Source organism: Gymnodraco acuticeps, unplaced genomic scaffold, assembly GCF_902827175.1.
Source record: "Gymnodraco acuticeps unplaced genomic scaffold, fGymAcu1.1, whole genome shotgun sequence".
NCBI classification, from domain to species: domain Eukaryota; kingdom Metazoa; phylum Chordata; class Actinopteri; order Perciformes; family Bathydraconidae; genus Gymnodraco; species Gymnodraco acuticeps.
The window spans coordinates 2,101,854-2,244,118 of NW_022990346.1; the positions used below are offsets into that span (position 1 = coordinate 2,101,854).

Sequence of the window (142,265 nt, forward strand, 5' to 3'; positions counted from 1 at the left end):
CCTTAGTTTAAATGACAAATAATTCATGGTATACAGAAAAAAGTATGATTGTGATGTCAGTTACATTGCCCTTTAAGTTAAATTAATACAATTTGAAATTTAAAAAAAACTAAAATGGTATTTTTTTGTTTGTCGGTTCAAATAAAAACAAAAATCATTTGGGATAGACCTCTGAATCCATATCACATTTTTCTGGATTAAGACTTGAATTATAAACAAAGATACAGTTTTATCTTTCATTCATTTTGTATGACTCAATTCTAACAATAACCATGATTGTTGGATAAAGAGCCCCCAGATTTCCTATACTGTGAAATTAAAACAAATGTAGATGTTGAGTTTAGCGGTATCTTGATGAATTTGTGAGGGACTGATCCCCAATAGCAATACAACTGACACATATATATAAATATGGCTGTAACAAATATAACATACAGTACAAAACAAAAAAACGTTTGTTGATATGTCTGATTATTTATTTTTGTGTAAGTGTATTGTATCATTATATGACAAAACATGTGCAGTCAATAATGTAATCCTTAATGTTAATATAACAGAATCTATGCTGTTATGTGTACATCTCTCAGCTTCATTGTAAACATTCGGCCCATTGCCTGCTGGCTTTGGCTCTGGACCTGAGTGTTATGTTAATCCTCCTCGGTCATACTCTGCACTGTTTATGAACGAGTTATGAATGCACAGGGGTTAGTCCATTAGCTCCTTGGTCATCAGACAAAAATCCATTCTATTGGTGGCCACCATCGAGCGGCGTCCTAATCCTGCACACACGTTATATAAAATGCCCATCGACCGGCGCGTCACGCAACCACCAATACTCCGAAACCTGGCGGTCCGCTTGTTTGGCTCATACCGGGACAGGACGGAAGCATCATGATAATCATAGTGGACCTGCTGCTGATGCTCATCGACCTGACCTACTCCATCCTGAGTGCCATCGTCCAGACTGTCCTGCGGCCGAGGCTCAAGTGCATTGATGGGGAGCTCTGTCTGATCACCGGGTCGGGGGGGCGCGCTGGGGCGGCTGTTCGCCCTGGAGTTTGCCAAAGAGGGGGCGCACCTGGTGCTGTGGGACTGCAACGAGGAGGCCAACGAGCAGACCGCCAAACTGGCACGGGAGCTGGGAGTTAAGGTTCACGCGTACACGGTGGACCTGTCCAAGCGCATGAGCATCTATGAGACGGCCGACAGGGTGAGAGCGGAGGTGGGGGAGGTCTCCATACTGGTCAACAACGCAGGAGTGGTGGCCGGGCGGAGGCTGCTTGACTGTCCCGATGAGCTTCTGGAGAGGACTCTGTTGGTGAACTGCCACGCGCTGTTTTGGGTGAGACTTGACGCACGCATCTTTTACGCACAACCTATGCAATCAAAAAACTTATGATCGACTCAGAGCAAATGTCATGTATCAGGCTGACATGACTTGTGTAACATCAATGCACCAGTCCTCCCCCTGGCCTGTATTTGTGCACTGGTGTGTGAAGGGATCAGAGCAGCACAACAGTATGTCCTAAATGTGTTCAAGTTTCACGAGGAGGATACAAGTCAAAGGCGGTAACATGAAACACATCCCCAGAATAAAAGGAGCCCACCAGTCAATAAATCATGTGATTCTGCCCTTGATCCCCTTTCAGCCTCAGTCTCGTGCTCATACAATAAAGTGTTAAGCTCTTAAGCATCACATTTCAAGATATCACACACATACAGTGGAAGGGTATCTGTTAAAGCACAACGTGTCACTGTTGGCAGCAACAAAAGGACATCAGAGCCAAAATGAGAAATCTGGGCTCATAATAAACTGTCTTTGCTTTCACCCTAGGATTCTACATGGCTCCAGCTTTGTTCAGGATTATGCACTTTATATGAGCACAGCATCAGCCGTAATTAATAAAGGTCTGAAAAATAGATTTGACACAAAGCCCCTCTTCAAAGAGATTGCCTCAAGCCTGGATTCTTAACAATAAGGCTCTTATCATGCGAGTTGTTATATTGTTCCCTTACAAAGTTATAATTCATAACATATAAATGTAGAGAAGCTGCTGCTTTGGTTGCCCTTTGGTCATTAGCCTTGCCTATTCATGTCCCAGGTTCATTATGTTGTAAATAGATTTGTAGTAATAAAAAAACAAGTTTCTTACTGTTATTTCCATTGGTAATGTTATTAATGTTTGTTTAAGGGAATACAATGCAAGTTAATGGGACTTAGGTGAGCCTGTTCACAAAAAATCCTTATGTACAGATTAAGTATGATTTTTCCAGTTAGATACACTGACATACTTAAATATATTTGATTTCAACAGCAGTTTGTAAAAATGTTTGGTCTTACTCTGATCTCATATAATAAGTAAAACACTATTAGTCAATTAATAGTGTAAACACACAATTAAAGTACATTAACATTGGGTCGGGTTGTTAGGTTCCCTTGTATTATTTGGCATAATTTGTATCGTGTGTCAAATGGCATGATAATGGATGATTGATTTTTAGTAAAACTCAATCGTGTGTAACCCAACAGATGACAAAGGCCTTCCTGCCTCAGATGAAAACAACGAACCACGGTCACATTGTGACTGTTGCCAGTGCTCTTGGACTATTCAGCACTGCATGTGTGGAGGTAAGACACAAGATTACTGACTCACTGGACCACAATCTGAACAGACAAGTCCTAGACCAATCAATTATAGTGCACATCTAAATACCAGCATTTACTTTCTTCCTATAGGATTACTGTGCCAGTAAATTTGGAGCCGTGGGTTTCCACGAGTCACTGACGCACGAGTTGCTGGCAGAGGAAAACGACGGCATCAAAACCACTTTAGTCTGCCCTTATATTGTAGACACTGGGATGTTTGCAGGCTGTGAAATCAGGTAGGCCACCATTCGTCATTTAGACTTTAGTTGTTGTCTTACCTAGAAATAATGTTCTATAATGTACACTTGTTTTTATAATGACCAGGAAGGAGCTCCGGGGTCTTATTCCCCCTCTGGACCCCCTCTACACAGTGCAGCAGTCGATGAAAGCCATTTTAGCCGAACAGCAAATGATCTGCATTCCTCGCCTTATGTATATCCCCTTCATAACAAGAGCGTGAGTATAATGTGAAGTGAATGCTAAGGCCATTATAAATTAGAAAGAAAATACATAAATTATTTGGGAACAAGACAATAAATGCAATGGTATTGTTTTTGTTCCTTCCCTTGTCTAGATTGCTACCTTGGGAGGCAAATGTGGCGACCTATCGCTTCATAGGAGGTGACAAATGCATGCTTCCCTTCATCAAGAATGTTGAACTAAAGAATGCCAACGGCCACGTCAAATCCTAAGACCTCTCCGTCAGTCTCGATTATAACCGTGGACCAATGCAGACTAAAGGCTCCGAGTGTTTATCCTTAACAAATGAAGGGAGAGCCAAATACCTGCAGGTTTATCTTTACATATATGTCGGGACATTTCTGGTTTTATTTAACCATTACTAGATCGAAAGGGGAGCCAGTGTTTGCTTGATGAAAAGGAATTCCACCTCCTTATAAATCAAGAGAAATATAGATTTATATGTGTACCGGAGGCCAAAGAGCCAGAAGTGATAAATGTTTCTAAAATAATGCTCCCAGAAAAGAGGCTGCGATCAGAGCAGAGCTATACAAGTGCCTGTTTATTCACATTAACAAACAGTGGGGAAACGAAGACTTGACAATGACCAGTTGGCGGGGTAACATGCAACAGAAAAATATGATGTAATGTTTAAGCCACAGATTACAGTTTTTCAAAAATGTAAAAGGAATTCAATCATACAAAAGAAGCGCTAAATAAACCCCTCCCATGTGATTGTGATGTTCAGCGTTCCCACAATACTGCTGAAGTGTACCTCTGCTGCTGCCGTTACTGTAATAAACTGACAATTGTATGGAAACTTGTAATCCAAATCCTTGTTAGTCTTTGCCACACAGCAAACAAAGGGCTCAAACGCAAAACCGCAATTCAGTCGAGTCAACTTTTGGTCATGTCTTTAAAAACCCTTAAAAACAGCTTGCATCTGAGAAAACACCCTAAATTCAGGCAAAACCATCAGAAAGCAGTCAAACCAAATCTATTAAGATTCAAATTCAGCTGAAGCAGTTCTGTCGTGTGGCCACAGTGGATACTCCTGCAGTGTATTGTACTCCTTATTAAGTGAACCCCATCACATCGGGTTCAAACCAACTGCACAGTGGCTGCCTGTAAGTAACCCTGCAGGAACTGGAGGGCGTCTGCATTCAGACTGGTGCTCAGCATTGAGGGAACCTGCAATTGAGAAAAGAGGCAAGAATTACTCGTTTGCTTTCTGCATCGTCACATCCTCTGTTGCAGATCACAGCGCTGAAGTAATGATTTATTTTATTCAAAACAAATCCAAACTGTGCACTGACTCGGTGGGAGGCAAGGGGCCATACTGAATACTGGATAATTGTTCAATAATGTGTAGTAAATTAATTAAATATAAGAATGGGCATTGATTATTTAGTGGCCATCCACGAGGATATGAATATATTTTAAGATAGATAACCTACACATGATGGTGTTTTCCCCTTAAATATTAACAACCCACCTTAGGTAGAAGAAATACTTCCACTGTATTATTTGTCCTTCCTGAGTTACGTATTCTGTACCACAGAACATGACCTGTGGCACAAGTTGCACAGTATGTCCTGCACGTCTCTACATACCCTTCCCGGACAGGCAGTAGAGAGTTTGTGGAGCGACTGGGCCAGCAGGATCTTGGGGTTGCCGACAGCGTCTCCTATCGGGTCGTGCTCCTTCTTCCCGGCAAAGGCCAGCTGTGAAAAGGCCGTCTGATAGCCTGGTGTGTCTTCAATGTCAATGAAGTGCTCATCATCCGGGATGCTGTCATCTTCTGGCAGCTCAAAGAAACCAATGAGAGCCTGGAGCAGAGGGGTCCTGAACAGACATGAGAAACCCCAAAACTTCAGGTACAGTTTAACTCAGGACAAGAAACTATTACATGTCATTCAGGATGTTTTGCACTATTGCATCATTTGTTCTGTTTTACACTGTTGGAGGAGCCTGTGACCTAAGATTTTCATAACTACACTTTAGCTATGTACGAATGACCAATAAAAGCCTTGAACCTTGTATGAGAAGAGTATTTCCAATCAATCAAACTGTTTTCACACACCCGCACAGTACTGGATTGTTAGTGGACTAAAGGTTCAGGGACTTTAACCGAGTAACTTTATGAAAAAAGGAACTAATGGTTGCATTTCCTCCAGACGGATCTCTTACCAAAGTTTAGTGTACTCCGTGTCCATCATTGACGGACATTCAGTAAGGATTTTTGTGATGCCAACAGCGCAGATCTTCTTTTCAACCGGTCCAGACACCTTCTGAACCTCTGGGATAATTATTTTCTCCAACACCATACCAAACATCCTGCAAGACAAAAAGCAACCAGGATTACTACGTTACATATTTACACTGATCCAGATGTTCCTGTACTGATCCTGATCCAGATGTTCCTGTACTGATCCAGAGCCAGCTTTTGTGGTTTTGATGTCTTTAAGGTCAACAGAACATATTCCACTGCCTGAATGCTACACTGACGGATGAACCCACTCAATAACCAGTCAAACATGAGTCTACTTCTGTCAACATCTTCTGGTGTATATGGAAATGAAACTTACTTTGGCTGGATGCTGTCGAACATCTCCTGAAGTGCAATGGCTCCGTATTTGACACAATACAGGTTGATAAACACTAAGAAGCCTGTGAAAGAAAACAAGTCACAGCAGCATAAATAATAAATAGTATTCAAAACTAGAAAATGTAGAGAAATGTTCACTGTGACTGAAACGTGGGTGTGCGTCCCGATGCCAACTGCTGAGTAAGTATTAATAGCATTAGTTATATTGTTATGGTACAACAAAGAATATCCATTAATTGTAGGTCACTTTTAGCTGACTATTTTAACTGTTTATCTATTACATTTTTGATTGTTGTAATTTTCTAAATGAATCACTGACATCAGATGAAGAGCTTTAAACAGAACATGAACATTGGTAAAGAGAGGATTGTACTAACTCTTGATGAACTTGGTGGTTTTGGAGCCTTGGAGCCTCTGGAAGAGCAAAATATAGATCTGTTTCCTGTACTGAGTGATAGACTCTCTGGCAAAACAAAAAACATAAAGGTTAAAATACATATCACCAACACATTCCACCAGTTGAGAACACAGCTATAGTGAACCTACGCGGGCATGTACTCTATGATGCTGTTGATCAGGTAGAAACCTTGGTGGTCGTTGGCCTTGGAGGCGATAAGCTTTTGGAAAACTCCAAGCAAGCCGGGCTGAGAGGGAAAGATGAGCACGATGATACTCAAGTGTTAGAATAGTGTCCACACAATGAATCAATCATACAACATTTAAATGATAAGAAATTGAATAATAACTGCTGTATACAACACTCTCCCCACTTACGATTTTATCAGCAGCAGAGCTGGCAATAGAGGCACCTCCCTTCTCCAAGTAAGCCTGAAGCAGGCGCACGAGAGGGGGAATGTTCCCTGTCCGCTCCCAGAGCACGGGCTGCAGCAGGTGAGGGAATAACGCCATGTAGGAGGAGGGAATAGAGTTGGAGTGGATCTCTAGGAGGAGAGACATCACCTGGAACACGTAGGGAAGAAACTCTGCAAGAGAACAGAGAAGGATGAGAAGAGTTACCTCTACAGCAGGGGTGTCCAAACGTTTTTCACCGAGGGCCACATACAGGAAAATATACAAAGGGCTGGGCCACTAACTAGAGGTGAGGTATATTGCCTCATAAGTTCAATTATAAGTTAGCAAAATCAATCAACTGTAGGTCAATGATGCGTGTGAGTGTTGGCAGCTCATCCCTTAAAACAGAAACCTCAGATTGATTATAATAATGAGAAATAGGAAGGGTGTATTTCAAGCTTGTTATGTAAATAAGTCATTGGGCTTTTTTCTTATCAACTAAGATATGTTAGAAAATGTCTAACTTTAATTGACTGAATTTATTTGAAAAGTGGTCTTATTAACACATGGATACTAGAGTGTAATATATTTTTACATTTATAGTTAAGAAGTACAATAGAAGACAAGCACAAGTTTCATTTGTGGGCCATATTCCATTATACTTTTTGAATTTGCTGAGGGCCGATTCAAAATGGTCCGCGGGCCGCATTTGGCCCCCGGACCGTAGTTTGGACACGCTGACGACGAGCTCTACGTCATCAGCGTGTTGATAAATGACAACATAAATCAACTCCATAGGTGAATGACTAACCCTGGACATCGTTCTGCAGGATCTCAGTGAAGACGGGGAACAGTGCTTCCTCGAAGCTGCTGACCGTGGTGGGGTTGGCCTTGCAGGTGATCCGGACCGACAGGCACAAGGACTCGAACAGGTAGTGGTTAAAGTGAGGCTTGCTGGGATTCTGAAAACAAGATGTTGGCAAAGTTGACACGTGTATGCCCTGAACAAGCATCTTGGTGAATCAATCTGCATACATAAAAAGTAAACGGGAGTGTTACCTTGCTGACTAAGAGGAGCTTATGAGTGAGTTGACCAATCAGAGTGGGAATGTAGGGGACGATGGCATCCTGCAGCAGGGAGAAGCTGCGCATGATGGCTTTAGAAGTCAAAAGAAACAAAAAGGCATGATGAGGCTACTTATAATAACTTTGCAGTTGATTCAACACTGACATGGAACTGGTAATGAGGAGCATTTAGATGACGGAGAAAAGTCTGATTTACCTTTCATGATGTATTCATTTTCTTCAGACCCAGGAAGAGCCAATGCCTTGAACAAGTTGTTTAGCAGCTGTTCAGTAAAAGGGGCCATCTCTGCGGGCGTGATACTGAGAACAGAATTAAAGGGTTATTATTATATATAGTCTGAGTGGACTTTACACACATTGCCCCGTTTTTCCTCAGCGGTCTTAATATCGGTTTGTGAGCTGTATATGACTGCTGTTATGGCACCGGTTCTTAAATATAGTGGTAATGATCTCGTTTCATACTGGATTCAGCAAATATGTGAGAGTTACACAGCTTGAATCTTTAGGATGTAAATAATATACTGAACAATTATTGTTGACTTTTTATGCATTTAAAACAATTTGAGCACTGTTAGAAATGGTTTTGGTCCATTCAAATATCATTTCCCGTTTCCTATACTTCTTAATACTTACAGTGTGGAGTTGTTGGGGCCTCTCATGGTGAACAGCCTCTCCAGAGCGTGGGCAGCGTACGTGTGCTCCACTGTGCTCTCCGCCTGCAGGTGACTTATCAGCAGAGGAACGGCCTGCAGCAGCTGCTCCTTGGGCAGCTGAGGGGAACGGACAAAGAGGCCGTCTGTGATGCTTTCATTTTGCCATTTGAACATTTGAAAAGGCGCTGAGAAGGATGACAGTCCATACCTGGCTTCTGAAGATCATGACATACTTGATGGCGTCTGCCTTCAACACTGGGAACTCGTTGACTAAAAAGACAAATGGTGCTTGATGTTAGCCAACAAACAACTCAATTTGGAAATAAAAGTTTTCCCACAACTCTCAGAGCCAAGTCTAAAGTAAGTTGCTGTTGTCACATAATACATTTTTATGATTCTATATAATATTAAGAAATGTGGATTATTCTTACCATTGGGGGATTTTAGGTCTGAGAGAATGTGGTTCACAAAGAACTCATTCAGATCCACCAACTCATTGGCTTGTGTTATCCCATGCTGGTGAGGGGGGAAAAGACAATCACTCAAACAGTTATTCTCATTATATCAAACACTTTTATAAATGTACCTTTTTACTAGCAGTTATATATTCAACACTGCTCTGAATATGTTTGCAACGTACCTTCTGTGTCTGTGCTTTCGACGCCAGTGATGTGACCAAGTAGATGGCGGCATCTTTGTGTTTCCAGTTCTGCCCAGGGCTCTTGGCGTACTCTCCCAGCATAGAGTTCACATAGCCAGAGAATATTGCTGTGACAGGGCCCTCAAAAAACTTACAGAGGCCCCTCACCAGGTCACATGCGGCCCTACGACGAGTGTCAATGTCTGAGGAAGGATAAACAGTGGGGACATGGTTAGAGCATTTTCTTCACAGTTAGTTATTTATGTGTGAACTTTGAGTGCAAAACAAACCAACAACAAATAAAATAACTATGCATTTGGGGTTTGACGGATCTTATATGCCAGGAGACCCTTCCCAAAACAATAGTTAAACTCAACATGTGAAGAGGAACTACATATTTGTTTGTGTATTAATGTGAATGGTTTGCATTGTGCTAAATCTTTACCAGATCCTTCAAGGTCCCTCCGGATGTATTCCTCAGAGTTATCTTCAAAGGCCTCCTCATCTGCACCTGATCAGGATTACAAACATCCTTGTCAGTTTCACAAAGTGCAGGTGTGTGTACCTGCAAGCAAAGCCCTGCACCAGCTGAAAAAAAAAGGAAGCATTTACTTACTTCTGAACTCCATGTTGGGCACAATGACCTTCTCACAGATGCTAGTGAGCGTGTTCTGGTCCTCAAATAGATGCTTGTAGTGTGGCCTTTCACACACCGATGCCAAGAACTGGATAGCATTGCTCACAAGCTGCAACAAATACGAGGTGCATTGTTAGTAGAGGAAAAGTGAACTTTGAAAAAGGACACATAAACACAGTCAGGGTACACAACTCTCACCAGGTCATATTTGACTTCCTGGCCAGTAGAAACTAAAAGGTTCCAGATGGCCGTGACAAAGCGCGGCAGATAGGGCTGGAACTCTTCATCGTACTTCTGAGCGTAGAGAGCTGCATTGTCACAGATCTGAGACTTCAGCAGCTCCAGGAGACCTGCTTCCTCCTCGTCCTAAGAGACACAGCCACACCATTCAAATCTCTGTTGCACCGCAATGGTGGAAATGTTTTGCATGAGTGGAGAAAAAAAAGGAAATAAATACTCACATTTGTTTGTAAAAGTTTATTATCCAAAGTTAGTAGGCCGTGAAAATTGGTCATCCACGTTTCCATGTTGTCTTCGAAAAACTCTGGAAGGTCCTTTGTAATAATACAGAGTTCAGTTGAAAGCACATTTTTCACATCTCTGATGGAAGTGTAAACTCATTACTAAAACAGTATATATATATATATATATATATATATATGCTGACATTTACATGGGGCAAATTCATAACGCATGATTGCCTTTCAATAATTACACATTCATTACAACTTAGAATTACTATTTTGTCACATCAATAAAAACAAATGATGGCAAAACAGTTCAGAAAAGCAAAGCCTGGACGCACAAAGCTAATTGTACTGACCTGGAAGTTCAGACTGTAGAAGAGCTTGGAGATGAGTGTGAGGGAAGAGAAGAGGACCTTCAAGGCATTGACATCTGTAGCATGAGTCTGACACAACTCAATAGTGGCCTACAGCATAGAGTGAACATTGAGAATGAACAAAACTTCATCATATTTGTAATTAGCCAAAGTAATACCTTGCTTTGAAGTTTATATCTTGTTAATTAAACATGTATATTTTCTACTTTCTTGTTTATTTCTTGTCTTTTCATTTGTATTGTACAATGCCATGTCTTTTTATGCTGCTGTAACACAAACATTTCCCAAATTGGGATCAATAAAGTACTATCTTATCTTATATCCATGTACAACCTTTTGAGATGGGTTAAGAGTTGCGGTAAATGAACGTCAAGTCATTACAAACCTTGAACAGCTCCGTCAGAGGAAGGGCAAACGTATCCAGCACTAGTTTGATCTCTGTCCAAAGCTCGTTTGACTTAAACTCATGGCGGTACCTTGGGGACACAACGGTTTTTTTAAATTAATAAAATGTGTTTAAATGTAATAATTACACTATTTTTAAAATGATGAAGCAATGAGATGTACCTTTTAAAGAGAGAATGTGCAGTACGAAGCACTCCATTGATGATGTGAAAGTCTCCACTTATGAAGCGGTTCACCATCTCAGTTAGCAGGTCGGGCCATTTCTGAGGGAAGTCTTCCCTTCCTATGATACTGATGGCATCACTCAACTGTGGAAAAGCAAAGCATAAACAGGGGTTTGGGTGAGTATCTATTATACACTTTTAAATTAGATTTGTTTAAACACTATAATAATAATATGTGAGGATGTACCTGTTTTTGAATCTGTTCTGGGCTGCTTAGCATCAAATTGACTATGTTGGCTTTGATCGCTGTTCGGTCTGCATCAGAGACTTTGTTTGGTTCATCTTCAACCTTTAGAAAAACATGACAAACGCAGGACAATCAACTACAACCCCAGAATACACTTAACACTTGTTCTGATCAGACTTTGTACAAAATGCTACTTGAGGTAGTTTGTCCCATGCAGCCTCAATCTGATGCCAGACATGCAGGGTGAGACACTGTACCTACACACAAGTAGGCTGGAGGATATATTGATATCATATTGGTGTTGTGATATTAGACTAGACATCATCTTATATTTTGAATATTGTAATATCTCATACATATTACAGTCTTTCTCTGGTTTTAAAAGGCTGCATTACAGTTAAGTGATACACTTGTATAATACTGAACATACTGGACTGTGGACTGTACTCTTATTGTGTAAATATTTTTTGAAAGCACAAATAGTCAACCATAGAATATACATCCCGAGGTATTTGTCCTTTATAATTGTGATGTTTATTTTCTCCACAATATCCATCCCTACATACAAGATACTAGTGTAAACAACATGTAAACATGATGTTACTCAGTGAGACTCACAATGCGCCAGTTTCTTTTTATGTAATTCTTGAAGGTAACCGCAGCACAGACTCGAATGACCTGGTCTTGGGACTTCTCCAGCATAGTGAGCAGTAACAACGGATAGTTCTGGTTACCCTCCACTGATTCAAGAAACTTTTCAGCTAAGAAAAAATAGAAAGCAGGTGTTTTACAGGAGAGACAAGTTAATCATTAGCATAAAAAGGTACATTAAAACATGTATTTTTTATAAACCGTATGAAGATATGCAATGATGTGTCATTACGATGTTTTACCTGGACGTCTGACTGCTGGATCTGGGTCCAGTGTTTTCCTGAGGAACTCGGTGAGGGTTTGGAGGTTAGCATCATTTAGCTCCATGCTTGTCACTAAAGAGAGAGAATGAGAGAGATAACTCAGTATTTGGAAACTATTCAAAGTTTAACGTGACACACATGTGTGACATTGGTTACTGTAAGATCATGATACCTAAAAGTTTATAAATGCGGGCAAAATGCAATTGTAATTCATGTTTGTTGTGTATGAAATTAGTTTTGTCACTGCTCTAACTAACAAGTCAATGCAGTTCTTGTTACGAAGTTCACATATATTTTTGATAGTTTCAGTCATGCTCAACTTGCATGCATTCAGTCTGACGTTAGCTTGCTAGCAGCTAACAAGCTAGGCCACATAGCCTCAAACTGACGTTAGCTCAGTTGGCCCCGCTGACTGCAGATCGGTTTATGCAGTCTGATGTCTAAGCTAGCTGTCTAGAAAGCTGTCTATTTTCCTACAAGTTAAATACAAGCACATGGCGATCCCTGCATCAATTTAACGAACAGTTATATTAAACAGAAGTTATCTCCTGATCCAATGTCCTAAACTAAACTAATTTACCGTACAATCTTATCTAAAGCCGCATAGAAGGCAGTATCCCATTTCCATGGAATAGACTGATCCAGGTCCTCCAAGTCAGCCTGCTAATGTTAGCTGCTAGCATGCTAATGTGTTTTCTGCTAAGCATAAAGTTAGCTAACAGTCCAAACAGTTCAGATTTACTGCCAATGTATTGGACCAGCACCTAATTTACAAGTGTGTACCCCGCATGACTGTATATAATTCATGTTAAAGCACCAGGATATCTTACCGTTACAGTATATTCAGTCAGGATGGGAGGCACGACAACCCGATTAGCCGCGCGCTCACCGTGCCAGCTTTCAAACGTCTGAGCAAAAGGAACTACGCGGTCACCATACTACGCACGCGCAGAAGACAGAGGAACGCTCTTAGACACGCCCCTTGCTCGGTCTCCATCAAGTACAACACAAGACAACTTTACATAAAATACTCTAATACTTTAATCATACCTGCCGATGCTGTACATCATGTATGTTGTCATATGTATTTATGTTGCTATCTGTATGTTTAGTTAGTTGTGAAAACAAATAACCTTCTGGGGAAATAAATCCAATACAGTTCAAGTAAAATAGCTTTCCTATGTACAATGTCTTGTCTTTTTAAAATAATATTAGGGTAGTCTATTCTGTAACACCTTGTACATGCAGTTCTTGCGCTCGCCCTGTGGATGCATTATTCTTTGCACTGTGTATTCTCTTGTTTATTTTTGCAATGTGTATTTCATTATTTACTTTGTATGTAATATTGTGTGTACAATATTGTTTGACTGTTTGTTTATTACCTTTGTATTCTAAACTACCACAAATAAATGAGTGGTATGTCAGTGAGTGTTTGTGTTGTAAACTGGATTTAAAATGATCCATATTAAATTCTGTATCCTCGTACAGTTGGTCATACTAAGTGAATGAATACAGCCACATTGAGCTCTTCACATTTTAATCGTGAAAGCATAAAGGCATTCAACACAGAATGACAGCCATTAACAATAATGCACTTAGAACAATATATCTGAAATGTAAAACAAAAAACAGCTTCAAACACAGTGAGCTTTTAAAACTACAAACACATTTTTAAACAACAACACAAAGTTAACACTTTTAGTGAGCTTGCCCCCTGCCTGTCTCACAGGAACAGCGGCAACAGAGGCTCAGAATACGGGCATGCTACAGGTTGTGCGTCTGGCGTATGTTTAAGGTGTCTCGCAGCATCAGGTCACGGAGTCGCCAAAGTGCATCTGCCATTGTCTTGTGGGCCCCCTTACTCTTCAGCCAGTGGGATGGCAGTCTGCTCTCCTGCTCTTTAGTGAGGCGCACATCTTGTTTTTGAACTGTAAGTACACAAATAAAACATTAAGATTATACATCTTAGAATATTTACCATTCTACATTAATGTATTAATAATAGGGCCGGGACTCGATTAAAAAAATTAATCTAATTAATTAGAGGCTTTGTAATTAATTAATCGAAATTAATCGCATTTTTAATCACATATACATATTTGACCTGAGAACAGTGAGAAGCAATTTTTTTCACATGGATTTTAGTATACCATTAGGCGCATTCACACCGCAGTACTTTTCCCACAAAGGTTCATGAGAATGTAGTTCATGAGAACTCTTTGAACCTGGGGGTGGATTAGGCAAATGAAGCCGCTGACGTCACATCTTCTTCTTCTGCTTTGGGTTTACTGGCAGGCCGCAAACCACTTCACGGCGTATACTGCCGCCCAAAGTCCCCGGCCGGAAGTCCCCGGAGTTGGGGACTGGCTTCAGTAGAAGCTGCTGGGAGTCCCAGCAGCTTCTACTGAAGCCTTCCGAGTAAATCGCCAGAACGCCGACACCTCCTCATCTCCACCGCTCCCATGGTTTATTTTGTGTTGCCATAAGTTAGTCTCTCTGCGTTTCTGCGCTGGGCTAATGCTAATAATGATAATGCGAGGATAATAAAATGGCGGCTTCACAAAACTTTTTGGGAGTTTTACGGGGCGTGGTTTGCAATCCGCCCAGCCAATCAGAAATATAGCTCTTTTCTCACAAGAGAGCCGTACGAAAGTCCCTGCTCTCTAGCAGCTCTCTGCTCTCTAGCAGGGACTTTCGTGGGGGTAAAAAGGTTCTCATGAACTAATTTTAGTACCGGCTCTTTTTGGTGTGAACGCGATAAAAGAGGCTAACGTCCACGCTAGCTTCCACGCTAGCTGCTATATGTTTTGCATTGAGGTGATACTTGAGGCTTGATGTGCTGCGGTGATATGCGAATTCCTTTTTGCATAATTTGCACACAACCGTGCTCTTATCGACGCTTCCATCCGTCCGTTTTTTAAAACAACATTTCCCACTGTTGTTCACTGTGGTTTGTTGTTGTCTGAAGTCATGAACGTTAGTTGGTGCTCCATTATAATCGGTACGCCTGAAACTCATCCAGTGAGAAACGTTCCGCGGTGCAAAAATAAGTGCGATTAAAATGCGTTAATTTTTGTGTAATTAATTAATCTTAATTAACGCGTTAAAGTCCCGGCCCTAATTAATAACATTTTAGGGTTACTGAATATGATGTTGATGTACTATATTCTGTTCATGGTTTATGGAGTTGAACAAAATATGTATTTAAGTGCATGTCTAGTGTGACTTTAATCACTTGTAATCAAAAAACAAGACTAACCTGAAAGAGCGTGGTCCCACTTGCTGATGGTGGAGGACTCTGCAGTCAGGCCCTCGATGTATCTGAGGTATGCCTCAGAGTGGAGCAGCCGCTGAGATTTGGCTGGTGGGGACACGAACATGGGGGTGGAGGGCTGCTGGTGCGCAGGCTGTCCCATCTGGCCTTGTCCTGGGTACGGTGGGGGAGCCTGCTGCCCTTGGCCAATCGAACCCATCTAATGAAAATATTGGCATTCATACAGGATTACATTTTCATTATCATCTTGAGATAATGGAAGTCCCAATCTGCAACGGGTGTCAGAAAATCTTCAAATGCATCACATAGTGGTTTTTACATGTTCTGTTGATTAGGGCTTCAAGCACAACGTTTTCTACCAGGGTCCGCATATTTAAATACAATGGTAATATGTGTATTATGTTTCTTTAACTAGTGCAGTATTTTAAGTGTAATGTATGTTTCTAATCCCAGACAGATATATGATAGGAATATAATAGTAATATTGTGTAGGGTTTAAAATGATGTGTGAACTGTTTCAATGTTCTATGATTCAGGCATACTTCTGACAATATCTATACTGTGTTTATGAAGAATATTACTGAATAAAATACTTAGTGAATGGGGAAAAGGGCTTACAATCAGAGCTATGCTCCCTTTTACATATGATTGCCTGTTTACAGAGCCTTACAGATTACCTGAGATCCTTGAATGTTTCCTGCTCCATGACCACCTCCCGGGCCATTGACACCTGTGGGGATATTCAACATCAAGACACTGTCAAGAAGTGAAGCAGGCCATTTGATATTGGTTTAAATTACAAATACTAAATTCAATTTCTATAATTAACCAGTGCCATTTTAATATAGACTAGAACAATAAGGAATGCCAATTATTAATATTTTAACTAAAATATATCAGGTTTATGATATTGAGCAGGACAAATAGCTGAGCCCCAGTTGAGGATGTTATCTCTCAACTGACTAGTGATTTCAGGACCTCAACCTATTGGTACAGGTAGCCCCTCCAGCATGTCAGATTGGCAGACAGGAAGCAACTGCGTGGCAGGTGGGGTTGCTATGACAGCACTCTTACCAAAGTACGGCATTCCAGGAAACCCAGGCATAACGGGCAGGAGATGTTGGGGAAAGACAGGCACCCCCATGTGATGTGGTGGCATGCCAGTCATACTAACCATGCCTTCACCGTATCCCTGCATCATAGCTGACCTATATGCACCCATCATACCTTCTTAGGAAGGGACAGTAGTAACACAAGACAGCAACATGCATCAGTTAGACATGCATCAACTACTTGCACTACCAAGCATGCAGAAACATGTTAACATAGATGCTTTCATTCAATCAACAGAGCATTATGATGTTTTTGAACTGAAATAAAAAAGTCACAAAAGTTAAATATGCATAATGAATACCATTTTGTTTACATGCACTATTGTCAAGCACTTATTCATTTTTAAAGGGCAGTGTGTAGAATTTGGAAACAGCTAGTTTCTTGTTGCAGATTTGAATTGAAGTGAATACCCTGCTGCTAACCCCTCCATTTTCAAGACTGCAATGAGCCATCATTGCTAAACCGTGTTCATTTTGTGGTGTCTTCCAGGACCTTAAAATAAGGTCTAAAATGACCCTTCTTTAGAAACGACCTAATTCAGCCTGTGGTGTGCATTACCACACATTTTAACAAATTCAATCTGCTAATATGTTCCCCTAAATACTACACACAGGCTCTTTAAGTCCCAATCCTCAAACAGTGGACAGCAACCTTAAGCTTCATGTTCTGCATTAAAATACAGATATATGGATTCTACCATGATGTTAATAATACAAAGTACTGTACAACACTCAAGGTTTGGGCTTATAAATAAGTTAAATGATGTTAGAGACAACATATAATTAAATCAGGACACATGCAGGCATGGGTGTGATTAGGAAACTTGTAAATAATGACAAAACAACTGGCAGTTAAGCTTCTTATTCCAGCCTTTAAGTGATCCCTCTGCATCTATGAGGGGTTACCTGACACAGGCTTCATGCTGTGATTTAGTATCCCCTTGGGGATTGGGGGAGGGACCCGCCCCATCAGTGCCCCTACTGGGGTACCTGCTCTAGGCGACGTCTGATGATGGGCCCTGTCCCGCTCCTGCTGCTCTGCCAATTTAGCTGCTCGCTCTGCAAAGCAATAAAGACCAGCAAAAGTGTTCATTTCATACGGTTCACAACTCTTGAAACACAACCATCTAGGTGAAGAATAGAATCAAACAAGTTCCCCCCACCTTCATAATCTGCTTTCCTGGAACCCTCAAGGTTCCTCCACTCTGTGCCGACGAGGCGGCTGAGCTCCCCGAAGGAGAAGTCTGGGTTCCGGGCTTTGATGACCGCCCGCATCTCACTGCTGAACAGGATGTAGCCACTCATGTTGATCTTCCGCTTGGAGCCCTCCTTCTTTGGAAGGCCCTTTACGGATTTTGGTGTGGACTGCAAGCGAACACAGTTCAAAGCGTCTTTACATGAATGCTAACAGCATGTTTTCATAGAATATTAACATTTGTAACTCTTCCACCCTGACCTGCAAAGGAGTGTAAGGTATGGTATCCATGTCACTAGACATGGAAGAGTGCCTCCGAAAGCGAGACCGGTCCCCTAGCTCGCCATCATCATCCCCAAGATCCTCTAGCTCCTCATCTGTCATATCAGCAAACTTGGCCTCCAGTTTCTCAATTTTTTTGTCCAGCAGAGGGGAGGGCTCCTTCTGGGGCACTATGAGCTTCCTGTAAAAGACATCAGAAAACAATATTTACCGGATTAATAATCTTTTTTCAAATGACTCCCTCCTTTAGGAAGAATAAATTATTCTTTAATTAAACTGTGCACCAAGCATAGACAATCAAGGACTTGATGCCGCCAACACTTGTTTCTGTATAAGTGCATAACTACCAAGTCATTTTTGTACATAATTATTGCTAATTCAAGTTAACTAAAACGTTTTTCACCTAAAATAGTAGATTTCATCCTCCACCACTTTCCCAGAGAGTGAGAAGCGCTTAAGGCCCTTGAACTTCTTCATCTGCTTCTCACTCTCGATGTAGCGGCTCTCACAGAGCAGCACGTTCTCTTCAGGCACTTCAGTTGGCCGGCAGGAGAGGTAGTCTTTGAAGGACGACACCACACACTTCCCTGGGAAACAAGACAGCTGTCTCAGTACACAATCTCTATCAACTACATAACTGAGACGTCCTACACTGCAGGATTTATGAAAACAAAGCGGTACTTGTGCAACATGTTACCGATGACACAGGTCATAGGGCAAGTCTCCTCAAGGTTGCTAAGGAACACTTCCTTCTTGTAGAACATTTTCGTTGGCTCGTGCTCCGTTTCCTCTGGGTGGATGAAGATTGGACCAAAGAAGTAGCCTGCTCCATCTCGCATCCACATTTTCTCAATCCTGTTCAATATAGATACAAAAACTAGAATGACCTTCGTAGGGTTGTTGCCAGCAGCAACCACTCAAGTTCCAGTTTACAACCATGTCTGTCCAGAATATGAAAGTATGAAATGTTTTTTTTTGTCAAAATGGAAGTGATTCATATATTGGTATATATATGGTGGTATTGGTATTCAATATTCCAGTTCAACACAAGTTTAGGGTCATCATTTCAGTATCCAACTAAATGGAAAATATGGCTACAATCTACCGTTTCTTGTCTGAGTTATGGGGTTGAATGTCAGCCAGACAAGTGTTTTTGCAGAATATTATGTTGAAGTTGTATCTATTTACTTTACCTGCCCACTCGGTGGCGCACTAGTCCATGTGAACCAATGTAAACACAGTCCCCTACTTTCAGCAACAGGTTGTTGTAGCAGAGCTGCTCGTAGTACTGACACCCCGGCTCCCCATTGGTCATATCCATGGGAACATCCTCCCTCTCCTGCAAACACATTAGTAGTTAACCTAACAGTAGCCTTCTTTATTTTCTGTCATTGGGAAGAGGAATATAAAGGGTATTTACCTTGTCTACAATACTGTCTGTCATTTTGATTTCATCCACCACCTCGGGAGGTTTCTCCTCTTGTTTGGGAGCAAACATGGAGGCCACACGGACGACAGGTAGGGGGACCTCTCTGGGAACAAACCGCACTGAGCTCGGGGGCATGGTCCACATCTTGATCTTCTTGAAGGACTTGGACTTGGCAGAGTAGCGGGACTCACAGACATAAACATCGTCAGCTCTGAAGCCTTCTGGATGAAGTTTGAAGTACTCCTTAAAACCAACACACCATAAATATTGAATTAACACTGAAAACACATCGAAACAGTTCAAAACAACCTAACAAGCATAGGAACAAAGTATTTACCTTTACAAACATGACCACACATTTGCCCAGAATCTTGCTGACAGGAGCTTTGTTGTAATAGTCACTTTTAAAAACTTCCTTCTGCAAGAACTTCCTTGTGGCCAGATGAAATGTTTCGTTTGGTCTGTAGAACCAGCAGCCATAAAGCCACTTCTCACCTGTGTGTATTAGATGGGGGGGAAATGGAATAATGTCTGATTAAAAAGGATTAATTCTATTGAACAGAAACACTAACTGAATATGCTGCAGGTCACAAACAACTATTGTCATGATTTTTATAATTAAAACATTTCATTATTGTGCAATAATGAGACTGACCAGTGTCGTCTTGCCAAAGGCGTTCAATGTAGATGATGTGAGGCTGGAGGTTAGGCTCTGCAGGCTCCACATACACATAGTCTCCCACGTGGTACATGCTGTCTTTGAAGCTGCAGTCCTGACTGTAAGTGCGCTGCAGGTTAGACTGCCATGATCCTCCAACTGAGTCCTCTCTCTTCTCAGCTTCTGGGGATTTAGAGGTGACACAATAAGATAATGCCACAGTATATGCTACAATATATGCTACAATGTATGACAGAACTTCAAATACTGTGACCTTTCAAATGTGTTTATCATCATACCCCTTTTTTCCTCTTCCCTCTTGATTTTGTCCTCCTCAAACTCCTTGGGGAGCTTCTCTTTCTTTTCCTTCTCCACATCACTATGCAGATGTTTGGAGGTGTAGCTGAGGGCAGGAGTCATCAAGATCTCTCCGTTCTTACACAGCTCGTCTCTGATCCGGATGAAGAACTGCTGCAGCTCCACAGCGTCTTCGAAGATCTCGGAATCGGTCCTGTAATAAACATAGCGTTTGAATAAATGTAAGCTTTCTTTGAATACATAATCCTACCACAAAAACAAAGCATTAAATAGGAAAAGACAACAGCTCCTCACCTATTCAACCGTCTGGCTTTTTCCAGCACTTCAACCATGTGGTCCTGAAACACATCCAGCCTCTTATAACGCCCTCGGTCTACATTAGTCCTGATAATCTCAAAGTTCCGTGGTGGCTTCTCAGGATTTGCGGGATCTACGGCAGGTATCTCCGCGAGTGAATCGCTGTAGCAACGGCCCTCGTCATCTTGGTGACCGAGCACGGAAACAAAGAGGCTGCGGACAAGTTCCTGAATGAGGCGTGGTACATCCGGCACATGGCCGTCATCCCCCCCCTCCAGGTCCCGCCTGGTCTCCAGCAGCACTCTGTGCAGCATGAGGGCGTCGCGGTAAATCAGAGACTCGGGCTCGTTGTAAGTACAGGCATTGTTGAACATGAGCACTAAGTCCTCCACCAGTGCATCCACATCCTGGGTACTTGTTAGCCAGCATGTGGCTCTTGATCTTCTCCATGTCGACAGGTTTCTTGATAGCGATGTAGTAGTCAGGCAGCTCGGCCCGAGACGGCAGCCGCAGGAATATTGTGCTGAGGCGACGGCCCCGCTTATCTGTGAAGTTCTTGACAGCCTCATAGAGCTCATTCAGCTTCTGCTGCAAGGGTGTTAAGTACTTGGACTTCTTCAGAGTAATGCTGTTCTTTCCTGAAATCAAATAAAGTAAATGTTGATGAAAACAAACTCACACCATAGCTTGGATTTCATTCAATAAAGGCAAGTAAATCTGGTTGACAAAGTTAAGTACTTATTTTCAACTTTGGAGACATCATGTCATCATCATCTGTTGCTGGCCCAAGATCCTTGCGTCTGTCTTTCATAATCTTCTCTAGGACGTCAGCATCGTTGTAGACCTTGAAAACAACAATCACGAGTCATCACGAGGAGCTCCTAGTTCCTGGATGAAGTTCATTTGACTTGCTGTTAACTAGATACAAATATCTAACAGATCTTACCCGAGAGCCTTCTTCATTGTAGTGTCGTGCATTGCGGAACATCAGCTTCATCTCTTCCACCATTGCATCTTCAGTCATGTACTTGTCTGAGCGGATGTTGTGCTCAATGGTCCTGAGGTCCATTGGCTCCAGGATGACCTTGTAGTAGTCGGGATAGTCCTTCTTCGAGGGCTTGACCATGAAGAGGTCACAAAGTCTCCGACCAGTGCCAGCTTCTCGCGCCTCGGCCACGGAGGCAAAAAGAGTTTTCATTCGGTTTTTCTTCGTATTCTTCTTGTGACTGGAAACAAATTGCGGATCAACTGTCGATATACCTCCACACACTTCAGAGATTTGATTAGGTAAAAGTGCAAACCTTTTTCTTTTTGTGCTGCTGGTGTCAGACGTTGCAGAGGAGAGCATGCTGTCTCCATCATCATCATCTCTCTGTAAGAGCTCTTTTCTCTTCATCTAAACAGATAACAGGTGATATATGAAACAAGTGGCTATAATGCCTCTCGAATATGAAAGTAGCTGGTCAAAAGTGTGCGTTGGGACGGACCTGCTGAATGTGTTGGAGTTTGAGAGCACGCTTGTAGATGGAGGAGTGAGGAACATTGTAGCGTTTGGCATTCTCAAACATCTGCATCAGATCAGAGTCGATATGCTCCACACTCTCATATTCGTTGTTCTTCATCTTGTTCCTGTGGGGAATTACGGGCTCTCACATTTGGAAAGGAAGGCACAGAAAAACTGTACTGTACAGTGAGTGTGTGTGATGCCGTAGGGGTAGAAAATAAAAAAAAGAGAAGGTTGGTAAAACAAAATAAAACAAATCAGTGATTAAAGCATGAATTAGAAAAGATGGAGCAGAGGGAGAGTGGGATTTGATCCAAGAAATGTTTGAAAAGCTTGAGACATTTCAGATTTGTGTTTAAAAGGGACTTTTTTCTATAATATTGTAACTAAAATGTCCCATTACAATAAATGCATGTATTGAACAAATTGCTTGATGTGAGATATTAATTTTTCGGTAGATGTAATATGAGACTGAATTCACAGTCTCTACAATGATATAAAGAAGTACGAGTACTAGTGTTTTTTTTAGTAACTTATATACTTTCTCAGGACATTTTAAAGGGTAGTCAAATGTAACTTGATGGATAAACAGATCTATATTTACATGCAAACGAGAAATATTACTTACAACAATATTAATGTGCTTATTTTGCAAATCAATTTAAAATGTAAACTAAGAAATATCTAAGTTAGTGCATCTAAGTGCATTAATACTTAATAGAGCACATTATATTAATAGCCTTTCTGCTTAAACTTAACTTTGAAATGGAAATTAAAATGTAATTATTTTTCAATATACTTCAATTTAAAAGAATAACATGTCAAAGCATATCGAATCTGTGTTGAACTCAGGGGGTGACACCACTCAGGGTTCTTGAAAAAAAATGCAAACGTAGATCACTACTAGTTCTGTCATACTTGATCAGATGGAGGCTGATGGGCTGGTTGATCTGGTGGTAGTAGTCGGGGTAGTCCTTCCTGGAGGGCAGCTGCAGGAACGGCTCAGAGATCAGCTGGCCCTGGCTGTTCCTGGCCCCTCGCACCGCCTCATACAGCTGGAAGATGGGATTACTCATGTCCATGTTAGAGGTCATACTCTCTGCTTCAGATTCACCCTCATCATAGTGGACGGACCCTAAGAAAATTGTATTAGAGATAAATAAACAATGACACACCCATGAATTACCATTTGTTGTACAGAGGATCTTCATGATGAATGTAAGATATAGAGGTAAAGAAGTACCGGAGAGAATGCCTTCCTCATCACTTTCATACTCAAGAGCCATGGTGATCGCTGAGAGGCGGTCACCCTGGGCAGACCTTCTATTCCTAGAGCCAGAGAAAAAGAGTGGTGAAGTTAACATGACTTTTTTCCACTTTAGTCTGAGAGTTGTCTCCTATTTACTTGATACGAATGCTGGACTTGATTGGCTCTCCGTGCTCCATCTCAGACTTCTTTTGTGAGAACATCTTTTTGATGGTGTTTGCATCCTAGGAACATAGGAGAGCTCTTAGGTATCCAGGCAAACACTGAAAATTATATTTATCACCAATTATATTCTGATGTACACACTTACCTTAAACACTTGCGATCCAGGCTCATTATACGTTTTGGCATTCTTGACCAGCAAATCTATATCTTTAGCCATGGCACCAACGCTCCTGTAGTGATTCAACTAAAATAAAATATATGTATTGGACGTTTTCATCATTCAAATGTTTGCATATTGAATGTAGAAGATGTAACAGCATACCTGGATCTTCTGAGCCACAATTTTCAGATCTATTGGTTCCTTAATGATGGCATAATAATCTGGGTATTGCTAAATGAAAAAGGCAAACTACGTATCAAAGCAGAGTCCAATATTTTACTGATAATTTCTCAAGTCATACTGAGGTGCTTGTACCATTTTGGAGGGTAGCTTCTGAAACAGCTCGCTGACCAGGCGGCCTGTGGGCTCAGTGTGAGACACCACGGCATCAAGGAGCTGCTCGAGGACTTCTTTCAAGCAGGTGGGTGCACTCTGTCACATACAGGTGGTCACAACATTTAGATAGATACTACATCGCTTTTAATGTATATTCGACCATGCAAATTAAAGCAAACTTCCAATGATGTATACCAAACCACCCAGTTGTGTTGTATGCATAGACTGTATAAAGAAGTGGACATAGCCCCTCAAGATAGAAAAGTGAACCCAATCTTGTGCATTGTTTGCATTTATTCAAGTGACCAGCAGGTGGAACTCCAGTGGTTGCAAAAGTATTATTGTATTTATTTATAGAAGGACCATGCATACAAAAACATTAATCTCAGCAAAGAGAAGAGATGCAATATGCCAGATTATAGCTAATAGCTCATTTCCATCTGTGGTCCAATTGAGATGTCCAAGATGTCCAATTGTGTAGAAATCTATGATAAAATGACCCTACTTCTCAAATGATGTTTTACTTCAATAGACATACAGCTGTGATGTTTATGGTTCCAGTGACTACTTTCATGTCTTCTTAAATACACAATGATTTTATTTTGTAAACTATGACCAAGTCGCAACCGCAGTGACCCGTCAATCATGATAAAGTAGAGATGTATAGCGCAGTTTTATTATTTGGTCAGAAAACGAATACATTCCGGTTAAAACTAGATTAGATGACGATGGCAAAAAGGCCAACCTGAGGATTTAAAACATTCACAAACTAACGGTTCAATCATGGTGGCTATGTCCATGTTTGAAAACACCAGCATAATAGACATAACAATTCAGATATTGTAATTTGATTAAACAAATCAGAAGCACTGATTTCTAACTAAATATGAATATAGTCAGCAGTATGTGCTAAATTAAGAATAATAATAAATATGTGTTATCAGTCATGTGTATGTCACCTCATCCTCAGTGGACCCTCCGGGGTTGTCATGTGCATAGTACCCATCTTCATCATCATCATCATATTCGCCTCGCTGAACGAATTCGTTCTTGGTTCTCAGGTAAAGGTCCCAAAGTTTACAGGCTGCTCTGTACTCAGGACTGTCCGACTATATAGACACAACAACACATATTCATGTCGGTGCACAAACGTCATTTCCTGCCTACAATCAGAAATGTTTTATTATTATATATTTGATTTTTCTTACCTTGTAGTATGTTTTTGCATTGTTGAACAACAGTTGAAAGTCACTAGTGAGTTGTTCAACATCATCATACTCCTCCATCTTTAATTTCTGCTGGATCTTCATCATGTCAATAGGCTGAGACACCACATGATAATAGTCCGGTTGATTCCTGTAATGAAAAGGGATGTGTACATTTTAACAAATTCATGTTTAATTCATGTTAAGGGAAGTTTAGGAAGTAATTGAATATGCACATATCTAATGATTTGTTTCCTCACCTTCGTTTGGGTGCTCTGATGAAAAGCTCACACAACATCCTACCCTGATCATCCTTGTAATCTCTGATGGTGTTGTACAGTTCATGACAGACAGCAATCTGCAGGGCAAAGAAATAAACACTGATAAATGTCTGCATCCTTCCGCATATCAACAACATGTATTGAAGTATTAATATGTAGAAATCAGTTTGAAAAAGAGAAACTGAAATGATTTGTTAATTTACAGGATCCACGGTAGGAATGTTTGAGGTCCTTCTCCTCTTTCTCCCAATTGAAGACACTAGAGATGAAGACTGGTTATCGTCAACATCTCCTCCACTCACACTGCTAGAGGGGGATGTTGCCCTTCTCCTTTTCAAGGCCATGACGAACCCCTGAGGTATAAAGCAAGTAGAGTATCACTGCACAGGTGTAATCTTACATTAGAGCTATAACATAACATACCCATTTTCCAACAGTATCCAAACAGCATGTACACTATAGAGACTACTAAGACTTGCTGTGCTCTGAAGCAGTCAGTTACACATCCTGACAGCGCTGCCAACAATGCCACATACAGTAATACAGAATAATTCATTTCAAAAGAGTGCCATTCCTGATTCTGATTAAACATTACTTAAAATTGTATAATGCCAAATCTGGGTAAGACATGACTTTAAAGCTTATATAACTATAGAGCTGCCAGAAGCTTTTCTTAATGAATATTTGCTTCATTCATTTCACTATTTAAACGTTTATTAGAATAGGCCCAATGAAGATTATAATCTCTATATGTATTATTTGAAATAATGCAAATATTGTCTCTTTTGTTATATTGTTACCTTATATATTGTTAATCTTATCAATGTTATATTAACAATATAGCATTAATAATACAATTCACATGCCCTATCCCAAGCTTCTGTAATTGTATCACATATGTCCATAATGTCTCAGTATAGGGCTGCTCAATTAATCGTATTTTAATCACAATTACGATTTTGGCTTGCAACGATTATGGAAACAACATAATCGAAATAAAAAGATTATTATTATTTTTTATATATATATATATATATATATATATATATATATACATACTTAAAAAAAAAAAATTCAATAAATGGATGTTTTCAAAGTAAATGGATAATCGTTTTTAATAATCGTGATATCAATTATTGACCCAAATAATCGAGATTATGATGTTTGCCACAATCGAGCAGCCCTATCTCAGTATTGTATGTATTTCTGTTTTGTTCATAAACTGAAACTAAACATAACATTTCATCAGAGAAACTTTAACACCAGAATACAAAGCATACACAAGGATAAACATTTAATGTAAACAGAATAAGATAAAGACACAAAGGGATAGTTCAAAATAAGTTATACTGGTAATGTACTTTTCAGCTTTAATTTTTTTTTACATATTAGAAATCGAGAAGTACCTCGGAATATTTAAATTACAGTGAAGTTGAAGTGTCTTTATTTAAAGTCACAGAATACCCCCATCATAAAGGCTTAAATTATACGCATTAGAAGCAGGTTCAAGAGTGGGGGAGACATCCACATGTCATCCATGAGGAGTCTTTTCATGTCTCCCAAAATGAACTTTGACCCCCAATTAAATCTTGAACTTGAGACAGCTGGACATACAGTACAATTCTTCTAGCAAATGGAAAACAGGAATAAGCAAGCCAGGGGTGTTTTTCAACAGGCCATCTCGTCCACTAATATGTGTAATGCTATGAATTGTTAAATTAGAAAAGATGACAACAACCCTAGATCCTTATTATCACCTGGAATTGCATTTACACTAATGATGCTGGCCTGCCTGGAGGTTTGACTCATAATAGTGAGTAGTAAAAGGTTAATCCTAATGTCATATGTCTGCGTACAGCCTGCAGTCCGGTGTGCACACATCAGCAGTAAGCTAGCACACAGACCTACCGACCTGTCACTCACACAGGTACTACCTCAGAACAGCTAACGTTAGCTACAAATAACGGTTAGCTTTGAACACTTCAGACAGTCAGACAAAGGCATCACTGTGACAACGTCTAACGTTACAAAGCTAGCACAAAGTGAGACTACGACACGTTATAGAACATATTCTAGTGTTACCACTTGACATTATGGTGTGCTTACCTTCAGGGAGCACGTTACTAGACTCACAATATCTTTAATAATCAAGAAGCCAATCACTCATCGATTTTAGACCGAGAGACACAAGTGTGAAGGCTGCGACAATTCAACAGCCACTTCCGGTTCTTCACCTTCAGATTAAAAGCGTGTATGATTTCCTTGAAGTTATAAACGCGTTTTACAGAATTTTAAAGATTATTTTACCTATTCTAACTCTAATGGGGTTGATATATATTCGCATAATGGTACAACTTTAGCATAAAGAAACGATTGTACTGTTCAAAAATAAAACGTGTAATCGATGACGTTGCTGATGGCCCAATGAGCGTATCAGACTTCCTGTTAGTTCAATTCAACTTGACACCTCGCCATTAAACATCTTTGTGTCGACCATAGACTTTGTACAAGCTATGATTTTACTTCTCTTACCTGCATTATATTAGAACATCAGCTACAACGAGTCATTTCCAAATAATTAGTTTTTATCATATCATAATGCATAATCTGCAAGCTGTTCTCCCTCCTTCACCATCATCAAATATCTGCTTTTTTTCCAAAGCACAGAACAGACAGCTTTTTAATGTATTTCAAATCCCTTGAATCTTTGATGTTAGTTGCAGTTGCGGTTGGGTATATATTCTGTCTTTCTCCCTCATGTTATAGGGTTTCATGGACCCAGTTACTGTGGCCATATCACCAAACACATCCTGGTTATAACAATTTGCAATCCTGGTTTCCTTTTAATGATTTCTGAAGTTGACCAGAATGGAAGATATATTCAAGCCACAAATATTGGGCGATCATGAGGATATGAGATAACGTTCTTTACACTAATCAAAATGTGCTTCCTCAGAATAAATTACTAAAGAGTCAAGGAAATGGTTAAGAAGAGATTAAAGGCTTATATATCTTCATTGCTTCTCTCCCTTATACTCTCAGTCCCTTCTGACATGTTTATGGGTGTGAGGTGAATGTTTGAAGTTTTGTCAGCAGTTTACAAGCTGTATTGCCATGTTTAAAAGCGCAATAGTAGAGGAACAGAAAAGTCAAACAAATATTTTCAGAAATGCATGATGCACTTATGTAGGTTTCCTGTCTGCCAACATGAAGCTGGAGAAGAAAAGGAAGAAAAACTACAGCCTGTATGATAATAGAGATGCACGCTGCAACAATACATATCAATGCTACTGTGGTGGGCAAAAAGAAAGAAGCATGCACATTAAAGGAGACAATCAAGGGTTGAAAGAGAAAGACATGTTTCTTTCATTCATTTGCACATCCTTAAAGATGATTCATGATCGCCACTCCCACAGCCTATAGGGCCGGTTATACCACATGTTTGAGAGATTAGCTTTTGTCTATGCCTTTTGTATCAATAAAAACAATAACACACACCAGACACAACGCCTAATCAAACATGACCTTATGTTGTATCTCAACTACACATCCGTAAAGTTTGGTGACAGCCTCTTGCAAGGTCGGGACCAGGTTGGGATAGGGTCAAATGTCAGCATTCAAGTGGTTGAAGAAAAATAACCAACTGATTGTCATAATTGCTTCTGAATATAATAGTCAAAGCTTTCAAGCATTAGGTCTGGAAAGTATGCAAGCAAAAGGTTTTCATTTGATACATAGACTATAGGAAATTGAATATTCCTGTGAAGGGGTGGAAGGGAATGAGGAGATAGAATGAGGAGAATGAGGTGTATGTCATCTTTATATCATTCTGTATGTAACTGTTTTGAAAAATAATAATTATCTGAAATACCACTACCGTTAAGTAAAGCAGAGGTTTAACCAACAATAAAGGATTATGATTAGGGCCGGGACTTTAACGCGTTAATTAAGATTAATTAATTACACAAAAATTAACGCGTTAAAAAAATTAACGCATTTTAATCGCACTTATTTTTGCACCGCGGAACGTTTCTCACTGGATGAGTTTCAGGCGTACCGATTATACTGGAGCACCAACTGACGTTCGTGACTTCAGACAACAACAAACCACAGTGAACAACAGTGGGAAATGTTGTTTTAAAAAACGGACGGATGGAAGCGTCGATAAGAGCACGGTTGTGTGCAAATTATGCAAAAAGGAATTCGCATATCACCGCAGCACATCAAGCCTTAAGTATCACCTCAATGCAAAACATATAGCAGCTAGCGTGGAAGCTAGCGTGGACGTTAGCCGGTACTAAAATTAGTTCATGAGAACCTTTTTACCCCCACGAAAGTCCCTGCTAGAGAGCAGAGAGCTGCTAGAGAGCAGGGACTTTCGTGCGGAAAAGAGCTATATTTCTGATTGGCTGGGCGGATTGCAAACCACGCCCCGTAAAACTCCCAAAAAGTTTTGTGAAGCCGCCATTTTATTATCCTCGCATTAGCATTATTAGCATTTGCCCAGCGCAGAAACGCAGAGAGACTAACTTATGGCAACACAAAATAAAACATGGGAGCGGTGGAGATGAGGAGGTGTCGGCGTTCTGGCGATTTACTCGGAAGGCTGCTGGGACTCCCAGCAGCTTCTACTGAAGCCAGTCCCCAACTCAGGGGACTTCCGGCCGGGGACTTTGGGCGGCAGTATACGCCGTGAAGTGGTTTGCGGCCTGCCAGTAAACCCAAAGCAGAAGAAGAAGAAGTGACGTCAGCGGCTTCATTTGCCTAATCCACCCCCAGGTTCAAAGAGTTCTCATGAACTAAGTTCTCATGAACCTTTGTGGGAAAAGTACTGCGGTGTGAATGCGCCTAATGGTATACTAAAATCCATGTGAAAAAAATTGCTTCTCACTGTTCTCAGGTCAAATATTTATATGTGATTAAAAATGCGATTAATTTCGATTAATTAATTACAAAGCCTCTAATTAATTAGATTAATTTTTTTAATCGAGTCCCGGCCCTAATTATGATGCATACGAAACTTGCAGGAATACTGGGACTTCAATGACACAGCACAACCTATTTATAGTATAGTTCTAATGTAGTATAATTAGAAAACATTGAATGGGTTGTGGAAATCTATGTCATTAGTCTGAGAGAGTATATCTTTCTCATGCAGGACATTTATGCAGGACAAAAAAAAATTATGGCACGGTTATAGAAAATAGGGAAGGTAGCAGACAACTTTAGAAACATATATCAGAGTGAGGAGAGGAGACAGAGCTTAGTTATGGAAGGCATTTCATAAAGATAGCTTTAAAATTAAGACATGAGAAAAATGTTAAACCTGCAGGTGGCAGTAATACATCATTGTGGAAGAAAACTGCCGTAAAACACCAAAGAAGAAGAAGAGACCAGGAAGTGTCTGTTCATCGCTCCCATGTGTTGCATACATTAATGGTTGCTGTTGAGTCGTTCATTCATTGTTTGAACGAAATCTGAAGCAATATTTAGCTAAAGCAAGCCAACTTGTTAGTTACCTTTCCTAACTCAACCAAAGACGAACCCGGTCCTCAGTCAAACTGTAACAGCTAGCTAGCTAACGTTAAAATCGTGCTAAATTGGTTTGGAAAACTATAGCTGTAGTCATTGAAAAAAAGTACGTAGCCTGAATGAAAAGTGCAGTGGATACTAGCATGATCAAGGATAACTGTTGGAACATACCTCCCAATGCTCCAGCGTGCATGGAGAAGCATCTGAGCTGCGCGCAGTACAGAGCAGGTGAGAGGCAAGCTAGTTGAAATGTACACAGGTAAACACGTGGGGCCGCTACGTAGTTATTATTATTATTGAGTATATGTGCGTATGTACTGATATGAAGGCTTCCCTCCCCTCGTGATTAGGTGTATATACAATATACATTTCATTGTTTTTAAAAGCTGCATATGCACACTAGGTCAGTGGTTGCAGGTGGCTCGTTTTTGAGAAACCCATTGCAATATACAGCTTGAATATGAACTACTTGGTGGATTGGAGACTAGCCATTTTTGAACATAGTGACTGTTAACAAGTCATTTTATTTTTCTGTGGCCTAGAATTATGTATGTATGTTTTTTTTTTAATGTCTTTCCTTATTGGCTCTCTTCACAGACGGCACTCTCCTGCTCGGTGCCTCCAGCCTCTCTGGCAGAAACTGGCAGGGATCTGTTTGGATCTACAGCGACCCTGAGCAGGCCCCCAATGAGGGACTCTGCAAAGCTGGTGTGCAAACTGAGGCTGGAGTCACAGATGTGAAATGGGTATCAGAAAAGGGTATTCTTGTTGCATCAGACTCAGGTAAGAAAAACATTTGCAGCAGTTACGAAGCAAGCAATCGTCTTTACGTGCTTAACTAGAGTTTATTGAATTGGTTCCTTCTCAGGTGCCTTGGAGCTCTGGGAATTAGCAGAGGATGAACGCCTGCTAGTGAATCGCTTCACCAAACATGAGCATGACCACATTGTCACAACAGTGAGCCCAATCAGTGGAGGAAGTGGTGCTGTCACTGGAAGCATGGACTGTCGGTGAGACATAATTTTTTCTAAGTACACGCACACATCCAGAACAGAAACATGTTGTAAAACTTCAGCATTAGGATTTTTTTCACTTTTTTTCTCTCACCTTTCTTATCACAATAAGGTCTGCCTGTAACAATTATTTTGTATTATTCATTAATCTGTATAGTATTTTCTAGACTAATCATTTACGTCTTTTTTAAATGTCTTATTTTATCCTAAACCCTATTCAGTTAAATATGATATGAAACGGATAAAAGAGAAGGCATCTCGATATTGAAAAGCATTTTCTGACATTTTTGCAGTAACATTTAAATAAACATTTAACACATTTTCAAAAATAATTGGTGCTTATTGTTGTTGCAGCTCTAATAACAATGCATCTCTTCCCCTGTCGTTCACTGCAGAATTAAAGTCTGGGATCTCACTCAGGATATGGCCCTTACTACCTACCATGGTAAAGGAACATCTCAAAACTGCTCTCAGAATATCTATATACTAGAAATGTTATTTTTAAAATAATATTCAGTTAGTTTTTAAGAACTGTTAACTGATTGCTTTTCTCTGAAATACAAGAAGTTTCATTGTATAACAAGACGGACATGTAGTTGTGTCCATGTGACCAGTAATAAAAAAATAAAAAAATGACAGCCCTAATTTAAAAAAGGAAATGTTCATTCATAAAGATGGTAAAAGCCATACCTGTCCCCACTTTTTTCTTCCTCCAGGGCACACACAGCCAGTCAGTTGTGTTGCCTGCAGTCCGACAGATGAGTCTATCTTCGTCTCCTGTGGTCAGGTATGATACTGATCTTCAGTTGGCACATATTGTTGTGAACACAACACCTAACAAACATTGACTGCCTGAACTACATTTTGAGCGTGATGTTTCATCTTTTGTTATGATACTTGTATTAATGCTGTGAATTAAAGTCCTGCATTAATGAAGTGCAGAGAGATAATTTCATGTCTAAACTTGTCTTCAGTCAAACTCAACCTGTTATCGGCTTTCCCTCAGGATGGCCGTGTGCTGATGTGGGACAGGAGGAAGCCAGACAAACCAGCCTCAAGAATAGGTGAGCAACACGTCCCAATTTGAAAAAACAGCACCTGATATTTTTGACAGGTTATTGACGAAACAGGAATTTTTGTTGGTGCTACAGTGGAAAATAGTATCGCTGACAGACAAATGTCTAACAATCTAGATAGTCCATGATGTCTGGCTGAGCTAACGAGCCTTCGTCTGGTGTCTATTGATCCCTAAGTCTAATGCCATATTGTCATTGCTCGACTCGACTCACTTTTGATACCATTCAAACTTACTTAAAATGTACAGTGCAGTGCTTGGCATAGTTTCCTAGGCTGCCCTTTCTTAAAATCTGCGGTTTGTACTTAATAGTTCACCCACTCACACTATGGGAACTCTGTCTGAGCATATCTCTGTCAAGATCAGGGAATGTGTGAAAGTGACTTTTTTGCTGTACTATTTAATCAAACATTTAGCTATCCAACTACCTTTTTATATATTCTCAGTCTAAAAGCTACTATATCTCATCCTAATAATGTCTTACATTATCATTCTCACTGATAAGCAAGAGGCGCAAGGTTTTTTGTTATCAAACCTATCAATGGGAGAGTTTTTAATTAATTTACAGTTGTATCAGATTGGATATACGCTCAGCATGCTTGGAACCTTGACCGAGGTGGTACCAAAAAAAGTACCTGGTACTTTCTATAACTTTCCCTTAACGGAAAACCGAAAAGACCAAGTCGTGCTGAGTAGAGTTGTACTGTACGCAGTTGAAATGCATTATAATAGTCTGTCCAGCTTAATGAATGGAAGTACATCTTAAGCAATTTTTGATATAATGCATATTCCATTGTCGATTTTGTGTTTGTCTCAGATGTAGAGTCAATCTGCTCCCCTACCACTGTCGTCTGGCACCCCCACCACAGGAGCACCATTGCATTTGGTAAGTTCCAGCAGCAGGTTACTGATTGAAGGAGACATTTATTTGGCAGCCTCTGTGGTTCTGATCCTTTTTATTGTGCCTCAGGTGATGCGCTGGGTAGAGTGACCATGAAGGACTTCCTGGGAACAGAGCCGGCCCAGTTGGTGAGTGTTCACAGCCGCGGAGTTAATGGGCTGGCCTTCTCTACACACAGGTAACTCTGATTTCTAACAACGTTTTATTAGCTCTTGTGTTGCTCCTCTACAAAGTTTTAACTAATTTCCCCCCTCCCAGTACCCCCCTGCTAGCCTCCATAAGTGATGATTGTTCCCTTGCTGTAATGAACTCCGACCTGGAAGAAATGTGAGTCCTTTAACTTCATACTAAGAATTAAGTCAATAAAAAAAATGTAATCAATACAATACATAATCATGGGGCTTTGCAATTTGTCCAAAATGTTCTAACCCAGTTTAGATGTCTACAACATAACAATAATTGTATTTGCTTGTGTGAATTAGTATGAGTGTTAAATTATGTAATTAGGAATTTAAGTGCAAAATCAACAAGTTTTAGTGGAATTATAGAGAAAAAACACTCCAGCGGATACTAAGAAATGCAGGGGAATTGTTTGGTCATGCTTGGTAATCATTGGTCATTTTAATGGGATGTTTAAGCAAAAACCACAATTTTTAAATGACACTCTCTCAAAGTAATTTATATCAGATCACATGAAAAATGTTAATCTAGTATTTGCTTGTTATTATTGATTAAGACGATGTTATTTCTATCTCAAGATTGTGATATTGAATTACTGCCCAGTTTTAAGTAATAATTTCTTCTTCCTCTTTAGACTTAGAGATCGGCGGCACCAGGACTTTGTCAAAGGTGTCTGCTGGCTCCACGATGGCTCCAACACCCTAACAACCGTAGGCTGGGATCACCTCGTGCTTCACCACACGGTGGATCCGGCCGCTAAAGCCCTAAACTCTCCCTCTTAAACCCAATGCTCACATACCTTGGAAAGAGCATGTATCAAGATGAGTACTTACCCCCCTATTTTTTTTAAGGGGGGTCATGCGTGTCTAAAACATCAGGCAATATTGATTAAAGTTTGTAATTGTCATTTAGTACTCCAGATATTTGCTGAATATTTGGACTATTGCTCTGCTGATCCCGACCTGGTAGAGCAATAGTTTCTCTATAATTGCTGTCTCTATCCACTTCCTTCATACTGTATAGCATTTCCATGTGTAATTACACTTAAGGCAACCCATTTGTATTTGCATAATTTTACATTAAAGGTAACGTCCTGATGTAAAGGCAAGAGCATTTGACACTTCTTTCTATTTCCTTGAATCTACTACATGTTGACATCAGCAAGACTTTAGGAAGGAACAGTTGTAGGGATGAAGACTTAAACAATGTGTCTGAGGATTATACCATATTATAACTAATAGTTAGCCATTAACTGCATACTGAAAGAAACATGAAGTGTTTGATTTGTAATGATCCAAAAAGATACTAATATGCTATAAAATAAGCCCTCGTATAAGAATACATTTTTTTGTTTTATTTGTCATTGGGTGACATGACACAAGTTATTGAGAATAAGACGTCTTTAATAAAATGCTTTTTTTAATGGAAAAGGCACTAAAATCCCAAATGAACAGGTGTGTCCCGGTCATTGCTATAGTGTTTCATTTAGTTTATATTAGTATTTGCATGCACACCAGACTGGGGCAGACACTCTTCACACACTGCTGGGTCAAATGAGGGTAGTGTGTTGTGTGGGCGGTTAGCTCAGAAGTTAACAAGATTACATGTTTTCAAAGTGAGTGGCAGGTCATTGGTTCTCATTGCTAATCTGTGGTCTGACATAGGCCGGTCTGAGATGCTATTATTTTATTCACATGACACCAGCTCCATGTGTTGTGGCGAAAGTGAAGAAAACACTTGACCAAAATCTGACCACCTTTTATATGAAATATCTTTCATTGCCTTTACAAAGTTAAGTTTGAGCCAACATATACATATGAAGATGCAATTCATTTAACAAATGGCTTAATACTAACAATTGCAATGCTTAAGAATATTGAAAGAACTTTACTAGCTTAAAAAAGAGATTTAACATATTTTAGGTTAAAAAATGTATGTTTGAAATGAATCCTTAATGTCAAATTACTATATTATCCACTACTCTGTCTACCAGTTGTTTTCATATGCAAACTCAAAAGCAGTCATCTTTGTCTTTTCTCGAATAAGACGTCCAAACAAACGCTTAAAACGGCACAACAAAACTCCACCAGACATGCAATTAATGCTTGAATTTATTTTCCAGTTAGTTTTTGGACAACATTTGGAATAGATGAACGTCTCTGTTTTAAGACTTTACAACCTCTATTTTAAATACTTTGATTATACAACCTTAACATGTACATACAATTGCATCTTACATATTTTAAGTTCTGATATAATATTATATGAACTGATATATTTACAACGAGTGCAGATGCATAAACACCCATTTTACAGTCAAATAACTCATAAAGAGGGAAAAACATTTCCTGGATCAATAAATATGAGAAACAATCCAACTGAAACACACTTGTCTGAATTAGCTGTTTGATTCACCCCCGAGGACCTAGCATATTGTACATGTAACAGTGAAAGAACATTTCTGTTATTAGACATGCGACTACAGCATGAACCACAATAATTGTACTGTACATTATTTTTGTATTATACAATCAAGATTACGGATACATCCGTCAGACTTTATTCAGATGTTTTATTTTCACTCAGCTTTGGATAACTTTGAATATTGTCTTGTGAATTTAACCATTCTGCCATTGGCACTAATTCAAACTTATGTGTATGGAATATATACATCTAGGCTGATTAAACAGCAGCAGCCAAAATAAATTGTCCACCAGACTGATGCTTTAAAAACATAAAATACAAAAACAGAAAACAATATTTGACATTGAAAGTGCGTTCTCCAAATTGAGAAATACATTGAGAGAACATTCAGAACTGAGAAGACCGTTGTTATAAAACATTCTTAACGTATTTTCTAACCACATTTGTTCAAAGTGCTCCCTCCCCCCCACATTGTACTTCTGATGCAAGGTCACATTATCCAATCACACAAGAACCACTTTCCCATTAGCACATTAAGGCTCCCCTTTACTGACGAGGGTTATGGGCTGTTTGGTTCCAGGCCGAACTGTAAAGGTCATACCATACTGATGTTTTGACTGCGTTCCGTTACTGAAAAGAACAACAAATGAATGATTATGAATTTATACTGTACACAAACATTGGGCTTATTGTCTCGAGAAAAAAACTGCCATATTTTACCTGGTGGGAACTTTCATTGAGGAAGACTCCTGATATTTTCTGACCAATTTATCCTCCAGCTCCTGCATGTTTAGGGTTGGTACTTTGTTGACAACAGGGTAATTCTTGCTCTGTGGTCGGGCTCTGGGGACAACAGGGACCTTATAGTCCTCCTCGGGCAAGGCGGCACCCCAGTCATCAGAACTGGACTCTGCCTCCTTCACTGTGGCCATTTTGTGGTCCATTTCCAACATCTTTTTTTGTAAGATGCTCTGGAGTGTGGCCTGGCTGGGTGAAAGATTAGATGGTAGCTGAGAAGGGACGGCTTTTGGTTTGGTCTGGGGTTGCAGCTTTGGCTTTGCATCAATGTCAGGAGGTGGGAGTTTTAGAACTGGTGGGGGTTTGGCCTTTGGAGGAGGAGGAGGAGGTGGAACTTGAGATGGAGGTAGTGGGATCTTTTTTGGTGGTGGTGGTGGTGGTGGTGGTGTTGTTGGTGGTTTTGGTTTTGGTTTTGGTGTTGGTGTTGGCGTTGGCGCTGGTACCTTTTTCATGGGAGGGTCAGGTGGAGGCATGGAAGGAGGGGGTTCCATAAAATCGTCATAATCGTCAAAGTCATCAAACTCTGGCGGTGGAGTGAGTAGTGGCATACTTAACTCCTCAGGCTGTGTGGATTGAGACTTTAAAGGGGTTTGCACTGCATGTTGTTTCTGCTCAACCAGGTTGGTCCTATTTGTGGATGCAGCCATCCTATTGAGCGCTGAACTTCTGGATAGCGTTTGATCTATGACCAGAGCAGGGCTGCTGGGTTTCTCTGGACCCTGAATAGTTTGCATATGTACCACAGGACTGACAGACTTTGAACTCTCCTGCAATCTTTCTGGAGATGTTGGAGAATAAGTTGAGCTGGACCTTGGGCTGACGATAAAGGAATTGGGACTCGGTTGAATGATTGCACTAGGCTCCTGATGTGACTTGCTGCTGTTTTCCCGTGACAGAGTGTTACTCAATCTGTGTTTATCTCTGTCTTTAGCCGCCTTCAAAAGAGCCAGTGGCGAGGCTACAGGTCCATTTCGTGCCCCGTTAGATTCATTACTCTTCAGGTTGCGTAGTTTGCGATCTATTAACGGACTGTATTTGAATTTGCGACTTTGACTTGGAGATTCTTCAAGTCTGTCGTTGACTGTCTCTGAATTCACCTGAGAAACCTTTGGTCTCTGAAGCTGTGGTGATGTCTGAGGTGGAGGCTGGAGAGATTTGCCAATGTCTGGCTTTGTTAGAACTATCGCTGTTTTAGCCTCCTTTTTTGGCTCAGGCAGGCGTGATGAAGGGGTTTGGGGTTATGTGTAAGGGCTCTTTCAGTTCCTGTACTTCTTTGAAAACTGGTTTGGACGGTGTGGCCAATTTAGGGGATTTCCCATCCACCGCAACAAGCACTTGAGAAGAGTTAACAGATGCAGAATCTTCCAGGAGTAACATTTGCTTTGGTCTTGGGTCATGTTCCTGATACCCGCTGAGAATTGAGGGCTGAGGAACATTGTAAAGCTTTGCTGTGTTTCTGGGATTGAAACTGGACACTGTTGCTCTCTGCACAGGGGGAGGTGGGGCAGGGCTCTGTGGTGGGGAGTCCAAGTTGAACATAGAGGACAGTCTGATGGGTTTTTCGGGTGGTTTCTTAAGAGACTTAAGTGTCCTTTCAGAAGGAGGCTGAGGTGGGGCAAAAGCTGGGCACTCAGGTAGGTTGCCTGGCGAGGGGCTAGAAATGGGTACAGATGATAAAGAGCAAGTAGATGGAGGCTTTGGCGGAGCCATTGGTGGCGGTTTAATGAAGGTAAAGTCTTCTTCATCCGCGAAGGGTGCCAGTGAGGACGGTTTTGCCAAATTTAGAGTGTTCAGGTCGCCCATGAAGTCTGGTGGAGGAGGGACAAAAGTCTGTGGAGGGGGTGGAGGCGCCATTGAGGGAGGGGGAGGAGGAACAAATACTTCCCCCTCCACAAGGTCGGGCACAGATATAACAGATCCATTGGAAAGGTGATGTCCACCAACTGTGTAAAGAATAGAGAATAACTGAGAAAGTGTACACTAAGAGAACACTTAAAACATTGTTACAAGAATATACATTCTGTAAGAGTAATTAGAATAATTAAGAAACATGGATGTAATGATGTGCTTACATTTTATATAAAAGTTTTATACAACGGTTTATCAAAAACAAGTTTCAAAAAGTAGATCAAGAAGAATCAACGTTTAATGATGAAAATAACTAAGTTGTGTATTTATCACACATAGATTTAGAATGCTTAGATAATATTAAATGAATTACTTCCCCCTCCTTCTACGACAAACACTCCCATTTTGTAAACAATCTTGCCATCTGGTAAGGCAGTTGAGACATTCAGGAAGGTTATTGAGCAACAGCCTGGACAAACATTTACCTGCCCCGCTTCTTCTTTTTTTAATACTTTACGGCGACTTTCTGATTGCTTTAATCCATCAACTTAGTTTGAGTAAAGGAACCGCAAGTAATCTGAGTCCTTCAGAGAGTAAATAATGAAATTCTTCAACATGTTAAACTTGATGTACATATTTGAAGTAGGGAGACACTCACTTGAGCCGTTGGTCTTTGGACCATTGATCGGTGGAAGGAGGGGGACTTTGGGTGTCGGGACGGCATACCCTTGAAAACTGTCAGATGTGGACTGTGAGGGGGAAAAAACATTAAACTGTTGATATTTGATAAGTTCAACACAGAAAACAAGAATGGATTAATAACAGCAACAAAATAAAAAGGCACTTAGAAACGTTGTTTTTGTTTTTTTACTGGGAGTATTCATTACATTACATTACATTACATTACATTGCATTTAGCTGACGCTTTTATCCAAAGCGACTTACAATAAGTGCGTTCGACCAACAAAATACAAACTTGAAGAAAACAGAATCATATAAGTATCAGGTTTCATAGAGCAAAAACATTTCAAGTGCTACTCAACTGGCTTTAGGTAAGCCAGTCCTTTATTAGTATATAAGTGCTTTGTTAATAGTTCTATTGCTCGAAGTGGAGTCGAAAGAGATGAGTTTTCAGTCTGCGCCGGAAGGTGTGTAAGCTATCTGCTGTCCTGATGTCAATGGGGAGCTCATTCCACCATTTTGGAGCCAGGATAGCAAACCCACGTGTTTTTGCTGATGGGAACTTGCGGTCTTTGAGGTATGAGGTAATGAGGGAAAGTGCAGAGCCTGAAACTCCAAGTTCTTGGAGAGTGCGAAGGAGGATCTGATGATTCACCGTGTCGAATGCAGCAGACAGGTCGCTCCTTGAGTGAACAAACCAGTTCTCAGCAATTGAGAACAGCCTTCAATGTCCCTTCGAAACAGATTTACATGTCCCATTTGCCATTAATACAACAAGGCTCTCAGATATTGGTATTATGAGGAACCTTATATTTTCATTAATGCTTTTTTAATTATTATTTTACCACATGTATGAATCTGATTTAAAATAATATATATTTCAATTGTTTTAATTGAACAGCACTCTTCCACATACTTTAGTTATGAGGAGCACGAAGTGATTCATAGGATACACCTATTATTAATTATATAAGGATAGAGGGTGTCGTTTTTCTCATACTGATATTCTGAACAATCTGTGCTGTTGTATTTGCTGTAAAGTGTCTCTACTGTAGGCTATATTTATTATATGTACAGCACTTTGGCTTGACCAAAAATCGTTTATAAATGTGCTATATAAATAAAACTTGATTTGATTTGATATTGTCCTACTGTTAATATGGGCCAGGCTGCTAAAATTGTAGTCTGTCAATTAGAGGCCTCTGTTTCCAATATGGCAACCAAACTAAACACACACAGTGTTGACACAATAAAGGTCCATGTGAGTTAACTGGTATACTGTATGCCCTTCGAAGGGGCAAACCAAAATCATTTCAGAGACAAGAAAATAATCTGCTGTACCTTTTGTTTTAATTGGGCTGCAGGCTCTGAGTAATTTGCTATTACAATTGAGCAACAAGCTTACACCAATTTCAATTAAAAAAACATACTTATTCCTTAGGCTGGTAATGAATAAGGTTCTTATAGTTGCGGTTAAACTGCTTTTCAGCCCTTTTAATGTTTGCGTTCGATACTAGAATAACTTGAACATTTGCCTGATATCACACCCTAAATCTTTCTCTTGGCTAACACCCGCAGGGCATTTATGTGGTTTGTTGGAAAGGTATGAAGACTGCGCCACAGGTTGAGGGCGTGTCTCTAAAGATGGCGTATGATCCAGATTGATTTTGTCTCTTTGTTCCCTAAGCTGTGACTCACTTTCATTTGTTTCAGCAGTCTCAGCTGTCCTGCCCATGTGCTGGGTGTGTCACGCCAAACACATGCCTCAGACACCGTTACAGAACACTCCCAAACACTGAGGTGTGTGAACCATAGCAGAGATGAGCGCTTTATTTATATGCACCATGACGATATAATGGGAGGCATGACAGTCATTCAGGCTGATACAAGTTAAGGTGAATCTTCCCGAACCACTTACAAATAAAACTAACTCAGCATATTGGGATATCTACACTTATACACAGAGGTGAAACACTTGGATCATTACTTAAGTAAAGGTATCAATGCCACAAAGAGAACATAATAAAATTCCTGCAATAAAAAATGTACTTGAATTTATAAAACTATTATCAACAAAGGATTATACAAAACTAAAGGGCTCATTATGCTACAGAATGGCCCTTGTGAGTGAACAATATGTAACTCTTAAATGCATTAGAGTAGAAGTATAAAGTAGAATCAAAATAAATTACTCAGTAAAGTAAAAACTGTACTTAAGTACAATACTTATTTATTGTACTTAGTTACTTTCCACAACTTGGGATACTTTATTAATATACTAAAACCAAATGTGGCTGTTTATATTTAATGTATCAACCACAATGTTTTTGCAGTAATTTCAAATGTCCATTTTGAAAACTACCCTGAATGCAAGTAAAGCTTAAGGGACTGTTTTTATTATTATAAATTAGCTTTTGTCTTACAGTATGCTTTGTAATGCACCTGGATGGTAATAGCATTTCAATTAAGAAAAACATTTTGGACTAAAATCGCATTGTGAGTTACATCACTGTTCACAGCCCTACTACAAATACTTTATAAGAAAAGTATCAGTTGTCAGTTTTATCCGACTCACCAAACACCAATGCTATTCTGACAACATAGTAAATGATTGATTAACAATGACTTGGTAGCGCCCTGGCCTGTGCTTGTTAAAGATCCGACCCAGATTCCAATCCAGTCAAACAATAAACATTCTTTATCAGCTCATTTGAATATGTCCAGCTCTGCAGATACAGGGTACAATATTCAGTAATCATTTAATTGCAGGTAAATGACGGACGAGGGAGAGTCTGCTCAGATGCATATCATATGATATTTTCATTCAGGAAACTGAAAATTGTGAATATGTACAACAATACATGCATGAAGCTTTACTGAGATACTCACAGCATGATGCTTGACGGTGGGTCTGGCCCGCACACTGGCAGTCCCCGACTCGAGGATCGCTGATGACTCCAGCACCAGGTCCACATTGTCTAAGTAAATAAAAAACAAAACAGATTACTATGTTGTGGCAGGTCCTTAGTGAGCAAAGTGGGTTTCAGTTGATGATTTAAGCCATTACATTGCTCAATCCTATGTGAATATTTTGGCAATGTGGTTGGTCTAAGACACAGACCAACAGAGCCAAATACTTTACAATGAATTGGTCATTTTGCAGGTGATGAGATACTCTATGCACCAAAGTGGACTCTTAGTAGTTACAGTGTGATCATATGTGCTGTAAAGGTAGTGTTGTTGAAAAATATATAGTTACTGGCAGCTGAACACATGATTGTGATCTTAGTTTATATTTCACTAGTGTGTAAAATGTAAAGGTTAGCATTTATTTGAATAAATTGAGCTTAAATGACACTACTTAACATACCTTTTTTTAAAGAACTGGTTGGCTAAATATGAATGTGTATATTGCTTTTGAAGTTCTTTAAATATGTATTGTTTGTACTGCAAACAGCAGAGCTTAATGATCCTGCATGTGTAAGTCAAAGTGGATATGGGATATTTATATCATTCTTCAATGTTTTGTGGAAATGCTCAGAAAATGGTCTGTTGGTCTTTTTCTTAACATTTGTGTTTGTGGCCCAAAGGTGAAAGGTTGACTTGAAAGGGCACCGAGACCAAGGCAATCACTAAACTCATCCCCATCCAGCTTAAGATGTGAAACAATAAGAAACCATTCTACTAAACTAACTGATAATACTAGAGGTCTCCACGCTTGGTTTGAGAAAATAAATGTCGTGCATTCCTTCCACGTCAGTCAGCTTCTCTGTCCAATAAGTGAATGTTGAAAGAAACTTGTCACTCAAAGGCGTCTGCTGTTCAGAGCTACATATTATAAACAAAGACAGCAAAGTGTTTTACTTTACTTAATAGGATTGACCTTTTACTCATGTTCCCCCTGTGATGTTTATGCATTTTAAAACATACAGTATGATGCTGTCACTTCAAAAGCAATCAACTCAGAATGAAAAACTACAGGAAGAATTGCTTTTAATGTCCAACCAGTTCAACCAAATGTGAAGTTTCCCTATTGTGCACCTGCCTTATTTAAATTAACAAATATTCCCTCTCATATTACGGATTTGCATATTAATCCCTCCTATTTCCTGCTTGAACTGATGCCACACAAGCCATAGGAGTAGCCTACATATGTAAACATGATCTTAATTTTAGACATTTGATTTGCTATAGTTTGGCAAAGTAAGAACTAAGCCCAAGGTCCACTTACTATCTTTTTCTAGATCTTTTATCTAATGGTCTCCTTCAGCAAATACAGAGTGCTGTGTTGTTATTGCATATAAATATGCTGTTATGTTTTTTGTTTCACTATTCTCTTAAATAAATAATGTATTTGTTTATCAATGTACGATAGTACAAAATAGTAGTATAGCAAATAGTATAACAACAGATATTTTATTTCATTTGAATTGTCATAACATTGTTTTCACAACTGAAAGTAATTGTATGTGATGATCCCAATCACCTCATCATCAACATTATTTTGTTGTGTATCTAAAATTATAGCTGACTCACATAAACTCCACCGAGGCAGGTCAGAACAACAAAAATGTGTTAAACACGAGCAGTGAGACGAAATGTTTTAGACATAAATCACATTTCAGAGTGCTGGGTCTGGGAGATATTCAGTTACACCAATGTTTCCACTTGACTGGAGTTTATAGCTATGCCTACACAATCCCTTGTTTCCTCAAAGCATTGTTAGGGCGACACTAAAGCACACTACTGTAAGTCAACACAATGTGTAGAGGACAGAGGACAGGTCAGTGTGGAGCCAGACTTGGACTTTATCATTGAGAACAGGTTTTTATTATCTTGATTTCACCTGCTGCTGCCTATTCATCACGTCATTGCAAAAATACCAAAATACTGTTGTGATTTCCTTTAGGACCAACAGCTGTACATATGGGAGCTTCGTGGTTATAACACTTCTGTCCATGACAACATCTGGTAGCCTACAAAGGTCGTGTTGCTCTTCAGTAAAAGTTTAAAGTGAGGACTAACTCTCTAGCCAATGGGCTCTGTTCACATTGTACTCACCCATGTCCTTCATTTTGGTATTGGTGTCGAAAAGAGACTGGTTCTTCCGACCCAGAAAATTCAGACCCTTCCTCATGATTATTGATAAGTTAAAACGCAGCTACGACTGGTCGGCTCTATACTTATTGACGCATTTTGAATGAAATGGTAAAGCGCAGGTGAGTTACTATCCCGACAGGTGCACCCTCGCGCGCCTGCTAAATCTGACTCCACTGATTTGTTGCAAACTTTTCGGGACATACAGAGAAAATGGAGCTAACCCCGCCCACCCCCTTTCACCGTGCCTCCCTGTTTTATACACTCCTAACAGGTGAGGCCTCGCTCTCCTTTTCACACACATTCCAGCGCAAATCTCACCTGCGCACTGAATGAGTCGCTCGTGCACTCATGTGCGCTTCAAAGCAGGGCTGGTTGTTACACTTATCATTTTCTAGACACATTAGGAGTATTCAGTGTTGGACAATGACAAAGATCTACTTTGAATTCTCTTCATAAACTAACTCTAATTGTATATAGCTCATCGGTGCTTAGGCCTTCTTCCAAAAGTAAGTAAGATGTTGATGGGAAATAACATCTCTTATGGTATAAATGTGTAATAAAAAATACTTCTGAATAACTTTATTATATCTTTGTTACTTTCAAAAGCGAGAATTATTGGTAACAGAGAAAAATTGTTTGCTGCTTTACATTGGACATATTTACAGTTATTATTTCCCTAACAAAAGGTTATGATAATAGGTACAGGGTACTAGATCTCACGGAACACATTTCCTCCTCCATATTTATTATAAAATATTGGTTTCTGTATATTTAATGTGTTTTTTCATTTATCTCAACCACAAATCACACGAGGGTACAGGGTCCATTATCCACACCTGCAAGATTATGTTTTCTTTTAATAACACATTTCAAACAAACAGCCATTTATTCATACTCATTGGCAAAAATAAGCAGCTTAACCCTTTAACAGCCAGCGCCACAATTTGGTAGAGCACATTTTGTGTCTTGATATCTTGTTGAAAAATAAAAAAAAAAGTGTAACTCCATCTGATTCAGCCAGCTCTACCATCTAGTTGACATGTTATGCACAAAACAACCTCTAGATGTCACTGTAGTTCGAACAGAATGCCCTCCAGCTAGCCTCCACTGAGAAAGTTGGCATGCTAAAAATCACTGCTGACGAAATCACTATTTTTGGTCAACTTTTGTAAGGTAACCATATCATTTTTGACATATGTTAGTGTCAGAGCACTTACTGAACAGAATTAGATAACTTGATGCACAAAAAAAGTTTTAACAAGGGTGTAATTATTTTTTGAAAATATGCTGAACCAATCGGTCGAATTGGCCTTTTATGGTAAACTAGCAATATGACTTTTTCAGAGTTTCAGAGATGTTTTCCAATAAAATATGGTAAATAAATGGCTAGATTCATGGTAATATTACTAAATCTAGTACTGCCTTATGAGTCTCACAGTGAAAGAGTGATAATAATTTATATAGCACTTTTCATGCAAAGTTTTTTTATTCTGAAAAACACTTAACATTACTTTTTTCCATTTCTTTTTTTTTACAATTATAATGTATTATCTTTTATGAATATATCTGGTTGTATATGCTCATTTTCCATAAAAGAAAAAAATGTATTTGAGTTTGTGTTTTATTTGAGTTTGATGCATACAAATACTGTACTGTATATGATGATAGTTGAAAATGCAGTTTTACCATGAAAGGCCAGCTCGACCAGTTGGTAGAGGCTCATAAAAACTAAACTGTGTGGGCAGTCAAAAAAAATTGTTGTGGTAATTTGTGTCCCATTTCATTAAAAAATGCAAACAAATAATTTGTCCATAGCTTTTTTCTTGGTCCGGTAGTTAAAGGGTTAATAATCTTTATTATAAATACATGTCATGCTTAGGTAATACTTGAACTTGTGCCGTCATTATTTACATAGGGATGGTTAACCATGTGACCTACATAAACAGGATAACCATGAAGATGATGCTAAAAGCTAAAGAGGATCAGGACTCCTCTAAAGCTCAGAGTGAGCTGACCGCTGAAAGCAAACCACCAACCTCATTTACCAATTGCCCTCTGAGCTGAACCACAATCCTTGTTTCTTCACGAGCTTGGTTCAGATGAGGTCAACCTCACACTGGCGGACTGTCACTATTTACTCAAGTACTATATAACCACATAAAACTTCACTAATCATTGATTTGTTCTGTAATATAATATTGTTGATCAGTTTTAACATTATATTTAATTGTCTACTTAAAGTCTACACTTATGTGCAATATTTAAGAATAAAATATGATGATCTAGTAAAATCAGAATCACATTACTTTGGCCTAAATATCATAATATCTATATGCTTTTTTTGTACCATAATAACAGTACAATACAGTAAACGCTTAACTTGGTTCAAAGCTCCAGAAAAAGATACCACGAGGAACTTGAGTTACTTAATGCTGATACTATTTTTATCTGAACACTTCTTCCACCACCGGTTAATATATAATCCAGGAATTTTATTGATGTAGTAATATTCCAATAAGGAAAACTGATCCATTTCCTTGATCAGATTGATAGAGACGACAAACATTTACACTTTAAATGTCTCTATTAAAGATGTATCATATAATATATTAATAATACATATTAATTATAATTTAATAATTATGTTGGTCTTCAAGTTGGCCAGGTGTTTTTATTCCAATCATGATTTTTTTTTTAATAATGATGCACTTCATAGCGCCAGTCAATCGTTTTGTATTTCTTGTCTTGGCTACAGTGTTTGTGTGACGTCTGCCTGTCGCACCTAAACCTCAGTTGTCCTGGAGACGATCAGACCGGTCCATCCAGTTTCTCTGTCCTCCTAGGGATTCATCATGCCAACTGATGCCCTCTGAAATGTCAAGAATGTTTTGGCAAAGGCCTTTCACGGTTCACACCTGCTTCACAGTGCTGAACACGCAGTAAAGCTCGGCTCTACCAGGAAATGCAGGCAGAAGCAGTTCTGCGTATCATCAGCTCTTTTCTAAAGTTCAATTAATGACTTCAGTTATTTATTGCTTTTATTATTTTAATTTCATTGAATCTAATATAGCCACTTTTCACAGTTGATATGTTATCATGTGTATTGAGAACTGGCAGTGTCTTGGTAGCAGTCAGTGCTAACACCTGGACCATTACAGGATTTCAACAGATCCACTTCCATTTTCCTCCCTGTTGTTCCCCTGTACTTCTAGCCTCAAATGAAACAGGCCCTGACTTGTGCATTAGGAAAATACCAGACAAGTAGAGAAACAGCTGACGTAATTTGTAAACAGACACTAAAATAAAAGGAAATGGAGATCGAAAGATCTTACATATGTTGCATTCCATTGTGATGAGAACTATGATGTTGCTAATGGAAATGAAACTGAAGATACCATCAGAACCAGATGTATTGTGTGTAAGAACATTGAGTTTCAACATCACAGATCTGTGAAGCCAGATCTCATTTGTGTCAACAGGTTTTCTTCAGTTGAGTTCACAGGTCTTGCTTTAATGCTTCTGTGATACATTTGTCAATTAGTAACTGATAATATATTTTATTACATTGTTTTTTATCTAAATTAATATCTTACTATCAAACTACTTTAGCTCTGCATGTGTATTACCTTTGTATATAATGCAACACTGATCTGTCCAGGGAAAACAAATAGACTTCATCGGAAGAAGCCAACATCTTTAAACAAATGTAAATACGACCGTTTACACAGATACATACTAGTAAGTATGATTTGCTTTATATTTTTTGTAAACTGAATTCATATGTATATAATCATTACTAATGTAATGTTTCTGAAGACCATAAAATCAAATTCTTCCAGGTTTAAACAGGTTTAAATATCCTAATCTGGGAAATGAAAAGAAAAGTAGTTTAAAGGTCAAAGATGGGATCAGGTAAGAGTAAAACAGGGGAAAATATGTTGACTGGGGATGCAACATTATTGAAAGAGAAGGATGAAAGGAATATAAAAAGGTTAGAAAACTGTCAAAGGAACTATAATTTCACGGGAAGACTAGGGATAGAGGAATGTGAGAATTTGGTTAGGGATATTGTCAAATATCTGGAACAAACTACCTTAACTCTATTCAATCCAGGCTCAATACTTTCTTTTTGCCGCTACTTTTAATTAACTATTCACATCTTACACTGCACTGTAACTTGTACTTGTTATTCATGTTTTATTATCTTTGCTTTTTAATGTTTCTAATGTGCTTTATGCTCTTAATGTCTTTCATTTTTGTAAAGCACTTTGAATTGCCTTGTGTTGAAAAGTGCTATATAAATAAACGTGCCTTGCCTAAAGCTAGAGTGAGCTGATACATTTTTAAACTGATATTTGCATCAAAGAATTGCAATAATATTTAGTCCAGACAAACTGTGTGTGTCAACAGCTTAAATATTTTTTGAGGTTTAAAAACATATGGTTAATGCTGAATTGTAAGTTTGGCTTCATGTTTATATGCCCATATTTACCTCTGAGTTTACTTTCTCTTTTACCCTATGTGTCGATGACCCCTCAGGTGAGGCTGAGTTCATGTCAATGTCTGCGGTAACAGACAATGAGACTCGAGGCCCCTGGGTACAGACATGCAAGCGGCCCCTCCACCTTTCCTAAATGAGCAAAACACACACACCTCCTGGTTGTTTAGCTTATTATTTTTATACTTGTACATCTGTAGTCATTTGGAGACTTTTAGTAATTCCTTTTTTAATCTATTTTTTGTTGTTTTGTGTCTCTATGTAGCGTCTTTGTGTAGTCTCTGCTTAAATAGTTGTTTCAGTCTTTTTGTGTCTTAATGTCTCTTTCCTTTTATGTTTCTTTGTGGTCTTTTTGAGTCTTCTGGTTTGTAAGTATCTCTTTGAGTGACCTGGTTTAGGTAAAGTCCTGGAAGTCGGCCTTATACTTCAAGCCCTCTGAGTTTCATTAAACGCCATTCAAAGAAAGCAACAAATACAACACTTAAATCAAATTAGGTTCACATATTCAGTATTCTAGTCAACAAAAAGCATGAACACAGTTATAAAGAACAGGCAGGCACAAAAAGAAAGAGCAACAAGGGGGATATTTGTTAAATGAATGCTTAAAAGGCTTTATGATGGCCACTCATAACCAAAGTAGTGCTAAAGAGACCATTCTTTCACAAATACATTTAAGGTAGAACATTTTTGGTAAAATGAACAAATAGTTCATGAAGCACACTAATTCATACATCAACTGTAATAGTTGATATTTGATTCAATACATCAGTCAGTTATCTTTGATATTAAGGTTTTGGCAGCTGGGGTCATGTAGCTACACAAGCATTTCATGCTGCGACTATAGATCTCTTTCTGTTGTTAAGTCTTTGCTGGCAAGCAAAATGGATTACAACTCTGAGCCTTTCATACGCACTCAGAGATGAAGAGATGAACTGTGCTAACCGTACTGTGAACCCTGCTGCTGCTCTTACACTTCATGCTGACCCTGCCTGGATGCTGAGTGAATGCAGTTGTAGGTATTGGTTATGTTTTTACAGGATTTTTTAAATGTATTTTTATAAAAAGAGACATGGGAAACAGCCCTGGGACGAGTGTGGAGGAACTACAAGCTTGTGAGAGTCATCAGTGGTACAGGAAATTCATGACTGAGTGCCCATCTGGAGTTCTCACCTATTACGAGTTTAAACAGTTCTTCGGCCTGAGGAATCTGTCGGAAGCGTCAAATGCCTACGTTCTGACCATGTTCTCCACGTTTGATATGAACGGTGTAAGTTCATTTATATTCCTCTGGCAGGTTAATATATACATTTTAATGTTATCAGCAAAGATGAGTGTCACCATTAGTTGCTTCTCATCTTTACTGAATATCAGTGGTTGTTAAATGTTTTAAAACGGTTTATTTCACATTGGATGTCATTTTTTAAAGTAGATTGCTTATGATAATGCTGCTAATATAATTAATGCAAATCATACTCTCACTATGTAAATCTGCTATTATGAAGAATTAAGATTCAAATGATCTTCATAATCCTCAGCAAAGAACCAATGATACAAAAACAAAGAATATGTTCAATCCTTTACATGCACTTTATTTTGACCATCTATTGTTACTCTATGTCCTGCTTTAATGCAGAGACACTGGTTTGTTGTTATTTTCATTTTCATTTATTTTAAAACCGTGCAGTTTTCATTTATTGCCTGTCTGTGTTTTCCTTAGTGTGTTTCTGCTAACATAAATAATTGAGAGGAAATTAGTCTTTTACTGAGGGGGCTTATTCCATCAATGCTGCTTACTGACCTGCAACTTTAACCGAGAAAGGTCAAACCTCTTCTTCATGCCGCTGTTGATTAGTGTATCAGCGTATTACATTAACAACATTTGAAAAATAGGTGGGGAACAGGAGTTTATTCCACTATTTGCATTGTTGTTTTTAAAATGTCAGGAGTATACCATGAGTACTGCTCTGGTAATGACAATTTTCACGATGTTCTTTTCTTTCGTAGGATGGCTACATTGATTTCATGGAGTATGTGGCCGCTCTGAGTCTGGTGCTAAAGGGAGGCGTGCAGCAGAAGCTCCGTTGGTACTTCAAACTGTATGATGTAGATAGGAGTGGCTACATCGACCAAGAGGAGCTACTTCAGATAATTAAGGTGCGAAAGAGCCTTTATGTTAAAGGCTGATGCAGGGCTTAGTGAAAGACTTAGGGAAATCCCAAACACTGTCCTGAAACAACCTGCTTAGACCACTGGAGTCCAAATGAGAAACAAGGATCTACTGTGAGTTACTCAAGGTTCAGAGGCTCATGGATGACACTTGGCTGACATCTACTGGTTGAAAAAAACATTAAATGTGTCAGTTTATGGCATGTTCATGATCATAACATGAAAAGAAAAATACTATGATTCCTGTATGAAGCACTTGCAAATGTGTGGCCTATTTGAATCTAATGTACTTGCAGGATGATTGCTGTTATGAGTTTATATCTCTTAGGTTAATTGTATGTACTGTGTGTTACTTTGGAAAGCATTCGCTAATTGAAATGTAATGTTCAGTAATGATTTCCTTTCTTTGTGTTGTGTTCAGTCCATCCGTGCAATCAATGGCACTACCAGTGAGATTTCAGCAGAGAACTTTGCCAACATGGTGTTTGAAAAGATTGACGTCGATGGAGATGGTAAGACCGGAGGGAGAAATCTTCAGACATTCGATAATACCTGAATATTGGGATACAGCTGGATAACAAATACTTAGCAAAGGATTTATTATTTATGAATCCAGGTGACAACCAGCATTAGATGATTGTGCTTAGTGTTTGTATGTGTTTGTTCTACAGGTGAACTGTCCTATGATGAGTTCATGGAGGGGATTCAGAAGGACGAAATGCTGCTGACGACACTAACAGAGAGTTTGGACCTCACACATATTGTCAGCAAAATTCAAGAAGAGTTGAGAGCCAACACCTGATACCTCTATCCTTATTGACACTGAAATAAACATTTTTGTATAACCGTTCCACATGCTGAAGAGGTGGATAATCCATAAATCATCATCAGGATGAAAGGATGTGGACCAATCTCTGGGTCGCTGTCAAAGAACAGTATTTAACTCCTCTGAGTTTACTAACTCAGACTAACAAAGACAAATATTAATGTTGTCAGACAAAACATAAAGACAGATTAATACCTTAACTCTTTGTTGGACTCTAGCTGAAGTGTAAAACTACATGATTTCAGTCCAATCTCCATAAAGTGCCATTATTGAATTTATGTTGTAGCTATTGCATGCATTTTTACAATACATAAGCTACGTGTTCAGTTAAATGTGTTTAGGTGAAACCTACAGGTTCCTTAATTGTAGTGTTTCACATAATGTGCAGTAGAGCCACCTACATCTCCCTACATCTGAAACAGCAGTAAATGATGTATATTTGAGATTAAACAAGTACCTTATACCTTTCTCAAAATGGTGTGATTTTTTTCGGAATCCTTTTTTATTTGATATTTCACTGTGTGTTATTCCTAGGGACAACCATGTGTGCATTTCCAGTTATTTCAAGCAAACTGTATAAGCAAAAAGCTAACAAAACGTTCTGTTTGTTCTTCAGTTGTCGAGTTAACTGTTAAAGCATTAGACAGCCTGTAGTCTGAATTAAGCTAAATGACAGTTCCACATTAATGAGTTTTTCATGATGTAAGTTGTTGGCTTGAGCGTTTATGTTTAAAAATAAAAATACCTTAGTTAGATATATGCACATTTATAAAGTGAAATGAGAGAACGTGCAAAAAGGACCTTTGTGTGACCAAATAAAAGTTGCGAGGCAAAAATGATATCCAGCATCAATGCCATAGACATCTCAGTATTTAATTAGTAATGTTTTAGTTTGAACTTGCCTTTTTTTTGTCTAATGGTTTAATTCTGTGTGTCTGTGTGTTTTGCATTCTGACTTAGTATCACTTACTGACACAGATGGACTGTCTAAATTCAAACTTAAAGCCAAGTCATGTTGTTGATCCCTCAATGCAGACACAAGGCTAGGGAAAAAGGAGTTGGCCACAAAAATGCAAAAAAAAGGAGCAACATCTTATAAAACGAATCTAATTATGTTAAATTCATAATCTCAACCCTTCCTTACACTCCCCTTTATGTAAAATGTGTTCTGGTATAACCCCTGGGGATTCCTTCATCCTTTGTTAGGGGACAGTGACTTAGGCTATTGGAACCATAACAAACCAACACACCCATCAACAAAAGACTCGGACTGACCATCCATCCCAGAATGAAAAAGAGATCAATGATCTCAATGGGATTCACCTGCATAAATAAAGGTTTGAAATGAAATGAATGCAAATAATTAGCACATGCGAGACAGGCTCATTATGGATATTAATCCGAAACCAAGAAACCCAAAGTCAAATATGCACAGCTGGTTGTCGGACACACGCTCTCAAAGCCATGAGTAGTTTCAGGGTGTGGTTTATTATTGCCGGGCTGTTTTGTTTACTATTAGTGATAGTATCATCACCAACCGTCCATTTGTGCCAATGCACAGTGAATTGGCTGTTATTTGCAATGGAAGCTGCCTAATCCGTCTGCCAGCTGAGTCATAAATATCGTCTGCTAGTGCGCAATGCTGGGATCATTAGGATCATTTATAATTATTCTTGATTATTCTTGACGCAATCTAATGTATGACCAATCAATCCTGAATGACAGTAACAGTAGTTATTTCCTTCACATACTCCTTAAAACAAATACAATACAATTTCAGGAAAATATAAAACACCAGTGGAGAAAATAACAAGAGGGTAAATAAATCCCTGAATGAGCAATTTAAAATATTTTTTTTTATAAAACAAATGTTCAGCACTAACCCAAAAAATCACTTACAAGAACATGTCCGTGTGTCAGATTGAGCCTTACAAAAGCACTTATTATTATATTTATTACATTAGGATCATTTATAATTATTCTTGATTAGGTAGTTTATCTACATGTCAGATTTATAACTCATGATAATGTTATGAGGTGAAGTTGTCTCACAGTGAAATGCTCAGATGGAAAATTAAAGTGTGTGTCCACGTGCTTCAGGAACAGCTTTCCCCTCAGCTGCTCAGAAAAGGTGTGTCACCGGTGTGACGTCACGGCTGTACCTGAGTTTCGGTGAGGAGAGGGGAAGGGCCGAGCCCGAGTGAACAACACCAGAGTTCCCCGGGAACAATTTGTTGTTATTCTCTCACACCTTCGTCCAAATGATTATCTATTAACATTTCCTTCGAGGGAATCTGCGACACTTCGGGTTTTTGCAGAGGAAACGCGGTTTATTCTCCAGCTGCTGGTGAGCAGGCCAAGGACAGACCTCTCCAACTTCCTGGTTCACCACAGGTATGTGTCGTTCTTTAGTATCGTGTTTGGTCGCTTTTTAACCTGAATTATTTTTAATTGAATCTCACGTTTATATATATATACTCTGAACTATTAAACACGGGGTATAATCTCCGAGCAGAGCTAGTTATATGACAAACAAGTGCTTATATAATCAATAGTATCCCGACTTTCAAAGTGTGCCTGTCTAAAAATGTTTGGATAACCCGGACGCGCAGGATTTCTGGGAACACTGCTGCACCATTGTTAGTCACTGAGAGTGTTTAAACTCTCTGGCTATTGGGGAGATGATTCACAGTAATAATCCACAGTGGACTGATCGGTGTGTGTTGTCTTGTCTTTCAGGATGTCGGTCACCCCTCGACGTGTCCGCCTGAAGCCCTGGCTGGTGTCTCAGGTGTCCAGCGGGCGATACCCGGGGCTGGTGTGGATTGAGCGCGAGGCCATGCGCTTCAAGATCCCATGGAAACACGCGACACGACATACACCGCAGCACGAGGACGAGGACACCATATTTAAGGTTAACCTAAACTTAACAGATGTCATGGTTGAGCTAAAAGAGGAATGAATGTAGGCCATGACACGAAGTGTTTGTTTATCCCGAGGCAGAGCTTGTACATGTTGGCACTGCTGCACAGGTAGGGAACTGGGTCCTCTTTTTTTTTGGCAAGGTTATTAAATACGCTTTTACAAGTTAAAAAAAGACAAAACTATTTGCATGTGGCCTACCTGGCATTACATCTGGTTATGCAGTTGCATCACAAGGCCTCCCAGTTCCACAAAATGACAGTTATTTAATCATGGCCATGTTTTGCTTATGAAAGCGTTGCTTCTTATTTGTCCCTTTTCACCTGATAAACAATTTGAGAAAGTGAACATTTGCTATATCGGTGTAACTTGAGACATACTAAACCCTTTTTGTACTGAGCACATTAATTGGGTGAAATATTTAGGGATGACAAATCTCTTGTATTTTCTACATATTTAGCTATATATGGTGGCGAAGTCCATAGGGACTTGACTTGGCTTGGCAACTGGAAGGTCACCAGTTCAAGTCCCGGAAAGACCAAGTGCTACCGAGGTGTCCCTGACAAGGCACCATTCCCTACACTGCTCCCCGGGCGGCGTACATAATGGCAGCCGACTGCTCCTAACACTAGGATGGGTCAAATGCAGAGAAACCGTTTCGTTACATAGTACCTGTACTACGTAATGACAATAAGTTCAATCTTCTTCAATTATATATGTAAATGATTTTCATGGATACCCCACAAAGTGCAACTACCTTTGAGAAAGACAGTACAAATATGTGGATTCAGTGCAGGAATGTAAAACTGGACTCTGATATTGATACCTCCGTTGTGTTTAAATGTTCCTCCAGGCGTGGGCTGTGGAGACGGGGAAGTTCCAAGAGGGCGTTGATGAACCTGATCCAGCCAAGTGGAAAGCCCAGCTTCGATGTGCTCTGAACAAAAGCAGAGAGTTCCACCTAGTCTACGATGGCACCAAAGAGGTCCCCATGAATCCTCTGAAGATTTATGATGTGTGCGACATTCCACAGCCCCTCAGTAACCAAGGTAAACAAGAGCTGCTTAAATATGAGTGATTAATTTTTCCTCCTTAATTTGGTGTTTTTCTTTTGAATTTCAATTGATTTTGTCATTTTTACCCCACAGGTTCCTCAGATGGTGGTTCTTGGACTCCACATGATGATGATGGTGGTGACGAAGATATTCCAGATACACCAGAGTCTCTCCCTCCGTACCCATCCAATGGTGAATATCTTCTCCTCATACTTAATGCATTTTCTACCCTTAATTTCCTAGCAGTATATCAAAAACCCTCTTCTCTATTATCTCCTCATTTAGGTACCAGTCCCTCTCCTCTCATTATGTGGTCTCCTATGAGCTCTGGATCCCCCATGCAACCTTCCAGTTGTCCCCCTTCAAATGAGGTCTGGCCCAAAGAGGAGCCTGTTAAAATCTGGCCTAAAGAGGAGCCCGTGGATGTGGAGATGCACCCCACACCCCTGAGTGAAATGCCCCATGCTCCTCTGCCTGACGTCCCAATGCATCCCCCTTCTCTACCTGAAGTATTCTTCGCCTCTCCAGAGACGTGGATCAGTTCCCTCCCGAGTAAGCATGCACTTCTTCTATTGAGGAAATCACTGCACATCATAAAAGAGACAGTCAACCAAAAGGAATTAATTTGTTTCTCTTTCCAAAACAGATTTTGTATTATCGGCTACTGTAGCTCAACCTGGTCCATTCATTTCCTAACATAGGGCATTGTAGTCTTTTTTTTAAACAATACCAAAAAACAATCACTTAAGAACAATTTTGTGAGTATTAACATAACCGGTATGATGGCACAGGTCAGCCAGTGAACTATGTGTCGTATTGTTATATTTGTGTTTTTAGAGAACATTGAAAGTCTATGGCATCGATGAATTAGCAGCAGGGCCAATACTTGTTAGAAGGATCAATATAAGTACAATTATGTAAAAGTTTGAATTAAAGCAGAAATGTCGTACATGGGTTTAAAATAAGTCTGCTTTTGTCTCTGTACCAGTGACAGACCTGGAGGTGCAGTTCCTGTACAGAGGGAAGGAGATGTGTCCCACAGGGAACATCAGTAACCCTCAGGGCTGCAGGCTGTTCTACGGAGACCTCGGCCCCATGGTCAACCAGGAGGAGCTGTTCGGGCCGGTGAACCTGGAACAGCTACGCTTTCCGACCACGGAGCACATTGCCAATGAGAAGCAGAGGATTTTCACTAACCGCCTGCTGGATGTGATGGACAGAGGCCTCATCCTGGAGGTCAGCGGTCACGACATCTATGCAGTGCGTCTCTGCCAGTGCAAGGTGTACTGGTCCGGTCCCTGTGCTCCAAACCCTGCTGCACCAAATCTCATAGAGCGCCAGAGAAAGATCAAACTCTTTTGCCTGGAGTCTTTTCTCAGTGGTAAGAAAAACTCACCTTTACCATGCAGATTTGATTGAAGTCATGGTCTTTGCTCATTTAAAAAAAATTATATTCTTTAATCCGCAAATCTAATCCTAATAAATGTGTCTCCATGGTGTTCAGGAGTAATCGCCCACCAACGTGGCCAGACACCAATCCCTCCTCTATTTGAAATCAACCTATGTTTTGGAGAGGAGTGGCCTGATGGCAGGCCCAAAGAGAGAAAACTTATCATGGTTCAGGTGAGAAATGTTGTTCAAATATGTGTGCTCATTGCAGGACAATACAGGCCAGTGATCAGCAGTCTACACCTCATACTTGTGCATGAACAAACTTCATCTCTGTTTAACAGCAGTTGAAATAATAGTTTACTCAAAAATAATATAAATGTGCTTAAATATTTAGCATGAAAATGGTTTTTATAAAAGACCCAGAAAAAGATATCCTCATTTAACCCTCCTGTTGTCTTCGGGTCAAATCTGACCGATTTACTACTTTCATCAATCATAACTTTTTAGTTTTTTTGATTTGATTGCATTAAGGCTTTATGATATCCTTCACAGTAGACATTTGAACATATACAATTGCTGATCACCACTTTCATTGAATTTTGGATGATTTTGTCAACTTTGTAACACCCATGGTGTTCCTGGTCAAAAATGACCGCCATAAAGAAAAGGAATTGGTAACCATCCGGATCAGATAACACACACAGACACACACACTATATGTGCAGTTAAAACAGGACCGGTCAAATTTGACCGCGAACACCATAGTAAGGGGGGGAAACGAAGACAATAGGAGGGTTAAAGTAGTTTTTTTACTTGATGGAGACATACTTCAATAATATTTTTTGAGTTCATACTTGTATTGGGTTACTAATAAAAGATGTTTACATGCTTTTCTTTCCCTTATTTTTTCTACTGTCCATCTCAATTTACCTGTACTAACCCTCGATCTTGAACGCACTGTTTTATCGCCTCTATCTTTAAGTCTCCCACCGAAAAAATCCCAAACTTGTTTTGAGTTGTCTCTTTGATTGTTTGGCGGTTGGTAGGCACTCCTGTAACATAAACAGAAATGCAAAAGCACTGAAAAAGTGATTTTTGATATGATATGACCACTATTTTAAAGACAATAGAAACCGTTTAATTTAACCTTAGCTGCAACCCGTCACATATTTGTTCACATTACTCGTATTTCCCGTTTTAATCCTGAGGAACAACTATTCATCCGTGTTACATGCGAACCTCAGGCAATCAATACTTTGTTTTCAGAGTGCCTGATTGTGTGACTCATATTGGTCCTCTCTCCCTGCTCTGTCCTGCAGATTATTCCAGTGGTGGCACGTATGATAAGCGAGATGTTTTCAGGGGACAGCACGCGGTCCTTCGACAGCGGCAGCGTTCGCCTGCAGATCTCAATCCCAGATATCAAAGACAACATAGTGACCCACCTAAAGCAGCTGTACTGCCTGCTGCAGACCCACCAGGGCCAGGACGGGTGGACATTGCCCCCCGGCCCGGGCCTGAACATTGTCCAGGCTATGCAGGCACAGTGAAGCAGCCCACACTGAACCAACATATATCATATATCACATTATATCACTGTATGTTCCACAGTGCTACCTACTGAGAGTTGCCTACTGTTGGGAAATAAGTACTTGTGTGTATGTGCAATCATATTTAGAAGTTTAAACACTATACTGTTGGATTATAGTACTTTCCTCTTGTAAAGTGCTTTCACTATACTTTTCTGTAAATAGAAGTAGTGACTTTAAGCCTGCAGTGTGCAGGAACTACAGACAGCTGCGTTGACTGCATGGGCCAAAGTCCTGCTTTCTGCCAGGGGACATTTAAGTTAACTTAGTTAATGAGTTACAGTTCGCCCCATGCTCTATTTATACAAAACTGACCAATGATTACCAAACTTTCCTGCAGTCGAGACACCGTGCAGAATACCTTTTATGTTTTGATCTCATATACATTTATATAAAATATAGGCAAATATTAATTAAAGTATGGATGTTATTTTTCTTCTATTCATGTACTACTTTAAACTGGCTATTTGGCCCCATTTATCCTGCCAGCATATTGGGTGTTTCAACTCTTTTAACAAATGTTGGACAATAAGGTCTTCCCATTTGACATAATTGGCAGTTGTCTAGTCACCTCATCTGCAGTGTTGTCTTCAGTTATTTTACTTTTTTCCATCTGTATTGTAGTCTATTTTTGTAAACATATATTTGATTTTTAAGCTATGTATTGTTTCCAGACAACCATTTAACTAAACAATATTCAGCTACATGGGTCTGTTTTAACATGGATGCCACTGCACTTTGGAGTGCTGAATTATGTTTTATGTCTAGTTGAATTTATCCTGTGATTGTATGTTTATTTTATCAATAAAAATGCAGAAATGATAATGGTGTTTATGAATTACTTTTAATGGTGACACACACAGGTAACTTGTTTCTTTTAAAAATGGTAAAATATTTTACTTTTGTTCACAAGTGCTTGTTTACTTTTCTGACTTTACTGATGAGGCTGCAGCTTGACAGATTTGAGTGACCTGCAGTTCAGCACCGGATGTGCTCATGCAGCATTGTTGACCTCTAGTGGTTTTGTTTAACAATAGCAAAGGGGGGTTTGTAGGTTAATTTTCAATAGATTTTCTGCCATCTGATGATAGTAGTTAGTTGCCAAATATAATCATCAGAGCGACCAATATATGATGTCTAATTGTGGCAGAAAACTAACAAAGTAGGTTAGAAATGTATATCATTCAGAATTTCCACCATATTGAAAATATCTTAGGTTTGTGTCATTCAAGCATTGGGGTCACATGGTTAGAACAAGTGGTGGGGGACACTACTGCATTCAGCCCCCCCTGTGCCAACAATACACACATGCTTACAATTCTAAAAAAGTATCCTAATGCAAAGTGGTGGGGACAACATTGGCCATCTCCAAAAGTGGTGGGGGCCATGTCCCCAGCGTCCCGGCTACATGACGACGTCAATGCTATCAAGTATGTATTGACAATGAAAACCCTCTGATTAAGAGCAAGGGCTCGGGTGTGAGCTGACCGTCCTCTGACTGCTGGCAGTCGGTTAGACAGAGAGGGAAAAGCCGCCGCTGGATCTTGAGTGTTGTCTGACATCCCATCCATAGACTGTATATCCCATCGAACAAGCTGCTGCTTTGACAACAACAGTCGGTTTCTAGGCAACACAACAACAACCTGGCGAGCATGGCGGAGAGCAAGCAGAGTGCAGGTTCGTATGAGTTAGAAAATTCACTTACCAACTTTCTACAGTCACACAACAATAAGGGAATTGTCTTAATAACGATAAAGTTGTTTTCGCTTGAAAGATTTGAGTTATTTCTGATCAGTAAGACAGAAAAGGATAGATAGGCTGCTACTTTGTTAAAGCTCTAATGCAAAGTTTGAGGTAATATGCCGTTGGAAACCACTGAACATGTGTTTGTATCGGAATCTTTTAGTAGTCCAACATAGGGGACATTTACACAGTTACAACAAAGAGACAATTCTGATCAAATATAATACAGTGTTTAGTTAAAGGTGGGGTAGGTAAATTTGAGAAACCGGCTCGAGATCGCTAGAATTTGAAAATACACAGCTGGAGAAAATCTGCCACTTCCTTACAGAGCCCCTCCTCCAACACACACGAACGCGCACATGAGATAAGTTTGTGCCCCGATGGAAGGCTGACAGGCAGGTAGACCATCCAGTTATTTTAGCCGGTCCGGCTAAAATAACTGGCCGTACTTTTTACAGTATTACGGCTTCCACAGATGACGTTTTTTTATGGATTTTTTGTCAAAGCACTTAAGATATTCATTGCTATCGGGATGTTAAGAGCATTCCATGGAATATAACAAAAAGTGTATCTCGAGCCGGTTTCTCAAACTTACCTACCCCACCTTTAAAGGTAGGGTAGGTAATTCAATTCAGAAACACTTTTTGTTATATTCCATGGAATGCTCTTAACATCCCGATAGCAATGAATACATTAAATGCTTTGACTAAATGTCATACAGTCATCTGTGGAAGCCGTGGCGCTGTAAAAAGCACGACCAATCATCTTAGCTGGCCTGGCTAAAGTAACTGGATGGCCTACCTGCCTGTCAGCCTTCCATCTCGTGCTCTGTAAGGAAGATGTATTTCGGCTGCGTACTTTCAAATTCTAGCGCACTCGAGCTGGTTTCTCCATTCTTACCTACCCTACCTTTAAGTGGCAAGCAATCATTAATAAACATTTAAAATCAATGTAACTGCAGGGTGATGGTTTAAGTATGTTTTGCACAGTGTTATATTGCAATATTGTTTAAAAAAACAACAACTATGTATTATTTATATTATACTACATTTCAGTTCTGTTATCCTCATTTCATTTCCTTACATTTTTTATGTTTTGTACAATTTATGTTTGTTTTATATTATGTGTATACAAAATGTATTTACTGCAACTTTTATTAAATGAAACCTGGAACATATTAAATCTATAACACATCTTTATAAAAATGTATTGACTTTTCAAAATGTGGTTGAGAGAGAAAGTAGTAGGATAACACTCACCTCTCTTTACTCTTTAGAAGCCACAGTGTCGGATGTCCAGAAGAAGATCAGAGCAGCGTTTGAAGCGTTTGATTATGAGTCTAACAACACGGTGGATGTCAGGTGAGCTCTGGCAGTACAGAGAGAGGTGGGGATCCCATTGTTCTCCTGGGCTGATACACCAGACTTTTGTAATGTAAAAACACACTTCTCTGAACCCTTTCTTCTTCTTCTTTCTTTCAGTCTTTATTTCGAACAGATTACAAAATAACAAATAACAAATGTGAAAAACAGAATACCGCATTGTTATAATACAGTATTTATCCACATTCATGGTAATATTTGTATATTCAACAAAAAAACAAAAAATGTCTTCATATTAATAATAATAATAAATCATATGTGTCCGAAAGGGAGTAGGAGGAAGCAAATGCTTATTAATTCCCACCCCTTACTTGATCAATGATTGTCCTTTAAATCATTATGCAAGTTATTCCTACATACATTTACATTTATACATACATATACAATAATTTCTCATCTTCAATCACCTCTCTTCATTCTCATAGTTTTCCAAAAAAGTGTTTCTGTACATCCTTTTAAACTGAATTATGCGTGTGCTTTGTTTTAACTCCTGCTCCAAACCATTCCATAAAATCACCCCACAGATTGTTAAACTCATACTTCTCAGAGTTGTTCTGACCTTGAGTTGTTTAAAATGTAGATTTCCTCTCAAAGTATACCCACCCTCTCTGTCTACGAACAATGTTTTTAATTTCCAGGAAGTAGATTATGTCTGGCTCTGTACATGATTTGTGCCGTTTTAAATTTAACCAGATCAATGAACTTCAATATGTGTGACTTCAAAAATAATACATTAGTGTGTTCAAGATATCCAACATTATTGATAACTCTTATAGCCCTTTTTTGTAATGTGCATAACGGCTGTAGGTTGGTTTTGTACGTGTTTCCCCAAATCTCCACACAGTAAATCAGATATGGCAATATTAGTGTGTTATATAAAGTATGCAATGAGTTGTAGTCCAGAATGTATCTGGCTTTTCCCAATATTGCGATAGTTTTAGCCAGTTTTGCTTTTACATGAGTGATATAAGGTTTCCAGCTGATTTTGTGGTCTAAAACCACACCAAGGAACTTAATTTCATATACTCTTTCTATGTGTATGTTATCTAGTATTAATTGTATCTGTGGATTTGTTTTATGTTTTCCAAATAACATAATCTTTGTTTTGCTTATATTTAATGATAATTTGTTTGTGTCAAACCAATGTTTTACTTTAATCATTTCTGCTGTTATCACTTCCATTAGCTCTTTCAAATTGTCACCGGAACACAACATATTAGTATCATCTGCAAATAAAATAAATTTCAATATATTTGATACTCTGCAAATGTCGTTGATGTATATTATGAACAGCTTTGGACCCAACACGGACCCCTGAGGTACTCCACAAGTTATGTTCATGTATTCTGATTTATGTTCACCAATTTCAACAAATTGTTGTCTGTTGCTTAAATAATCTCTCACCCAGTTTAATCCCACCCCTCTGATGGTCATAACTTTAAACACAGTGATTAAAACATGTAATCTTATTACACTTCTAATCAAATAAACACTTACTAATGAGGTGAGGGGCGTATACGCAGTTAATAGTGTGGTCTCTAACATGATGTTTGTTTTCCAGAGAGATTGGCACCATCATATATTCCCTGGGTTGCTTTCCCTCTCAAGCAGACCTACACGACTTAATAGCTGAGGTCAGAACATCGTTTTTTCAATATTTTGTCTATAATAGTTATGGTGACTTACATGTATAGATTGCTTGAAATTGCATCTACTTACTAAAATATGATATCAGTTATGTTAGAAATGTCTCAGCTTGTTGTTAAAAGTTCCAAACTCACTAGCTGTGTCCTGTTCAACCAGGTTGAAGAGGACCAAACAGGATACATCCACTTGGACAGTTTCCTCCCGGTCATGAGTAAAGTGCTGCTGGAGCACAAGTAAGACAGTTATTTGATCTCCAATACACCCGCTTGACTGATGCCAGTACTGATGTTTGGTATCTAATGAGGATAGCTACTGAAGGATTTCACTGAATTAATGTGTAGTAAAAAGGTCTTCCACTGTAACCTGTTGTTGATCATTAAACATTCAGGTGCTTGTTTTGCCACCCAAGAAGATGACATGTCAGATCTCTTTCAATAATGTATGCCACCTTCTTTAAAGATTTGCTTTTCTATGCGGGTAAATGTACGTGTGTGTGTGTGTGTTAGGTTCCCTCCGATCCCCGAGGACCTCCTGCTCCAGGCCTTTGAGGTGAGATCAGCTGTTTACTCATATTCTCCAGTGTTGTAGTTCCCGCGTCTGAACAGTATATAAATAAAGTTGGAGTAAGACCCTTCGAGTCTCTGCAGATATCATACTGTCAGCAGAGTGACACTAACATCAGAGTAACTGATATTTGTTAAAGCATAAAATCAATAACTCTATATTTCCAGGTTCTGGACAAAGAGAAGAAAGGATACCTAGAGCATGAGGAGCTGACAAAGTACATGACACAGGAAGGTAAAAGCAGAAGCCTTCAGGTTTTACTTTGTGACTTGTTGGAGCAGATCATCTCATAGATATTTTTTGTGTGTCTTACATTCCCCCTACTAATTTTTCAAAACATCTTATAATGTACAAACAGTTTTGAAACCATGGCTGTGTTGTTTTTGTGTAAACCAGGTGAGCTCTTCACCCAGGAGGAGGTGGATGAGATGCTGACAGCACTGGCTGACCATGAGAAGAACGTTGTCTACTACAAAGACCTAATCAACCAGCTGACCATTGACCCGGACATGTAGACAATGTCACAGTGTGTCTACAAAAATGCTGGAAAATATTAGAAACACACGTCTGTGTGTTGACTGTATTAATGTAAGTTATTATTATGTTGTGCTAGTTGTTCTGATATGGTATAATATAATAAATGTAAATATCTAAATCCTAACTTTGTGTTTCCAGAATTGTTGAATTTCCTGAATTGTTGAATTCAGATAAATTACAATTTGGTATACATTTCGCATTTTGGGGGGAAAATAAATCAATGCATGTAAGCTTGAAGTTTATATTCATGATTACTTTTTGAAGTATTGTTGTTTCTTAGTAATAACCTAACCTACATATGAATACCTTAAAGTGTTGTTTTGTTTGTTTAACACATTTAAGCATTAAACTATGGTCCAAGTGATGTTAGTAAAAATGTATATTTTTTTATTTTAATTGAAATATATGCGCACCCTTTTTTCACTTAAAAACAGTATAAGTTTCTGATAAACATATTTCATACTTCAGATTGGAAGCTGTTTTGGTTAAGAAAAAGTAAGGAAATAGTGTTAGCTCAACATGATGTAAATAAAGCTTTAAAAGTAAAGGTACTCATCAGGCATTAACTTGAAACTAGAATGTAATCTTGTGACCGTGTTACTCGTCACGGTAGATCTTAACAATAGTTCATACTGTTTGGTAAATCAGATTAATATATGATGCAACTTTGAGCATGTTCTCATAGTTTGTGGGAATAGAAAGTAAAAGTCTAACTTCAGTCCTTGATGTATATAATTCCACTACTGCTTAACAGGCTGGATTTCTGTACATTTTCCAAGTTTTTCATCACCTTACATTTAGGTATTAAAATGAATAGGTGACCCATGTTAGATCTCTATTTTATATCATTTTCACACATAACTTTAGGTTTGGGCTAAATATGGGCATGTTGTTTACCTTGTGTCCATTACATCATTGAGGAATGTATTCTGGTTAATGTTTGACAGAGTGACATAAAAAACAAGGAAGGGCCTGTGGTTGTTTTATTGTGGAGCCAGTCTGCCAAGTAGTTTACACGGTGTGACGGAGATAAGAAGTACTGCAACTAGACGTTTCAAATGTTCTCTCTGAGCTCTTTCTTTAGTATCAGCCCCATATGTACATTAGATTAATACAAAACTGGACGTGGTAGATTCAAAAGAGACTTTGTCATACGCTGCTATCAAGAAATTGCAACAGAAGGAAAGTGTTACAAAGATATGACTGCCCTTAGTTTGTAATACATTTAGCAATCAACTGAACATTTTATCTCTTCTTTCACTGTAGATCTGTTTTATTCACTATAACATGTACCTGCCGTGTTGTAGGCAGTTATCTATGACAGGATTCACACATGTATAGGCCCATACTAATCGTCATTTTAGATTAGGAAGATAAATAAATATGAGCTGACTGAGCATTGTTGCTCAATACTTGTAATCTCACAAAAATGGAAGATGGAAAATGAGAAAAATGCTGATAAGGCATTTCAAGTCTATTTATAGACCTGGAGACCTTTAAGCTTTTCCAGGGTGATTTCCTCCGTATCTGGTAACCTTTGCTCAGATGGGATGCCACACTAAAGATCTCACACCCTTAACTGAGTCGACTCAGTGTCCCACAGATTGCTGTGCTACTGATGTGGACTTTGTCATTCTCCTTTATAAGGAAGACGTTGAGGGAGGACTGAGCAGGATTAAAATATGAGTTATTTTCACACTAAACAGTAAATCATTTAACGACATTCATCTAGCACACATCAAAGGTAAGAGCTTTTGAACACGAATCTCCACAATACACTCGATATTTCTTCGCTGTTTGTTTAAATAATCTGTAGTAAAGGCTTGCTGTGTGTTTGCATTTCATTTAACACAATTCAAACAACATCTACAGAATAATCTTCCACATACTCCTCAAAGTAATTAGAAATCTGAGAACAGAACAACACTTTTCAGATTACTCCGAAATTAGCCTAACGATTCGTACTGAAGTATGTTGTGTTTATTTGTATTATATTCAAACAGAGCATTTACCTTTGGACTGTTTTCATCGACATTTTTGTCGTAAGGTTGCCAATCTCTTTGTGTTGCTAGGTGACTATGACCAGTTTATGATTTCAAGACCCATTCATTAATTTTACATTCACCGATAACAACCAGGTGTTGTTTGAGCAAAGGCTCACTTAGCTGAGTACATTTGTTAACTCAATGTTCTCAAAGCTACAACCAGCTTTAATGAACACTAATGGACTACAAACTCCCTTAATCCAATATTTATTTCAGATGCAAGTTTCTGACGCAGCTCGTAGCACTGACATAATGTACGGTGTGTGTTGTTAATGTCATCTATGATAAGGCAGGTGTGTGTGAGAGTGGACAAGATGTTCAGGAGCAACAGTCCCTTTGACAATGACACCAGCAGCTACGCTGGATCCATCCGGTCCAAGTATGGATTTCACAATCTTTTTGTTTTTGATTGATTGTTTTATTTCATTTATTCATCAGCAGATGATTGATATTGTATTTTGTTTTATTTTCTGTGACAGTGGTTTCTCCAACACGGATGATGTGTCATCGCAGGCGTCAAATGTGTCGAAGCTCAGTGCCATGTCAGTTTACTGTAAGTTAAAACTCAACATGAAGAGTGGTTACACCTGTTCAGTTAAACTTCATAAATAATAAGAGCTCTGGTTTATGATCAACAGTGCAAAGGAAGGAGTATGCAGAGTCAGTAAACAAGATGATGGACAAATTACGGTACAGAGTGGAGGTAACCTTCGAAATAATCTCCAAACAAATATGATCCTCTCTGAATCATGCCTTGTTTGATGTTGTGTTTGAATCCCTCCATGCTGCAGCACTTGTTCACCTGTGACCTGGATGGGAAGGAGCTGAGAGGCGTGGGGGACTGTGTGGAGCGGCTGAAGCTTCTGGACGGTATGGGCCGAGTTTGGGGTCAGAACATGAGGCTGGAGGTGCGAGGAGCAAACCTGCTGCTCACAGACAGAGAAACCAAGGTCAGCAGCATGTGATGCCCACAGAAACACACATCAGCTGGGAGTAGTCTCCTCCAGGATGAGGAGGACCCTACCCAGGGTATAAAGGTTCACTGGGTGATTAGACCAGCATAGCAAACAGATGTGAATCCTATGTTACAGCCTTCACAGTCACCAGATCTTAGTTCAACTGAACACTATTCAAGTCAATCACACCCCCTTTTTATAAATGTAGAGGTTTTTAGTGAACAAAGGAGGAAAATCCTGTTTGTTCAAAGAATACTAATGTACCTGCCTCAGTAGTGTACATGCTGTCTGTAAGTTCAGTTTTCTTCAAACTTAACATCTGTTTGAACTTCTAAGCAGATGACATACACCTCTATAATTAAGACTGTCTTTCTGCAAATGTCCCAAATTGGCACGAAGGAGAATTAAAGCTGTTATAGAGCTTTGTCGCAGCCCAGAATCTCACTAATATACTGTATTATCTGGAGTTCTTTCTTAATTGAGAGTGCTTTGATACAAGAAACTTATTTTTAACTACTTGAAGATGATGGACAAAAGCAGCTGAGTTTTGCCTTAATTTATGTATGTGGTCCATGACGTGGTTCATGTGAATAACAACCTGTTTTCTCAGGAGGAACTGGAGTCCATGTCCTTCAGTGACATCCTGGAGCTGAAGGCGGTGCTGGACGCCGGCGTGTTTAACTCCCTGCTCACAGTGTCTGTCCGGCCCGAGGGGAAACACACCACCACCGTCTTCATGTTTCAGTGTGAGGATATCAGGGTGAGCACAAAATCCTAAAAATGGCTGTTATTTCAACTACTATGAACTGAAACAAAATAAGTGGGTACATTTTTTCCTGCTGCTTACAGGCTGACTATGTCCAAAGGGATCTCTCAGCAGCATTGTCACGCAGGAAACATGATTTAGGCATCAGGTAAGAGCTTGAAGTCAGAGAAGACATACCTGAAACTACTGTATGTGTGTATATTGATTGATGACCTCTAACATTGTTTAAAGCAGCAATGCAGGACCAATAGCAAGACATCAGGGAATGGAAAACCTTAGTAACGGTGAAGATTTCTCTGAACCAAAAGAGCAAAGGCCCCCCCAATGGACGGCTCCTGACTATGGTGAGTCTGTGAGATACACAAGGGTTTGATATTGCTTATGAGGTCAAAATCAATACCAACCGTCTGTCTCTTTGTGCTTATAGAGGAGTATGACGTACCTGAGCCTCAACCAGTTGTACATCAGGAGGAAGAGGAGGACCCACCTCCCAGAGAGAGGGCACCGTCACCGCAGCCCTCCACCACCGAAGAAGAACCTCTGTCGAGCCAACGTCCATACACAGACCTGGACAGGAATGTAGTAAGTGTATATTTGATCATCATTATTAATGCCTCATTTTGTTTTTTAATACATTATTCTACATGTTAATTATATTCAAGAGCAGAAGAATGTGAAAATGACTTTCTTTATCCATCTTCTTTACAGGACATCTTGAATCATATTTTAGGTGACATAGAAATCTTCATGGGAAAAGTGTCTGCAGTAGTAGCGAAAAATGCAAAGAAAAAGAAGAAAAAGAAAAAAGGAAAAGGTAAATGAATGAGGTGAAGAAAGGTAGACATGTAGACTGTTTCTAAATGATAGCACTCAGTCAATACTGGAATATTCTAAATTAGTTTTTCTTTTCTTTTCTACTTTTTCTTTCTTAACTTTTTGTTTGTTTGTTCATACATAACATCAATAGAACATACATGGAGATGCTTACATAACTGCAGCTGTTGTACACCAGGATTAATCATTCATGCCCTCCTTGGGCACCAAAAGGACATACAGTTTCTTAATATGATCAATTTCTATATTGTGCAAACCTTATTAACATATTACAGACTCCAAATTAGTTTTTATACAACATATCATCAGTTATGAATACACTGCGACATGTGTTATGAAACTTTTGAGTCATACTGTATTATAATAATAATAATAATAATAATATATTTATTTTGTTAGCGCTTTTACAGGTGCTCAAAGACGCTTTACAGATATAGTGAAAAGAAAAGAAAGGAACAACAAATAAATATATAGTTAAAGTTAAAGTCAAATAATACAAAAACAATCACACATTAAAAGCCAGATTGAAGAGGTGAGTTTTTGTGAGTTTTTTGAAGGTGGTGAGGTCAGTGCAGTCTCTGATGGGTTGTGGGAGTGAGTTCCAGAGGGAGGGGGCAGCAGCGGAGAAGGCTCTGTCCCCCCAGGTCCGGTGATTGATGCGGGTGGGGATGGATAGGAGGTTGGCTTCTGATGAGCGGAGGCAGCGGGAAGGGGTGTGATGGTGCAGCAGGTCTGTGAGGTAGGGGGGGGCCTGATTGTTGAGGGCTTTGTGAGTAATCAGGAGGACTTTGAAGTTGATTCTTTGACGGACGGGAAGCCAGTGGAGGTTCTGGAGGACGGGAGTGATGTGGTCTCGGGAGCGGGTGTGGGTGACGAGGCGGGCAGCAGAGTTCTGGATATGTTGGAGTTTATTGATTAGGTTGGATGGTATGCCGTAGAGGATGATATTGCAGTAGTAGAGTCGTGAAGTGATGAATGCATGAATCAGGGTTTCAGCAGCAGAGGAGGAGAGTGATGGGCGGAGACGGGCAATGTTTTTGAGGTGGAAAAAGGCGGTCCTGGTGATGTGATTGATGTGGTGGTTGAATTTGAGCTGACTGTCGAAGATGACTCCGAGGTTGTGGATGTGAGGGGGGGGGATAGAGTATGGCTGTCAATGGTGAAGTTTAAATTCTGGATGTCTTTGGTACGGGATGGGGGGCTGATGATGATGATGTCTGATTTGGCACTGTTCAGTTGGAGATAGTTTGTTTGCATCCATGTTTTTATTTCTGAGACAGTTGGTGAGAGTGGAGTGTGTTGTGGGGGTGATGGTTTTTGTTGAGATATAAAGTTGGATGTCATCGGCGTAGCAGTGAAATTGAAGGTTGTAGCGACAAATTATTTTGCCAAGGGGGAGCATGTAGAGGATGAAGAGGAGGGGGCCAAGCACCGAACCCTTGGAACAGAGGAGCAGTGGAGGAGGTGCAGTTGTTGATGTTGATAAACTGATGTCTGTCGGTGAGGTAGGATTTCAGCCAGGAGAGTGCAGTGTCGGTGATGTTGAGTGATGATTCGAGAAGGGACAGCAGGATGGTGTGGTTGATGGTGTCGAATGCTGCAGTGAGGTCGAGGAGGATGAGGATGTTCAGGTTGCCGGAGTCAGAGGAGAGGAGGAGGTCGTTTGTGATTTTCAGAAGAGCTGTTTCTGTGCTGTGTTTTGATCGGAAACCGGATTGAAATGGCTCAAAGAGGTCATTGGAGCTGAGGTGGGATTTAAGTTGACACGTTCAAGTATTTTTGACAAAAAGGGGAGATTTGAGATGGGCCGGACATGTATATGAATTCTGTGTTGCTATGACTTTTATATAACTTTACTTATGACATAATCTACAGCATGACTTTTTATGACTTTTAATGGCGTGCCACACTATGACAGTTTTGGATGACTTCTGAAAACTTGTGAGTCATCGTGTTTTTATTTGTTTTCTTTAGCCCTAGACGGTATGCCACCTGCAGCAGAGTTTGAAGAGTGTTTCCATAAGATCAAATGTGGATTCAACCTGGTGGTATGTGTCCTTAATCACATTCATATTATATAATCATGTTCAGTATTGCTACTGTTCACTTTGTAGTGTACAGTTTGTGTAACAGTGAAATATTTCTCTTGACAGGGGGAGCTCAATGGAAGGATTAACAATCCCAGCGCTCCTGAATTTGTTCACTCCTTATTTTCCATATTAACATTCGTAAGTGACTTCATCTCGTAATTCCAATACTCTCTTCAATTAATACGAAATAACTTAAAAACAGATAATGTTTTAAAATAGATAAATTGATAATGAGCATGCATTTAAAACCCTTTTATATCACATACTTTATTATTTATCTTCATATTATTGAGTATCTTTAGGATCTGATGAGATTTTAGTTTTTCTTTTGAATACTAGATTACTATGTTCTGTTGTTATTGAGCACAATTTCATTTTTCCAGTTAATACTTGTACTATGTGTTTCTACTAGTACATGTTTTAATGTTCATAAACACTCTTTCTTAAACGCTTTGTTTTGGCACCAGTATCTTCAAGTCCTCCCAATTGATTTACAGGAAAATAATGGTGCCCTATTGCAACGTTAGTTTACAAGCCAAATTTGGAGACACCCAGTTTTGGGTGTTATACAGTATTCTAATTAGCCTGCCCTGCATGTGACATTAGAAGGGGACTCATAGACTATCAGACCATCATGATGGAGCTGTAGTTCATTGTGCGCTTTCTGTGGCACCTGTCTAATACAAAACTAATGCCTTCTTAATTATTTGTTTCCTCACCAGCTGGTATCTCACTGCCCTGAAGATCTGCTGAAGACCATCGTGGCGCCGCTGCTGACGCCTCAGTGTATCCGTCTGCTGAGTGAGGAGGCGTCCACAGAGGAGGACCAGCTGTGGCAGTCTCTGGGAGACGCCTGGAACATCCCCAGGTGAGACAACGGACAGTGTGGGACCTGATGAACTGTAGCTTTCTCTTTTCATTTGCATGAGACCAAAACATTAGCCCCATCTCAGAAAAGTAACTTAATACATTTCAAAGATCAGTTTTGAAGGATTTTTACTTTAAGTTAGTGTCAACACTTATGGACACAAAGTAGTTCAAAAGGGCTACAACAGTACAATTCAGATTTTACTATATAAATATATTTACTTTGGATACTATTAGTTTTCCTGCCTTATAAAACTTAAGTACATTTACCTAATTAGGCAGAATGTATCTTGTAATTAGCTTTATCTTTGATGTATTGATATTTTTATTTAAGTATAGTATTTGAGTATTTCCTCCATCACTTCAGTTTGGTTTACTAAAATATGTCAGACTGATAAGTGTCAAGATAACAATCGGTCATGATTTTGACAATATGATCAGCACCCAATGGCCAGAAGACGACGAGGACATCCCAACATACACTCTGGAGTTCTCTGACGGCTGGCAGGCCCCTGAGGTGACTGCAGCACCTGAACCCAGTGAACCAATGAGAAGAGAGGAGCGTCAACAACCTGCACCCTACCAGGTAGGCTACTCCTCCAGATCAGACATTCAGTTCAACATCTGCACAGAGAGTGGTTTGGGAGAGAAAAAGGGAGAAAATATTCAAACATAACACGACCATGTTTTATTTTTTCGTGCAGGCTCCAGCCAAGAGTATAACACCAGCTCATCGCCCCAAAAAATCATCACGGTACAACAAACCCATAAAGAATAAATAAAAATCCAGGTGATTGTTCGAAGTTTAACATTTTAGATGCCCTTTGTGTATTTCAGCTTTGTTCAGTCGCCAACGCGTGACATGTATGTTACGTATGACTTCATCTCAAGAAACCAAAGAGAGCTCACCGTGAGAAAAGGAGAAGTAGTTCAGGTGAGTGAACCGACTCTTGATGTTTGAGTGGAATTGGTTACAAAAGGGTTAAAACAAAAGATAACGATGAACACAACTCATTAAGACACTGGCTCTGATTTCCATCTACAGCTGCTGGACATGTCGAAGCAGTGGTGGAAAGTGAGGGACAGCGCAGGGCAGGAGGGCTATGTTCCCAATAATGTCCTGGAGGTTTATGATGAACAACAGATGGAGGTGAGCACCACAAACACACCGCAGGTCGTCTGTGACTTAGTATTAATGCGAGACACCTCAATCAGAAATATTGGTATTCATGCACAACTTTGAACATTTGTATTCCATAACCTGCTTCCATATTTCTCAGAGTGTCCTTGAATTACTCTCTATCTTTATATTTCAGTAAAAACAGAGCAATATCATTCCTTTTTTCAGCAGGCGCCTGGGGGTCCTCCTGTGCTGACAAAGAAATCCAAGCCTGCAGAAGTGAAAGCTTGGCTGGAAGACAAAGGCTTTGGTAAAATGTAAGTACACAGTTATTAAACTCCTTTCATAGGCATTAAAGCACGTTTCATTTAACTTGACCTTCTCCAACCTACAGTATAAGGCGTTTTCTCTTCAGTTAATTTAAGATGTTGGGACTCATTTAGTGTCATCAGGGTTATTTTTTTCTCTTGGAATGGGATTGAACATAAAACCTGTAATACTGGATGTGGTTTACAAAGAAGTGAGCATTTAAGAAGCAGGGGTGTCGAAAGAAAAATACTTTTAAGATGCATTATGGGTAATGGCATCAGTGTTTTTAGAGCTCAACTCTTAATATGGATAAAAAGTCAGGACATAATGGCCCGTGCTCCCTTCAGTTTAACCATTTTCACCATCAAATAAATTGTGAGTAACCAAACTTCACCCACTGCCATTTAATATTAGAGCAGGCATTTGACCTTTTTCCACCAAATGAACTTCAGAGATTCAGAAGTGATTGACAGACTAATATAAGTTTTATTGCAGCACTGTGCGCTGTCTGGGCGGGCTGAGCGGCTCCATGCTGCTGGGCATGAGCCGAGAGGAACTGAAGACCGTTTGTCCCGAGGAAGGAGGACGAGTCTTCTTCCAGTTACAAGCAGTCAAATCCGCCATGAGTGTAAGTTACCATCTTTATCTGTGTCCACTGAGTAATGCTGGTGTGAATACAAAAGCACGTCTAACAGTTTTTTGTTTGAATACCCAAGGTTGCCACGTAAGAGACCAACAAGAGAAAACCAAAGAAGAAGGAGAACAAGAACTCCCTATGGACCATGTCACAATACTGTATACTTTTAAATAAGTGTGAGATTGTTAAGCATTATCTGAATCCTTGTATACAATTATATGCATCTCATTTTGAATTCATATATAGTATTTGTTTGGTTGAGAAATCTGCTGTAAATCCAAAGTGTAATCTAATCAGTAGAGATGATATAAAGTGCATTGAGACAATGTTCCCAGCAATGCTATGTACAATGTCTTACTATATTATGATAGCAAAGTCCGATGATGTAACACGATGTAAACAGCCTTATGTATGTGTTCATTCAGTAACGTGTAAATAAAAGTTTTCTGGCACAACACAACGTTTTAGTGAATAAACATGCTTTATTTCGTTCAGACATTACACGTGAACCTTATCAAAGGCATTTGTTAAACACTGGAAATTCATTTCAGGCAATCATTTGGCTACAGATCCATGGCCATAAAATTCAAATGTCGAAAAAGTGACGAGATTTTGTGAAAACAAAGATTTCAATGAGAAAAATATAAGCTGCACAGAAATATATCTTGAGAGTGAGCATTACAAATGTAATAAATGAGTGATACAGATAGTAAAACACACATAAATCAGTGTGAATTATAAATATATGAATAATGTAGTGCATATATTTGAATAACTAGTACTGGTTTTTGTGATGGCATCCAAATAATTGCTGTGTTACTACTTAGAGATAAAAGCGTCTTAAAATGGTCCCATCTGTTCCGTTTTATGTGCATCACTTCTCATGCGCCAATATTTACTGGAATTTAAAAGGTTAAAATGACCAATTTACTGGTTCAAACTGTGAAGATGTGTTGCTTCATCACATTGTCTATGAAAGTAAAGCAAATATGTTTGAGAACTAGACTGTAGTTTGGATGAAAACAAACAATTTGAACACCTCAACACCCAGGGTCCTAAAGGAATCATAATGGGCTTTATTCACAACTTTCTGATGATAATAGACCAAACAAACAATTGCAATAAACCGGAAAAATATCGGTTGATTGTTCAACGTGTAAATAATTCAATAATTGTTGTGTGCTGTTGCTGAGGACACAGAAACACAGAGAACGTTTGGAGATAAGTATTTGTGAGGTAGGCTGCACAATGTTGTGCAGACAGGTAGCTCTGTGCTGACTGTTAGAACAAGCACACAACACAACGGTTAGTGAATGGATGGAGAAAGTTCAGTACAGATTCTAGTCCCTGGAAGAACGCACCAAGTGTGTGAAGTTATTGGGCAAGTCAATGGAGGAAATTAGTCGTTCCTAAACAAAAACACAGAAAATGACTATTGATGTGACTTAAAAGAAGGGGTTTGTTTTATATGTGTGTGTGTGTGTGTGTGTGTGTGTGTGTGTGTGTGTGTGTGTGTGGAGGTCAGCAACTGCTGTAACAACATCTGTTGGCTTTAAAGTAAGATGTATGTAATAGGGATGGGAATTTGAAAGCAAATGTATATTCGAATATTCGACACCCAAAAAAACGGTTAACCGAAATGTACATATGCTATAAAAAAAAAAGAAATGTGGGAAAGAAATATACCAAAAAAAAAAAAAAGAATTAATTAGGAAAAATAAATAAATACATGTTCAAATAAGTATAGAAACCAAGTCGAATTTGTCAAATGTATTGAACTGGTGATCACAGTTTGAACAGTTGACAACTATAGGCCTACAGCTTTCATGCTTAAAACATAACTTGGTTTTTAAATTAAAGAGGGATCATACACGAACAACATAACGGGTCAGGGTAACATAACCCTATTACAACAGAGATCAACAACCTGTAACAGGGCCTATGCACAGAATGCAGCTATTCAATAATACTCATTCTTGTTTAAGAATATGAGCATATCTAAATGCTCATATTCTTAATGGGGAGATGCGGGTGCGGAGGCGATTCACAATCAGGCCAGCTGTAGAGAAGCTGGAATTTGTGCATAAGATGAGGTTTGAGTCTGCGTGATCTGCGTGTAGGGAGGGGCAGCAGCCATATCATTGGCTAGAACTAGCTAGATCTGATGGCTTTGGACATAAACGCGAGTGAAGTATAACCGGACGCGAGAGAGAGATCAGCACCTGCAGCTCTGCCGTGAGGTACCGTGAGCGGAGCAAAACACACCTTTAGACCCAACACATTTAGCTATGGCACTGTCGTATACATTGAATTATTCCATTTGATAATATGTAATCAACTTAGGCACCCCTTCCAAAAAAATAAAAAATAATAATAATTAGAATAAAAATATTCATAACTCACATTCGAATACCTGAATAATTTCGAATATTCGATGAATCGTTCCCATCCCTAGTATGTAACATTTACATACTGTATTTACTGTTATATGAAATGGCCTGATTAACTAAATAAAAGAACAGCCTTTATTGAGCGACTATCTTCATGTCATAATGGTAACTCACAATGGTAAACAGCAACACTACTAAGTGTTAAACCTTGACATCAATATATTGTGAATATAAAATCTCTTATCTTTATATCCCCTTTAAAAAAAATACGCTTTATACATGAAACCCAACGAACAAGCACACAACTATGGTGCCTCCCTTGAACACTTGGATGCTACTTCCACTTTATTCCTGCTGAAGAAATTCAGCTTCTCATCTTTCATCCTAATCATCTTAACAATGCTCACAGTTTGATGGAAGTTGGCCCGTGTCCATTGGCAGGTAGAGAAATAATATGATGAGTATAAAACACAATTTGTGATCCCAGCTTTGATCAGATTTGGGGCGAGTTTAAAAAGAAAATGCTACAAGAACCATGCAAACATCTGGACCATGTCCCAGCATGGTTGGCTTGTATCTACATGGTGAACAGTGCTTAATTTAAATCTCTTTAATGCAAACAGATTTCAAATGCTGGTGTAGCCCTGAATGAATTAAAACGTCACATACAGCTTGCTGTATATAACTAATTCTCGCCTGCCATCCATTACTCATGCAGGCATGCAAATAAAGCACTTAGAAGCAGAGTAATAGAAACAAAATGTCCTCGTCAAACAAAGGCCAAGCTTCTTCACACCGAGCATGCAGCTAGGTGGTTTCAGTTCCATCGGTGGGGAAGTTACAACAGCTTGGAGGCCTACTGTAGACGACTGAGAAAAAGAAAATGCAAAAAGAAAAGGGGGATTTTCAGGCTTAAGCTAAAAAGGAAAAGGCACTGCAAAGTCTTGTCCTGCTGCATATGTACAGTGCACTGCATGCAGCGGTGAAAAAAAACAAAACTTTGCGATTTGTCTACAAGGGAAGGAATGAGTGATAGATGTCACAGTGAGGTCACTAAGAGCTTTCTCCTCAGACGATGCAAATTCATCCATAAATATTTGTGCTATGGTTCAAATCCCTTTTCTTCTCATGAACACCATCAAAATGGGATGATTGTGAACATTTACTGGATTATATTTGGAGCAAAAGACAAGTTTTAGCTTCCTGGAATGTTTGCAATGGACGACCAGGAAGTCATTTTCTGAGCTCATTACATTTTGGACAATAATAATTCTTTAAAAATAAATGATCTGACACCACAACAAAGTACCAGAAGCTGTGCTCTCTCTTCTCTGATTCAGTACATCTCCAAACCTGGGGACGCCCTGAAGAAGCTTAAACCATCTTCTGGGTAAATCCAACCTACAGCTGTTATCATTCCATAAAAACTGAATGGGTAATCATTTGAATAAGTTTGAATAATGAAGAGAGAAGATGCACCAGGTTGTCAGCTGCGTTCAGAGTGGGTTTATGTGAAGAAAGTCCCAATGTGCTGGTTGTCAGTGTTTCAGTAGAACACAGATACTACATGCTGAGTACTGCGTCTGGTGTATTAATACATACTGCTGACTGGACAGGATGTCAATCTCATGGACAGAAGGATAAAGACAGCATCGCCCTGAAACCTCTCCAGTGTTTCTCGTTTTTTTTTTTATTCAAAAGAAACACGTGTGTTGGTCTTCTCTGCTAACCTTGATTATGACTGACCTAGGAACGTTAACAACAACAGGTTAGATATCCATAACTTCAGCCTGATAATGACTAACACAAAAAACGGAGGAACATAGAATCTGAACGGCTCTAGCAGCACTTTGTCCTTGGCTTTTTGGTATCTGTGTGTACGGCATACGGATGATATGGATGGTTTGTGGTGTTTATACTGTATGTGGGATGCAACAGAATTACCCTCCCACCACGTCTCTTCCGTGTCATGCTGGGTGGACCACCGGGCTGGGGGTTCACAGGTTATTGTGACTTTAGTGATCTCCCAGGATAGGGCCCATGGACAGAGCGTCCTCCTCGCTGATCGGGTCCAGCTCCTCGGTGTGGACAGCCTGAGTGATGAGCTGCAGCTCCTCAGCAAGGGTCTCGCTGCGGTACGCCACGCGGATGTCAGGGACGTTAGTACGGCGGATGTCGTTGCTCGCAGGACCCTCGTCAAAGTAGGTGGGGCCCAACCAGTAGCTTTTGGCCTGAAATCAAGAAGAAATGCATGAGTGGGTGCCTTGAGACAGTCAGGCAATCAAGTGAGATTATGAGCCAAGCTAAAAGCTGTTAATATTTCTGTTTATTAAGTTTGAATATGTTCTCAAGTGAGAAAGTAAAAATATAGATTTCCAATATGTGTCTGTTCGGAAATTTGCTGCGGGAAAATAAAAAGAAAACCTTGCTTAATTAATAACATCATTGATTTCATACCATGTGACCAACAGAATCAGAATCAAGTTTATTGCCAGGTAGGTTTACACATACAAAGAATTTGCTTTGGTATCTGGTTGTGCGAACAAAAAAAAACAAAAAAAAAGTTGCTAAGTAGGTAGAAAAAAAAGAAATATATAAGGATAATAAAAAATAAGTATTTTTAACAACTGAACATTATAAACTTGATAAAAGGATCATATTAGGACAGGGCTGTTGTGTTGAATTGCATTAGTTTGTGCAGGATGTCTCCTGTTGAAAAACACAAAATGAGAAGAGGTGTAAACTTCTTTACCTTGTGTGAAAACCCACTCATGAGGACACTGTTTCTGGCCAGCTCACACATGTCGCAGGAGCTTAGTTTCCACACCTGAGCAGCGATGCTGTACTCCTCCATCAGAGGCTCCTGGAGCCAGACAAGCACAGAGAGAGAGATGTCATATCCGCACTTCTGATCATCTGCATGCTATTCTTACCTAAAAGCCAAACCTGACTCAGACCGACCTTGGTGAAGTGGAACTGAAGGGGATCGTCGGTGGACAGAGAGATCATGAGGCCTCTGGACAGATACTCCAGCAGCGGGTTGCGATGGTAACTGAGGAACAGGCTGTTGTTACTCAGTGGAGACATGGCGATGCCAATTTGAGCCAGGTAGTAAAGGTACTGCAGCACCGGAGCCTAATGGATATCCAATAGAGAGAGAGAGCATGTCAAATGTAATCTCAAACCCTATATTTCACTTGTTAAGCGAAGGTACAGTGTGACAGAATAGTTTGAATAGTTACTAAATAATCAAATTAGGAGCTCTCTGACAACCTCAGGTCTTGAGGAAGCTGTTCTATGTCAGGGATAATAATAATAATAATAATAATAATAATAATAATAATAATAATACATGTTATTTATATAGCGCTTTCCCTGGTGCTCAAAGTGATTTACAAGCAGAAGAAAATAACAACAAAAGTAAAAAGTGCTAAACTAGGTGGAATACGGGCGAGGGTTTAGTGGATTAGGAGTTGAAGGAAAGAGTGAAAAGGAGTTTTGAGGGCTTTTATTTAATAATGTGCTTTACTTCACTTAATTTAGGATCACTATGGTAATCACCACAAACATCTCATTTTTGACAATCCATAATATCAACAAAACCAAGAGAAATACAATTCAGAGAAAGCTAGTAAGTCAACATGGTAGAACCAAGCATAACCACACTGGTCTCTATAGTTGGACCCGTCCTGACCTTTCTGAGCAGCAGACCGTGGGAGATGTTCTCTGATAACATGAAGCCTGACACCAGGTGGTGGACAGGCCCCGCCTCCCCACAGTGAGGTCGCAGGACGAACGTGTGGAAGCCTCTGCGCCTGTGTCAATCAAATATATTGACAAATTGAGTGGATGCAAGGCCTGGTCAATGATTTCTAGGTGTTATAAATGTATAGCAGTTATATACCTTCGCAGGTGGTTGAGCGCAGTCATGTTAGCATAGGTGTAGTAGAGGTAGTAGGAGTAGGGCGGGTTGTCCTCTTCTGTCCAGTCAGCTGGCAGCGGACTGTCCAGGTTGAAGATGTGGTGCTCCGGTTTAGACTCATCGTCCACACTGTCGAAGCCCAACACCTGAGGACGAACATGCCACAAAAAGACAAAGAGAATTGGTTAGTCTCATTTAGTGTGAAGTGAACTATCTGGATCGATTTCTTGTAAAGGGATACTCACGTGCTCCAGAAAGAGATGCAGCTCAGGATGACTGCGCGGGTTGATGCTGACTTCAAACAGAGGCATGAAGATATTCTCCAACATCTCCTCGAAATTTGCCAGCTGCTTCTTTGTCTTGTACACGTCACTGAAGAGGAGAACAGTGACATGTGTTGTTAGCATAGAGATGATTGTGTGTGAATTTTCTTTGTAAAGGCTAGGAGATATAATGTGTGATGACAAGAAGGTTGTCCTTAACTTGTCTTATGATATGCATCTACTCTCTAATAAAGGGACGTGACCTCAGAAATGATCCGACTAAAATTCCTTTGTCCTGGCTGTTACCATTAAATACCTCAACCTGAAAGACTGACCACTTTATTTAGATTTGTTGCCGCGAGTTTGCTACTGTACTTCAGACCACAGCATTTTATATATATATTTAATATTATTTAACTGGTGCTGCTTTTACATTTAACTTATTTAGTGTACTGTGTTTCTATATAAATGTATTTTTAATGTGTTCTGTCTGGATGTGATGTGTCTAAAAGAAAGCTTTCTGCATTTTGCTAGTGAAAAGTAGACATTATAAGCATTTTCTGTTTTAATTTAATTGGTTTTGGTAAAGTGAGTTAGAGCGAGTACTTACAAAAGACGAGGCACCTGGATGAGCCAGCGCACATTATCAGAGTAAACTCGATGTTTGAGGGCCCACTGAGCCAGCTTGTCCCATTCGTCCCGGCAGCGCCCGTAGATGGACAGGCGGAGCTCAGAGTTCTGGTACTTACTCTCCTCCAAGTCGTACATCACCTCCTGGATAGAGATGTCAATAAAGAAGTTTGTTTGTACATTAATAAATGGTTTGGATGAAGTAAATATTATCAATAATATGACATTTTTCACACCTTGACTATGTGTGCAAAGTATTTTCCTTCGATGTGGTTGTCAGTCTTGATGAAGATCTCTCTGAGGATGGATTCTCCGATGGGGTTGTATTTGGCGTTGAACTTGTCAAACCGATGGAATGTGTTACGATCCTGATAAGTAAACACAACCAGTCAAACATCGTTTTTGTCTTTACCAAGTGGGTTACGCTCATGCACCAAGAATTAAATATGTGAGGAGGAAGATTTCATTTTAATCTATATTTCTAAAATAAAGTCAAAATGAATGAAACAAAACTGCTGGAAACTAGTCCTGAATTGTCTTAGATCTAAAGTTAGACTTGTTCCTTATTCCTGCCAATACAACTCTTCAATAGTTACGCAATATCTCTTTGTACACAACCTTTAGTTAGATACTCTTTATTGCTGCTCCCATTTCTCACCGCATGCATGTCGAGAGTGTCCACGCTCAGGTCGAAGGCCGTCAGGTTCATGCTCTCGAACACCTCCTTCAGGGTCTGACCACGGCCGCGGTCCACGTGAACGATCTCCTCGGGATATTTCTTCATGGCTCTCTTGATGAATCGCAGCAGGTGCTTCTGGTTCATGCAGGACGATGCGTGTATGTGTGTGTCCACCTGCGGTTAGGACAGAGAGGAATAGGTGAGAGGCAGATATGACCTCGGATCACATTCCTTCGTCTTGTTCAAAGAGTCCAAATGTGTATTTTGTTAATGCTTTCAACCCACAAGGGTCAATTGATGTAATCAGAATAGTAGTGATGCATTTAATATGTCATTTGTTGGCTCTTACCTTTCGTATGTTGTAGAAGTCTCTGTGGGGAACTTTCTTCTGAGCCGCCAGCTCCTTCATTTCATTCAGGAGGATGTGCATCTGGAATTTAGAGCTCAGGTACTGCAGGCGGCGGTAACAGAAAGACTTCCTGTAGACACCAAACAGATGAAACTAATTTAAAATAAAAACTGAGCATTTAACCTAAGGATGTCAGCATCAGGAAAGAAAATAAAAATCAGCGAAATCTAAAAAGGGAGCTTTTTTCAAATTAGGTTTTTTTTTATTATTAGATTTAATGTGTAAAACAATAATACAAACATTTAACATGAGAATTATTATACAATACAAATGTAATCAGTGTCAAATTGATATACAAAAATATGACTGACTCTAAATTATGTATAAACAAATAATCTATTTATGTATAAACAAATAATCTACTTAATTAGACATCTGAAAAGGGGTGGGAAGAAGTTTACACTTATTTAATCCCACCCCTTCTCCCAAAAACTAAATTATATATATATATTTTTTCTTAAAGAAATACATTTGTAATTGAAAAAACCAAAAAACAATACAAAGCTTTGCATTTACTAAAGTGCTAAATTGACTCATTGAGCTTTAGTACTGCATCTCAAAGCATTATATTCATTTCCCAAACACCTTCTTTTTAATTCGCTCTCAGAGTGACACACACACATTACGTTGAGCTCACTGCCTTAAAGCTCTGAAGCTTCCTAGCAACGTCCATATTAAATTAGCCTGTACACCAACATGCTGTTTAAACTCCCTACCCGACGACAACCTGATTTTGTCCAATGATCTGTGTATAATACTGGTATTGAAAAACACTCACACTGGCCCGTTGATGATGAGGGACATCATCACATTCATGTCTCCAATGTACTCAGTCAGGTCAGGATAGGTCAGGTCCAGTTCTGTGCTTCTGTTGAAGGAGAACAGGTCCAAGTAAAACACAAGACTCACTATATTTTCACTCATTGTCCTTCAGGTACAACACGTACTTGTCCATGTTGGTTTTCTTGGTGTATACATGGACTACTCCACCCACCATCTTGCAACCATAGCCTGTGTCTGTCGGCAAATACTTGGGGTCTTTGTCATAGGGGTGATTCTTTGAGACCGGTGGGTGCACAGGGGCATCTGGAAAAAGAGAAATTGATATTAATATGTAATGTCTTCCATGCTACAAATAAATATCGTAAAATGATTAACAATTATGTGGAAACTGCTCAGACAAAACAAACACAGTGTGCAGGTTTTTAATCACATAGTGGTCCCTGGTGACCGCTGTGTTTACTTTTAATAATAAGATCTAGATTAGAATTTGGCAAGCTGAATAACAATACATTTAAATAAAAAAAAGACAGCTGATGGTGTTTCTCAATCATTTTTCGTCACGTGTTTTGCCCACAGGTTCAGGGTGTGGAGGACGAGATTAGTTATGAAAGTTATTTACCTTCTTCCTGGCTTTTACTAGCTGACTCAATATCAATGTTAATGCACATTTATGTAGATTTATCTTAACGACTGTCAAACTTTTCAAGCTCTAACACAATTAAGACTGAAAGCGTCATCTTTATTTTCAGTTTTTCTATTGTTAGTGATAATTATTTTGGCCCAGATAATCGTGAAAATCAAATGTTATGACTAAAATCATTCATAACACCATCCAACAATCGGATACAACAATCATCTTTGTAGAATTCAACAAAACCTTTTGACTGAAGAATATTTTGCCTCAAACATGCGGCTCTGTCCTTTCTGAAATACACTTTCTAATTGCTAATCCCAACTGTGATAGAATATGTTTGATGTATGCATTAGTTACCGGCATCTACAGGAGTCTCTGCTATATCGTCGTAGTCGGCCAGATCCAGAGGCTTCATCCCCAGCTCCTGGAGGGAGTGAGCGGTGGTCTTACAAAAGTTCTGAATGGATCGCTTTATGTACTTCTCCCGGATAAACAGTGCCTTCACCACACACTTTGCAGCATCTACAAGGTCAACGAAGGGAACCTGGGAAGATATTGATACACAGAAAATGAAAATGGGAACTTACTTTACTGGAGTTAAATTGATAATGAAAATTCAAACAAATCATATGAATAAAATGTCCCCACCCCGCACTTATCCTCTCCAGATATTGAAACTCGCTGGTACTCTCTTTCCAGTGGCAGCTCCCTCTTCTTAAAGCAATTATCAACATTGTCCAAACTCAGCTCCTGCAATGACCTTAAGATACAGAGAGACAAATTAGGGTTTTAAAAGGGGAGAAAGGTAAAACAAGTGAAGACACAAAGGAGTAGCAGGGACATCTCATACATTATTCTGATATGAAGATTAATTGATCTACAAAATAGCAAAAACCTTAATAATTTGCCCAACGAGCTGCACAATGACCAGGACTGTAAGAATGTGTCAGGGTTTAGAGGACATTTAATTAATAAGAGAGTTAATAAGAAAGCAATATAACAATATAACATTTCTACATCTACCGAGTCACCAGCAGAGGGAAGATGTGGCCCATCTGAATACAGTATGCTGATGATATCTCAGTGGTTATGGATACATATTTTAAATAAGACAGTCATGTATGCTTATGGTAATAATCAATTAAAAAGCCTCCACGTAAGAGGTTACCATGCACATTTCTAGGGAAGCAACAACAAAAATTGGCCCATCTTTACACCTTGCATTAAAATGTGTTTAGTGTTATCTGTTTGTAATCGGATAATGCTCCTCAAACACATGAAATTACATCCATATATATAACACAAGTTGAAAACAATTTTTCCATTTTCAATCCACAAACAACAACTGGCAGCATTGGGCTCTAACATGTGTCGAGACAGATAACTAACAGCCCAGACCATCTCTATGCAGCAACAAGGGAAAAGCCTGTTAGAGAAATACAAAATAATCACAGTGTAGCTCGGTGCTGTGTCAGCCTGGACGTTGAGGCAAAAAGTGCTAGTGCTAGTACACCTGAAAAAGTCCTGAAACTGCCTTTTTTTTTTAATAGCTGAATGAGTAGGGGGTAAGTTGAGCCAGTGGGTAAGTTGAACCACCCCCTGTAACCAGGCAACGCCTTATAGTTGTAATGAAGTGACCATAAATTATGCAAGCTCCACCCATTTCTCATTGCCTGTGAAAGAGAGATACTCATTGTGGTCTGGTAAGTAAACATTTTTACAAAAAAACGTTTTTTTGCTTGTCAAAGTACATTTTCTAGATGCCAGCTATATCGGCTGTCATGTAAAAAAAAAATTATCCAGGTTTAAACACATATATTGTATGTTGATGTGTTGGCAGCGTATTCAACCATGTGAATCATTAAGCTAAAGATGACTCTGAATTTTAATGCTAGGCTATTTTTTCTAAAATGGTGGCTATGGGGTAAAGTGAACCATGTAAGTTGAGCCAGTTTTTCCAATGGATAAATTAATGAAGGTAGGCCAAGTTGATGGCCTACCTTGAATCAATTCAATCAAAATGTATATTACAGATATTTGAAAAACTAAGCTTGTATTTGGTTTGTTATTTATAGTTTTTTTTTTTATAGAAGTAATATTTTCACTGCCCTTTATCAAATAATAATTATTATCATTGCCATTGATAGGAGACATCCTGAATTATAGTTGTGTGTTTTCATTTTTACTATGTGTCATTTCTCCTTGCTTAGAGGACAGAATAACTAAAAAATGGCTCAACTTACCCCACTCTCCCCTACACATTTGATTTGGCTGGCATGTGGCAGTGTGGCTCTTTAAGAAGAACCAAAACAATGAAGAGAGAGAGTAGACGTTCGGTAGTTTAAGCTTGACAGAGCGATCGGATCTCAATATGGCGACAGGAGACACGAGACACATTACTATATGGTATTGTATATTGATACCAGTTGAAAATCTAACCAGGTTAAATCATATGTAGGTACAATCTGATACGAAACTGGTTTCAACTCCAAATGTGAATTGGGCCACAGAGAGGTACTGAAAGAAAATGAACCACTAACGAGAAAATCCCTTCACAAAGCATGCATACTGAAGCGGTCTCACTCACTCTAGGTCTGCATCACTGTCGATTTTCATGAAGTCCTGTTTGGCGCGGAGCAAGATCTCGGGCTCAAGCCTTGGTTGATATGCAGCGGCGCAGGACAGTGAGGGCAATGCAGAGAGGCAGTGAGAAGAAATTAAGCACACAAAAAAGGCAGCATTTATGCACAAGCACACACACTCAAATGAGCATCCTCAAACACAGGTTTATATTTACATATGCACAAAAAGAATATTCGGCATTAAGTTTGAGGAGATTGGCACAATGAGAACACATCATCAGTTAGTAGTGGCACACCCTCAGTGATAAACAGGGGCTAGCAGAGATGAGTGTCAGATAACAAAAAGCTCTGTGGTGCAGATTCCATCAACCCCAAGAACAAAGACAGAACCCACCTCCTTATAAAAGTGTGTGTAAGAGAAGAAGAACACCAGGACAGCTACAATCTGCTAGCTAGCCAAGTTGCTGGTTGCTGAAGCTGATAAACCTGTGTGCATTACTGAGTGTAAAAGGTGGGGGCAGGGGAGATCTCTTCCTGAAATAGTGGTATGAATTCATTTAACTAGATGTGTTTGTGCGTCTGCATTTCCTCACTTGATGTCCTGGCTGATTTGCCTCTCCAGGCGGTGCCGTCGTTCTTCCAGCTGCTCGATGGGGCTGTCCTCCGGAAACTCATATGGAGCGCTCCGCATCTCACTATCTGCCATGCTGCGTGTGAACAGCTCCTTGTGCAAACATAGGTTGTACAATGTTATATGGCGTCATAAATTAGAACAGGTCCATTTTCACGGAACTACAGACATATTATGGACTCTAGGGTTTACACAAAACCACCTGCCATTTTGCGTTTGTTTTCCTGATACATTTCTCACTCAACAGGATTACAACTACTTGCCCATTTTTCATAGAAACGTGTAAAGGGTGTAACATGGGAGAAAGGAGAACTCATAACATTATGGAGCAGATACAAAAAGTCCTCTTTTTATTTCCTTGCTGCATTCATGTGGGGCCGAGGCTATATACAGGACGGTCCTGTCCACAACGCCAAATGGCTATATACAGGACCGTCCTGTACACAGCTCTCTGAAATGGCTATATACAGGACGGTCCTGCACAGAAGCCCTGAAATGGCTATATACAGGACGATCCTGTATATAAGGTCTCTGAAATGGCTATATACAGGACCGTCCTGTATACAAGCTCCGAAATGGCTATATACAGGACCGTCCTGTATATAGCCATTTCAGAGAGCTGTTTACAGGACGGTCCTGTATATAGCCATTTCGGAGCTAGTATACAGGACGGTCCTGTATATAGCCATTTCAGATACCTTATATACAGGACCGTCCTGTATATAGCCATTTCAGAGACCTTATATACAGGACCGTCCTGTATATAGCCATTTCAGAGGGTTGTGTACAGGACGGTCCTGTATATAGTCATTTGGCGTTGTGTACAGTACGGTCCTGTATATAGTCATTTGGCGTTGTGTACAGGACGGTCCTGTATATAGTCATTTGGCGTTGTGTACAGGACGGTCCTGTATATAGCCACTCCCTTCATGTGGTATCCAAATAACAGGTTCTGACTCGATCAATTTAAGAAAACGCTTCCTTAAAGTGGACCTATCATGCTATATTTAAAAAATATATTGTAGGGCCATACCTATACAAAACATGTCTGTGAAGTTTTTTTTTTTCAAAATACCAAACAGTTCACCCATTGTAGCCATGCCTCATACTGCTCAAACCCCTCTTTTGAAGCCCTGTTAGAGAAACGCGGATCTTGGGTCCTTAGCTTGAAAAAAAGAAAAGAAGAGGAGGCGGAGCTAATGCCTGATCAGAATTCTACCGGAGATAAAGTTAAATTTGGTTGTGATAAAACTGTTTAAACCACGTCAAGGATTATTTCTGAAACAGTATGGAGCTCAAATGCTTTTTCTCTTGCAGGTTTATCACAAGGTGAGTTCTTTTTTTATTTCCTGCTTTTTAAAAACACATGTGCTCTTCAGTACAGGTTAGCTCTGAGTGTTAGCGAGGCTTGCTAATGTAAACAAAGACGAGATTACGTCCAAAACACGTCAGGCATTGTTTCTGATAGCAACTTTCTGTGGGTCCGCTGCCGATTTGACGTCAGTTCGGATGGAATCTATATCCTCTTGTTGTACACCCGTTTTTAAAAGATTTGGGTACAGAGGAAAAGAGAGAGGGTTTTATTTTCTGACGCTGCGTGAGTTCCCCGACGCACCGGGGACACATATGTATGTTTAAAAGACATCACAAAGTGCATTTTGCATGATAGGTCCCCTTTAAGTCGGAACAACTACTCAAAAGCAGCTTTAAACACGCTTAAAGGAGATTGACAGAGGAGGTGTGCAATTTCAGAAAGCCATTCTAGTTCCTATGTTTTTGTACACTTTAAGAAAATATTCTGGATTCCAAAGGCAGGTGGTTAAATATACATTTTCAAATGAGTTAACTACTAACAACACGTTTCTAGCTAATTCAACATCCAAACATCAGACAGTAACAGCTGATTAAAATATATGAAATGAGCTGTATCTAAAAGATCTCGTGTGATCTGGTTGGCTTTGAATTCTTACCTCGGCAATCTCTTTGTACTTTTCCTCCATGGATGTTCGCAGGTCGATTGGGTAGTGTGTGAGAGAAGTGGATCTCTGGGGCTTCAGGGGCTTCACTCCAGATGCACCGCTCAGGTCTATGGGCAGAGACAGAGGAACGGTTTGTGATAGTTACACATCCCATGTTAAAAACTTATTTTTGTATCTCCGGAGCCCAGTTTACGCAAAGATGATGACTTTGAGTTCTGCAGGGATGAGGGATTTTTGTAAGAAGTCAGAAGAATCAGAAACAGGTCGATTACCAGGTTAGGTTAACTCATACGAGGAATGTTACTTGGTGTTGTGGTGCATACATACAAATAAAACAAAAAATAGAAAACTATTATAACATTGAATATCAGTCCCTATAAGAGCATCCTCTTGGTTCCCTAAACCACAGCTAATGTGATTTGACACATTTTGGTTTACAGATTTCTATTGTTTTCATCTACGCGCATGAAAAGGTTACATTTTCAGTAGGTTCCCTTTAGCCAGAGGTAATGACATTATTTTTCTGCAACTCGAGCCACGCAATGCAGAATCTATATTGATCCTCGTGTTGCTTAGGAAACATCTTATTTAACAATGTTGTCTCTTTTGTTGGTTCCAGAAAGCTTTGTCTGTTGTAGAAAGAATGTATCCGTATTATTTTTCAACAGACTGTGAAACAAAAGTTTGTGAGTGATTGGCATCAATGGCAGATTATGTTGTTAGCAGTTGGCTGTACACTTTGACTATTTTGAGAATATAAAGTACCCTATCAAGAAGTTATGTGTGCGCTGACAGAAAAGGATTAACAATCCACAAAACCTCTCCACACACCAACATACATACAAGTGGGCTTTTCAAGTCTCAAAGGAGTCATAGTGTACAGCCAACTGCATACAGCATCATGTGCCATTGATGCCAATCTCTCTACAAACTAACAATTGTTCATAATTTCACAGTCTGTTGAAAACAGAGACACACATATTGTTTGTAAAAACAGACAAAGCGAACTACTACAATCGCAGACAATCACACTGATGTCACTCTCACACAAAGAAAGGCAATCAATGTTTTTTTCAAGATTGAGCCATTTTTGGCTAAATAAAGTCCTTTGTTTCCTTCATCCAGCAACATGAACACATAAGCCCATTTTTGTTGTATCAACACTGAAGACATCACACAAAAAGACACTAGTGGCAAACATTCAGTCAGAAGATAAACAAATGCAAATAGCTCATAACTATGATTACCTCTGGAGAACTGTATGTCCAACAACAGAAACCGGCTTAAGGAAAGACAGCTGTACCAATAGACACACACACACACACACACACACACACACACACACACACACACACACACACACACACACACACACACACACACACACACACACACACACACACACACACACACACACACACACACACACACACACACACACACACACACACACACACACACACACCACACACACACACACACACACACACACACACCACACACACACACACACACCTGAGGATGACTATAAGAGGGCCCTTGCTTCCCTATAATAGACCAGCTTGAAACAGATGACACCAGATTCAATCAAAGACAACAGTGTTTTCTACACAAAATAGCTTTGTCTGGAGACTGAGGGATTCAGAAGAACATTACATGTACTGATCAGGTACTTTCTTAAGAATTTCACTTGAAAATAACTATAATTTAAAAGGGTTCCAAAGTTATGCGCACACACTGTAATTCACTACCTCGTAATAGGTCTATGGCTTTGAGAGTGGTGTGTTCACTCTCTTCTATAATTGGTTCTGTGTCTGGCCTGTGACAATTAGTCTCCGCCATCTGCTGTCTGCTTACAAGGCTGTGGAGTGTAGGGTGGACAGAGGGACGCTCCACAGTAAACTAATATGAGCAAAACACATTTCACTCAACTTTTAAAGGATGTGAGGTACAGCTTTCCAACGATCTGCTGACAATCAAATGATCAAGGACTTGTGTGATCAACAAATACTGTTAAAAACATTCATCATAATAGCTCAACCAATCAGGGTGTTTAATTATTTGTTTTCCTCCTCAGCCATTGTGGCAGGTCACTGGACATTTCTACAAGTCACACAGTTTTTTTTATTGCCTGCTTTTTCTCAAATATATGTAGGACTTTAGAAATCGCTAAGAACTGTAAACACGCCAGTGCAAGTAGACGTATGGACTTTGACATGTAACCCTCATTAATGATTTGCTTTCAAACATATTATTTCTTAACATAAGGAGCACCTATATGCCATGGTGGCAGGTGATGTGACACTTTTACATGCCACAGTCAACATTGACCTGTATTTGGCAAATAGATGATCATATTATTACCTGCAACTAATATCAACCTGACCGATTCACCATATTTTATAAAGAGTGCAAGATATTCAAATGTTTCAATAAACCAACAGGTGACTCCAAGCAGGCCTATAAACACACATAAACACAGTCACCCCCAGTAAAGTATCCATGCAATCCCCCGGCCTGTCCACAACAGATGACTCATCCCCATCTCGATTTATCTCTGTGACATCATGGTAGTATAGGGCAAGGGTCCAAGGATAGAGCATGGTGTATTCTGTACAGAGAATCGTGATTGTGTAATTTGGTACTAAATAAACCGCATCTAACTGATAGTACACACACACACACACACACACACACACACACACACACACACACACACACACACACACACACACACACACACACACACACACACACACACACACACACACACACACACACACACACACACACACACACACACACACACACCACACACACACACACACACCACACACACACACACACACACACACACACACACACACACACACACACACACACACACACACACACTTCAGGGGACATTACATTGACTTACATGCATTTCCTGGAGACTTATCCTAACCTTAACCACAACCAACACATGCCTAACCCTAACCCTTACCCTAATCAAGTCTTCACCCTAAAATTAATGATTCCCCTCATGGGGACCTCCAATTTGTCCCCATAAGGGAGGCGAGTCCCCACACGTGACTGTGTAAACAGATTTAGGTCCCCACAAGTCTAGTAATGCTAGGCCACACACAGTTTTGGCTCGTATTCTGGTCTACACTGTGATCCCTAATTTGACATCCAAAACCAAGCAAAAAAAACAAGAGACCACAGTCAAAACAACAACCGAGGCACAAGCACATTTATGATGAGCAAGTTAAAGAAAAAGGCTTGTATGCTGCATTCAGTTAACGGTAAATCTCAAAAGTCCCAAAGAGTGAAAGACAGGTCAAGGAAAAGCGTACTATTATTTCCTCATAACCGTTTTTCCTGACATGGTAAATAAAAATGAATATCTTAGATGTCTGGGCCATGATTTAGTCCAACAATCAGAAAAAGTCTAAGACTGTGGGCTTGTCCTCGAGACAAGTGTAATCTTTGCGACTCACTTGTTGTTGTATTTCTGTGAAGCCTCAATATAAGCCATTATGTTTTAGTTCGCAGTTAGGAGAAAAGCAAATGTTCTGCTATACCTAATACCTGGTTATTGTAAGCAACAATATTGTAAGGTTGACCATTGGTGTTTTCACAATATACTGCATGTACTCATTGAGAGTTTTGAGAAATAATGATCAGTAGGCTAATGTAGTTATAATGACTATTTAGGTAAAGACAAATGATAGAACAGCTACAACAGTGTGGTAAGTTCATTTATGTCAATGTATTGTAATGCAGCAAAATCTAGTATGATATACAAAATGTAAGACAATATATAGCATTATATAGCAATATTGATATCATTTCAATACACATTGTCTAGCTATTTTAACAGGGTGGATTGAAAATGCCTCAAATGTAATTTTGAACCAATGCTAGCAAAGAATCTCCGCTTTTTGCCTAACTTCAAACACACCATTTACTGTGAGTGTGTCCTATCTTTTGTAGAGTGAAATTCCTCAACCTTTTTTTTTTCATGTTGCTATCGTGAGTTAATTACTTTGACAAGTGAGTAATAGTTACAAACCACCAGCATACACATCCCTGGGACCTGAGTCTGCACACCGCCCACATTCACTACCCACTATTCACTTTTTTTGTACCCCTAACAGTGACAGTGATCTAGACTCTGTGGAGCTGCTCTATACAGATCAATACACTCCTTCCAGCTCGTATCAGCTCCCTGTTCCTCAGGCTGGATGAAGCAGCAACGTAGCAGAGAAGTCAAACACATTGTACAGTCGTGCCCTCAAAATATTCCAAGACCAGATCCACCTACATCAATTTCACTTTAACCTTTTGTCCTATTTATGGGTATTTTGAAAATAAAAGGACTTTGTATGAAACACACTTCTAGTCACACAAGCACGTATGAAAACGTCCTATCATAATAAACATTACAAGACTTTCTGTACTTGTAGAGCCATTCATCTGCCAGTTTATTTCTACAATAATTCTACTTGTCTGAATGGATGTAATATATGTTAGTGAATGCTGACCACATTTCCAACTGCGTCACATTGGGCTGGAAACAGACCTTGTTGTTAAACAGCTATTCTCAGTGCAATGTCTAAGAGGTAGTGTTCACCACAATAAATTCACCCAAGGTTTCTGGCACTTGGGTGAAAACATCTGGCCTTGCACGGCCTTTTCTGAACAGATTTAAACTTGTTATGCACACTGAACGTCAGAGATGGGAAAAGTACACACATCCTTTACTCAAGTAGAAGTACAGATACTCGTGTTTAAAAATTATTATTACATTACATTACATTACATTGCATTTAGCTGACGCTTTTGTCCAAAGCGACTTACAATAAGTACATTCGACCAGGAAGACACAACCTTGAAGAAAACAGAATCATATAAGTACATCAGGTTTCATAGAGCCAAACATTTCAAGTGCTACTCAACTGGCTTTAGGTAAGCCAGTCCTTTATTAGTATATAAAAATACTCTGGTAAAAGTAGAAGTACTGACTAAACTGTCTACTCAAGTAAAAGTAAAGTAGTATGGGCTTCGAAATTTACTTAAGTAAAAAGTACCCATAACTACCATCTGTTTTAAAGAGTAACTGACCTCCCTTTATATTTATAACAATAATTGCATTGTTAGCTAATGAATGTTTCGATGCTGAACAACGGCAAAATGACAAAGTTCTCATTGGTCCTTCTTTGGAGAAGACCAGGAAATGATGGATACACGGATCGTGTTAAAATCAATAGGCATGCAATGACTCTAAATAATAATGATCATGCCACCAAACACAGATTAAAGCTAAAGTAACAAACCTGTTTTGAAAATGTAAGAAGTAGAAAGTACAGCTATTTGTGTTAAAAATGTAAGAAGTAAAAGTAAAAAGTCATCAGAAAAATAAGTAGTGGAGTAAAGTACTGATACCAGAAAAATGTACTTAAGTACAATAACGAAGTATTTGTACTCCATTACTTCCCACCTCTGATGAACGTGTTGTGGTACTCCTCTCCATTATTTGCCACACCATGACACTAGAGCCAATTATATGTTGTTGACATTTGAACCAGTTAATGTCCAAAATTAATATCAGAAAATAAACTTTTATTTTAAATGTGTATTTAACAAGTTTCGGTTCGTTATAGATAAGATAAATGATGGATCTCGTTTTACTCCGATAACAACGTTTGATCTTTGTTGGATTCATGCCTCAGTGACAAGGAATCAACTCTCATAAGAAAAGGTCATTTCATTTTGCATTAAATGTTTAGCAGGTTGCATTGTTCCTGTAATTGAAGCAAACTTGTTTAAATGTCTGTTAGTAAAACACTCCTGAATAACTACTGTTGTGGCTCCAATGTTTAAAAGATATTTCACTTTATTCCCTGAGAGGAAGAGTGATGACATACACTTTACAGGTTCCCTAGCAACCACAGATGAGAATAAACCCCTACAACCTCAACAAACATTGCTGATGAAATGTGCCAAAGTACTGCTTGCAAATTAACTCAGTGTATGACTAAATGAAGATCTGCTGGAGATGCAAAATTACATTCAAATGCAGCAGAAAAACTAAGATAATTCTCAGTACTGTGGTATGAACATCTTCCTTTACTGCTTCTATGCAACACAAAAAGCCTTTAATAGGAAAGGGATAAGTAATGTTAACACATGACGTCCCTGCTTTAATTATCTGCCAATCACTAAACCTGCCTGAGAGGTACAGCGTTGATGCAGTTCTGAATACGACATGTATTTATTTCCAGCTTTAGTAGCACCTTATCAGCATCTACAACTCTTCACTGCCTTTCTGATCTACTGCACACTGTCCCACAGCATGTGTCATACACTGTACATGTTTGTTTTCGCGCACTGGCACACTCCAAGGATCTCGGTGATTAATCCACGGGGGCAAAATTACCGCATCATAGATGACTGTAGCAAACGGCAGCAGATGTCCCAAATGTTCATTCACTGTAACATCCAGACTCTGCAGTAAACTAAAGGCACACATCAAGCTTTCCAAATATCAGTGTCGCAGCAACAGACCCACCTGACAGACGCAAGATGTATTTCTGTCTCTCTCTTAAAGAAACCCCCTCCTAATTCCTACATTTCCTCCCACTGTTTTCTACATGCTGTCAGGTATTCCAGTGCGACGCAACTGTGTTCCCTGACAGCTCATCGGTCACTGTGAGCTTGTGCGGTATTTATGGAGCGATAAGTACCATGCATCACACAGAACTACTGTAACTTGTAGCAACACAGTATTTACATACATTATACGGTACTGTTTGTCATTAAGCAGCATGCATGGTACAGTACCTCTAACTCCCTGTCTTCTGTTTTCACAGTCTCCGTTACAGTCGCAGTGGCCTTGTCTGAGCTCTTGCGGGATGCTGGGACATGTAACTAGGCCTGGGACGGCCGATGCACCCTCCACCGCTAACACAGTGAGAGAGCAAGAATGACACGAAAGAGAGAAAAGAGAGGGATAGGATACACTCTCTCCTCAACACAAGCTGCTCTAACAGCAGGATCACACAGTCCTCTCTTTTGTCTCTCTTTCTGCTTCTCCTGTTGTAACTGTCGTCAGCTCCAGGCTGATGGAGCAGTTTTTTTCCCCTCTTTCTTCAGATGTTCTCTCTCTCTCTCTCTCTCTCTGCCTCTCAGCTGCTTCCTGGATAACGCCGGTTTTCAGTGCACAGCCTTCAAGCTCCCGGATTTAAATACTGGGTTGGATCATACCACGTGGCAGAGGAGGGGAGGGACCAGGGGGAACTACTTCAGCCTCTATTGTGCTGTAAAATGGAGGAGGCCCAGCATTTCTGGCAGGCCCCACTTCATCTCTACCCCCATCTTTTTATTCATGCTGCGGCGCGCAAACCTTTAAATCAGGTTATAAATACCAGATGTTCAAAACAATTATTACAGGCCCATTAAAATACATGTTTAATTGCATATGGATTCAATATTTGTATTTGGTATGTTTAATTTCATCACTAGATGTTCCTCATGTTTACCAACACTGAAGCACAGTTTTAAAAGAGTTGGCTTGTGTTCTAATTTATTAATGTTATCTTATTCATTTCTTTTAATAAGCTTATGTGCATTTTATTTTCTTCTCCAGCTTGCTGTTGATGTGTTTTTAATGCATCCATGCAGCCAAATGAAGACTTAAACAAACCCCCACCGTGTTGTTTATCATTTATGTAATTGACAAAGGTTTAAATTCAATATCTGAAGTAGTTTTTTCTAAATCATCTCTTGTCTATATATGTAACACTGTATTTGTCTCCACTTGTCCTTCACTGTCCTGTAATCACTCCATAACAACACAAATTGTATTTGTGAAGTCAATTATTGTTTGACTGAGCATGCAAGTATATGAGTTCATTAACATGCTGCATGCCATGTTGCTTTCTCCCCGGATCACATGATGCCAGGGGCGACCGTTTCCTTCCTCTCTCACATGACTGCTGTGTGGCAACAGGAAGGCCTGCTGTATATCACAGTGCACAATAATCTGTGAAGCTTCTTTTTAAATTCCATCTTTAGATAAAAAAATCATCAATGTATCCAGATATGAGACATACACAAACAACAATGGGGGGGGGGGGACGATAGGCGTCTACCAATCAGACGGTTCGATCAAAGCCCCTTGCAATGAACAAAGTGCCTTTGGGCAAAATACATAAAGCCCTAATTCCTCCCATAGGCATTTAGTCTACGATATGTAAATGAACGTAAGTGCTTTAAAAGCATGAGGTAAATAACATGTAATATAATGCTACATGAAAGACACACAGAACCTCCTCCCCTTACTGCGCAATATTTGTGCGATAAAATACTAATGACCGGGATGTAACAAAAATCAATCCAAAGTCACTGTATTTGACAGCTCGTCTGAGGCCTAAACAACACCATAAATTAACAATATATTTGGACATTTCTGCTTAAAAAATACACTACTATGTGTGCAAGATAGATAGGTCAATCATCTTACAATAATTATTATTTTTTTTAAATCAGGATTGAGATTTTGAAAAGCCTAGAAGTACATTGCTCATGACTTTGACTTAAATAACAAAGAAACAAATGTGTCCTCTATTTGGAGAGAGTGACGCTTAATAATGTTTGGGAGATCTTGGCACCATGAAAAAGAACAACAGTTGTGTAGACATGAAGCTAAGGAATTATCAAATGTTTGATAATGTTTCACATTATAGTACATGATATGCATTATACCATACATACAGCAAGTGAGGCAACAGAGGCTGTGTTTGCAACCCAAAGCTAGCTCCAGCATCAAAACAGACATAAAACATCTCTGGTAACACGATAACCATCATTTGTGTTGGTCCGTATCTTAAAAGAGTAACCATAAACGTTATACTCATTAAAACATATTACAGCTAAATATATATATACATATATATTTTGAGTAAATTAAGTTTATTTGCCTTGGACGAAAATACCTTTAATAGTGGTAGGAACTATGACTGAAATGTACTGGTGATGCCATGTTAAATTGCATTTTTTTTGTACCTATAGACCAGTGTTTCTCAAACTTTTCATACCAAGGACCACTTAACCAATAAAAAAACACTCGCGGACCACCTAACTCCACAAATATCCAAAAACACATCGTTTTTCTAGAACAGATTACAAATCGGCTGAAAATGGTATAAACAAGTGGCAACATGTGTGATGAAGGTGTTGGCTGGGCTATATCGTGAAACTTAAGCTCGCTCCATTGTGGAGATATTCCCGCGAGAGTGCGGAAAACTTAAATTTATTTATTTCAAATGGGAAATGTTACCAATATACTCACGGACCACTAGGGGGCACTCACGGACCACCAGTGGCCCGCGGACCACACTTTGAGAAGCACTGCGTATAGACGATATTTTAAATACGGAAAGTTCTCAAAGAATTGAAGTGTGAACATAGAGGTGTTAAACAGGGGTTTCTCCAGAGGAATGCTACGTTCAGAATCCTGTCTAACCAGTTACAACCACCTGTACCTGTACGTGTGGAGGATAAATGCGTGTTTCTGAATATTGAACAATCCCTTGCTTTAGGCATTTTCTTGATTGTAAATTATAAATTGATAACAGTTTGCACACAACAATAACATTAAATGAAAAATGTGTTGCCTAAAGCCACACAAAGCACATGTCCACTTTTATTCTTTAAATCACATTTCTTGAAAGTAACCTGAGGTTTAGCATCTTCTTCAGCCCCAGCTCTCGCTTTCAGCTCTAACCGTGTTTTTCCAACATGTGTTTTTCCCAAGACACTAATCAAGTGAGCACGTGGGAGGAGCTGTGCACCTTATTTGACTGCCTTTCTCCCAGAAGGACACACAAGCTGGCGTTATTGCAAAGACCCCTGTCAAAGCAAATCTAATCTCTGACCCTGCACAGAAATACCCCTGTGAATAAAAACAGGACAAACATTCCATCAAAACACTCGTGGCTTCTCAGGGTTTAGGCTGATGCTGTGTATGTCTCCTCCTAAGTCGGGACATTTCACTAAATAATAAATCCTCCTTGCAGTCCATCACATATACAAAAATATTGGCTGTATACTCCCTTACATCAAATAAATGGGCACTGCATATACACACAAACTCCCAAAAAAAACAGCACACACACATTCACACTCCCCCCTCCGATCCTCTGTGATTATCCAAAGTCCTGTCCGGTCACCAAACCTCTTGCCTCCTCTCTCTGTATCTGAATATAGCAAAGGAGGAGCACTGTGTCATTTGAAACTGTCAGCATGTAGCACAAAGTACTGAGCACCGCTCAGACATTGAGAGGTTAATCGTCCATTCCTAAGACCAAAGGTGCGTCAGGGATCAGAGCCGAAGGCAATAAAAAGGGTGCTGCTTCACAGAGATGGCTAAGTGAGGAGGCCTCTGATAACACCCAACCTAAAAGTCTGAATAAATAAATGGATTCATCGTTTAGTATATGCAAAGGTAAAAAGTTGGACAAATGTTTTACACTGGATGCAAAAATGTAAACACAATGAAAGGAAGAATTTGCTATTTGATATCCCCTGATGTCAAACAATAAATATCACATTAACAATGTTTATTAAGGCAGGTGATAAACTGTCTGACTGAACCAATGACTACATAAGACAAATTATATAATGTATTACTTAATATCCCACTCACCGAGAATGTGTGATTTTCTCTTAAGAGGTCACTAATGATCAGTTGACTTTGAAGAGTGTGTGCTGAGAAACGATATATGTGTTTTCATCTTTGTCACACCAAGGCAGTGGTGGGCGAGCTCTATACTGACTCATGAGGTTACAGGACAATAAAAGCCAGCCAGGGACCAGACATCAGCTGATGCCGTTTCATCTGTGATCAATGAGGTGGACTCTGAGAGCAGAGACTTACCAAAGCAGCATGCTTAAATTGTACATCAGCAATGAAATACAACCCCCTATGTGTTTTAAGCATCATCTGTCAGCCTGCAGATCACCCCAGGGAGACATCGAGTCAAACTGCTCTGAGCATGCAAGTCTGTATGTGTGTTTATGTTTTGATTCAAAAGGATATGTATTGTACCTCTGCTGGTTATCTACTCGCCCCAGCAACAGGCCCACCTGGTGTTACAGCTTTCGAGGCCTTGATTCCTGGTCCTACAAAATCTCTTTTCCAGAACTGACACACTTCCTCTGTTACATGGAAGCAACTGTGCTATTCATAGCAAAAGAAAGCCCTGGAATGTTCCATCCAAACACAGAGCTAACTGATCCTCACTCATATCTGACTGCCGAGCAGCCCAAGACCCCGGCCACTGACAACCAGCCACTTGTTTGAAAATGATGGTCTGACTGTACCAAGCACTTTTGTGTCAGAGACTCTCCCTAGTGGTGAACTGGAAAAGTACAGAACTGTTATTGATATGCTGCTTAAAGCTTTTCACAAATAATGTTCAAAATATTCAGGCGTTTGCCAGAATAAAAACCCTGTAAATCACATCAGGGATTGCATTTGTTTAATTATTGGTATTTTCATTTTTAATCTAATTGTTGGCATACCTTTAGTTGCTATTCGTTCCAAATGCGTCTCCTCAACACTTCAACTTTGCTCTGTCTTTTGTAATGAAGAAAGCAATTCCACCTTTTAAGCAGGTGTAGGTAATACAAAACCACAAGGTTATGGGGCCCTGTGCAGGTGCTCCATGTGTCACAGGTTTCAGTTTGAGCAGGGTAAGATCAATAAAGCAACAACATGTAGATGTGCTAATGATCAGGTGAGGACAGCCCCCCAGGGGTAATCGACAGAGCCCACAAGATTAGGTAAGTCACAAGACTACAGAACACAAAGGAATTCAAGAGAGATAGTCACATGACATGACAACAACCGCATTTCTGATAAATAATCAACCAGCACAGGGAGACAATTTACCAGACAGCCTACAGATTAAATGTACAGAGGCCAGTGTCAAGTTAGAGGCCTGTGAGTTAGTGGAGATCAGAGCCTCTGTATGAGATCAGATCACAACAGAAAGCGCAGCAGTGACTCATGCTGGAGAGAGGAATTCCCTGCACCTCTCTGGCAGATTTTAAGAGTCTCTATACATCACGTCATATAGCTTTAGCTGCAGAGCTCGGACATTAAATATTCTGCTTCATGTGATGCAATGAAGGTCCAGAGAGAGCAGCCTTCACGCAGAGACAGATCCCTGCAGCTGAGAAAAGGGACCATGCAATCAGTGTTTCCACCCACAATTTTTAAATGTGCAGGAGATAATACAAATAAACCTCAAAGGAATGTAATGTGCGGTGGAGCGGAGATATTGCTGAGGTTGCTACAAGAGGTAACACAAGAAATATGGAGGGTTACAGATCATGACTCCTCAAGCTGCTGCATCAAAAGTGCCAACAGACCGTAGTGGTCAGATGGAGGTGCTGTAATGGGTGGCCTACATGTGGCTCCTATGACGGACTGGGAGTGCAGAGGGCTCAGCCGAGCGGCTAATTGAGAGGACTTAAATGACTGCATGGATGGAGAGACCTCTAAGTTATTTATTACTGCAGCAAAGACAGGCTTCCTCTGCAAATACAGTGTTTGTCAACGTGAGTTACTGCTTGAGATCTGCTGTGGCATCTCTCCCAACACTCAATATGTGTGCTGTGGCCCTGAGGAAGTGGCTTCAGATTAAATCAATATTACCATTGAATTGCCTTATAGATACATTGCTGGTCTAACTTTCTAGTTTCTCTCCAAATATATAATTTAGCTTCAACTTCAGAAGGTAATAACAGAGCTTTGATCATTTGGCCTGCATCCCATCGCAGTTAAAAGTTAATGAAACCTCTACACATAACACTAATTAATACACTAACATGTGCCAGTAAGAAACAGGCCTGTGGTGAGTCCAATTAAAATGCCAATAACTAATTTCTTATTCATAGAATAACATCTGAGATAGAAGTGATTTACAGTTTGACATTTATAAAGCAAGGTAAAAAGTCCAGAGGTCATTGTAACTAAAGCAAGCAATACAAATATGAATTAACACTCAAGGTGTTTTACGTTTTCACTATGGGATGCTAATGGAGGAATCTATAGCTGCAGTCACAGAATTTTTTTTTATATGAGGTTTGTTTTTCTCCACATTGATTTTGGTCAACACATTAAGGAGGTTATAATGAGAGGTGCAGTTGCAAGATAAAATGATCCCACTGCTCTCTAACCCAAGCTAACGAGATAAGGAGGATCCAGTAGACACATGATAAACAGCTGTCGCTACAAGGGGGGCAAAGAGGCCTTTTAAGGGCTCGGTACATCTATCCAATCATACAAATATCACTTCAACATTCATAAACTGACAAAATGCACTTTAAAATGTTCATCTCCATCAATTGCCATCCAAACAAGTAAAATACATGTTTTAAATTTGACCCAGGGCAGAAATAATCAGTATTATAAGGGGTGCATTTTTTGGGCGGCCACACCACACAACTGCTATCTCTGAAAACACTTTCTATAACCCACTAGTGTGTTCTGCCATCAGCCTGCATTATGTAACAGTAAAAAGAGCAAAAGCAGATTCATATCCAAAAAGTTTAGCTGTGTTATAATGTATATGTTTATGTATTAACATATCAACAGCAGTGTCTGTTACTGAGCAGTCAGCATGGTTTTAGTTTAGAACAGTTTCAAGTTCAGCTGACCTATTGAAGGGTAGATTAACAAAATAAAACAACCATTCAAGCTATTGATAGATAATTTAATATAACTTATCAAATCAAACTTCCAAGCATTTCTTGAGTCATGCATCACGAATATAAGGCTGTGTGGACATGCAGTGTGTTTTTAACTTTTTATCCATATTTTCTAACATTTCCAACAACAAATGAACTAATGAATACAAAAATAGTATCAATAAAATAGATTAGTTGCCACCTTTTAGTTACAATTGCATTGAAGATCCACACAAAGCAGCATGCATCAGGAATACAAATCAAAGCTTTAAACACATTTACCAAATGTCTCAACAATGGACACAAAACTAAACTGGGATCTAAACTAGAGTTGCAGTGGTCCCAATATCTGGATCCTCTCTTTTTGCCCCTAGTGAGCAGCATAGATCCTTAAATGCCACTGCACAAGCATCTGTGTGATGTTCTCACTATACATTGATGTATCATCTGGGAGTTCACTCATTCCTTCTACGGACCCCCTCTCCCCCACTCACCGGGGCTGGTGGTGCTCTGCAGACTCCCCCTTTTGCAAATGAGGGATTTAGGTTTAGGCTTCCCTTGTCCATCGTTGTTGGAGGAGGAGGAGGAGGAGGATGACATCTTGCCTCCTGTGCTCATGTTACTACTGGAGCAGAGTGAGTCAGAGCGGTGCAGTGGCCAGCAGAGGGAGAGAGCAGCAGCAGCTCTAACGGGGGAGTGGGAGAAGCTCCTCTGCAAAGTTGGCTCCTCCTCCTCCTCCTCCTCCTCCTCCTCCTCCTCCTCCTCCTCCTCCCTCCTCCTCCTCCTCCTCCTCCTCCTCCTCCTCCTCGCCAGCAGCAGGTCAGCAGGCATGTGGCACTGCGACGAGGTGAAACCTTATATATACAGTCTATGGGTGAAACGCAGCCCAAGGCTTCCCCGGCTCCTGCTGGAAGCTCATTCCCTGGTTGCCCTAGCAATCAGGGAATGAGCTTCCTGAAGCGAATGCTGGGAAAAATAGCCACAGTGGAGGCCATTGCAGATCAAAGTGTGTCGCTATCATGTTCTAGCATGGAGACATGCTACCAGCTGAGCACCAAGGTGAGGGAAGGACAAACGTGTTTTCACTCACCTAAAAAAGGAATAAGATACACTAGATATCTAGAGAACGGGATCTAAATTAACGTTAAGTCACCAAACAAGACTACAGATAAGCTCACAACAACTTAGTGTGTAAGCTGACTAGTAAACTCTCCCTTTGATGCAAAATTCAGAGGAGAGTCAGACAGCCTTAAACCAACAGAGCAGGCATGATGTATTATAAACAGTGACAACCCATTCCCAGGAAGCATAGTTATAAAACCTGTGACAAGTACGCACCACTTCCTCTCATGGTTCCTGATGTTTAAAAGCACTGAAGTTCATTAAATATATTATAATTTGGAAGTCTAGTAACCAGAACCACACAAACTTCCACAAGTCAGCCGAGCCTAAGCAAGTAAAACATGAACAGTTGTTGTTTTGTAATTTACCAAAACTGAAAAATACTAAAATATTGAAGATTAAGAATGTTTAATCTCAAAGATCAATTTGCACATACTCCACAAAATTGCATCACATGTGCTGTTTGTTACTGAAGCTCAAAATACACTTACTATAGTATATATTATAAGCCTTGTATTGTATTTTGGGCTTTGGGAGCCATCAGTAGATAAGTCAGAGCAAGAGAGCTACAAAAAGAGAGTAGAGATCACCACCTAGTGGCATGAACTTCTTATGCAGTTAGACAAAAATGTGTTTTTCTCGTCTGAGCACACAAATGTTGATCTAGCAGCTTCAGTTTGAGCAAATATACAGTACCTGCAGTTTTATAACCTTCTAGCACTGACAACTTTATTACTAAGCAATTATTTAACCTCCTCAACAACCGACCTCACATACTCAAACACTTCAGAATACAACTTATTTGATGCAACTGAAGGATTATGATTAAAAGAAAACTGGCATTGGGACTACATTTGAAAGACTTTGAACACAACTTTTGAGTTTCATTATGAGGACGGTTACATATTTAGAAAGTTAAGAAATGAGTGGATCACATATATAATACTACAACTTCATCTGAGTCTAAGCCCAAAACACTAAAATCTCAAACTGATCTCTAAAACTAATTCACAAACTACAAGCCTGAATGAACTAACCCTAACCCTAAAAACAAAGACACAAGCATGTTTAAACTATGACCTGGAGTTTAAAAAAACAATAACAAAACTTAAAATGTATCCTTCCTATCAAATAAGCGGGACAACAATATCTTCCTGATGAGTTCCTGACAAAAGTCAATGTTTACCTTTTATCACGTTGAAATAAAGGTCTTGTTTTGTCTCCAGCCTTTTCTAAAGTCTGACCCAGTTTTTGAGGGCTGACGCTCACCATCTGGTACAGAGGCCTTGAAACTAAAAACTAATCTACCGCTTTGGCTATCAGACATATTTCTGAATCCAAATGACTGATATTCTCTTACCTTGGTGGCTCTTGTTATTGCTCCTTTGGTTTCTCTTTGCTTCTTCTGTTTGCTTAAGCAGTCTGTCTACCCTTTTGCTAAAAATGAGACCACTGGGTATAACTGGCAGCTTGTTTGTTTTTTTCCACTCCTTTAGAGCAAAGCTCATGGATTTCAGTTCAATGTTTGCAGAGGTCATACAACAAAAAACCCAGTGTTCTCACTTTCCATTAAGCTTTTTATAGAAAATGTGGAATGTGAAACCCAACTGAACAAAGTATTATTTCCTTTAATTAGAGCAAGTAGAGGGCTACTGCCAAACACAACTGATTGTGACCATCTGCAAAAACTAAACTGATGCGGAGAAATTCGTTTTTTTGTGTCTTTAGATAACAGTTAGTGTGCTCATGTATTTCCCAAAAGCATCACTTTTGCTTGTGACATATGTACTTTTCAACACGTGTAGCAATAATCTTCAAAGTTTAATACTTTAACTAAAAACTGTTATATTATATTATGCAAAGTAACCACTGGTTTTTCAGAAGATGTACAATCTCCTTTGATTGTATCAAGGCCAATAAAGACAATGATTTGCCCAAGATAGATCTCTGACTTAAAGAGTCAGAGATTTCAGCTGTTATAAAGAGGTTATATGTTCAACATGGAGTTACGCAGTTCGCTTGAGATCTTTTAAGCTAAACGTCCCGTGTCTTAAATTAACAATCACTTATAAACATAATTTAGTGCAGAGGTGAAGAAGTAGTCAGATATTGTACTTAAGTAAAAGCAGGACTACCAGAGTGTAGGAATACTCTGTTACAAGTAACAGTGCTGCAATCACAATGTTACTCGAGTAAAAGTACAAAAGTATTAGGATCCAAATATATTTAAAGTACCAAAAGTAAAAGTGGACATTCTGCAGATTGGTCCATTTCAGAATAATATATATTATATGTTTTGATTATAATTATTGAAGCATTAAAGTGTTCTCAAAGCTGGTAAAGGTGGAGCATGTTTCAATAACTGTGTATACTGCAGGGTAGCTTGTGAATGTTACTCCAGGTGTAACTAAAGTCTGATTTAAGGTGTTGATTATATTTCACATAATTATTCCAAATCTGCAAAGTAACCAAAGGTATTAAATAGATTTTGTGGAGTAAAAGTACACGATTTACCTCTGAATTGAAGGGGAAGTAGAAGTACAAAGTAGCAAAAAAATGCAAATACTCAAGTACAAGTTTCTCAAAATGGTATTTAAGTCCAGTACTTGAGTAAATCTACTTAGTTACTTTACACAACTGACTAAATGCTTGTAATAAGTTATTGTAATAAATGAAAGATGTTTTCACTGTGTCATTGCTGGTTGACTTACCACCACCTGACATGGTTGAGTACAAGCTGCGAACAGCCTGTAGTCCGCCTGCAGAAAACACAAAGCAGCAGACCTTAGCCAGATACACTCACAGGAGATAGCTAGCAAACTGATAAACTATCAGCAGAGACCTGGACGGTCATCTCTTAGATATAAACAACTTTCCGTTATGGTTTCTAAACACCTTTACGTGGCTGGCTAATATTACGTTTTAAATTAACTTTTTGTTACCACACAGACGATTTAACACGACCTTCACTTAACGTGTTATTCCTTTAGCCGTTAATAAACAACCAGCTGACGTTAGTGTTTCGTCGGTTAGTTTACGTTACTTAGTGAAAAGCTGACGACAAGTAAAACAAATCCAAATAAAATATATTAAAACATAACAATTCAGGCTAGCAAACTATTAATTAGCAAGAATTGAACTTTACCCGTGCTCGAGTAACGTTGCGTGTTTTTGTTTTGACGTAAATCCCTTCTGTTTCCTCAAAAGACGCTTTAAAGGAGACACCGCCCATTGTGACAGGCGCGGTTCAAAGGTCTTTTTGAACACTCAGGAACACACACAAGTGTTTTGTTAAGGTTTGTAAAACTTAAAATATTTCCCCTGAATGTAGTTGAGAAGCTTAAAAGTAGGTAAAGTAAACTCATGTATGACCAATGGCCACATCCCACTTGTACTGTCGGCCTCTTTCCCCTTATTACACCAGCTTTAATTATGATATTAGCTGGACAATGCATTGTTTACTTAAGTTGCTGTTAGGACATTTAACCAACAGCCAGACAGAAATAAATAAAAAAATGGGAACACTGTTTGCTGACTCAGGGCTTTCAAGACTGAAGTCCAAGATTTGAACGGTGTGTGTCACTTTGTATGTACAAGAAACATGTCCCTCACACATTTACTTTTGTGAAATGTTTACATGGGCCTGGATAGTTTAAAAAAAACTCACAGTCCATGTCCTTTCCAATTTTTTTTTCTGCCAAAGAATCGAGCGTCACTCTTGTCCATCTCCTTTTACTTCTTTGTGATAGGTAGTGAGTGACAGAAAACATCTGGAGTCAACATATTGGGTAAGTTCAGTGACAGTATTTGCCCTTACAGCGCAAGGTCTGTCACAAGTACAACTGAAAATAGAGCCCAACTTTCTATGGGATTACACCAGCCACAATGGCAAATTAAGCTAGGGCTATAAAGCCATTCGGCCCTTTTATAATTACAGTAACTCAATAATCTACATTATGTTTAGGCCTTGGTTTAATATGTTTTCTCTAGCTATGCCCTTTGCCCTCTTTCAGACATTCTGAGTCCTGATATTTGACTCTTTTTTTTGCTTCGGCTAAGAGCAACCCCTGTTAAACCTATTGTCCTGAAATTCTTATATTTTCGGTTTGCAACTTCTCCTTCTATAACCTATGTGTTTTGCTCTTTACAGTTAGTTTTAATCTCAAGACATAAAGTATCCCATTTTCAACAATAGTTAAATTGTGCATTGTATTACATCCCTATTACCAGGTTATTTAACAGGTCGAAAAAAAGCTTATCTCTATGTTGTTTCGTTTGCAAATAAAATATATATATATATTATAAAAGAAGTTAAGAGTCTTAAAATGTAAATGTAAAAACTAAAGTCATTAATGCAAAGGACTCCAAGATTACCAATAATAAATAATCAATGGTCATTATAAACAGCAGAATAGAGCGTACAGTTGTCTCAGTTAACAGAGATACTCACACAAGCAATCCAGAGATTGTGGGAAAAAAACAACAACAACAGAATAATGTCAGCTCTGATTAAGTAGAGACTATATTTTAAGAAGTCTCAGATAAGGGCGTCTTGTTGGATCCCAACAGAGCATGCTCCTCCTCCCGCCCACCACAGCACTGAGAAATGTCACTAGGTAATAATTGCCATGGGGATGGCAGAGCCTGGCGAAGCTGGGGGCGGTTTGACTGAGGTCCATCGTTGAGGTGTGAGGCCTGTCGTGCACTAGCATCTTCCAACAGGAATACAGCATTAAACTGAGTTTTTTTTAAATTAATCTATCTGTTCTATCTAGCTATCTATATATCTATATATCTATATATCTATCTGTCTGTCTGTCTGTCTGTCTGTCTGTCTGTCTGTCTGTCTGTCTGTCTGTCTGTCTGTCTGTCTGTCTGTCTGTCTGTCTGTCTGTCTGTCTGTCTGTCTGTCTGTCTGTCTGTCTGTCTGTCTGTCTGTCTGTCTGTCTGTCTGTCTGTCTTGTCTGTCTGTCTGTCTGTCTGTCTGTCTGTCTGTCTGTCTATCGATCTATCGTTCTATTGTTCTATCTCTGTCTATTATTCTATCTATCTACTGTATCCATCTTTTCTCTCTGATTAAGGTCATACTCCTGGCTTTGGCCTTTTGAAGTTTAAATGTTACCTTAAGGTCAAAGTGTTTGAAAGTGTCGTATCCTCCCACCACCCTCTTTGCAATGGAATATCAAAGCAAAGCAGAGAGATCAAGCCACACACACTGAGATGTTGAGCAAATTAAGCCATCTGTATTTGCAATCCCTTCAATTAATGTGTGGCAGTAGCAGCCCCATAACTTTGTTAAAATTATGAAAATGCAACCAAAATGTTTAACAAACATAGAAACTCTTTATTACAACAGCATCTCTCACTCACGTTTTAGCCATGTCTTCTTCTAAAACACAATCATATCATTGTAGTATAGTGGACTTAATTATTTTCTTTTTATCACAGCATAAAAAACAATCTCTGAAAAAGTGAAAACCCTAACATAAACATTGAACATCATTCACAGTTTGGGATATTTAGACGTGATGAAAAGAGGATATCAAGCTGAACAAGCTTTTGATTTTGGATTGGTATTGTAACTCAAAATAAGATCTAAAAAACCCTGTATCCACATTACATAAGAAAGTCATTTCACTCAACATTTCCTCATATAGTTTATCATATCTATCCTAACAGTTTGCTAAAAAATACCATTTCATCGCATCCTAAAAAGTATGAGCCTCATTTCCAATGAAGGAGCACATAACACCTGCTTTAACATCCTTGCAACATTATAACAAAGTGTTCAAGAGTCATACTTGACATGGAACAGCGCAAGACTTTAAAATAATGTTGAGTTTTCCTGCATTTGAGGTACTGTAAATGCCCCGATCAGCAAACAAAATCTATATGTATTTCTCCTTCTGGGATAAAACATTTTTACACAGATGAAAAACTAACAAATAAAGATCAAAGTCTGCATACGTGTAAAAGTAAATTAGCCTCCTTGTAACGAAATCCATAACAAATACTAACACTCACTAATTAAAGTAAACATGGGCATGCTCAGTTAAACACACAACCCAAACGTATACATGTTTATTAAACAGAGCATACAATTTAGTAGCCTACATTTAACAAATGTAAGAAATAGAATCAAATTTGAGCGTAATGCAGTGCATCGAGAGAATACTGATTTTTAGGAGCTAAATCAAAATCAACTGGAAATACATCACATGGCATAAAGCTACGTGACACTCAAGATGAGTTATGGAGTCAACCTGCATCCTAAACTAAGTTGAAATAAATCGTCTTTTTAGTATATTAAAAAAAATATGTGTTCGGTCAAGCACCTAAGAAAGGAGAACAAAATTGATGGTGATCTGTAAACAACTTGTAATTCCATGAGGCCACAATATGGACGCTCCCATATAATCAGATTGGCATAAGGGTTAAGAGAGGCATTATCATTGATGAACGCACAGCTACCAATCACAAGGGAAAACCGTGCCTTCCCTTCAATTAATCCCCAGAATACTTTTAAATGTGTGCATTTTATTGCTAGCTTCTTCGACATTACTTACTCAACAGTAATCAACCTACCAAAGACTCAAAAATGATTGATTTGGCAGGTACAAATACAGAATCAGTTTGTGTGGAGCCGTTAATCTTATTTCCTGAATACTAAAGGCAATTCGTCGAACAGCAGAGCTTCACCGCACAAAAGCAAATTAGTTGATTGAGTGTAAGCCAATGAATTTCAGTAGGTGTTCCCTAACTTCAAATCAAATAGGGCCATTCTGAAAACATTTAACTCTGAAGACAATTTAGATACTTTCATAAAACAAAACATATAATTATTGTCAAAAAAGGCTTTCACAAATTAGTATTCATGAAAGTAATTTACTGTACAGAGCTTAGTTTGTGTGGAAGGCTATTTTTGTCATTTCCCTGTTCACAAACAACAGTTTGAAATGCTTCTCAAACAACTTCATTTTATTGTGACCGTTTAAAAATGTGATGAGGCTAAGTGTTTCAAAGATACAATTTAAAGTCATTTAAGTGAACTGAGTTACCTGTTTGACAGCTTGCAGTAGAGTCTCTTACTTTTTCACTCAAATATAACTCCTGAAAAAGTTCATATCTGAATGATCAACAAGACATTACAAACTCAATTGTCTGTATATATGTGGTTGTTTATCGCCTGTTCAGTCTCTATAAACTCTGAAGTCTCCTCTGCAATTTGTCCCGGGATACGGAAATCTATGGGTATGGGCCGTGCTGGCTCCGGGGGCTGGGCCTCAGCCGCGGGGCAGCAGGCCTCCCCTTTGGGGCTGGAGGTGCTGTGAGAGTTTTGTGGATCCAAGTTGCAGCCGGTGCCCTGAAGAAATTGAAGGAAATTCTCCTCTATGGATCCTTCCCTGCTGGGCAGTCTGTCCTCTATGTCTGCCCCTGCTCGACGGAACAGACAAGGCAGATGCTTTCCCAGCTCTTCCCTGATCTGTCTGTTGAGACAGCCATAGAAGAAGGGATTGGAGGTGAAGCAGAAGTAGCCAATCCAGGTGACCACCTCCTCCAGAGAGGCTAGTGTGGCTGGAGGGCTGGCAGCCACTGCTGAATACAGGTGGAAAGTAAAGTAGGGCAGCCAGCAACAAAGGAATTGCCCACCCACTGCTGCCAACACTGCTGCAGCCTTTCCTCCCCCAAAGGGACGCTGCGGAGTGGCTCTGTCTGTCCCCGTGCCCGTCCCAGAGCTGGTAACCATTGTGGATCGGCTGCTGAGTGATTCTGACCGCTGGCGACGAGGCGTGTCCATCCAGGTGGGAAGAGGCCCGTGGTGCATGGCCGCTACCCGAGCCACTTTGAACATATTGCAGTACACAACAAGAATAACCACTAGTGGACACAGGAAATACACCAGAGTAAACAGGGCCATGAAGGCCAAGCGGTTCGACCCTCCCCCTGTCCAATGTAGTGAGCAGCGCCTGTGACCCTGAGCAGGAGGAGATGGAACTGCCCCACCTCCTCCTCCCCCAACCCCACTGCTCTCCAGCAGAGGAGTTCTCCCACCTTGCAGGAACCAGGCGAGCAGCGGCAGAGCAGACATGGCCAGGGCTTTGACCCAAATCCCCACCAGCACTGACGCCACTAAGCCAATAGTCATCTTCACTTCATAGCGCATGGGGTGTATGATGTAGTAATATCGCTCCACATTGATGACGGATATGGAGAGGATGGCAGCACTAACCAGGCACACACTGAGAAAGAGGTAGCTCCGGCACAGGGCCTCCCCAAAGAAGGCTCGGCTTGAGAGCATGCCAAGGGGCATCAGCACCAGGGCTGCAAGCAGGTCCACCACGCACAGGTGGAAGACGAAGGCAAACTTGTGGAGCTGCGGGGCCTTAGCAATGACCGCCATGACAGCCACGTTACCCACCACAGCCAGCAGATCCATGAGCAGCATGGCCAGCAGGGCTAGCGACTGGGACAGAGCCCAGCCCTCAGGCAGATAGGAGGCAGACATGTTGGATGTGAACTGTGGAGGTGCGTGGGAGGAGTTCCACGTCGGCTCCATTGAAGGGTGGGATGAGGCAGGCAGGCAGGAGCAGTTACAGGCCCATCACCCATCCTTCACAGCCAGGAAGTACGGCCAGAGAACAGCGGCTTGAAAATCAGGTCGAAAGCTGCCTTCTTGCCCAGAGTAGGATGCTGTGATCTTCAGGAGGTCGGGTCAGATTGTATGATTCCTTAATACGTTTTCATTTCTGCCCTCAGTGACAACCCCTCCTAAAAACAAGAGAGAGAGAAAATAACAGAAATGAGTGTGTGTTCACTGGAGTTTGCATATATTCCTATAATGAGCAACCCCTTATGCACTTCTGGGTTATATGAACTAATCTTTCCAATCAGTAGCTCGTGCTGAGTTTCACTTGTGCTGCAGCTACCATTAGGATTAATACACTCACATGATAAAATCCTCTTTAGCTTCTCAAATCTCTGTTAAGGCAATCTTACTGATAAGGTAATCCAAAGTCCGCCCTTAAACCAATTAACTCAATTAAGTAGCCTTTGCATTATTCAATGTAGGGACACTTGGTACCCTTTTAGAAAAAAACAGAAGGAGTTAAATTATTCAAACTATCATAAATCATCACACAAAATAGTTAAGCCACATAAGATTAATGTTTATAAATTTGCAGCAAAATCACATGCCTAAAACAATTGAGTGACTCTGATCCTCCAGGAAAAACAAATATAAAGTATTTTTGACAACCTTCTTTACCTTCCTGTTAATATTACTATAAAAAAGGTCAAAGATAAATCCAGTCGGCTCCTTTGCTGAAGGGCTGCATGTGATCAATACTTTTCAAGCACTCATCCTTACAAAGCACAAATGCATGCTAAATCCCAAATCCTAACAACAATGCCCTATTCCATCATACATATGACGGCTTTGAGAGCTGTTACCCAAGGTCTAAAATGATTGTGCATAGCTAAAAATACTTCACATATTAATGTCCCTTATGGTTAGAGATTCAATCATTCTGCTTGTGTACATGCACAATAGCATGTCTCACACTAAATGCCTGGCCACCATGTAGTTTTTCAATTCGAAAACTTGTGGGTATTCATAGGTTGCAGAGGCTGTCTGCATATTAACTATGCCTGGCTATTACAGACAACAAACCGACATTGGTTGCTGCTGCTGCTGTAAGTATGTTTCAGATCAAGGAAATCCAGTGGCTTACTGATATGAATGCTCTCTGTCACAGATGTAACAAAAGCCTGGGATGTTCTTCCTTTTTTCTGCTCTGATCACAGTACGAAAAAGGCAAAAAATGTAGCTCTGAACCCGTTCATCACCTATTAACGATTGCCCTCAGTGAGCAAAATGTCTAAATCACACATAGGGGTACTCCCAATTCAGTTGAACCCTCCTGCCTGGTTTAGTCATGTCTTACCGCCTACACATTTATATATTAATCATTAATGCATTACACCCACTGTATAAAGCAAGGCCCACATTCTATATATTTTCATATCACAAATTACATTTATCATTGCACTCAGAAATATAGGCTTATAGGCAGATAAGAAGAAGAGGGGGAGAGCAAGCAAGAAAATGTGAGAATCAGGGAGCGTGAGGGGAGGAAACAGAGAGAGAGCATCATGTACCTGAATCAGAGTATTTCCTGATGCATCTGTCTGCTGCTTTTGGTCTCTGAGGATGAAAACCTGGTGTAGTTCCCACTGCTGAGGTGCACAGTGGACATCAATCACTGCACCTTGTGAATGCTGTTGAGGCAGTTCCCTCCATAGCAGCCTGCTTCTCTTCCCATCCCTTGATCTGCCTCATGCATCCTCCTCCCTGGGTGCCTTGAGCTGTGGCAGCAGAGGTTTTTCTAAAACGATGCTGATGTAAATGCATGCAAAGACGCCAGCTCACTCTCTGCTTCCCCCCTCCACTCACACAGTGACTGCAGAGATGGAGCAGGAGGCAGCAATAAACAGGACCAGAGCTGCCGTTTCCACATGGTCCTAGTGTCCTCACTGCAATTTTAAAATGATTCAGAGATTCAGAACTAAATATGATGTTAGAGAAATGTCATGTTGTTGCTGTAGTTTTTGTTTCTGTATGTATTAGCATTGAAAGCTAAGTCTAACACATCTAAAAAAACTACTGATATATGAATATATGTGTTACATTTTATCTCTCAACTATGCCATTTCATTTTGACATTCATCATCCAGAGGCAAAATATGGATCCTACGTCGTTGTTTACATATCTCTTCTCACGTGAATGCTTTTTAGCCAATCATTCTTGGTGTGCATGTTGTTGGTTTTGTCAGCTTCATTAAGAAAAAACAGGGCATTTTAAAAATCATTTCAACAACTTATTTTGTACAAATGTGCGGCTATTTGTTCTTGTCGTTAAATCTTGCTTACAATAATTGTTCTAAACTAACGAGGATTTCGGTATGATAGTTCAAGTGGACATATTATGAAAAACTCAATGTAACAGGCTGTACATTTTTTTATTTCTGTTGTCAAGTTGGGCATTTTATGGCTCTCTTTTGGAGATAGCCTCAAGTAGCCATTCAAAGAGCTGTAGGGTTTGGCATTTCTGGTTCCCTGTTCAGCCCCTACAGTAAGTTGCCTCTTTGATTCAACAAGACATTTAAATGTGTCTCCCTTTCCTATGTCACGTTCAGGCTCATTAGAATAAACTGCCCCCGCCTTACTCTGAACGCCAACAGCTTGAGAACTGTCTTTGCATTTTTTCTGGCAAGCCTATCAGAGTAGAGTGAAATTCTTCTTAGGGAGGCTCAAAGAGACAGCCGCCCAAATGGAGCATTTCAAACGTTGGGCGGTGGATACAGTTATATTCAGACTGACAATTTAAGAAAAAACTTCTACAACTTTTTTTTAAAACAAATAACATGTTCTTGTAAAAACCCAAATTTCAATTATGAACTTCAAATGAGCATGATATATATCCCCTTTAACATTTACAATCTGTACAACGCTGGAAACCTTTTGAAACAAAGACCAAATTCTTGCTAGCTTTAGCTGTATAGTAAAACTAGTATGTCATAGTCAGACACACAATGCTGACTGTATCACTCGATTCCGCATGCAAAAATGCCTCCATGCCAACTGTAGGCCTATGTTACAAACCAAACCTTCACATCATCATACAGCATAAGCATACAGTACAATTGTTATGCCAGCAAGCTTACTCTATGTTAATGTTAGCAGGTTAGCGGGTTAGCATGCTGATGAGACGCCTATCACTCTACAGAGGATATTTGATGGGGGTAAAAATATGCAGGTTAAATATAATAAAACCAGGAATCTAGAAAGAAAAGTGTTCAACCAAGAAATGAATGATTATGTGTATTTGTATTCTTGTTTTATATATCGCAGAGGGTAAATGCATAACTGATGTTCACCAACTGACTTTACTCATAAATGTGCACAATGCTTGATAGCTAGCCCTCATATGTAATCCTGTATTTCCTGCTTCTCACCCAATGTATTTATTTGTGTCTGTCAGTAATGATTCAGGCAGTGATTTTGTGTATTTGAGTGCCGGGTTTAGTGACACAGGGAGGCATTGATTAGGCCTCTGCCTGCACAATCCCATCTTCTCAAACTGGGGCTCTTGTTGCCACGGTGATCTTTTTCATATACAGTCCATCTCATTGCTCTGTCAGCGGAGGACAATGAAATCTGGGCTATTATGGGTAAGGCTAGTCTTCTGAAGACGCAAGCATGGAGCTTCTAAGTCCAGGTGTTTTTCATTTGTATTTGTATGGTTAATGATAACACACATAACATTTGCATTTCATGGAAATCACATTTCGCCATTAAAAACATGGTTTAATTTGCACAATCTCTCAGGATTAATTTGATTAACGCAGTTCTCTAATGGAGTCATTATATAAACGCCACTGGATAACTGAGACTCTGGTCTAATGGTTTCAATAGTATACACTTTGTTGCTTTCCATCCACAAATCAGTGAACTTATTGCATCAGGATCATTGACTATGAACAATGGTGAAATGCACATGTTACTTATATTGCAAACTAGAGTATATAAAAACAGTGGTGTTTAAGTTTTATTCAAACACAACACTACACATTGGAGCAGAATTGATAATAGATGCATGTAACACAAAATGATCTTGTTCCATGGTAAGTAAAAGAGGAAAATCCTATTCAGCAGTCAGCCTGGGGAAATTACCATGGCGTTTTTCACTATGAATAGCTGAATGATTAATTGAACAAGAAATCTTTAGATTATTCTATAATTGTATTGGAATCATGATGTTGATTGCAACCATCATACTTATGACTTTGCTTCTCTTCACAATTTTTTCAGAATGTGTATAAATTGCTTTTTTGTCTCTATCATAGACTCTCAAATATCATCCATCCATACATCACAGAAATAGACAGAAATATCACATAACACTATTTAAAATGTCAAGCCTTTTGTAACCTATGAGCTCTTAGAAAACCTGACTGATTAGAAGCTTACGTCTCTTCCTCACACTGCTTCAAACATGCCTGGACAGCAGGACACATGAAACACGATTCAGTTGTGTGCAGAGATTTGATAGACAGCGATTACTATTGCTGTCATGGTGAAGATGTATCAAGATGTCTGGCAACACTGAGGAGAGATGTGAAACAAACACATGCTCAAATAGCATATATCACTAAAACAAGTATGTGTGTGTGTGTTTAAATGTGTGTGTGTGTGTGTGTGTGTGTGTGTGTGTGTGTGTGTGTGTGTGTGTGTGTGTGTGTGTGTGTGTGTGTGTGTGTGTGTGTGTGTGTGTGTGTGTGCGTGTGTGTGTGTTTAAATGTGTGTGTATCAGGTGTTGACTCGTGACAAAAATAGCAGAGTCTTTCTCGGCCGGCAGCACCAATCACTGCAACCACAAATACAATGGTTTCCATGGCAACCGTGAACATAGACTCCACATACGCTCTCAGAAATAGCAAAGGACGCTGCAATAACCCCAGAGAGCCCTATACTGCCAATAATAACTACCAATAGATATGGAAGCGCAAATATCAGCCGCACTCAGGAATAAAATCACAACATCAGTTTTACCAAAACATAATTACAACAACCTACACAAACAATCAACTCAAATTCAAATCCACATTAAGCAAGGATGTACCGAGGCATGAGACATCTGTGTTTAATAACATCAAAGCTAAAGCAAAAAGAGGTTGTTCTTGCGGGCTCTACAACACCTGACATGAGCGAAAGACAGATTCTCTATAAATGTCTTGAATATATCCTGAAAGGCATCTTCCACATATTTTCGATATTTTGTGCTGGATTGATGTTGCTGGAAATAAAGGGTAAAGAGATGCGTGGTGCCACTCAGCAGTCAGTCAGTCAGTCTGAGACAGTGTAATCCACCCCATTGATTTCACACCTTTGCTGCATGAGACATCTTTAGCAATTAAAACATGTAGGGAGAATTCAAGTCTGACAAAATGTGTGTTTTTATAGCTCTCATATTTTTGTCTTAGTATGTCAATCATCACAGCATGATGCCTGGTTCTAGAAGTACTGTGACTGAATGATCTGGAAAACAGATCTATTACTTCTATTTCTAGAAGGCTGTCCAACATCATCATCTCGGACCCTAACCATGTTCTGAACAGCGAATATGAACTGCTACCTTCTAATCGGAGATACAGGGTCCTGCGATACAATAAAGTCAGACTGAAGCATCCTTTGTGCATCAGTCAATCCTCACAGTAAATACAGAGCAAACGCACGCTAAAGGGTCTTTGAGCATGTTTTCACTCAGTGATTGTGCTGTTATGTTAAATGTTTGTTGTTTGTTTTTCATGTATTGTGTCTTTGTATTTATCTATGTTGAGGTTACACATGGAGCTGCTGTGATGCAAGTCAAATTTCAGTCTTGATCTGACCATTAAAGTATTATCGTATCCTATTATACGATACAATATCTTAAACATGAGGAAAGATTCAGTGGGGTTTTGGATTTTACTCAGCAAAGTTATGCAGATAACTCAGTAAACCTGCCTCTTGAACAGTTCCCTACACATGTCAGCAGATGGTGGCAGTGTGTCCACTATATTGTGAGTCTGGTGCAAAAGCTGCCTGCTTCACCCACAGCAGAGGTTATAGTAAAACATCCAAGGACTTTTGTGGTATGGCTTTATTTGAAAGCAACACAAAGTTGTATATAACACAAAATGTATATATATACACTGAACAAAAATATAAACGCAACACTTTTGTTTTTGCTCTCATTTTTCATGAGATGAACTCAAAGATCTAAAACATTTTCTATATACACAAAATAACCATTTCTCTCAAATATTGTTCACAAATCTGAAAAACATCTGTGATAGTGAGCACTTCTCCTTTGCCGAGATAATCCATCCCACCTCACAGGTGTGGCATATCAAGATGCTGATTAGACAGCATGATTATTGCACAGGTGTGCCTTAGGCTGGCCACAATAAAAGGCCACTCTGAAACGTGCAGTTTTGCTTTATTGGGGGGGTCTGGGGGGGTCCGAAAATACCAGTCAGTATCTGGTGTGAGGGGTAGGATTAGGGTAGGGTAGGGTTAGGGTAATGTTGTGAATCGAGTGGCCCATGGTGGTGGTGGAGTTATGGTATGGGCAGGCGTATGTTATGGACGACGAACACAGGCCACTCGATTCACAACATTACCCTAACCCTAACCCTAACTCTAACCCTAACCCTAACCCTAATCCTACCCCTCACACAAGATACTGACTGGTTTTCGGACCTCCCCAGACCCCCCCAATAAAGCAAAACTGCACGTTTCAGAGTGGCCTTTTATTGTGGCCAGCCTAAGGCACACCTGTGCAATAATCATGCTGTCTAATCAGCATCTTGATATGCCACACCTGTGAGGTGGGATGGATTATCTCGGCAAAGGAGAAGTGCTCACTATCACAGATTTTTTTAGATTTGTGAACAATATTTGAGAGAAATGGTTATTTTGTGTATATTGAAAATGCTTTAGATCTTTGAGTTCATCTCATGAAAAATGGGAGCAAAAACAAAAGTGTTGCGTTTATATTTTTGTTCAGTGTATATATATATATAAATGGTATGTTAATGTTGTGTTCACAGGACTATACAGGACCTAATTGTCCTCTGGTCTTGTTCCTGCTATGTTAAAGCAGGAACAAGAACAGAGTAAACTCAAAGGCTTTGAATACATTTTGGAGTAGAAGAATTCTGACACATGAATATAATTATTATGAATCCTGTCCTGTTCTTTTGTCGCAGACATGCACTCTGTGAGCTCTAATAGGATTGTTGTTTTCACTTCATTGTAAAAATAAATGTTAAAGGTGGGGTAGGTAATTTTGGAGAAACCAGCTCGAGTGCGCTAGAATTTGAAAATACACAGCCGGAAAAAATCTGCCACTTCCTTACAGAGCCCCTCCTCCAACACACACAAACGTGCACATGACCAATGAGGCCACGAGGTAAATTTGTGCCCAGATGGAAGGCTGACAGGCAGGTAGGCCATCCAGTTACTTTAGCTGGGCCGGCTAAAATGATTGGTTGTGCTTTTTACAGTACTACGGCTTCCACTGATGACATTTTTTTATGGATTTTTTGTCAAAGCACTTCAGATATTCATTGCTATCGGGATGTTAAGAGCATTCCATGGAATATAACAAAAAGTGTATCTCGAGACGGTTTCTCAAACTTACCTACCCCACCTTTAATATGTCAGTATGCTCTAAAAAGTACAAAAAACAGAAACAGTATTACCTATTAATTGAAAATGAAGACACATACTTGTATAATTTTACTATCTAGTTATTAATAACAAATTTGGGAAGTACATTGAAGGACAAAGGTACATCTCAGCCTAAATTCAATATTTACAATGAATTGAATAAAAGCAACAATTGTTTGTATTATTTGATGCCACTGTATATCCACACAACTATAACATATGACATGTCTGAAAGCATCAGGGCACATCAGCTCATATCATGAACAAAATATTATTTCTGATCAGGACCTGTCAGTCACAATAACATTGTTAGAAAAATATTTGTTTTCAGCCGTGAGCAGTAAGCAGATCTTCTTGAGAAAAGAGGCCGATCTTATTTGGCTGATGGTGCACTGTGGGCCTGGATAATGCAGTGACATGCTGCCACTGCCCCCAAAGCTTTGCCTCATTTATAATTGACAAAAGAACTGTGAATCTCCAGAGAGAAGAACGCCCATCTTCCAAGCCTCTACTGAAATCAACCCTGCTATCTGATACTTCACAAGCAAATGCCCATCAGCTGGAAACAGCTTTGTAAACAGATGGTTGTGACAGAGAGAGATTAAATAATATGACCCGCTCTGGAACAAATTAACTGCCATGAGACAATAATAAAGATTGTGAATATTGAAGTGCAAAATGGGAACTGTAGTGTTTTTCACACTGAGCCAAGCTGGTGTAAATAGTGTATTTTTTAGGGACTTTTTTCAGCAGCTGATTTAAACACAATGAGGGAAAATAAACTGAACAATGTTTGGAACATGTCAGCCAGTGTCACAATGTGAATCATTAACTAATAGTCAGTACTAGTTTTGAGGAAACAATGTAGGTCTATGGCACAGATGAATATGAATTATAGGATGAATTTACTGTTAGTTTTATTGTCTATTTTTTAGGATCTGAGCCTGAGTATAGCATACTTATGAATTTGACCAAAGGAAACGGCCCATAAAAGCCACATTCCTTGCATCACAGCGTAGCAGCAGAAGCAGCATAAAGCGCAGTTTTTCGTGTGTGTGTGTGTTATTTGCCTGTTTACTGTGTCCTCACACTAAAAGCACTCGGGTAATAACGGGTAATTACTGCTACTGAGAACCATGTCACATTATGTTAAAGTGGAGGTTGCAGATGTGCCTTCACAGCTCAGTTTCCGCAACATAGCTCCACATTTTTGCAATCGTGATTTTGGTTTTTGTTGTCTGGGGAAATATGTTTATTTTATCCACATTTGGTGATTTATCTTTTTTAAGTTTTCAAATAAACTATTAGGATGGATATACATGGATTCAGATTAATTTATGTCATAGACTTAAAACACTAAAATGAAATTGGAGATACATGCTTTTTAATAGATAAGTGGCAACATGTGATTCTGTAGAGTGCAGTAAGAGCTTGATGCTTCAAGTTTAATAGCTAACACTCAATGAATCATCATCTGTTCAATTTACAACACAATACAACATGATTCACACTGTCCCATAATGCTCAGCAGCTCCAGCATTAGAACAGTTGGAATTTGACCCTATAGGGCAGCACATGTGATGCATGCATTACAGTACATCAATGTAAACAAGCACTGAAGCAGTATTTTGAAAACAAAGCTGAAACTGAAAAGTTGGCTCCTCCATCTTTGATAACTCCATCCCATAAGTCCACAATGTAATGCAAACTAATTTGTGAGATGATGTAAGCATGGATCCCAGAAGACATCCAATCTCCGACAAAAAGATGAATGAAGATAATATCAGGTTCAAGTTACAGCACTCAATGAGCTGATTCCTATTAAGCATCCTTCAGAGAGACATTGAAATGCTTTTAGTCTATTTGTTCTACTGTAAGAGGTCATTTGTGCAAACATTGATCACACTTTTATCATTATCCAAGTGTTGCACATGTATCACCTCCATCAGAGCATAGCTGATGTTCCATCTATTAAGCCAATTTAGTAGATTTTCTATAACAAAAGTATGTTTGAATATGATAGTATTTGTACAATTATAGTATTCTATTCTATTCAGGATTTCATTCCACAGTATGTACTGTAGACTTGAACTTGATAATTTAACTTTAATTCAAAGTCTCTGCTTTCTAAACTATCAGGACTATGTAACAATGGCCCATAAGTGTGACCTCACAGTGTGACTTGATCCACCATTGACATCCTGCCAAGATTCCTTGTCACAGTTTAAACCTTTTAGTCAAAGTCTTGCATGCCATTGTTGAGTGCTTTGTGTCCAGCTGACGCCATAACATCCCTCCTGTGTTCACGCTCTGCACCCATTAGATGACACTCATTTTATACTCTTATCGCTTGCCTCCTCAACCATCAGCCCCTTCCCTTGGCACCCATAGCAACCGGACCTGTGGACCATTTCAACTTCCATCAATTTTTATGTGAGGGTGTGTCTGTAAGGTGACCTTGTTCCATAAGATTTATAACATGGTATTCAATGCCCAGCTCTACGTGGGCTGAATAGTCATCCTCTGTATTGTCGTCTATTTCACCTTCTTCAGCTTCAGACTCCTATCATAGTGTTTGTGTTCTGGCATTTGTCTTGCTGTTTTCAGCACCATTGTACTGTATGGTTGCTTCTGTAATGGTATTGTTTTTGTTCTATTTTGTATGTCCTGCATGCCAATATTTCTACTTCTATAGATGCCTGATGTCGGATGTCACCCTACGTTAGACACAGTAAAACACCAGATCCTAAAACCAAGAGCTGAGAGTCGGCTCTGTTCTCTCCCTCGTACATCCTCCCTTAAAGACTGTCTGTGTCAAACCCTTGTCAACTCCTCACTGGGGGGTCCCACAGGGTCCTGTCCTGGGTCCCCTCCTCCTGTCCCTGTACACAATTCACTTGGTTAAGTAATTCTCACTTATAATTTCTCCTAGCACAGATTTGCAGATGATCCTTAACTGATGCTATCCTTTGCAGTCTGAAACCCAGGAGGCTGCGCAAATCTCTGACTGTCTGGCTGACATGATCTCTCAGTGGATGTCTGCATACCACGTAAAGCTCAATTTAGACAAGATAGAGATGCTCTCCCTTCCAGGGAAGGACGAAAAACGGCCCTTCCCTGCTAACATCGCTGCCACAACCAACTCAGGCAGATACAAAAACACTCCTGGTTGCCATCCTAGCTCCAAAATGGTGGAACGAGCTTCCCATTGATATCAGGACAGCAGAAAGTCTGCACACCTTTCGTCATAGACTGAACACCCACCTTTTTCGAATAGACCTTGGCCAACAATATAAAGAAAGAGAAAAAGTGTAAGCTAAATAAAATTTAATAATGAAATGTAATAAAAAGTGTAACTGTATTGATCTATAGTCTTGCCTAGGATGATGACTAAATGTACAACGACATCCCAATGCTGCTGGTGTGAATAGCAATGCACTATAACACAGTCGGATTACAGAAGCTGGCAACTGCCATGCAGGAACACAGAGCTCCAGCGGCTCACTTTGTGTCACCTTCTGCTAATTATCAGCCGTAACAGCAACGCTGATATTGTTTTCACCTTGTAAGTGTGTATGTGCTTGCCCCCCTACTTTATGCCCCTGGACAAATGTGGCCTTGTGATAAGGGAGATCTCATAACAAGATAAGTGCCCTAGTGCACTGTTTTATTATCTAACCTTGGGTCCTTGTGTCAAAATCCAATTTAAAGCAGCTGTGATAGAAATTCCAATAAAATGGCCCAATTTCTCTGCAGGTACCCTTGGCATTATGTATGTCATTTAATTGTTTGGCTTTTTGTTGGTAACTTCACTGTCTTGGTTCACTCTCATCGCTCTCTAGTTTTGTTTAGCACCAAAAAAAGTCAGGTGAAGACCAAGAACAGAGCTTTAATAGTGAGTAGAGTGGACCCAAAAATAACTCAAAATGATTATTAATGTTGCTCCCTAACTGGAAGTGTATGTAATGTATCCGCTGGCAAAATAATCACTCACATTTATTGTGGGCAAAAATGCATGCTTTATGGCTTTCGTAATGTAGTTTTTAAATAAGAAAACACTTTAATATGTAACGGCTGGTGTTTTGTTTCTTTGATCCTTCTGAATACCTATACCTGTGCAGACTACTTATCATTATTGTATTATGATTTGGCACACATACACGCGTACAAATCTGAGGAAGATAAAAAGCAGGAGGTGAGCTGTGACAAAGGCAGACTGGACAACATAGGTAGAAAGAGTTTGAGTTACATTCAAACTGAAATACATGGGCTATAATGTAATGTCTGTTTGATGTCCAGTTCACAAGACTGCTGTTTGTTAACCACATGCTGATATTGATCCCCGCACACTGCTGTATGCACATCACGCCCTTGACAAAAGACTGCTGCAGCTGCAGTTCTCACGCAATGAGCGTTTTCCCTGTCCTTCACCACATAACAAAATGAACCCGAGGGAATGATTCATCATTAAAGACATCAGCACACTGAATGGGCCATTGCTAGTATGCACCCTGAAATACATCATGGACAGTTTAAAAATGTAATGAGCAATGGGGAGTGCAAAGACAACAGGGACCAACAGGCTTCTGCAATCTAAAGCTGAATAAAATTGCCCAGATGTTAACCATAATGCACTGGCAATCAACATGTTAATTAAAGACTTCAAACTATGTTGATAATGTCATGATACTAATGTTGTTATGCCTGTCATCTTAATAGTAATCGTGATACCTCCAACAGAGAGAGAGGGGGTGGGGGGATAGGGAGAGAGACTGTGACACACCCCCTGCTCTGCTGTTTGCTCCCCTCTGATCCACTATCACAGGTTTGCATTTCCTCATCAGTGCAACCGCATTCACGCTTTTCCGGTCCTTCTGTGCGTCCCGGTGATCGCTGCTGCTGCGAGGAAGAGGATGAGACTGTCCTGTTAACGGATCCCCGGACTGTTGAAGCCTGCCCGCCTTTTCTCTCCGGATCTAAGGAAATTGACTAAAGGTAAAGGCACTATAGCGGGCGGGACACCTCTGCCTGCTGGGACAAATGTCACAGATTTTGTTATTGTTGGGGAGGGGAACATGAATAACATAATGTAAATAATCTCTAAGGATGTAGGTGTGTTTTTAATTAACATAACGGCGATATTTATCTTGCTTCTTCATTTATTGCGTTATGACGACATTATTATGCTACCACCCATTGCGCATAACTTTTTGACCAGCTAGTGACCTGCCTGCTGCAGTGCACCCTGGGTGCTTTAGAGCAGCAGATGCTGTGAGCATTAAAGACAATTCATATTTCATTTGGATAATAATTACAATTTTGATCTCATTGTCATCCATACAGCTCCATGACCCTACCCTATGAAGACAGGGACACATCTAGCCTGTTGCAGTTTATCACCCTGACATGATGGGGGGGTCACTCTGGATTTCCCATGGTGCCACTGAAGCCCTGTTCAATGGAAGGAGCTTCATTGCAGTTCTACCTTTGGCTCTGTTGTTGCCAACAGTGAGAGTCAGTGCACAGATGATGATGATAGGTGGCCCTTTGGACTGCGAGGAGACTTGTGTGTGTGCCAGCAACATCGTCAGCTGCTCCAAGAAGAATCTAACCTATGTGCCCACCCCTCTTCCAAATTATACAGCTGTTCTGGATCTCAGCTTTAACAGCATCACCAGGCTACGTGCTGAATGGACCCCCCACTCACTAAACAGGCTACACAGTCTGATCCTCAGCCACAACAACCTCACGTTCCTTTCCTCTGAGGCCTTTGTGTCTGTGACCAAGCTCCGCTACCTGGACCTTTCCTTTAATAGCCTCCGCCAGCTGGACGAGTGCATCTTTGAGCCTCTGGAGCACCTGGAGGTGCTGCTGCTTTACAGCAACTGCATCTCTCAGGTAAATCGTGCAGCCTTCTCTGGCCTCGACAACCTGCAGAGGCTCTACCTGAGCCAGAACAAGATCTCCCGCTTCCCCTTGGAGCTGGTGAAGAATCGCACTAGGCTGAAAGCTCTTAGACTGCTTGATGTGTCCTCCAACAAAATCAAAGCCCTGCCCCTCTCTGATCTAAAGGCTCTGCCCGCCTGGATCAAGAACAGCCTGTACTTCCACAACAACCCCCTGCCCTGCACCTGTGATTTGCATGGCCTGGTGGCACACTGGCACCTCAAGGCGCTCAGCTCTACTATGGACTTTAAGGATAGCCACACTTGTTTGTTACCAGGCCTACAGAAAGAGAAAATGGCCATACTGGATCTTGACAAGCACTATTTGAACTGCAGTGAGGTCAAGGTTATGGACAAATCCGCCTATCTGGAACAGCGCCTGGTCCTGGACTGTGACAGCAGGGAGAGGGAAATGATGAAGAACTGGGTTCTGCCTGGAAACATCTCACTGTCTCCTGCCATGGAGACGCTTGATGATGGCAGCCTCCTGATTGGGCCCCTGAAGGCAGAGGACTCTGGGGTCTACACCTGCTATGCCACAAGTGACTCCTTTAATGAGACGCTGTATGTAACTGTAACCGTGTTTAATTCCACTAAAAGTGGTGGGCTTGAGAACCTAAAGACGGCCTACACTACCCTCATAGCATGTCTGATCAGTTTAGTTATGGTTCTCATCTACCTCTATCTCACACCGTGCCGCTGCGCATGTTGTCCAGGACAAGGCCTGGAGAAAAGCGACAGTTTCCACTCTTCAACTGTGAGCCTCTCTCAGGCACATGAGGAGACGGGGCAAGAAAGAGGGGAAGGCCGAGGCTTCGCCTACAGACATGTGGCCTTCATGCAACCCAAGGACCAGCTAGAGCAGAACGGGAGGTTGAACCCAATAGAGGAAGACGAGGAGTGTCAGGGGGACAGGGAGAGAAGGAGGTCTGACGCAGAGTCTGTCAGCTCAGTGTGCTCAGATACCCCCATGGTGGTGTGAAGTCAGTGGCACAGCCTGGAGGGTAAGACAGTGATGGCTCGACCCATGTGGCTTCTGCAAAGAGATTAGTATGCACTGTTACAAATTCAAATCAAAAATACATTATCAGAACAATTTCCTGATAAAAACAACATAGAAACAGCCCAACACATAGTGATCATGCAGAAACATGTGATTTCTTTAAAAGAGGAATTAGTGTGACGTTTTCTGAAAATTATTGTCAGGCCCTGCAAGAAATTGCTACGCAAGCAAGAACGAAAAGAGTTTAAGATATGTATTTAATTATCTTTAGGGATTCCTCAAAAATATAATACTAACACTTATAGACAGCAAACAGCATGACAACAGCTTGCGTCTGAATAACATAATTGCTGCTTGAAAAAGTAGCTAATTGTATGCAGAGCTCACCAAATAATCACTGTTAGATGCTTAGAGGTGCACTATGTCAAATATGGCTCACATTTAGGTTAAAAACGAACTAATATTATCAACAGAATGTGAAAAGGTTACAGACATTATGTCCAAGTGTCTAGTTATTGTCTTTCAGAGATAAACCTAATCCTCTCAGAGTTTCGGTTGAATTTAGCTTATTCTTGCCCCGCTGTTAGTAAGTAGTTTACTTTTTTTAACTGATTACATAAATTGTAAGGACCCAGTTGTAGAGGTAAAAAAAACACTACATGTCGCCATGCATTTCACATTGCACCTTTAATATAATGACAATTTCACATTCCTGTTCGGTTATGATGCCTTTACAGAAAATATGGAAAAGATCACATTTATGCAATATTTTCAATTTACATTATTTAAGATTTGAGTGGGATTTAATGCTCAGTTAAATATGTGTGTTGGCAGTAACTGAGCTTCTGTTGAAGTTTTTTTTTTAAAATACTGCTTTGTATGCAAGCCTTTTTTAGATACAGCATAATTACAGAATTATAAACCCAGCCTTATACATTGTATTTTCACTGAAATTCATTTTATCCAGAAATCATTATTTATATATTTAATGTAGGTCGTAGTCTCCATAAAAAGAAACACAAGATAACAAAAAGTTGATTTACTAATTTGCAATAAATTCATTAGCACATAAACATTACCCATGTGGTCTGCAGACATTTTAGTTAAGAGTTGACCACTGCATTTTTCAGTTTGAACTGTTTAAAAAGTGGTTAATCATGTTCAAATGAACTAAATGCCAACTTAGGCTAGACTTAGATACATGACAGGGGATTCAATTCCCATAAATAACCCTCTTTTATCATCACAATGCAGTGAAAACGATATGTTCAGTGTGGGATTCAGACTGCCGACATCCAATGGAGAGTGAGTAGCAGAACGGTCCGAGGGGAACAACTGAGAGCAAGTACCATCCACCGAATGTTTCTGGGCATTAGTGCCCAACCCTCAACAAATCAGCAAATGCCAGCCAGCTAGCTAGCAGTCTCATAAACACCATCAGAAATAGCAGCTCATAGTGCAGCCAACATGCAGGGGGCACAGATGAAATGTAAATATAGAAGTAGCAGTTTTCAAACCCATTTTTATTTCTAAAATACCTTCAAACTGTTGATTTGAACTTGAGCAATGTTAGAAAATAAACCAGCAAGAGATTCAGTCCATGCAAAAGATGTTTTGACAAACCTATCGTCACTCTGGCTCTACTGTGATTAAACAACTCTCACAAAAACACATCTGAAAGTAATATTAATGATATAAATAGAATAATTCAGTGAAGCGTTTTAAGCAAAACACAATCCCAGATGACAGATGTAGCAATGTACACTAAACGTACTCTTATATTGGAAGGAACTATTACTTTATTACTGTCACTTCTCGTGGTGCCTTTTCAAGATAAGCTGTGGTGAATAAACACGATATATTAAATGTCTTTGTAGGAATTCTAGCACTGAACACATGACGTTGTGTGTGTGGTTTTGTAGAATTATAATGTAGCTAAACATGAGGAACTTGCTGATGTTGTACACTTCATATTTTTCCTGTGAAAGTTTTTACCAAAGACTGAGTTACATGCAGAGAATTAATAACCTACGTGTTCAGTGTTTACAGTCAGCACCGTTATATTTATGTTGTTGTTACCAACCGTATTTTCATTGTTTGAATTCAGCCATAAACTGAGACTTTTATATATGCAATCCTATATAAGGACTTATTGTATTTCATTATTTGCTGCAATATATCGTGTCTGTTAATGTATTGTTTCTGTATTTAATGTACTAAAAGAAAACATGGAAACTAAGCGCGAGTGATGTCTGTTATATTCCTGAAAGGTGAATGTATTCAATCTTTCTAACAAAACTGCAGGCAAGTAACCTTTAAAAGATGAGTTTGGTAATCAATATTGGGTAATCTATATGTCAAGACAGTTATTGAGTGTATTTCCCAAATTGTTAGAGTACTCCGCATGTGACAGAACAGATGGCCTGACATGGACGTCTGTTTAAGTTGCGATCAGACCTCGGCTTGCCTTCTCTAGTTTGTGTATCACATGGCACAGCCTACTTGTTCACTTCAGGGTGAAACTTGAGACAGCACAGCTTGCTGGAGCGGAAACCGTTCACACAAGAAGGCATATTTTATTGTACCTGTCCCCAAGACTTACTTTCTTCTGGCAACATTCGGTGCCGTCGGCTTTTCAACCTTATTTGGCTTGTCGACCACAGGATCTGCCTGAGCAGAGTGAGCACCCTGGTCTGTACTCTCTCTCCTCTGCCAGACAGGAATAGTCAGCTGGATTTGTAGTCGTCATATTTAGGTCTCATATTCAAGTTTTAAAACATTATCTTTAAAGGTCCCCTATTGTACTTTTTCCATCAATATATTATAGGTCTCAGATATATACAAAACATGTCTCTGAAGTGTTGGCTCGAAATACCAAACAGATCATTGTAGCATCCCATAATCCCCTCTGTTTCAAAAGTGCTGATTCTCTGTCTGTTACTTTAGATGAAAATAAGGAGCCACTCCCCACGCCCGTCTGCGAGATATTTGGTTAAAAAGAACACAATGGTGCTCTAGGAGGAGATTCAGGTGATAAGGTGGGGGGGTTGATGATTGGCAAATGGTTACACAAGCCAAAAAAACGTTATGAAATCATAAAGTGGCCAAAATCTGATCAGCTCATTTTCAGACAGGTTTTTATATAAATGGATCAGGAGAGAAAGACAGTGAATCATTTTTCCTGAAACTTTCAGAATCTCTTTCCACAGAGGGGACACATGTTTATGTATAAAAGACGTGAAAAAGTGGATTTTGCATAATAGGTGACCTTTAAGTTTAGTTGCATCATTAATCATTATGTGAAATGCACTACATAACATTTTGTCACGCGACAGTGCAGAAAATGTGTGCAGAATCATTTTTTCAGGGTCAATTTTTGTAAAGAAGCTGCTCCATCTTCCTGACAGGCGCTGCAGTGTGAATCCTCACCTGCCGCCCTGCAGCCTCTCTGCAGGATGAATGATTGACGAGGTCTAAAGGATGTCCATACTGCCTCTTTCAGTAGCTGCTGTCTCATCTTACCATGTTACCCAGAAATACATGCAACACCAGCCAGGTGTGTGAAACTAGGTTAAAACAATTTGAATAATGCAAAGCAGCAATGCAGCATTGAAATCAGACTTTAAAAGTATTTCATTATTGAATATTAAAGAGGATTGCCTGATAAAAGAGTTACTGTAGGAGGTATGACAGGGTTAACGATCTGTGTGTGGATGCATATCTTAAAATGGAAAAACAGCTAAATCACAGACTATAATTAGAACAAATACAGCAGCCTAAAGAAAATCTGAGATCACTGAATATCACAGATGGCATGAATGTAAGCCGGCGCCTGTTGACAATGAATGACTGGCAGTGGGTTCTGTGTTAGGGAGAATGCATTCTAAGTAAGATGAGTCACCCTCTCCGCAGGCCCCTCCCAGGAGGATCACATGGATCACATAAATCACATGAATGAGGAAGTGACTGTCCTCTCTGAGTCCTCTGCCATCTAGTGGCCACGAAGCATTTGGGTTGACTGTTCCAGCCTTTGCAGAATATTGCAGGAATTTGAACCCTCCTCTACAATAAAGACATGCTGACTTTAAGATCTGAAAGGTTATGTTTATTAGTGTCATTCACAAATATGACTGCTTTTACACTATAGTTTGTGGTGGTGGACAGTAGCCTAACTACATTTACTCAAGTGCTGTTCTTACTTTACTGCATTACATTTATTTGATAGCCTTAGTCATTCTGACAATTCAGATTAATAGTACTAAATATAATATGATATATTATCATAGGTTAATACACGACTTTGCAAGCTACTTGGTAAATGTATAGTAAATAAAGTGAAATATGCTTCTCCTTTACCAGCTGCAACAATAATGAACATATTCATACATCAATCATTATAACTTGTTATAATATATAATATCCTATACGACAGTGTGCAGAACCGAACACAAATTCAGAAGTTTGTACTTGTAACAGAATATTTCCAAAAATTGGGATCAATAAAGTACTATCTTATCTCTTATCTTATCTTCTACTTGAGCATAAGTATATAATTTGTTCATTTGCAGAATAGTGAATTGTGATTATAAACATAAAATCAATTACTTTCTAAATATCAGCAGTTGTCTGAAGCCTCTAACAAACAGCTACTATCATTTCAAAGAGGCCCAGTGTTTTCACACAGACTGAGCAAAGCCCACCCTGTTGTTTCCGATGTCGAAGGCGGTGTAGTACTGCCGCATGAACACCTCTCCCAGGATCCAGGGGCCGGCTCCAAACCCTGTGCTGCAGCCGGACGAAGACTGAGGAAAGAGGACATGATTCAACATCATCTTCATCACCTCAAGTATAAATACTGGAACAAACGTAAATCTGTCTAAATACTTAAATTGTACAACTAACTAGTATTGTATACATAAAAGGTTTATATGTTGCAACCAATGCATTTTACGGCATGTACTTTATAGTTAGAACATTGTACAGAAAGGTGTTATTGTCATTTAGCCTACCCTCATTGATGCAAATGGTTACACTAAATTTAAATTAAAAAAACTGTTAGTGAAATGCAATACAAAACTTAATTCAAGAAGTTGTATTAGACTGCATTACTTTAGCTAGCTGTAACTAGGACATTGGCAACTGAATGTATACAAAAACAACACATATATATATATGTGTTTCTTGTGGGTCAGCTATTGCCTGTGTATAAATATATATTCCTAACCAATGTGTTTGCATGTTTAATGTGTCTTTATGTGACTCCCCTCTGTTACACAGCAGGCTGTGAGAAATCCCTTTGGCTGACGTTAAACAGGCTTTGTCTTTGAGCTCAGTCTGTAACACATGAATAAGAAACCCTTCCCTCAACCACTTACTTCTGGAAACAACAACATCCAGAACCATAATCTATTTATCCTTCATGCTGATGGTAAAGAGTTATGGATTGCCTACAAGGATGTAGCTGCAAGTATAAACTTATGTTATATAGATATTGATTCAGATGCCCTGGAGCTCTTTTTAAAAACATAATGGTTAGAATTTCTCATGTGGGGGTTCAGATGAATCCAAAGAGCTAAAAAGACACATGAAGTTATAATGGAGTGGATATGCATTAGATTAAATCATTTTCTGTAAACCTGGCAACCAAAAAGTTGTCCATATTATAAATGAATTATTAACCTCTATAAAGCAAACATTTCTCCTAACAGTGGCTTATATTATGAGTTATTAACTTTCATAAAGCCATAACCTTTAACTATAAATGTTGATGTTTGCATTACAAAGAAGTAATATAGTACTCAAAACACAAACCTGTATTACGTAGGCTGATGGAGGAAGAGCAAAGTTGTAGCCGTTTATGTTGAACATAATTTCTGGCAAGCTATTCGTGTTCCTGCAGCTCACAGAAGCCTAAGAGACAGATTAACAAAATGTTACCTTTTAAAACCCAAAGCCATTCACTTAACATATTTCATATAATGCAAAATGATTACAACACTCACTTCACCAAACTGATCTGTGGAGGCTCCCAGCCAGCCGTTGATGTTGTTAATGTCTTTGCTTGGGCCGATGATGTAAGAAGTCCCAGAGTCCACTACTGCTTCACAACCTCCAGAGCAGGCCACAGTGTTCCCATTGATGGTGATGCTGCAACACAAAGGAAGTGTCATTAAAAAAAGAAGAAGACCTCTGAATGATGTCAACTGTGAAGTGGCTATATGTTTAAAACACAGCATGGACATTTCAACTTGAAAAGGAAACTACCTTTGTATCTGGATGTTCCAAAAGTTAGTGGCTCCGTACAGGGGGATCCAGTTTAGGCTTCCAGAGTAATAGCTGTGATCTGTTCCTCCCAGAAAAAGCATACTGCCCTCTAGAGAACTGGAGGAACAGAGATTTGAAAGAAAAAAATTAGCACTGCACCAGTCATAAAGCATCCTCTTTCACATGTAAGTTGTTTTACAGCATTATTCCTCTGTGGGTCTCAAACACGCCTCACCTGCTCAGGTACATGGAGAACATATTCTGGGGGATTTTGCCCTGGTTCCACATGTTGTAAAAAATAGGTGTGCCTCCCTCTTGTGACAAGCCAGGGAAGGCCAGACCAAGAATCCCATCCCAGGGAACATAGTAAAGGAAATTCGCCTCTTCGTCAGCGAGGCCAACGATCTGGTGCTCCACGTAGAGGTCGCCTACCTGATTAGGAAGTGCAAATAGTCAAATGTTATAGGAAACTGAATTAGGATTATAACCGAAGTACCTGTATATTAACGTAAAAGTTGAAGTACAGGTTGCAATGTGAATTATATATCAATTAGGGCCGGGACTCGATTAAAAAAATTAATCTAATTAGAGGCTTTGTAATTAATTAATCGAAATTAATCGCATTTTTAATCGCATATACATATTTGACCTAAGAACAGTGAGAAGCAATTTTTTTTCACATGGATTTTAGTATACCATTAGGCGCATTCACACCGCAGTACTTTTCCCACAAAGGTTCATGAGAATTTAGTTCATGAGAACTCTTTGAACCTGGGGGTGGATTACGCAAATGAAGCCGCTGACGTCACTTCTTCTTCTTCTGCTTTGGGTTTACTGGCAGGCCGCAAACCACTTCACGGCGTATACTGCCGCCCAAAGTCCCCGGCCGGAAGTCCCCGGAGTTGGGGACTGGCTTCAGTAGAAGCTGCTGGGAGTCCCAGCAGCCTTCCGAGTAAATCGCCAGAACGCCGACACCTCCTCATCTCCACCGCTCCCATGTTTTATTTTGTGTTGCCATAAGTTAGTCTCTCTGCGTTTCTGCGCTGGGCTAATGCTAATAATGCTAATGCGAGGATAATAAAATGGCGGCTTCACAAAACTTTTTGGGAGTTTTACGGGGCGTGGTTTGCAATCAGAAATATAGCTCTTTTCTCACAAGAGAGCCGTACGAAAGTCCCTGCTCTCTAGCAGCTCTCTGCTCTCTAGCAGGGACTTTCGTGGGGGTAAAAAGGTTCTCATGAACTAATTTTAGTACCGGCTCTTTTTGGTGTGAACGCGATAAAAGAGGCTAACGTCCACGCTAGCTGCTATATGTTTTGCATTGAGGTGATACTTGAGGCTTGATGTGCTGCGGTGATATGCGAATTCCTTTTTGCATAATTTGCACACAACCGTGCTCTTATCAACGCTTCCATCCGTCCGTTTTTTTAAAACAACATTTCCCACTGTTGTTCACTGTGGTTTGTTGTTGTCTGAAGTCATGAACGTTAGTTGGTGCTCCAGTATAATCGGTACGCCTGAAACTCATCCAGTGAGAAACGTTCCGCGGTGCAAAAATAAGTGCGATTAAAATGCGTTAATTTTTTTAACGCGTTAATTTTTGTGTAATTAATTAATCTTAATTAACGCGTTAAAGTCCCGGCCCTAATATCAATATCACATCCGAGGCATAAGTAACATTACATGGTTATTGGTTAGTACTGAGTGTTCATGATTATTCTACTTATAGTTGGGTTATCTCCAGCGGTTCCCTGGGCTTAAGCTAAACATTTTGGAAATCACAGGTTTAAACATAATTTTGTAAATGATGAATCTGGAAAGTAACTAGTAATTTTAGCTTTCAACTAGAGTACGGTATTTCCCTCTGAAATGTAGTACTTATTACTTTCTACCACTTGTCAACAGTTGGTAAAGGATGCAGTGTGAATGTTAACTCCTCACCTTTACGATATCATATCCTGTGGTTCCTGATGCATATCCGCTGATGTACGATATGCGGAAAGTATTTGAGCCGGCCTCAAAAGTGGAGGATGCCGAGCTGCTGAACATTACATGATTGCCTAACAACAGAGAGGCAAAGAGAAACAAATAAAGTGTTGCTTCATCATACACAAAGGCATGAAAGACTTTAGAGATCAGATTTACTGTCAATTCAGAATTACAGCAAGAACTAAGGATGCAACTAACAACACTTTTCTTATCAATAAATCACACTGCCAATCTTTGGATGGCTGTTTGACATCCAGGATCCTCACTTTGTTAAATGAAGCTGCCACACTCTTCACACTCACCACAGGCGGAGCTGTTGCAGCTTGTGGAGGGAACCCATAAGTCGGAGGAGCCGGTGTCAAAGAGGACTTTAAAGACCTGAGGAGGGGTCCCGATGCCAATCTCTCCATAGTATGTAGTCTTTTCCCAAAATGAGATCATTAAGTCAGTTTCATGACTGCACAGGGCAGTGTATGCAAGTGTTACAAGATTCAAGAGTCATACTGTAGACAAAGGCGTTATTGTCATATGCCCCATACAGTATCTACAGAAAAGTCATTCACAGGCTCCTTCTAAAGTGCAACATATAACATACTTGAGCGTAAAAACATTGAAAAAGAATAGTGCAAAGACAAAAAGAAATACAATTGTGCAAGAGAATGGTGCAAGGACACAATGGTGCAAGTGAAATGAGTAAACTACATACATGTAAAATAGAGTAAGATGTCAAATTAAGTCTATGTACACCAGAATAAAACATGTTACTTACATCAGGGTCAAAGGTCAATTGCACCACAGTCTGCTCGACCCTTGGAAGAAACTTAGCTGTCGGGTTGTATGGAAACTTCTTCCTGTACTCCTGGAACAGGCCTCTCTCGTCCAGCTGTTGCCGGGCAGACTTCCCTCTCTTCAGGGGAATCCTGAGCAGGAAGATTAACAGTTATCTGGAAACACACTCACCAGCACGTTGCGAGGATAGGTCAGACCTCATAACTTATCCTAAAAAGGAGTTTCGATCTTGGAGTGATTTAGGGAAGGAGAAGAGGAAAATAAACGACCGTGTTTTTGAGAAGGTCAAGAGCTTGTCTCAGAGGAGGCTGGTTATTAACAGTTGGATTTAAATGACCATATTATCAAGAGCACTTTACAGTTTGCTCCACATTCACACAACAAAGACAGCTGTTAGTGCAGGCAGTGGTCTCTAAAACATTGAATTGTGTACAATCTGAGGTTCTTGTACTTGACATGAGTTTACATTTAATGCTTCTTCCACAGCAATGCATATCTGAGGTAACTATTGTACAATTTACTGCATTGCATGTTTTTGATTAAATTCAAGGAAGCAAACTCTATACTTCTCCATTTTCTTCAGTGATTTCATTTTTTTCTTTATGACATTTTAGCAAATTTAGCTCTTTGCCTTTTTTTGTGTTTTATTTTGCTTAAAACATAGTATTTCTACAATGTGGCACTGCTGCTTTTACTTTTTTCCCACTGCATGCAGGTGCATACGTTACTAATTCAGTTACTAAACCAGTAAATATTACACATTTAATAATATTTCAGTGGTTGATGCCGACAAGTTTTGCTTGCACTTTATCAAAAATAATCTTGGTAAAACCGATTTTATTAAAAACATCTGAAACTCTTCAACCTTTTTGAAGAACATATTTATATGTTTATATTTGACTTCAAAAGGACAAAAATAATCTACTATTAGAATAAAATCAGGATCAAGATGATGCACTGTGTTCTAGAAAATAAATAAAAAATGAAAGTCTCAAAATGCAAAGCTTAACCTGATTTAATTATTTTTAAAAAACATTTCAAATATTTAAAAAAATTAAAACAAAATTTAGGCAAAAACTGTCAAAAAATATATTTTCTTTTACAATAAGTTGGTGTGTGTTGTTTATCTTACCTGAGAATTCCCTGCGAGACAGCCAAGAAGGCCAGGAACACAAATGCAGACTTCATTATTTCTAAATGTTCCCGATGTAGATCTCCCAGGTCTTTATATAGAGGTCAAAACTAGTGTTAACTCCTCCTTGTTACAGTAACACTTCAAACAGGTGAACTGATAAGAAACCACTTTACAGAGCGTCAAATGCATAAATTCAGATAAAGGAATGAATGGGAAATGAATGTGTTTTCCGTAATGCACTATAATCTATTGCCAGGAAAAATACATCATTTATCTTCCTCAGTTCTTTATTCAAAGTTAACTTTAGAAATCAGCATTCAAAATCAACACAGAACTGTTTTGATATGTGTTTGAATACAAATCGCTGTACAATGAGTTCCACCCTTTCAATTGTCTGTTTCTGTTAATAATTAATCAAAATGAACTCAATGGTGAAAACAATGTATCGGGCCTCAAACCATAAAACATTTCAAATGAATATACAAATAGTAAATGATATGACATGTTTTGTAATTGTAAAAGAATTACATTGAAAAAGTTAAAGATGAAAACCTGTATATTGTGTAATCCTCACTGATTAACAAAGACCCATAGCTTTATATTTTATTTAATATTCCATTCCCTATACAATTAATGTAAATAAGATCCTACTTTATATTGTGTTAACTTAAAATTGTTTTATTGTCAGAGTTTATAGACGTTCTATCTTCACGGTCTACTGTATATTTTAATGCTGTTTTATTTCTATTTTGAGATGTTTACATTTCAGAATTGTTTATTTCTACTCATGAGCGATAACTTGTTTTGTTTTTCATGCTTCTGCAACGCAAAAAAATACCAATTTGGGATCAATAAAGTACATCTTATCTTATCTGATTTGGTCATCTTGTGTCAGCCTGTGTGATAAAACACAGATCAAATGACATTTTAAGGAATTATGTGAAGTCCAGTTCTGAGTTTTAGGGAAATTATATAACCTATTAAACAGAAAAGGTCTTCTCTGTGTCACAATCTGAAGTTGCCACGGACAACATCACGTTCACTTTAGCAAACAATAAGATATGGACAACTAAAATAAATGTTCAGGTGTATTTCAGCACATTCTCCCAGCAGTAAGATTATAAGAGGTGAGAGAGCGGTGAGGTTTGACCTTTCCCAGACTCCTCTGAATGACTTTCTGTTGACTGTTCTCATCTATTGTGTGTACCTTTAGAAAGAAATGTAAAGTAGAATTGACTACTTTAAAAAGGTCCCTTTGTTTCATAAAATAATGCCCTGTCACATTAAGGGGTGTTCTAAGTATTAATGGCTTTTACAAGATAAAGAGTAAATGCAAACGTTATTGACATTACCCATAATACAATTATCACCTGTCAAGCGTAAATCAACTGGATAAGCTTATCGTATTATTTATTTTAAAAAAACACTGATAGTGTATTGTTTCTCCCTCTGTGAGTTCAGGGAGTTTAACATGCCAACATCTCACCCTGCCCTCTAGAGGAGCAGCAGTCTAAAGACCAGATCAGACCACTCACACTCAATAAATAAAACACAACATCAGAATAGGTTTAGAACAAGAGCTGCTTTTATTTAAGCACAAACAAATGCAATGTAGATTATTCATATAGAATACTAACAATTAATGAATAAGAAAAGACCACATTTTGAAACAAATGTTAAATATACTCACCAAGGCATGGCTTCTGTGGTCTGATGAAATCCTCGTGACTTCAGATTCATAACAGCGGAGTTAATTCAAAGGGATGAAAATAAGTCGTCTTTTCTCCAGGCGTGGACAACCTGCAATACTCTCTAGTTATGACAGGCACATTCAAAACAAATCTGTAAAGAACACAGCATACTGTCAACAATAACAATCATCTCTGGGTTGGCCTCATATTTAGAAGTTAATCGGACAGTACATTTTTTTATTGGAACACACTTTTTACAGGATAACAAAATATGTTTGATTTGTTTATAATTTTGACTCTAAAACTGAATTATAATTCATATAGAGTAAAAAGAAAATACATTTAGGTTTGTTTTAAACTCTTTTACTGTATTGACAGCTTCCTGTCACATGCAGGTTTCTTATCTAAAATACAGAAAACTAGGACTGATCATTTTCGCTTATTATCTGTTGATTTTTTTTTCCGATTATGAGATGGTTGTGGTTCGGTCTCTCAAATGTCAGAAAATGTTAAAAAAAAAAAAAATCATGTAGGCCAGTGTTTCCAAAAGCCAAAGAACATTTCCTCAGATTACTCAAAAGGTTATGTTACCATCCTAACATATCTAATATAAATAATTACACTTATAGCGATTATTTACATATCTGACCCACCACTACTGACAGCGCACTGCAGGATGACTAATACTGCTTTTATAATGTCAGATTAAGCCACCGCCTGTTGAACATCGTAACCAGTGATGACTCAGTTAGGATTATCGATCACTAAAGCTTCTGTTGAGAAATCTCCAATAGTATGTATTAATAAATTTAAATAAACTAGCTAAGATATCAATCCAAAGAAAGGCACATGGGTAGGATAAAGTAAAAACAGATCTTTTAAGAAATATTCCATGAATCATGTTATACGTCTTCCTGGTTGACTAATGGCAGGTTCCTAATGTTTGGTATGTAACATTTACCTACATGTTGCTTTACAGGAGCTTTCTTGTAGTGATTCAATGGGATAACATGACTCCGTGTGAAACTCAGTTAACTACAGAAACTACCATTTTTGTTTAGCAAACATACATATTACCAAAAAGTCTGTAATTTAACCTCTGACCTAACCCACCTCGTTTTATCAAAGTCCAGAGCTCAAGTTGTCAAATCATGTCAAAAGGAGCGTTACATGCTTGTTTAGTTGGGACTTATCACCTCAAACAACTGGCTTTTTTGCTGGCATGTGACTTTCTTGAAATTATATTTTGCTATCATTTCCCATCAGCATTTATAAATCGTGACTTTTGCTGGTGCGTTTATTTACCAACACTAACATTATTTGTAATTTGACTAATCTAAAAGTGTCAGAATAATCAGGAAATAAGTAAGTAGACCTGACTGACGGGATATTTGCTAAAAACTATAAAATAACACCTGACAAATGTGAAAGTAAAAATGTTTTTTGTTTGTTTTTCACATGGGATGGACAGCATCAGTTCAGGTAAATCATTTTCTGTATGTTTTTGGTTATAGCTATTAAATAGGGTAGTGTGTGTTGCAGTCGTCTTACACATTGAATACGTACCTGGTTCAGTGGTTTGGGACATCTTGATACTTTACCTGTGGATTAGGAGCCGCCAGAGGAGAGGGAGACTCGAACCCTCCAGGAAACCATGACTCTGCGGTGGCGGGGTGTGGACACTTGTCACTCGTCGTCTTTGTTGGCGATGAAGCAGCGATGAGCAGCAACAGCACCGTCTTGATGATAAACATCCTGACTCAATGACAGCAGGATACTCTTCACTTTCATATGCAGTTAAAAGAGTGTGTAAATCACATCAATATCTCATCTAAAGATTCCCTGCACAGGCAATCTGTTCTCTTCTGTCGTGTTTCCTCTCCATTTTAAAAGGCCAATAAAGCGGATGCTGCGTCACTGTCTCGACCTTTCCTCCGACTCGGGATGAGACACATTTTGAAGTCTGGCCCTAGCACAGAGATCTTCTTCAAAACTCCAATGCAAGAACAACAAGCAACTACACAAATGAACTCTGCTCCTCTCTCGAGCGGCTGCAGGCGGCGAAACAACCCTCTGGATGCTGGAGCCAGGTGAGAGAGAAGGCCGGGGGCCGCGGTGCTTCCTCTGGGGGGGGGGGGCCGGCAGACGCACCACCAGCTGATTCTGGCAAAACGTGGACAGATGATTCTCAGCCACACCTCGGGACACAGTGACTCTAAATTTGCCTTTGCTGAGGGACTGCCAAAAGTATTCTAGTTTGGGCAAATTTCAATTTGAATCACGCTCCTCACAAATGATGATCAACCAAATGAAACACAGAACCTCCCATTGAT

At 39.5% G+C, this 142,265-nt stretch overlaps 13 protein-coding genes across 24 annotated transcripts; 7 read left to right on the forward strand and 6 right to left on the reverse strand.

The window, feature by feature from the left end:
• Positions 1–471: 471 nt before the first annotated feature.
• LOC117551120 (retinol dehydrogenase 10-like) lies at positions 472–3,499 on the forward strand. The gene is given in 6 exon segments (XM_034223841.1): positions 472–1,023; positions 1,025–1,342; positions 2,531–2,629; positions 2,738–2,883; positions 2,972–3,103; positions 3,222–3,499. Coding segments are annotated over 6 exon segments (945 nt in total). The 5' UTR covers positions 472–891; the 3' UTR covers positions 3,340–3,499.
• Positions 3,500–3,647: 148 nt separating this feature from the next.
• cse1l (CSE1 chromosome segregation 1-like (yeast)) lies at positions 3,648–13,030 on the reverse strand. Its single transcript, XM_034223840.1, has 25 exons — positions 12,924–13,030; positions 12,073–12,165; positions 11,798–11,940; positions 11,180–11,281; positions 10,931–11,076; positions 10,749–10,839; positions 10,346–10,453; positions 9,984–10,076; positions 9,721–9,888; positions 9,502–9,631; positions 9,331–9,396; positions 8,886–9,088; positions 8,677–8,761; positions 8,454–8,515; positions 8,226–8,362; positions 7,789–7,892; positions 7,566–7,663; positions 7,318–7,468; positions 6,489–6,697; positions 6,261–6,358; positions 6,092–6,177; positions 5,695–5,776; positions 5,297–5,443; positions 4,720–4,951; positions 3,648–4,297 (listed from the first exon to the last, which is right to left on the reverse strand). Exons 2-25 carry the CDS (start codon positions 12,155–12,157, stop codon positions 4,208–4,210), a joined length of 2,916 nt encoding a protein of 971 aa, XP_034079731.1. The 5' UTR covers positions 12,158–12,165; positions 12,924–13,030; the 3' UTR covers positions 3,648–4,207.
• Positions 13,031–13,613: 583 nt separating this feature from the next.
• Positions 13,614–25,920, reverse strand: pbrm1 (polybromo 1). The gene is given in 30 exon segments (XM_034223865.1): positions 13,614–14,021; positions 15,353–15,566; positions 16,045–16,097; positions 16,442–16,597; positions 17,386–17,538; positions 17,643–17,844; positions 17,936–18,137; positions 18,360–18,543; positions 18,654–18,811; positions 19,150–19,295; positions 19,377–19,628; positions 19,723–19,880; positions 20,041–20,226; positions 20,343–20,554; positions 20,656–21,068; positions 21,070–21,296; positions 21,397–21,502; positions 21,605–21,884; positions 21,960–22,054; positions 22,146–22,287; positions 23,081–23,297; positions 23,406–23,506; positions 23,508–23,653; positions 23,740–23,838; positions 23,917–23,985; positions 24,070–24,186; positions 25,050–25,199; positions 25,299–25,446; positions 25,556–25,653; positions 25,780–25,920. Coding segments are annotated over 30 exon segments (4,989 nt in total). The 3' UTR covers positions 13,614–13,857.
• Positions 25,921–30,934: 5,014 nt separating this feature from the next.
• wdr77 (WD repeat domain 77) lies at positions 30,935–35,397 on the forward strand. Its single transcript, XM_034223809.1, has 10 exons — positions 30,935–31,336; positions 31,706–31,891; positions 31,977–32,118; positions 32,517–32,566; positions 32,838–32,908; positions 33,128–33,185; positions 34,014–34,082; positions 34,167–34,275; positions 34,356–34,424; positions 34,912–35,397. Exons 1-10 carry the CDS (start codon positions 31,228–31,230, stop codon positions 35,057–35,059), a joined length of 1,011 nt encoding a protein of 336 aa, XP_034079700.1. The 5' UTR covers positions 30,935–31,227; the 3' UTR covers positions 35,060–35,397.
• A 973-nt stretch (positions 35,398–36,370) lies between these two features.
• On the reverse strand, positions 36,371–45,344 carry LOC117551093 (pollen-specific leucine-rich repeat extensin-like protein 2). Its single transcript, XM_034223811.1, has 5 exons — positions 45,090–45,344; positions 42,918–43,006; positions 40,006–40,096; positions 37,422–39,442; positions 36,371–37,331 (listed from the first exon to the last, which is right to left on the reverse strand). The coding sequence occupies exons 1-4, from the start codon at positions 45,163–45,165 to the stop codon at positions 38,709–38,711; spliced, it is 990 nt and encodes a 329-aa protein (XP_034079702.1). The 5' UTR covers positions 45,166–45,344; the 3' UTR covers positions 36,371–37,331; positions 37,422–38,708.
• Positions 45,345–50,586: 5,242 nt separating this feature from the next.
• Positions 50,587–53,063, forward strand: LOC117551137 (guanylyl cyclase-activating protein 1). Its single transcript, XM_034223870.1, has 4 exons — positions 50,587–50,893; positions 51,631–51,780; positions 52,214–52,304; positions 52,464–53,063. The coding sequence occupies exons 1-4, from the start codon at positions 50,696–50,698 to the stop codon at positions 52,592–52,594; spliced, it is 570 nt and encodes a 189-aa protein (XP_034079761.1). The 5' UTR covers positions 50,587–50,695; the 3' UTR covers positions 52,595–53,063.
• A 1,696-nt stretch (positions 53,064–54,759) lies between these two features.
• Positions 54,760–60,401, forward strand: irf6 (interferon regulatory factor 6). The gene is made up of 8 exons (XM_034223944.1): positions 54,760–55,012; positions 55,358–55,532; positions 56,394–56,589; positions 56,689–56,787; positions 56,881–57,147; positions 57,584–57,976; positions 58,100–58,218; positions 59,307–60,401. Exons 2-8 carry the CDS (start codon positions 55,359–55,361, stop codon positions 59,535–59,537), a joined length of 1,479 nt encoding a protein of 492 aa, XP_034079835.1. The 5' UTR covers positions 54,760–55,012; position 55,358; the 3' UTR covers positions 59,538–60,401.
• A 651-nt stretch (positions 60,402–61,052) lies between these two features.
• efcab2 (EF-hand calcium binding domain 2) lies at positions 61,053–65,573 on the forward strand. 2 transcript variants are annotated; one of them, XM_034223894.1, is made up of 7 exons: positions 61,053–61,253; positions 62,596–62,705; positions 64,263–64,335; positions 64,505–64,581; positions 64,855–64,897; positions 65,080–65,146; positions 65,309–65,573. In XM_034223894.1, exons 2-7 carry the CDS (start codon positions 62,611–62,613, stop codon positions 65,425–65,427), a joined length of 474 nt encoding a protein of 157 aa, XP_034079785.1. In that variant the 5' UTR covers positions 61,053–61,253; positions 62,596–62,610; the 3' UTR covers positions 65,428–65,573. The 2 variants fall into 2 exon arrangements, with proteins under 2 accessions (XP_034079785.1, XP_034079784.1); XM_034223893.1 differs by having other exon boundaries at positions 62,596–62,680.
• A 1,465-nt stretch (positions 65,574–67,038) lies between these two features.
• On the forward strand, positions 67,039–75,530 carry eps8l3a (EPS8-like 3a). Of its 4 annotated transcripts, none has more exons than XM_034223775.1 (20): positions 67,039–67,193; positions 67,784–67,873; positions 67,974–68,047; positions 68,133–68,197; positions 68,286–68,444; positions 69,061–69,210; positions 69,300–69,364; positions 69,448–69,560; positions 69,644–69,798; positions 69,925–70,030; positions 72,025–72,098; positions 72,204–72,278; positions 72,863–73,008; positions 73,449–73,593; positions 73,712–73,761; positions 73,845–73,941; positions 74,053–74,157; positions 74,356–74,444; positions 74,932–75,064; positions 75,153–75,530. In XM_034223775.1, the coding sequence occupies exons 2-20, from the start codon at positions 67,809–67,811 to the stop codon at positions 75,162–75,164; spliced, it is 1,878 nt and encodes a 625-aa protein (XP_034079666.1). In that variant the 5' UTR covers positions 67,039–67,193; positions 67,784–67,808; the 3' UTR covers positions 75,165–75,530. The 4 variants fall into 4 exon arrangements, with proteins under 4 accessions (XP_034079666.1, XP_034079669.1, XP_034079668.1 ...); XM_034223778.1 differs by having other exon boundaries at positions 74,359–74,444; XM_034223777.1 differs by having other exon boundaries at positions 69,451–69,560.
• A 5-nt stretch (positions 75,531–75,535) lies between these two features.
• LOC117551079 (AMP deaminase 2) lies at positions 75,536–108,076 on the reverse strand. 8 transcript variants are annotated; one of them, XM_034223783.1, is made up of 19 exons: positions 107,986–108,076; positions 107,552–107,599; positions 89,967–90,082; positions 87,959–88,086; positions 87,371–87,439; positions 85,432–85,543; positions 85,141–85,327; positions 84,314–84,452; positions 84,145–84,234; positions 83,307–83,436; positions 82,937–83,131; positions 82,515–82,646; positions 82,259–82,422; positions 81,631–81,757; positions 81,368–81,531; positions 81,158–81,278; positions 80,425–80,598; positions 80,216–80,326; positions 75,536–79,694 (listed from the first exon to the last, which is right to left on the reverse strand). In XM_034223783.1, the coding sequence occupies exons 2-19, from the start codon at positions 107,562–107,564 to the stop codon at positions 79,479–79,481; spliced, it is 2,388 nt and encodes a 795-aa protein (XP_034079674.1). In that variant the 5' UTR covers positions 107,565–107,599; positions 107,986–108,076; the 3' UTR covers positions 75,536–79,478. The 8 variants fall into 8 exon arrangements, with proteins under 8 accessions (XP_034079674.1, XP_034079673.1, XP_034079678.1 ...); XM_034223782.1 differs by having other exon boundaries at positions 87,959–88,089; XM_034223787.1 differs by lacking the exons at positions 107,552–107,599; positions 107,986–108,076 and adding an exon at positions 106,201–106,280.
• A 2,087-nt stretch (positions 108,077–110,163) lies between these two features.
• LOC117551131 (G-protein coupled receptor 61-like) lies at positions 110,164–115,283 on the reverse strand. Its single transcript, XM_034223863.1, has 2 exons — positions 114,999–115,283; positions 110,164–113,609 (listed from the first exon to the last, which is right to left on the reverse strand). Exon 2 carries the CDS (start codon positions 113,395–113,397, stop codon positions 111,994–111,996), a length of 1,404 nt encoding a protein of 467 aa, XP_034079754.1. The 5' UTR covers positions 113,398–113,609; positions 114,999–115,283; the 3' UTR covers positions 110,164–111,993.
• A 10,656-nt stretch (positions 115,284–125,939) lies between these two features.
• LOC117551123 (amphoterin-induced protein 1-like) lies at positions 125,940–130,254 on the forward strand. Its single transcript, XM_034223845.1, has 2 exons — positions 125,940–126,111; positions 126,460–130,254. Exon 2 carries the CDS (start codon positions 126,523–126,525, stop codon positions 128,041–128,043), a length of 1,521 nt encoding a protein of 506 aa, XP_034079736.1. The 5' UTR covers positions 125,940–126,111; positions 126,460–126,522; the 3' UTR covers positions 128,044–130,254.
• A 1,893-nt stretch (positions 130,255–132,147) lies between these two features.
• LOC117551059 (pepsin A-like) lies at positions 132,148–138,294 on the reverse strand. The gene is made up of 9 exons (XM_034223743.1): positions 138,239–138,294; positions 137,087–137,237; positions 136,620–136,737; positions 136,270–136,388; positions 134,564–134,760; positions 134,329–134,445; positions 134,067–134,211; positions 133,876–133,974; positions 132,148–132,866 (listed from the first exon to the last, which is right to left on the reverse strand). The coding sequence occupies exons 1-9, from the start codon at positions 138,292–138,294 to the stop codon at positions 132,741–132,743; spliced, it is 1,128 nt and encodes a 375-aa protein (XP_034079634.1). The 3' UTR covers positions 132,148–132,740.
• Positions 138,295–142,265: the final 3,971 nt, after the last annotated feature.

Bases quoted from the DNA above. Each gene is read 5' to 3' on its own strand.
- eps8l3a (XM_034223775.1), top strand. From the start codon at position 67,809: ATGTTCAGGAGCAACAGTCCCTTTGACAATGACACCAGCAGCTACGCT. The intron at 69,365-69,447 runs GTAAGAGCTTGA...CATTGTTTAAAG, and splicing joins AAACATGATTTAGGCATCAG to CAGCAATGCAGGACCAATAG. The intron at 69,561-69,643 runs GTGAGTCTGTGA...TTGTGCTTATAG, and splicing joins ATGGACGGCTCCTGACTATG to AGGAGTATGACGTACCTGAG.
- LOC117551093 (XM_034223811.1), bottom strand. From the start codon at position 45,165: ATGAGGAAGGGTCTGAATTTTCTGGGTCGGAAGAACCAGTCTCTTTTC. The intron at 43,007-45,089 runs GTGAGTACAATG...TTATTTACTTAG, and splicing joins TACCAAAATGAAGGACATGG to ACAATGTGGACCTGGTGCTG. The intron at 40,097-42,917 runs GTGAGTATCTCA...TCCCCCTCACAG, and splicing joins CCACCGTCAAGCATCATGCT to TCCACATCTGACAGTTTTCA.
- cse1l (XM_034223840.1), bottom strand. From the start codon at position 12,157: ATGGAGCTAAATGATGCTAACCTCCAAACCCTCACCGAGTTCCTCAGG. The intron at 8,762-8,885 runs GTACGTTGCAAA...CCCCCTCACCAG, and splicing joins CGAAAGCACAGACACAGAAG to CATGGGATAACACAAGCCAA. The intron at 6,698-7,317 runs GTTAGTCATTCA...GTTCTCTTGCAG, and splicing joins CCTGCAGAACGATGTCCAGG to AGTTTCTTCCCTACGTGTTC.
- irf6 (XM_034223944.1), top strand. From the start codon at position 55,359: ATGTCGGTCACCCCTCGACGTGTCCGCCTGAAGCCCTGGCTGGTGTCT. The intron at 56,788-56,880 runs GTGAATATCTTC...CTCCTCATTTAG, and splicing joins CCCTCCGTACCCATCCAATG to GTACCAGTCCCTCTCCTCTC. The intron at 58,219-59,306 runs GTGAGAAATGTT...TCTGTCCTGCAG, and splicing joins GAAAACTTATCATGGTTCAG to ATTATTCCAGTGGTGGCACG.
- wdr77 (XM_034223809.1), top strand. From the start codon at position 31,228: ATGAAAAGTGCAGTGGATACTAGCATGATCAAGGATAACTGTTGGAAC. The intron at 31,337-31,705 runs GTGAGAGGCAAG...CTCTCTTCACAG, and splicing joins CTGCGCGCAGTACAGAGCAG to ACGGCACTCTCCTGCTCGGT. The intron at 34,276-34,355 runs GTAACTCTGATT...CCCCCCTCCCAG, and splicing joins CTGGCCTTCTCTACACACAG to TACCCCCCTGCTAGCCTCCA.
- efcab2 (XM_034223893.1), top strand. From the start codon at position 61,229: ATGGCGGAGAGCAAGCAGAGTGCAG. The intron at 62,681-64,262 runs GTGAGCTCTGGC...TTTGTTTTCCAG, and splicing joins AACAACACGGTGGATGTCAG to AGAGATTGGCACCATCATAT. The intron at 64,336-64,504 runs GTCAGAACATCG...CTGTTCAACCAG, and splicing joins TACACGACTTAATAGCTGAG to GTTGAAGAGGACCAAACAGG.
- LOC117551137 (XM_034223870.1), top strand. From the start codon at position 50,696: ATGGGAAACAGCCCTGGGACGAGTGTGGAGGAACTACAAGCTTGTGAG. The intron at 51,781-52,213 runs GTGCGAAAGAGC...TGTTGTGTTCAG, and splicing joins AGCTACTTCAGATAATTAAG to TCCATCCGTGCAATCAATGG. The intron at 52,305-52,463 runs GTAAGACCGGAG...TTTGTTCTACAG, and splicing joins GATTGACGTCGATGGAGATG to GTGAACTGTCCTATGATGAG.
- LOC117551079 (XM_034223780.1), bottom strand. From the start codon at position 104,318: ATGTCATCCTCCTCCTCCTCCTCCTCCAACAACGATGGACAAGGGAAG. The intron at 88,090-89,966 runs GTAAGAATTCAA...TGTTTGCACAAG, and splicing joins AGTACAAAGAGATTGCCGAG to GAGCTGTTCACACGCAGCAT. The intron at 81,279-81,367 runs GTATATAACTGC...TGATTGACACAG, and splicing joins GCGCTCAACCACCTGCGAAG to GCGCAGAGGCTTCCACACGT.
- LOC117551123 (XM_034223845.1), top strand. From the start codon at position 126,523: ATGATGGGGGGGTCACTCTGGATTTCCCATGGTGCCACTGAAGCCCTG.
- LOC117551059 (XM_034223743.1), bottom strand. From the start codon at position 138,294: ATGAAGTCTGCATTTGTGTTCCTGGCCTTCTTGGCTGTCTCGCAGGGA. The intron at 134,212-134,328 runs GTAGTTTCCTTT...TTTGTGTTGCAG, and splicing joins TGGAACATCCAGATACAAAG to CATCACCATCAATGGGAACA. The intron at 132,867-133,875 runs GTTTGTGTTTTG...CTCTTTCCTCAG, and splicing joins CATCAGCCTACGTAATACAG to TCTTCGTCCGGCTGCAGCAC.
- LOC117551131 (XM_034223863.1), bottom strand. From the start codon at position 113,397: ATGGAGCCGACGTGGAACTCCTCCCACGCACCTCCACAGTTCACATCC.